The sequence below is a fragment of the Podarcis pityusensis genome (assembly GCF_964106645.2).
Source record: "Podarcis pityusensis genome assembly, chromosome: 3".
Classification (NCBI taxonomy): Eukaryota; Metazoa; Chordata; class Lepidosauria; order Squamata; family Lacertidae; genus Podarcis; species Podarcis pityusensis.
In genome coordinates this window covers 92,701,166-92,803,304 of record NC_138026.1, presented here as the reverse complement: position 1 = coordinate 92,803,304, position 102,139 = coordinate 92,701,166, and the positions used below count along the sequence as shown (strand labels likewise).

The 102,139-nt window shown below is 42.5% G+C and overlaps 2 protein-coding genes across 2 annotated transcripts; one reads left to right on the top strand and one right to left on the bottom strand.

Annotated features, from left to right (window-relative positions):
- Positions 1-16,418: 16,418 nt before the first annotated feature.
- On the top strand, positions 16,419-51,905 carry CAPN2 (calpain 2). Its single transcript, XM_081000170.1, has 21 exons — positions 16,419-16,911; positions 21,505-21,574; positions 26,948-27,066; positions 27,909-28,042; positions 28,455-28,623; positions 35,080-35,163; positions 37,577-37,662; positions 38,028-38,102; positions 38,881-39,041; positions 40,234-40,403; positions 41,179-41,190; positions 41,745-41,956; positions 43,766-43,802; positions 44,655-44,720; positions 44,900-44,957; positions 45,078-45,142; positions 46,495-46,563; positions 46,985-47,063; positions 47,846-47,962; positions 49,308-49,366; positions 50,686-51,905. The coding sequence occupies exons 1-21, from the start codon at positions 16,675-16,677 to the stop codon at positions 50,707-50,709; spliced, it is 2,103 nt and encodes a 700-aa protein (XP_080856296.1). The 5' UTR covers positions 16,419-16,674; the 3' UTR covers positions 50,710-51,905.
- Positions 51,906-52,572: 667 nt separating this feature from the next.
- On the bottom strand, positions 52,573-101,527 carry TP53BP2 (tumor protein p53 binding protein 2). The gene is made up of 18 exons (XM_081000106.1): positions 101,225-101,527; positions 83,676-83,823; positions 77,364-77,477; positions 76,195-76,274; positions 74,332-74,433; positions 73,501-73,675; positions 72,160-72,341; positions 71,650-71,814; positions 71,015-71,252; positions 69,047-69,175; positions 68,115-68,269; positions 66,085-66,568; positions 64,267-65,045; positions 60,797-60,934; positions 60,454-60,587; positions 59,541-59,707; positions 58,113-58,312; positions 52,573-53,372 (listed from the first exon to the last, which is right to left on the bottom strand). The coding sequence occupies exons 1-18, from the start codon at positions 101,249-101,251 to the stop codon at positions 53,331-53,333; spliced, it is 3,459 nt and encodes a 1,152-aa protein (XP_080856232.1). The 5' UTR covers positions 101,252-101,527; the 3' UTR covers positions 52,573-53,330.
- Positions 101,528-102,139: the final 612 nt, after the last annotated feature.

The following is a 102,139-nucleotide window of genomic DNA, read 5'->3' as shown; positions in this document are numbered from 1 at the left end:
TCGGCCAGTAAAGCAAGATGAGCACCACAACCCCAGAGTCGGCCACGACTGGACCTAATGGTCAGGGGTCACTTTACCTTTACCTTTATAGGAGAACCGAGACTTTTGCAGGTAGGGGAACAAACCAAACAAGGTGAAGGGGAGTAAAGTTTGCTGGACGATTCAGGACAGTCCATAGAAAGTGCTCCTTCACAAAGCACATAGTTAAACTATGGAATGTTCTCACTCAACGAAGGAGTTATGGCGGCAAACCTGGATGGTTTTAGAAGAAGATCAGACCAATTCATGGAGAATAAGGTGCAAGCCTGGGCAGTGTGTATGGGCTGCCCAAATGACAAGACTTGCCCCCATCTGCCTTGCTGATGTGGTCCAAAAGAAAGCAGAGCAATATGTTTCGCACCAGTTTAGCTCCAGGAGTTGCTAGAAGGAGGCGTACAAGACACCATTCAACCATCTTAGGGACTCCATGCCGGATTTGTGTAGGGTTTACTCCTTTAGCCTTCTATTCTCCCAAAAATATCCTGCAAAGCAGCAGAGGTTTAGGATCAGAGTTTTCCTTCTCCTAGATCATGGGCTACCTTCCCAGGCTGATGAGCCCCACCTGCCCCTCACTTCCCTCTACAGCACGTGCAGAAACCGCCTTCTTTACCATTCAGCCCACTACTGGCTTCATCTGCCAGAGCCTGTCTTTGCATGCAGGGGAAGTCCCTAACCCTCCAAGCGTTTGAGACCCATCGGCTACCCTCACCTGGTTTAGTCACGTCTGACAAATCCTTGGGGCATTAGGGGTGTTAGGGGAGAGGTAGTAGCTCTGGTGGGGGACATATCATGCTCCTTTGGGGTAGTTTGTCCACCCATTCAGGGAATCCGAAATAGTAGAATAAAATCAGATATTTAAAACTATTTTAGCGCCAATTCAGATCAGCAACACAATAACTTCTTTTTTTAAAAAAAAAAGTGGTTCTAAACAGATGTGTACTTAGAGTCTGTCTGAAGGCCTGTGGTGATGAGGCTGCATATACCTCAATTGGAACAGAATTCTACAAGTGTGGAGCCACTGCTAAGAAGGCCCTGTCATTCATACTTGCCAACCTAATTGATCACACCAGTGGGCAGCACACAACCAGAGCTGAACTCAAAATATTGGTAGGCTGGCATGGATAAAGGCTGTCCTTTGGATAACCTAAACCATTACGGGTTTTAGATGATCATTGTCTAAAGGAGAAGATCTAAGGGATAGTCAACATAGCACCTTTTAGATCTGTGACCACTAGCCAAGCTGGCTACAGCTGCTGGGAGTTGAAGACTAGCTGCATCTGGACGACACCACGTTGGCTACCCTGGTCGAAGTTTTCCACCCGGCCCTTATGGACACAGAAACAATCTCTCCCACTCCTAAAGACTTGGGGTATTTATCTCCAGGACTGCATCTCAGAGAGAAGCAAATAACCTGCAGTGATTGAGTCTCTTGTCGAAACACCCAAATGTACCTTGTTCAGACTCACCTTCAACTAAATCCTGTGTTGTGAGGAAAACACACTTAACGATTGAAGTTAAAAGCAGGAAATAAGTCTGTGAAATTGAATTCTCAGACAGGCAACCTTGGCATTATGATCCTATAATGCTCTTGAGAAATGATTCACGCAATTAGCTTTTCCTGGCAATTTGTTGAATTGCTACCGTTGCCAGTTATACAACATGCAGAACAATAGAACTATCAAAGCCCCAAACCTCAGTTTTTGAAGGAGGTGCTCTCAAAACAAGGTCTTTGGTATGGGCACTCAATTGCAAATGGACCTTTACCTTTTTTTTTAAAAAAAGAAAGAAAGTTCAGATTTCTTTAAAAGCATGCATGGGGCCTTCAGTAGACAGAGCAGCCTTCTGGGAAAAGTCTGCTCTCCCTTTGAGCAGCCCAGAGACTGATGAAAGTGGCAGTTGCAAGAAGGAGATGTTGTGGTGGCCTTGTTGATGGTGGTGGTTGGGGGAAGGATCTTAGTTACTTTATTCCATACAGTGCCATCCTGTACATGCCTGTTAACTCCATTGAGTTCAATGGGACTTACTCAAAGGTGAGTACAGCAGAGATGGGGCACCTGTGACCCACCCAATGTTGGACAACAAGGACCCCTCCAGATATCCTTTTTATTGTGCATGCATGCTGATTTGTGCTCACAATGGTATACACAATCCAGCTTGCAATGCTGTTTGTGCCTGTAAAAGTTTCAGGGCAGACAGGCTGCTTCATTTACAATCAGTGCATAACCTGTAGTTTGCTGCTTAAATCCTGTAACTTTCCATAATACAAATGTGTGTGTGTGTACACGCACACATCATGCTTTTGATGCACTCTAGCACAAACATGCCCCCCCACCTTGTAATAACGTGGGAACATTGGGGAAGCATTGCAGAACAACTAATAAAATGGTGATGAATGGACAGTCCAGTATAAAACCACCACTAAATGCACCTGCAAAAATGAAACACCAGTTTGGAGGAATCCTAGCTCCCATAAGCTCCAGGCAGCATGGCCAATGGTTGAAGATAACAGAAGCTGGAGTTCAACAACATCCATGAGGTGTAGGACTGCAGCATTAGAGGTTTCCTCAGAGCTTAACCAGCAATCAGGTTTGCCCCCCCCCCATGTGTTTCCCATAACCTCTGAAGGGGTCCTAATAATCCCAATTTGTTATGGTTTCTGTCATTATGAGCACAAAGACATTATTACTCTGAGCAATACCTAAGCGGACTACCCACTCCAAACCATACGCCCACTCCTTGCTGTTTATATTGCTTTTATAGTCTCTGTGAGCTTTATTGGATTTTGTCGTGTTTTCCTTATCTCATGGGGAAGTTTCCCACCATTAAAAGCTCATTTTCTCTCCCCACACCTACAGGCTCAAAACATGAGCACAGTGATCAAATTCTCTGCAAATCACAGGCCTGTTACTGGTCGAAAGCAGGGAGATTTGTCATTTCCAATGAAGTTTAAGCAGGCTGTAAGAACGGAGGCTGTAAAGAAGTGTAAATACTGCACCAAGGCGCTGCTTCCAAGGAAAAAGGCTTCTGAAAGAGGTGCATTTTTCACCTCCATGTGGGTTGGAATGACAGAGATCTTATCTTTTCAACATACTTTATCAGCCAGGGTACCTCTCAACATGCCTTAACCAGCTGTCTTTTCAGTTTGTTTCAAGCTTCAGATGAAGTAGATATTTTGTCTACAAAAGCACACCCAGTTTACATCCTATATGCCCCTACTCTCTTTCCCTGTCCACATCTATCCTGCCTGTCTTCCAAGGAACTTGGGGCATTGTGCAAGGTTTCCTCTCTATACCCTCCACCCAAGATTAACATTGCAGCAGAGATGAGGAAACTGTGGCCCTCTGTACATTGTTGGACGTCAACTTCTATCCACTCCAGAGGATGGGAACTGTAGTCCAACCACAACATCTGGAGGGCCAAAGGTCCTCCATCCTTCTCCTTACAACCACCCTGTGGTATTAGTTTGAGAGCAGGGCTGGCCCACCTGTGAGGCAAAGTGAGGCAACCGCCTCAGGCGGCAGAATTCACAGGGCTACAACGGTGGCTACAACAACGGTGGTGAGCTCCTTGGAGGCCAGAAGCTGCTTCTTCTTCAAGCAGCACCCACAATGTTGCCTCTACAGTGGCCTCTTGTCAAATAGGAAGCACTGCTGATCTCCTCCCAGTCACAGGGAGGAAATGGCAGGTGCTGCCCTCTGGGGTCTCCTGGGCTCTGCACCTTCTCAGCATGATTCAGAGCAGGCCCCTTTCTGCCCTACAACAGTCTTTAATTACCACTTCAGCCCACCCATGGTTGTTCTTGATGTAGATCTTTATTCCACGCTTGTTCCTGGTGTCGATCTTCACTCATTCCTTCTTCCATAGTGTGTGGGGATACCGCTTTGCGGTTTACCTCAGGTGCCAAAATGTCTTGGGCTGGTCCATCTTGAGAGAGTGAATCATCCAAGATTACCCAGAAAGCTTTATGTCTGAGTGGGGATTTGAATCAAAGTCATAGTCCGGCCCTCAGTGTTTACTTTCCTCTAGGCTCTCGTTTAAGTCCTTGCTTTCATTTCCCCCTGCTTTCCAAAGACACAGGTCAGAACATCCTGCCTAGATCAATACATTCAGAAAAGAGTCTTTAACTGAATTTTCTCTTTGTGTTATTTCGTTTTGAGAAAGAAAGCTGTTATTTGGAAGGCCTCTAAAGGCACAATACTTCTCAAATGCACACAGTGGCCTCCTGGCCAGTATTTGTAGCTAGTTATATACTCAAAATTCTATTCACAAGTGGCGGTGTACACAATTTCCCATACATGGAGTTTTATCTGTGTGCAAGCCCAATGTTCATATGTGACGTGATCCATAGCTTCGCTGCTTCTGACCTGTACAGTATTCTCAAGGACTGTTGCTAATAGTAACAATTAAAAACGAAAATTGATGCATAAGCACCACCTAGAGGCAACAGGGAGTGCTTGAAAGAGATAATTTATTCCCAATCAAGGGTGGATGATCTGTTTGGTCATATATCTGCGACAAGGGATTGAAATTTTCATGTTCATTAAGAGTTGTCAGGGGAATTAAGGCTCAGTTAATGACTGTCAAGTTTAACCTTTCAAGTCATGAGGTGGGTCAGGCTTCCTCCATCACCTGCTTGCATCTTCCTGTCTCTCGCTCCCCCTGAAAGCACTCCAATCAATGCAGAAGGCAGAGAGGAAAATGAGGAGGGGGGGCATGAGAATACTGGCTGAATTGGCCAGAATGCAATTTAGGGAGAGCTTGGCCAGTCCTGCAGCATCCTACGCAAGCTGACTTGCTATCAAAACTAATTGCCAGCCAGAGCTATGAGCTGTAACTCCTCCCATGACAAAGGCTTAAATGTGTATCGACTGAACCTTCAGCTCAGTTTTAATCTGGGCACTACTTCAGCCTTGACATTATTAACTGACAGGGTGTGGGACTCTGTTTAGACATTTTGGGTGGTATTCAACTACCACCCTTTTATTTTATTTTAATTGCATTTTTACCATTTTGCTATCTGCCACTGTTTTTAGAAAGAAGGAAGGAAGGAAGGACAGGACAGGACAGAAAATTTAAAACAACAACATTTTTAATAATAATAATACCACCCTTTTAAAAATGATTTTCTTTAAGTAACTTATAAACTGCTCCATATTTATAAGAAATATCTGAGCAGTTTATAATATAAACACACATACATAAAAAATTAACATTTTAAAGCAGCATAAATGAAACAAGTAGCATATGGGAACCATAATAACTACTAGCAGATCCAAAATACAGAAATACAGCAAAGACAGTCATGTCTCTGTATTTCTAGGCAGCAGCAGCACTTTCACTTCTGCTGTTGCCCCCCCCCCCCCCCAATTTAAGATAGCAGTAAAAGGTTGTTGGAATAACTGGGCATGATAAGGGGATAATTTCCTTCATGAGCATAAATCACCCCATGGATGAGCTGATCACAGGTGCATCATCAGCCAAGCCAGTTGCTATGGTAACAGCCCAGTGACCCGGCTGTATCTGTGATTAATGCATGTCATCTCGGTAGTGTCTGTGAGTCTGCAGTTTGTCTGTCTGTTGGTTGGTTGGTTAGCCCGTCAGTGTTACTTGCCCAGTGCTATGCCTTGAGTTGCTAAACTTATTTAGAGCAACAGTGGTACTTTGTACTTCTATGTATCTGTATCTGCAAAAGTCTACAAGCTGTAAATATCTATGCCCAGAACTGTTTTACTGAGCCTTATCTTCTGCAGCAGTAAACTATCCGAACCTTTCTCTGCTTCCATGTTGTGACTGTACTGGGAGCAACTTCCATTGTGCGAGTATCTCATCTGAGATTCCCAATAAAGATGGGGCAAAATGACATGCTCCCTACTCCTGGAGTTTCCTGCTATCAGCCAGGAGCACCCACAATAATTCTTCCCCCTCACAATAAAGACAAAGAAGAAGAAGAGAGGGCAGTACCCCTGCCTTTAGTATAACCCAACAGGGAAATCCACAGCAGCACTGGACTGGGAGTGAGCCTCCTGATTCTTTTCTTCCCAGGGCCTTTCTAAACAAGAATTTTGATTTATAATAGTAGCACTTGATAGGCCTTTTGTGCAATGTGATTCAAAGCTATATGAGAGCCACATGCAGTGCTTCAGCTATGCCCCCTAGAACAGGAGTGGCAAACCTGTGACCCTGTAGAAAACAGTCTTTCTCAGCTTTGGGTCCCCATATGTTGTTAGACTAGAACCCCCATTATCTATTATCACTGGTCCTGCTATCTAGGGATGATGGGTGTTGTAGTCCAATAACATCTGGGGAACCAAAGCTGAGAAAGGCTGCTCTAGAAGTTGAACTACAAATCCCATCATTCCCAATAATTGGCTGTGATGGCCGAGGCTGATGCGAGCTGGCGTCCAACAACATCTGGAGGGCCACAATTCTCTACCCCTTCCCTAGAAGACCAGGGACAGTGGATAACCAATTGCACAACAGTATGGATGGCTAGGTGGGGGCAGCTATTCACCAGCACGCTGCTGATATCAGACTGATCCATATGGGCACACCCTGTATAAATGAAGGACAGATGGCTCTTAAACATTTGTTTATGCAGCATGGAATATTCAAAAGCACTCTGTGCAGGAGAAGGAGCCAAGGTTGGCTCCAAGGACTTCCCGACTCAGCAACAACTATGCAAACAATTGGTTTAAATTTCCTGTCAGTGCAACATAATATTAAATTGGCAGCAGTTGTGCTTCAGCAGTTTCTGGGAGCAGAACATCACAGAACTGAAGGAAGTGTCTTCAGCAGAGCAGGCACACTGAGAAGCGAGATGGCAGCAAATTAGCAGCTTGCGGTTTAAGGATGAACAAAGGGGACTGGAGCAAACGGATTAGCATGTCCAGGCTTCAAGAGCATCTCTTCTGCACTTTGCTTGCAGCACTCAGGAGTCTGGCTGTGCAACATGACAAGAGCGGACAGAAACGATGCTTTAGGAAATGATCAAAATAAGGAAAGAGTTTTGCAAAAACATGAGGCATTAGATATGGGAGAAAATAGGCCTGGCTGAAATCTGGCTTGCATTCAAATCAACTGCTTCCTTTTGGTTTCAATGCAGAAACACGAGGAATGGTGAAAAGTAGAAGGATGAGGGGTTATGGGAAACCAACGAAGATGCAAATCTTAACTTAGAGCAGCTATACAGGCAATCCTCATTTTGTGCGGGAGTTACATTGCGTAAGCCCACGTGCTTTGGTGGGGCATACGTAAAGCATTCTGCCCCGTTCCGCCCTTTTAGTGACATTTTATTGACATTTTCAGGCCACTTCTGGGTTCTGCACCATGCATGCGAGTGCAATCGCACATCAATCGGACACGCGTAAATTGGGAGTTGCCTGTACGTGTTTCATTGCAATCACGAACACCAGTTTTATGTATTCATTCTCAGCCCAAAGCAAATTGTAAATCAAAAAAAGTACTTGCATAATGGATAGTAAAGGGCTATTACAGGAAAAGGTATTTTGTAACTCTCTCTCTTTGACCTTGGGTATTTCTGTTCTTTCATTTAATTATATACTAGTAGTTTTGTTTCACTGTGTTGTATATCTCCCCCACCCGCACCCGCATACACCTGATTGCATATTTTTTTTAAGTCCTATTGAAAATTTGTCAGCATTTTAATGCAAACCTCTCTTATTATACACGCTCGTAGGAAATTTTCCCTAATACATTTTTGTATGTTATTTTCAGTAATATCAACATTTTCATGCAAATGTTTCCCCAGTGTATACATTTTTGAATGCATTATATACTCATTCATGAGAAAGGCTTCAGGAGTAAACCCTGAGGAAAGATCTGTGCCCGCTGCCTTGTGGGACATTTGCAGGAGAAGAGAAGGCTAAGAAGTAAACACTACACAAATAGATGATTGGATGGCATCTTGTATGCCTCCTTCCAGAAACTCCTGCAGCCAATCTCGTGCCAAATGCATTGCTCTGCTGTCCTTTTGACCATATTAGTGAGGCCGAACTTGTCTGGTCAGCTCAGGACCTCCATACACACTGCCCAGGCTTGCACCCCAGAGAGGCAATTTGGTGCTGCTAACACAGCAAACACACTGTGGGAAGTGGCAGTTATGAGTTACTGGGCTCTGCAGCCACAGCAGGCGCTGTGATTCTCTGGAGGTTTGACTTCACCCCAGGAGGTGTACCCCATTGTCTCTAGACACAAACGGATGCCAACAACCATTTCCTAACTTTATGTTCTCCTGCTCCCCTCATGGTACCACCTGAAACAAGTCACCTTGCCCTGCACATAGTAGGGCTGGCTGTATCGGCAAATTATGTTTTAGTCCTCCCTACCATACAGTTAATAGGGACGTGGGTGGCGCTGTGGTCTAAACCACTGAACCTAGGGCTTGCTGATCGGAAGGTCAGCGGTTTGAATCCCCACGACAGGGTGAGCTCCTGTTGTTCAGTCCCAGCCCCTGCCAACCTAGCAGTTTGAAAGCACATCAAAGTCCGAGTAGATAGGGGGGCCGCTAGGGGGCACATTGGAAGATGGCTGACAATACCATCTCTCGAACTCACACGAGGTAATTAAGAGGCTGATATGGGAGTATGCAGCCTCCCTGTGTCTCCCCAAGGGAATGGGGAACACTGCCTTGCCTGCTGTTGCCATAAATCACCCCCGGATTCGAAAGAAGGGGGTGAGGGCACTAGGCAGAAAGCCCTCGGGTGGGTCGGCTCTCCCGGACGCTGTCTCTGATTGTGCAGCTAGTTGCAGAGCTCAAAATAAATAATTAGAAAAAGAAGCAATACTTCAAGTGAAGATCGGGAGTAAAGACTGCTAATTAATGGGATCTCTGTGATGCGGAGCGACGGGCTGGACAATAAATCAAGAGAAGACTCATCATTAAAAGATTGGTATGTTGGAGCGAAATGGAAAGGGGGGGAGGAAAAAACTTTTCTTTTTTTGTCTTATGTGAGTACCCAATAACCCTCCCCCCCAGAGAGAAAGAATCGTTGCAAATTACTAATCACAAGCAGGAGATCAAGAACTGTGTGGAAATGAATTACTAATCAAAGAGAGGACTGGTGGGAACATCGGGAATGGAAAGAAAGCTTTGTGACGCAGTTACAAATGGAGATTCGTTAAGACAGGCCTGCCCACAGGAGGACAAGGGGGAGGAGGACCATGGTCATCGGAATGTGAATGTATAGTTATCGGAATGTGAATTTGACCTGGCAGGGCCCCCTGAGAAAATTGATGACAGACTGGCAGACCTATTGAAATCAACGGACAGACTGTGGGAATGTTCTGTACGGAGGTGTGGAAATGGCGTCTGTCCTTTATGTGATATGGCTCTTGGAGAGTGTAAAATCCACACAGGATATGTTTGTTTTCAACCTGCTTGTGAAGATTATCAGAGATCACAAAGAAAGGAATATATGATAACAACAAGAAGATGAGGAAAATAACAAAGAGACTATCTGGACAGAACTGTGTAATTAAAGCAGCAGCAAAAGTGATGTTTGGATCCCTTTCGGAGCTCGAAGTATGGTTAACCCCAACAAAATTTTAAAAATTTGGCTGTATAATTTGGAACTAATGTGATTTGGAATTAATGTGATCTGATTGGCCTGTTAATAAAAATTATTTTTTTTAAAAAAAAGTCCGAGTAGATAAATAGGTACCGCTCCAGCAGGAAGGTAAACGGTGTTTCCGTGTGCTCTGGTTTGCCAGAAGTGGCTTAGTCATGCTGGCCACATGACCCGAAAGCTGTCTGCGGACAAACGCCAGCTCCTTCGGCCAGTAAAGCCAATAAGCACCGCAACCCCAGAGTCGTTCGCGACTAGACCTAACAGTCAGGGGTACCTTTACCTTTACCATAGTCAAAGCCAGTGCTTTTTCCCCCTTTAAAAATGTTTAGGGGTACTCTCATTTTGACTCGAGAAAATCACCATTTTATAGTTCAAATGAGGAAAAATTAATACAGTAAATGGACAAAAACACAAAGATTCAGAAAATGTTTAGGGGTATGCGTAGCCCTGATTCCCCCCAGAAAAAAGCACTGGTTAAAGCACTATTTTACTGTTTAAAACAATCATGGCTTCCCCCCCCCCCGAATCCTGGGAACTGTCGTTTGTAAAGGATGCTGAGAGTTGTTAGAAGATCCCTTCTCCCCTCACAGAGCTACAATTCCAAGAGTTTGAAATTATTTTCATATATGAAATTGTATTCATTATATATGACATTGTTTTCATTGTCGATGTTGTTATTGTTAAATAACTTTGAGGTGTTTCACAGGGAGTGATTCATAGATGGAAAGAAATAAATCATCCAGCAGCGACTTTTCGGATCCCCTTCTGTTAGATTTGGGGGAGAAGGTCTGGAGGGATTTGAAATTCATCACTGATATTACTACCAGGTTTTACAGAGAGAAAGAGAGAGAGCTCTGTTTGTAGTGCTTGCCCGATTCTCTTAATGTGTTTGCAGAACTGCTTTGCAGCTTTACTAACAAGACTGAACCCTGCAGCTGTGGAGGAGCAAACACATAAGTGTTGCCCACACCCTCTGGCAGTTTGAGCCAAACTCGGTGAAGTGGGAGAGACGGGAGGGGTCACAGAATTCCAGTGTTATTTTTTGTGCTCATGAGGTTCTTCCAAGTCATTTTTTCCATGTGATTGCAACATTCCTGGCAATTTCAGCTGCCAGGTTTTACCCGAACAGTGGGCCTGGCTGTTCCAGAGCAGCGGAAAGAAGCTGCAGAATAGCACTACAGGCAGATGAGAAACTGCAGTTTTTATGAAGAGGAGAGTGGGGGACTGAAATAATGAAAAAGAGATCTGATTCTCATGGCTTCACAGAGTGAGTTGTCATCAAATAAAAGCCCAGCATCGTAACTCTGTACTGTATTTCCTTTGGAATTGCTGGTTTGAGAAATCCTAATTCTGCAACTGAGCGGAAGAGGCTAGCTGGGCAAAGTCATAGAAAAGCTTTGGACATCACAAACAAGCACTGTCACTTTCCTGCACAAACACTTCTGCCTTCTTTCTAATGTCAGAAAATGCTCTAGTCTAGGAAAGCTGCCCAGGATTTAGATGCAAAACAAACAACCTGGCCTGTACAACCTTCTTAAACTTCCTTAAACATTATATGGAAATGTCTGGTGGAAGATTCTGGTGGGAGTGAGAAGAAGAGGTCCCCTTCATAGGCCTTTGGACTACAACTCCCATCAGCTCCAGCCAGAATAACCAATAATCAAGAATGGTTATGGTCCAAAAACCTGGAGGATACCCAGACAGAACTGAGGTAGATGGACCAATGATTTGGAAAGGGCTTGAAAATAAAACATATTTGGAAACAAAAGTAAAACTGCTGATATCATAATGCCATTATACTGAGGCATCTGATCAAGGCCTGTATTTTAAAATGAGCTTAAAGATATATTTGCAAATGTTTGTATGTTTCATGCCAGGCAGAAACCAGCTGGCTAAGTACAAGTACTTTGGCAGTTGTTTATCTTCCTGCTCTCCTGAACAAGCCCCCCCCCCCCCCCCCGATTTATAGCAGTAGCAGGAGACAAGTTTCTCAAAGTTGTAAAAGGCAATTCCAGGCTGGGAGCAAATGTTACACTGACCCTACATATTACAGAATACAATCAAGCTGCAAGAACACTAATTAAGAGTTGGTAAATAGTAAGATTTATTGTTTAACAGAAAATAATACCATGTGCCTCCCATCAGACTCTAGCCATATTTTCCTAAGCTTTAAGGTATACCGAGAGAGTTAAAGGGCAATAAATTTTGGGAAGAGCTAATGGGAAAAGCAGCTGGCTGGGAAAGGAGGGTGTAAACTGAAGAGGCTTCTTTTGAAGCTGTTTTTACTGAGTTCCTTTTTTACTTTGCAAAGGCCTTTTCTTCTAAAAAGCTATCTATGTTATGTATGAGATTTGTTGGCTTAATGTAATTATGCAAAGGATTTAGAAAGTAAGAAATGTTAGATTCTTATGTTAGATTCTTATTTCATTGATGGTGTGTGAGAATGTGAACCCAAGATCTCTGTTTAGATAGAATTTAATACCATGAGCCATTTGTTTTAGCCATTTGTTTTGGAATGCAGGGGCAACAGGGGCAAAAGGTGATCTGGTAATTAAGGTGCCTTGTCGAGGCAAATGTAAGATATATGGCTACTTGTCTGCCATTTATGGATAGAAGGAAATATAGCTCTTTGTCTCCCGTAAAAGGTAATAGGAAATGGGTGTATCTTTTATGATTGGTTCTAGCAAACAGCCAATAGGAATTTCAACCAGGCTGATTGGACAGAGGCAGCCAAAGGAGGAGCAAGGGGGCTGGGCTGAGGAAATATAAGTGCTGGCCATCAGGGCTGGAGGGGGCAGAGCTTTGGTAACCATATACCACTGTGCCTATCATTTATTTGTCTGACAAATAAATTATTATTTTAATTTCTCTATTGCTGCGTTGAATATTTCATTCCAGCTAAGCGTTAACCACAAGCAGGGTGCTACAATACAAATCTATGCAGTGACTGCACTTAGAATACTTTGTTCAGTTCTGGTTGCCTCACCTCAAAAAGGATATTGTAGAGTGGGAAAGGGTTTGGGAAAGGGCAACCAAAATGATTGTGGGGATGGAGCCACTCCTCTGTGGGGAAAGATTGCAGTGTTTGAGGTTTTTTAGTTTAGAGAAAAGGCAAGCAAGAGGTGACACACTAGAAATTCATAAAATTATGTATGGCACTCTTTCTCATAACATTAGAACTCATAGACATCCTATGAAGCTGAATGTTAGAAAACTCAGGACAGATATAAGAAAGTACTCCTTCATGCAATGCTGTTCATCTAGGGAACTCACTCCCACAAGAGGCAGTGATGGCCACCAACTTAGAAGGCTTTAAAAATTAGACAATCCTCACTTTCTGCAGTGTATGAAATGGCAGGTGGTGAATCCCATGGAATATTAATGTCTGCAAAAGGTGGATTTGCACACATGCATTATAGAGTCACAATATACTCAGCCTCCAAAGCTCAAAGTAGGGGTGGGCAATCTTTTTGCCCTTGAGGACCACATGTCACTGTGGGTGGGCAGGCAGTTGTGTGCCCACTGAGTGTGGTTGAAGCTGGTGGTGAGTTGGGGGTATTCATGCATGCACGTGGTTGGTTAACTGCTCCCTGTACATCATCATCCTCCTCATCACAGTTTCATTCCTCTTAGTCTGTCAAACAGCTTTTGGGCAAGGCTGGAGCAGCAGACTTCACATGGGAAGGATGGGGGAGGAGTTGAGACAGCAAAATTTAGCAGGAGTGGGATTTGTCAGTAGAGGGCGATGGGCACCTGTTTGAGACACACAAAAAGCTTTTGAGGGCTGCATGCAGGCCACAGATTGCCCTCAGGTTGCTTAGACTTAGAGGATATTCAGGTCAGGAAGCTAGACAATAATGTTATTGTTCTCCTTAAGAACAAAACAGCAAAAGGAAGTTTCTGACCCCACCCAGATGCAACTCGGTCCAGTGCAACCTAATGATTGAGGCATATGATGACACTCCCCATGCACTTACCCATAGTGAAATCCTGTACATGCCCACGCAGAAATATGCCCCATATTGAGTTCAGGAACGCTTACTACCAGGTATAGCAGAGGTAGGTAATGTGGCGCTCCCCAGGTGTGCTTGAACTGCAGCTTCCATCAGCCCCAGGCAGCACGACCAATTGTCAGGAGTTAAGAGAATGATAGTCCAGCAAAGGAGACCACGGAGGGCACCATATCTGCTACCCATGGGGCCTAGGATTGCAGTCTCAAATATTTAACCTTTAGAGATTTGAGGGAGCAGGCGGAAACCTGCAGAATGACAGCTCCAGCAACTCACAACAACAAACCATTAACAAGATAACCCTAACATCTCCATGGGACAGCACTGGGACGGTGATTAACATAGGGATTTTTGCTGGTATGCAGGGACACTTGGAACAGCTGAAATCAAAGGAAGTGAGAAGAAAGAAAACAAAACAAAATAATTAGTCTTGGTGGGAATTTGTGTGTCTGAGAAAAAGTAAATGGTAGGTATGCTCTCAGGCAATTTCCTACATTCCTGGTTTTAGAAAATATTTTACATTTTGTTTGTTTAGTTATGCTTTTTTTATTTACAAGGTTTGACATTCTGATGTGTTATATTGAGTTAGCCAGTAATTAGCCGACATTTCCTGCTTCAAAACTGGGCCTGTGCATGACAGCTTTTATGCAGGGAGAAGTGGATGTCACTCAGAAAAGTGATGGGGAAGAGGATAGGGTAGATTGTTTTTAAAGCTTCCTTCCCCTCCAGCCCTTTCCTGCAGCTCCCAGTTTTAATATTTAAAGCCAGTTCAAAAATTAGCCGGCTAAGCAGAGGTGGTACAGAACTCTCATAGGAGGCTACCACAGCAGTTGTTATGTAGATACTTATTTGAATTTTTAAAATATGGAGTTTTTGGGTTTTTTAATGTGGAATGCTGTCCCCAGAGAGGCTCGCCTGGCGCCTTCATTACATATCTTTAGGTGCCAGGCAAAAACATGCCTCTTCTCCCAGGCCTTTGGCTAATTAAATAATCTATGGCCTTTTAAACTGTGGGGTGGGATATTGTTTTGTTTGTTATTATGCTATGCATTTTTGTGTTTTTATATTGTAGCCCACCCGGGATCTTCAGGTGAATTGTGGTATATGAATTTAATAAATAATAATAATAATAATAGGAAGTGGGGAGAGGGGGGTCACAAACGCTTTTGCAATTGCCTTGCTGGAAAGCATAATTAAAGCAATAATTATTAAACACTAAACACAATGAATAAATCTTGCTGAGGAAGCCTTGCCTCACCAACACTTTGGAGTCATCTGAGAGTGACCAAATAGGGTTGATCTGCTACTAATTTCTGTTAAGTTGTGGGTGAACATATCAGATGACACAGCGATTCTTCAAACAGCTCTTGTTTATTCACAGGCCAGAACAGAACTGAACTGAAGGGTTCAGCCACTAGAACGCAACAGTAACCATTTTCTGTAACTATCCAATCACTGAACGTCACTTTCAATCCCTTATTTGCATGTGTGGACCTGAGTGAAAACTATCTACAGTATCCCCCTGCTGGCCCAGGGTGAGAACTTCAGTACATAACAATTTCATTATTTATTTATTTATTTATTTACATTTATGTCCCATACTGTATTTCTTTTATCGTGCATATATGTGGTTCCTAGGCAGTCACCAGGCTTGTACTAAGCAGATCTGCTTAGCTTCAAGAAGGTGATGGGCTTGTGTGCCTTCAAACCATTCCTTGGGATCCTTGAACTTCTAAAAACCTTTTGATGAAGTCCCTCATCAAAGACTGAGCCTGCATAAAAGCTTGCATTTAAAGTACATATTTCCTGCCCAAGAATCCCAGATCCAGAGGTCCAGTAAGATTTGATAACTCTCTTTAAACAAGTGTCCTCTGCATTATCCAGTAAATATCCAGTGCCATGTTGACCTCAATAGCCCTCTGGAGGTGTTATGAGGCTCTTGTGTGCACTTGCCACATAGTGGGAGTAAGTCCCATTGAACTTAGTCCCATTGAACTTAGTGGGATTTACTTCTGATAGGTTTGCAGTGTTAAGATAAACTAACAAAGAAATAGAGAGTGGAATGGGGAAGGTTTTCTACACACAGTTTTTAAATTGTTTGTGTTTTTTTAAATTGTAATCGCAGTGGAATTGTCTTGTTTCTGTGAGTTGTCTTGGGAGGTCTCAGTCCTGAAAACTGGCATGCCAAATACTGGGGAAATAAATAATTAAAGACCAGTGGCAGCACATTATGTTTCTGTATGAACGCAGAAGGGGGAAACTGGATTTCCGCCTGAAGGGCAAACTTGGTCCCATCAGTTAAAACTTCGGAATGAGAAGAATTCCATTCCAAACTTTCTCTCTCTGTTGAAGTCAGAACTACTTGCTTTGCCTCCCCAATGGACCTAACTGTCAAGCAAGCACGCTTCAGGTTTCAGGATTTCCTAGGCAATTATTCAGTCATAATAATTTTCGCAAGGATCCAGCAATTGGCTAGGGTAAGAGAGAGGTAGAGGGAAGTTGCGGGGCGGGAGGTGTTGCTTGCTTGCTTGGCACTCGTTTCCCCGCGACGCGCGCAGCCTCAAAGAGATGGGGAGAATGTGAGAATAAGGTTGCTGTGAGAGTCTTTCCATATTCATCGGTGAAATGCTAAAAGTTCATAAGGCGCGTGCCCTTATAACGGCGCGCGTGACAATTTGGCAAAACAGCTTTATGTGTGGAAAGGCGTCAGTCCCCTCCCCCCCCCCCGGGCAGGACATTTGCTCTTCTCTTTGCAATAGTAATAAAAAAGCGCGGGAAATGCTGCCCCTTTCGCCTCCAGCGTCCCTCGGCCGAGCTGGAGCGAGAACTGGTGGGCGACAGGCCCGCTTGCACCGCCTGGATCTCGAAGGCCGACCCGGCCACACCCCGAGCGCAGTGATGAGAGTTTTCCTCTCGTTGCATGAATCATCGGCAGTCCGCTTCGCCGCCGTCATTTGCGTGGAGGAGATTCGCATTTTTATGTCCAGCTCCGGAGTTGGCGGCGGCGGCGGCGGCGGCAACAAAAGGGAACAGCCATCATGTCTGGTCTCGCAGCTAAATTAGCAAAAGACAGGGAGGTCGCCCGAGGCTTAGGCTCCAATGCCAAGGCCGTGAAGTACCTCAACCAGGACTTCCATGCGCTGCGGGACGAGTGCCTCGAGGCGGGGAAGCTCTTCCAGGACCCCTCCTTCCCCGCGGCCGCCTCTTCCCTGGGCTACAAGGAGCTGGGGCCGAACTCCTACAAAACGAGGGGCATCGTGTGGAAGAGGCCGACGGTAGGCGTTCAGACGTGCTCGCGTGTTCACGCGGGACCCTTGGTGGGATGGGGGCGAAGTGTTGCTCTAGGACCAATCAGACTGCTGCATTTTGGGTCCTATTCAACTCAGTACATAACAAGGACTTAAGTTAAAGAGGGAAATAGTTACGAGGCGGTTCTGAGAACGGGATTCTCCATTCGGTTTGGGGAGAGAGAGAATAAGAGAGGTGGAAAAGGGGCGGGGAATTGAACCTGAATTTAGTTCTTTGGGAGTTTGAGTGTAACTAGCAACTGGGACTGTGGGTGGAACTTTCTGTTCAGAAGGCCTGGATTCCTAAACTAAAGATCCTATGGGATCCCTTGCATTGTATATACTCTTGGAATCGGCCCACCCCTGCCTGAATTGTGCGGGATCTGGCTTTCTTGGCTGTGGCCCATCACAGTGGAAGGGAGGAAAAGAAAAGATCAACTTCTGATACTCAGGATCACTCCAAATCCCGTAGTCATCCTTTTGCCAATCTGGTATGCATCCAGTTAGGGTGCCAAAAGGGTTTGCTTGTGCTTCTCATTTCAATGTATTTTTATACTAGAAGTAGGGATTCTAATTTGGGTTGGTTGTAGGGAGCATGGGAGGTGGTAATTATTGTGGTTTAGAGTTGATGCAGAGTAGGATGGTGTGCTTATTGTGTATGCAGCAGAAGTTATGAGTAAGTTAGAAAAAATGTTTCCTTTGTATAGGGAGGCAGAGTAGGGTGGGACTGAGATTGGCAGCATGTCCATTTGCTTCTATACAAACTAATGCCTGATAGGAATACTAGTTTCCGTAGGATGTTACAGAGCTAATATATAATTTCCTGATTCAGGTAGGTAGCCGTGTTGGTCTGACGCAGTCGGAAAAAATTTAAAAATTGTCCAGTAGCACCTTAGAGACCAACTAAGTTTCTTCTGGGTATAAGCTTTCGGGTGCATGCACACTTCTCCAGATACAATATAATTTCCTGTAAGCTAGTGGGATCCTAGGCCGGTTTACTCAGAAGTAAGTACCACTTTCTTTCATGGGGATTCATCTACACACTGCAGCAAGTGTGATTAAGGCACAGAGGCAATATCAAAATGCACTTGTCACTTTCTACAGGGAAAGAAGTTCCCATATTCTGTGAGAGGAAGCGCCCATCAATCCAAACACAGTGGTAATTAAGAGGATTTCTGAGAGACTAATATGGAGGATTCAAAAATCTAGTTTTGATTGTTTAAGCTCACTGACTATCTTTGTTTCGTGTGATCAGACCAGGGGCCTAGCTAATCCAACATCCTGTGGTTACAGTGACCAACCAGTTGCCTATGGGAACAACACCTCCAAGCAGGCCATGAGCCCTCTATCTCATGTGGGCTAGGAAGGCTGTAGGCATTTAGGAAGTATGCCAAGTCTGAAAATACCAAGGCACAGGTGAAATGAGGTGAAATGGATAAATGGTAGTTAGAACGCCAAAGTTCCATCTTTACTCAAATCATGGATGCTTTTATGCTTACCTTTTTTGCCCTATGCTTCATGAACCACACTCATAATCATACTCCTGTTCATAAGGCCAAAATACATCTTTCACTTGCCATGGGGATGCCACATCGTTCATGTTGAGAGTCTCTGCAGCTCCATAGGATCCCTGTATTCAGTCATTATCCATAGTATAGGGGTCATCAAACTTTTTCAGCAGGGGGCCGGTCCACTGTCCCTCAGACCTTGTGGGGGGCCAGACTATATTTTGGGGGGGGGGAAATAATGAATTCCTACTCCCCACAAATAACCCAGAGGTGCATTTTAATTAAAAGCACACATTCTACTCATGTAAAAACACGCTGATTCCTAGACCGTCCGCGGGACGGATTTAGAAGGCTATTGGGCTGGATCCGGGCCTTAGTTTGCCTACCCATGGGATTGATCATTGTGATGAGGTCTTCTAAATGTTATGGCTGAAGCAGAGACAGCCACTGACTGGGGAGGCTGCTTTTGGTGAATATGCCCAAGTGTACGCAAATCCTGGATTCTCATTTAGCAGTAACCTCGCAAAGTAGTTTTACATTGTCAACTAGCCGTGATGGCTAGCAATGCTTCTGAATGGAAGCTGGAAACTGCAGGGGGAGAGTACTTTTGTGTTCATTTCCTGCTTGCAGGTTTCTTGCAGGCATCTGGTTGGCTACTGTGGGAACAGGATGCTATCCTTGATGTGCCTTTGGCCTGATCCAGCAGGCTCTTCTTACGTTCTTATGCTCATTCAGCAGTCCTATGCATTCACTGTACCCACCCTGTGCACCACACCCTACCCCTACATTGTGAAATATTCCTGTTTTATGTTTTCAGGAGGGACAATAGATGGTGTGCCCTCACCTGTTGTTTCATTTCCTCCTGCTTTCCTTTTATATTAGGCCATATACTAGGCTTCAAAAGGTGGTGGATAGTCCTTCTTTAAAAGTTTGTAAGCAGTAGCTGGATGTCCACTGATCAGGGATGCTGCATGAGTGGATTTGCAGCAAGAGGCTGGGTTTGATGGCTTTGAACTCTGTGTTTAAGTCACCTCTCCACCCTTCATTTCCTTGCCTGTCCTTTTCTTATCTTGGCAGCCACTCACTTCCATAGATGCATTTATTGATGCATCTGCCTTCTATCCATCTAGTACCTGTACTTTTCAGAGTCCAATTTGAATGCGCAATTATTTACATGCTTGCATGCTTTATTTACAATGCTGAAAGAGCAAATTTTGCTTGTAATATGTGGCGCGTACACACTGCGTGATGATGTGCATTCAGGCTCTTTTTTGGGGGGTGCTGTACACATGACATCACTGTTTCATCCCTGCTCCACACTACTTGTCAGTCTAAAGTACATTCTGCTGGAACAGTTACAATCTGTTTCGTGCCAAGAATGTACTTCTCAAGCGCATTCTTGGCACAACACCTTTTTACACTGAGAGTGTTTTTTCTCAGGTCATCTTCTATTGGGGCAGGCCTAGTGACGTTGCAGGGGTGTGCTACTCCCCATCACCATATTTAACTTGTCTATGGATGAAGTAGGTAAAATTGGAAGTGGTATATATCCTCTGTATATATATATATCCTCTGTATATCAGTATATCAACACACCAGTTTCCATCCCCTCCCTTTTGGAAGACTAGGGTTTTTTTATTTTTAAATAAGACTAAGGTCTGTGGAAGCACTAATTGAGGGGCGGGGAACAGAGAACACCATTCAGCACTAATTTGAAAACATGCCCATCTGTGTGTATGAACAAATGGATATTAGCTGCCACTTTAGATCAGGGTTTCCCAAACTTGGGTCTCCAGCTGTTTTTGGAGTACAAATCCCATCATCCCTGACCACAGGGGATGATGGGAGTTGTAGTCTCACAGCAGCTGGAGACTCAAGTTTGGGAAACCCTGCTTTAGGTGATGTTATCTCGTGAAGGTGTGTATAGTTGCAAACGGCTCTGTACCAAAACATACTGTGAAGAAAGACCCCTCTGTGTTTCAGAGGCTATGTGGTTTTCTTTTGAATAGAGGGGATTTTCTTGCTCAACATGTCCAGCAGCTTTTAAGCAGCACCAGGAACACATGAAAATAAATATTTTTCCTTGAGGGTACGAGCCAACCAGACCTCCATAAGTCTTAGCATTATGCTCTTTGAAGAAGGAGAAGTCAGCTGAGGAAAGTGGAGGCCTCTGTGTATTCAAGGATGATGTTTCCATGGCTGCATGCTTTGCATAAGGGCAGAGAATCTCAGATTTCAGCTTAGTAAATCCAGAAGAAAATCTCCTTGAGTTTAACCGTTAACAAAATTGACAGAAAAATAGCATCAGTCATATGAAACCAGAAGTAAGGAATACATTAACGTCCATGTAGAGAGGGAAACCACAGAAAGTATCAGCACAGCGCAACCCTATAGGTTTTTACTCCAAAGCAAGTCCCACTGTGTTCAGTGGGGCTTACTCGCCCCACTTTGGCTCTCAGCAGTTACCAGATCAAAAAGTAAGAAATATCTCCTGTGCTGTTTCTGTCTCTGAGTGCATCAAAAAGTTGCCCACAATTCTGAACTAGAGAAAGGGGTTAGGGCAGGTTTCCCCCAAAACTCCGGCTGTTTTTGGACTACAGTTTCCATCATCCCTGACCACTGGTCCTGCTAGCTAGGGATGATGGGAGTTGTAGTCCAAAACTGACAGAGACCCAAGTTTGGGAGACCCTGGGTTAGGGTAATAGCACAAATTGCCACTAAGAACTCCTTTTTGGATGCCTTTTGGATCCCTTGAATTACGTGGTTAGAACATTGCCTAGAACAAATATTTTGGAGGTTTTGGCTTTTCATTATGCACAGCCTTTGCTGACTTAGTGCCTCCTTTGGATTATAGTCATGTACATAGCTGGTCTGCTTAGACCCCAGTGACTTCAAAGAGCTTTAGCCAGCCTAACCATGTTCAGGATTGCAGCTGATGGGAAACATAATCCCAACACTCCACAGACATGCATGTACAGATACCAGGGTTGCCATTGGAGATCAGCCTGGAATGTCCGTAACTTTAAATAAATTTATTTTCTTACATGTTTCTTCTTACTACTTGCTTTGCCAGGAGTTGTGTTCCAATCCTCAGTTTATTGTTGGAGGTGCCACCAGGACTGATATCTGCCAAGGAGCTTTAGGTAAGATGGAGACCATGCTTAACTTCCTGCTGAAGCACTCTTAACATGATGCCTACCTTGTTTTAGATCTATTTACTTTATTTTAAGAATGTATAAACCTGCTTTTCATCATGTCGGCCTCAAACTAAACCAGGCTATTTTTCTCTTCACCTTTCGGAGGGAAGCATAGCTTCCTCTCAGCCATGTAAACCATCATATTTTCTCTTTATCTTGTGATTAGACAAAGATCACTACCACCACATCTTACTCCACCTTGGGTTCTTTTATCATTGCATCAGAATTCTGATTTTAGCACCCTTCAGTTCCCACAGTTTTGCCTCTTCCTGAATCATTTTCCCTCCAAAGTGTTGTGTGCGCTCCATATCCATGAGATAACGCTGGCTTGTGGCATTTGACTTTAACTTCCAGATAAGAGACTCCTTTTTTTCATCCTTCATGCAAAATGCACTTCATTCCAAGAAAAGAATGTTGTTTGTGCTTCAGGGCAGGTATGCATTGATTTCAACAGGCTGCATCCAGGGACAAATAAAACCATGACGTTGGCCTTACTTCATAGCTGCAGACTACTATGTTCTGTTGTAAGGTTTCCTTTCTTTTTGCCCTTGCGGTGTCACAAACTACACATTAAACCCTATTTAATGTTGCATTTTTCTTGGACGCAGAGCCATACTGCACCTTTGTTCTGGATTTCATGTTGTCACGCACCTCAAGTAGTCGCAGCAAGACCTTACTATTCCAACAAGCATTTTAAGGAAGTTTTCTGTCTCTATTATTATTAACTTTAATTGATTTTATCCACTTTTTGTAATTTTTATGTACACCACTTAGAAACTTCAGGGATTAAGCAGATTTGTGTTTGAAGAAACTGTCATTCACCAGTCTGCAACATTCCTCTAACCTTCCATTATCAAAGTAGTGTACACTGTGGCATTGGTTGGCATATTCTGAGCTGTTTAAGGCTTTATAGGTCAAAACCAGCACTTTGAATTGGACCCAGAAACTAACTGGTAGCCAATGCAGTCGGACCAGGATCGGTGTAATATGCACAAACCATCTTGCTCCGGTGAGCAACCTGGCCACTGAATTCTGCACCAGCTGAAGTTTCTGAACCGTCTTCAGAGGCAGCCCTACACATTGCAGTAATCTAACCTTGAGGTTACCAGAGCGTAGACAACAGTAGTTAGGCTACCCCTGTCCAGATATGGACGTAGCTGTGGGATGTAAACACAGGAGTAGTCAATGACAACATTCCTAGAGTGTACATGTTAGAACATGGGGAGGGATGTCAGTCCAGCAAGCAGGTAAACTTCCTGGGGACGGACTTCCTCCGCATGTGACCAGAGGTGGGTGTGGCCTCACCTGTGCAGGTAAATGATAAAAGCACAGGGCAGGCAGCCATCTCTCTCTCTCTGCCATTTTCCTTCGATGAGGAAGCATCTAAAGATGCTCTCTTGGCTCTCAGCCAAGAGAGGAGGAAAGGACTATCTTGCTACAAGATAGATTCTAAATGTATGTAACCTATTTAAGCTGTCTGCCTTCTGGGATCATAGTGTGAACAGAACGTGAGTAAACTCTTTTATACTTTTATAAAGACTGTGTCGTGTCTTGTATTTTAAGAGGGAACAAAAGGGGAAATTACCAGAGTAATTATTATAGAGGTACTAGCGAACCTGTGCACACGTTACCGTTGCGAACTTAAAGGGGAATGTTTATAAACTCTGCTGATATTTTGGGAACTTGTTAGCACAAGTTGGATAAGGATATAATTAGTCAATATATCCTCTCCTGCACCCTAGAACATTCCCACAGTAGCTGGGCCACCAGCCAAAGCTGATGGAAGGCACACCAGCATTGTGACATGGAGAGAAAGTTAGGTGTAGCAATCAGTCATTTAACACTTAGAATACCTTTCCCCCTTCTAAAAATGAAGCTTGTTTTAACTAAGAAGAATGTAGCATAATGGCCTGGTTTGCACATCACATTAAACCATAGTTTAAAACAAACATTAAACCTTAGTTTGAAGCAAACTGTGTGGTTTAATCTGAGTATGCAGTATGCACATTGCTGCTATATGTGTGCTGCCAAAAAGCAAGAAAGTGCAGTTTGTCGTGACATCCATACACAGGAAAAGATTCACGAGTCCAGATTTGGATGTCACAACAAGCCAGACATGTTACCCAGTGGCATAGCTGGAGCAGAGTGAAAAGTTTTCAGCAGCATACACCGGCGTGGTTTGCTTACACATAAAACAATAGCTTGTTTTTAACTGTGACTTAATGTGATGTGGAAATCGGGCCACTGAACATTACAGACTCTAGCAAACTTACTGCACTGTAAAATTTATAAAGCTTTGTGGGTTTAAAAAAGCCCTTCCTTTGAATTAATTAATGAAACTTTTAAGAATTTTTAGATGAGTTTTCTCAGGTTCTAGTATTTTTTATGTTTATGTGTATCTTGTATTGTTGCATAGTTGCATATTACTGCAAAGCTCGCTGCGCACAGTGAGTCATTTTAGCAGAATGGTTTTTGCATAGAGGAAGCATGCTCAATATTTATGGGTTTTTTTTTTCAAAGGATGTTGCTATAGTATCACAGCAATGACCTATAAATAGGCTAGTGTTTCCCCTCTGATTTCAGTAGCAGATATATCTTCCCCAGAAATTACAACCACATTTACATTGTAAAAATTCATGTATGCATTTTTCTACAATACTGTGTGGTTGTGCTGTGAGGATCTCCCATTCTATTCACTAGGGCGGTGTACAGTTCTAATATTTTCAGCGGGGGAGGTGCTGTTGACAGCACCATCATCACTGCTTGCAATACATATATTCATGTTCACCCTATCCTGCTGTGGGCTTTGAGGTGGAACAGTTTAATATGTGCACAGATTGAAGCAGTTGAGCTTTCCCAATTGCTTCTACTGATTATGTATTCTTTTTCAAGTGCATCTTCTACTGCCCATTTCTCATGTATCTACTTTTTTTTTACCATAACCAGAAGATTCTCTTCTGGAAATCTCACAGTAAGTGAAACCACTATAGAAGGGAAGGAAATTCTTGTGCCAAAGCAGCATGCAGGAGAACAGAGGCAAAACCATCAACTTTTTTAAGAAGATACAATAGCTTATATAGGGGGACACACTTGTCAGAATCTGTGCGCTAATTAAAGCACTTTCCACAAGATTTGGTTCAGATCTGTATCTATCAGTTCATTCTGGTTTCTGGTATGTCTGGTTCACCTCTTGTTTGGGATTCAAATCAGCTTTGTTAAAAATGAAGCACTTTCCCACCATGTAGTATTACGGGGAATCCAAAAATGCCACAAGAATGAGCCTTAAATAGAAGTTGCAACTCTTTCTGGGTAACTATCTTGGGTTTCCATGAGAGGCACCTCTTTGTTCAAAGGATCCCAGCCTGTTTTTGTAATTGTCATTTTCTGTATGTCTGTTGCTAAGTACTTGCCCAAGCAGGGACATGGGTGGCGCTGTGGTCTAAACCACTGAGTCTCTTGGGCTTGCTGATCGGAAGGTTGACGGTTTGAATCCCCGCAACGGAGTGAGCTCCCATTGCTCTGTCCCAGCTCCTGCCAGCCTAGCAGTTTGAAAGAACGCCAGTGCAAGTAGATAAATAGGTACTGCTGTGGCAGGAAGGTAAACGGCATTTCCATGTGTTCTGGCTTTTGTCACGGTGTTACATTGTGCCAGAAGCAGTTTAGTCATGCTGGCCACATGACCCGCAAAGCTGTCTATGGACAAATGCCAGCTCCCTTGGCCTGAAAGTGAGATGAGCGCCGCAACCCCATAGTCGCCTTTGACTAGACTTAACCATCCAGGGGTACTTTACCTTTACCTTTTTATTTGCCAAGCATCACTGTTGATGAGCAGTTACTAAAGAGAAGGAGTGCATGATGCAAGCACAGCGACTCTACAGTTGCAAAACCAAGATCTTTATTGGCTCATGGCAATGCGTACTACTATGGACATAGGTGCAGTACCTCTGCTATGTGAGTTTAACTGATACTTTGCTATTTAGTTACTGCTCAGCATTGGTGTCCAGGGAGTCTATTGGCCATCCTTACTTTTCGTACTTGCTTCTTGGTAATGGTGGACAAACGTTGGAATTTTCTTGTGAGCTGCTACTTCAGATTCTTAGGACCTGTCTAGCCTTTGGATGATAAGAGATCTCAAGGTGTTTTGATGCACCAGTGGAGTTCATTAGCATTGAACAGTCATCACAGACAGTTGATCTTGACAGTAGAGTTCTGTTTATTCAGTTTGAAAATGCTGAAGTTATTTCCCCCCTCCCCGCCATTGACTTCTTTATTCAGTAATTTGTGTTTTGTTTGTGTGTTTGGTAAACTGCAGTGCTGCTGGAGGCACCAAAGGTGAGGAGGCGAGTGTACATTGGCTCTCATCCAGCAGCACTGGTTAGCAGCTAACCATCCGATTCTGGAAGGCAGAGCCAGTCTACAGAGCTTCTCTGACTCACAGGTGGCAAAACTATGAAAGATGGAAAAGTCTGCTGGAACAGAAGGGCATCAGTGAATTTCCACACATGTTGGGGAGGACCTTGTTTGTTAATATCATTTAGACGGATCAGATTAATCCAGAATTCTCAAAGCAAGATTCTGCAGAGACTGAAATCAGCTTTTTAAAAACATGTGAAAGTCCAAACATGCTGGTAATTCTGTATTCATCCGTCTTGGGAAAAGCTTATTACTGTTCCCATTTTTTTAAGGAAGGCTTCCCAACTATTCTATGCCAAATATCACTGGGTGTAATTCAGCCCACTTTTTGTGGATTATTATTATTATTATTATTATTAAAATTTGCATACTGCCTTATACCCGCAGGTCTCATTAGGTGACTTGCAGGGCAGAATGGGATGGCAGAATGGCAGATTACCTACTGCCATGGCAGATACCCTAATGGAACACCCCAGATATGCTGGCGCAACACCACCAAAGATGTGCCAGCGGAATTGCTAGAATGAGATGTAGTTTTGAGCAGGATAGGACAGCACAGGGAAAGAACACACTTCGGCTGTGTCTTCCAAGACCATGCCCATGTCTCTGTTGGTGGTGCAACTTGACAGCTGGAGCTGTTGCAGATCAACTCCCCAGTTGATTTTAAGGGGAGCAGGTAATTAAAAATTGCCCTCCTCACATTACCACAGCAGCACAATACAGGCTCCCCCCCCCCCGCCATAATTAGAGTATAGAAGTACAGTACTCTGTCCTGCTCTTATGTTAATCTCTCCTGGTAAGAACAATAGGACTTAAAGTGCCTTACTTCTTCTTCTCCCCCCACCCCTCTTTATTTATTTAAGAGCATGGAGACTAATGGGAAATACTTTTGTTTTGCTTTCACAGGAGACTGTTGGCTCCTGGCAGCCATTGCTTCTCTCACATTGAATGAAGAAGTTTTGGCTAGAGTTGTGCCCAGCGATCAAAGCTTCAAAGACCGATATGCAGGAATATTCCACTTCCAGGTACCACAGATACTGATTTCTGCCTTTTCCCTGGAAGGGTTACGCTGCTTTATTAGCACTGTATTTGCCAGATCAACTGATACCCTGGTATGCATGCAATGGAGAGTAGGGAAGCTTCAGGAATTTGGTTTCTGCAGAATCAGGTGTGAACCGACCTGATCCACCCCTCCCGGAAGAATGTGCACATTGTACAATTACCCTTTGGATGTTGCTCAAGGCAGTGATTGATTCTTTTGCCTAAAACAACTTTAAAGCTGCATGCTTGTCTGGAGGTAATGCTCTCCTGATACAAGTACCTTTTTGTACACCTGAGCTATAGGGATTTTTCTGGGATGAATAGTGGTATCAGTCACCCTTCCTCAGCCTGGTGCCCTCAGGTTAATGTTGGGGTCTGACTCCCCAGCAAACTTGGCCAGTGATCATGGATGATGGGAGTTATAGTCCAACAAGATCTGGAATGCACCAGGTTGAGGAAAGGGGCTGGTATTGGTTATATATTTTGTTAGAAGATACTTAACCTACTCTTACACTGCAGATAAGGTGGCAAGCTTTTAGAGCTTCAAAAAGCTCTTTCTCAAAACTTAAGTGAAATGTTTGGTGAAGCGAGCTGGCACCAGGCAGTACGCTCTGCAGAGGGCATCCCATAACTTAGCTGCCATCACCAAGAAGTCCCTTTCCTCACTGAGGGCACCCAGAGAAGCGTTGCTGAAACTTATCTTGAAGTCTCGACCATTATGTAAGGGGAGAAGCTCCTTCAGCTAACCTGGTCCCAAGCTGTTTTCAGCTGTGGTCAAGAGCATGCCTTCTAACACATTGTGGTGATGATGATTATTTGTTTTCAGTTCTGGCAGTATGGAGAGTGGGTGGATGTTGTTGTTGATGACAAGCTACCTACCAAAGATGGAGAGCTCCTCTTTGTTCATTCAGCCCAAAGGAGTGAGTTCTGGAGCGCTCTGCTGGAGAAGGCTTACGCCAAGTAAGTAAAGCACAGCATCAGAGGTGGGGAATCTCAGACCCAGGGGCTGAGCACTCCAAGCCCCTCTGCGTGACCCTTGGGACTCTGCTCAGGCCAAACCTTCTCTTGACACACCTTTCACTTCATGGAGTCATAATGGTTTGCATTAGGAAGGGATCATTCCTCTTTGTAGCATCAGGGGCCCTAGTCCATATGGATTAATAGTGTAGTTATTTAATATACATGTAGCTAAGGTACATGGTCAGATCTGTGTGTCAAACATCTTGATGTATCCCAAGTTGACCTTGGGCTCTTTGTGAATGAAAAAGAAGTAGTAGTGCAGACACCTGATTGTGAGGCTTTAGCTATGCTACACTTTAATTTCAAAGGCCGAGAAAAGAAAGTTGAAATGTCATGTTTGCCTCTTACACAGGGTGAATGGATCGTATGAGGCTCTCTCTGGAGGAAGCACCACTGAGGGCTTTGAGGACTTCACTGGAGGAATTGCAGAGTGGTACGAGCTGCAAAAGCCACCGCCGAACCTGTTCAAAATCATCCAGAAGGCTCTTCAGAAGGGCTCTCTCCTGGGATGCTCTATTGATGTGAGTTAGTGTTGTTTTCTTTCCAGCTGTCCCACGTTCTTTTGTGCATGCAGCAACTGGAAGGTTGCTTTAGTTAGGGGACTGTGAGGTAATACAGAATTCCAAACCTCCAGGTAGTGCACAGGGACTGGAAAATCCTGAGCCCTTCCCCTCCTATAAGAATGGCTGGTGTTAATTTGAATGAGACTTTAGGGCAAAAAAGGGCCCCAAAAGAAGAATTCTCCTTACCTCTTCCATTGTGTATGTTAACATCCCTTTGCAACAGCTGAGCAGCGCAAAGGCAGCTGTTGCTGCTCTTCAGTGGCTGGGTGTATTTTCACCTCATAGTTGCATTTGAGCAATTCTTTGCTGGGTCCCGAGAGTCCTGCCTCAGTACACAAAGGGTCTTGTGGCATCTGAAATGCTAACAAATTCTAGTAGGGCACAAGCTTTCATGGACTAGGGTTCCACTTCATTAGACGCTTCTAAATCAGATTTCTTTTTAAAAGAATAAAAAATAAATAAGACTGCTCTGGCTATCCTTTTTAAGAATATACCTGCACACAGCTTTAATTTCCCTGTCTGAAATAAATCCCCAAATGTGTGACTCTAAGAAAAGAAGGGTCTCTTTGGAGACCTCCACCATGTAGCTGCAGACAACATATCTGATTCCAAGTTCCGTGTACACCAGGGATGGGGAACCTGCCCCTCCCTCCAGATGTTGTTGGACTCCAGCTCCCGTCAGTCATGGCAAGCATAGATAATGGTCAGGGATGATGGGAGTTGTAGTCCAGCAACATCTAGAAGCCAGTGATTCCTCATCACTGAGGCATGTTATGTTGCATGTACATTGCTCTCCTGTGGAATTAGGTTTCCTCACTCACTTCAGTGCAGTTATTAACTCTGAACATGCATCCCTATAAGTTGTTTCCAGCATTGTAATGAATGAAGAAGCATTTGCAGGCGAGAGAGCTGTGAATGTGAATCAGAACTCCCACATGCAATAATAACTTAAGGGATAATGCCAAGGAACCATAATCATCACCTACATTTTGGGATGCTCCACCCTGCCCCTAATGAAGTAAGTTAGGCTGAGAGATGATAGCTAGCCTTCAATCATCTGGTGAGCTTTTTTTGGATCTGATCTGTCTTCTCAATAACCTTTAAAGTGGAGGGTGAGGGGGACTTCCGGGTTAGCGCCATCGGCAATGGCGGAGTTCCTCTGACTGAGAGGAACCCGCTCCGTGAAAATCGGGTCTTGCCGCCGCGGCGAAGGCGGAGACCCTCTAAAAATCCCAGGCGGAGGAAGCCTAGGAACGTGGGATTCGGCTGACACCAGGAGCGCCTCCCCTACTCGCAGGGAAACCCTTTTTCAGGGATCCGAAACGACGTGGGGTGAGTGGCGCGGTGTTTTGAATCAACCGCTACTTTTACGGAGTGAAGCCGCACAGCTGTTGCCGGAGAGCGCTGACTTTCTCCTGTGGACAATTGGACTCTAAATAAGTACCCGTGAGTAGAACGGAAAATTGGATTAAGAAACATTTTAATTTGGCACTGAAGCGGGAAGGCTCTAAACAGGAAGTCCGCCTCCCGGTTTTGTAAATAGATTGAAGCAAAAACTTTGGAAGCTAAAGTCTGGAAAGTCGTATATAAAGGTCTAAATTTCCTTCAGTTATTACCACCAAAACCCCTCTTGGAAGCAGGAGAAAAGGGGGGGAATTTTTGACTGTTTAAGCCTGCAGGAGAGAGAGTAAAGAAAGATAAATTTCCACCGTCTCAAACCTGGGAACAGGGTGTCAGAGACAGAAATTTATGGGGAAGTTCATCGACTGTGAATGGAACGTCTTTTGACAGATAGTAAAAAAAGAGAAACAAATTGACTCCAATGTTGCCTCTTGCATTCAAAAGAAACAAAATATTTGAAAAATGAAAGTAATTTTCTTTTGTTGGTCCTGCTTTCAAAAGATGGATACAAATAGAAATTGTCTCCTCTAGACAAGCTTGTTAATTTGTTGCTGGAGTCGATCTGGGGATTTCACAGCTGTAAGATTAGGATCGTGAGACCAGACTCTGACCTTGAATAAAAATGTGTTTAGAAGAAGTTTTGGTGCTTGCTTTTTGCAAGACAAGCGCTTTGCTGGAGCAGATGCATGAGAAGATGGATTTGATGACTGTTGCAGTTAAAAACTTTGGACAAACGGCGAATACTCATATAGAAACCATTCAGGAACCAGCCCAGGAACTTGTTTTGACAGGGCAAGCGCAAGTGCAGAAGATAATGGAGGAGGTTGCTGTTGAATCTCAAGTAACACAAATGGAGAGATCCGAGGCCTTGCAGGAGCATAAGCCGCTGTTCTTGAAGTTTGAATCTGGAATGGACCAGGGGGGGTCTGGAGTTGTGAGGGTTCTTAATTTTGGAAGGACTTTGAAACATGCTTTTAAATACTTCCTGGATTACAGTGTTGACTGTGGGGAATGGGGCTGTGGGGATTGGGTTGATTTGCTGAGGGGAGATGGAGATATTTTTGGATTGGAGTCCTCCCGAGACCTACCCCCCAATGAGAAAGGAAAGAAATTAAGAAAAAGATCAACAAAAGACAAAGTAAAGTGCAGGTATAAACAAGAAGAAGATCTGCAGAAGGGACATGGAAAAGACTTAAGAGCCTCGGACATAAGATCACCAGGTTGATGGACTAGATGGAATGGACAAGAAGGACTGACAAAACCCGAGACCAGGAAGAAGAGACGTTGGATGAAGATTGGAAGAAAGTTTTTTTAAAAAAATTATTTTGAGAATTAGTGTAAAATTAATGAGTATTAGGAAAAATGTTGGAATGAAACTATTTGGCTTTAGTAGAAATGATATAAGGAGTTATGTACAAATAAGTATTAAGTTTTAAGTTTTAAGGGGTTTTTTTACGGTAAGATAAGGTTAAATAAATTAAGGTAAATTGAATGACAGAATATAGTGAAAGATGGAAAGGATTTGTTGAGTTAATTAAAAGGTTAGATCGTTAAGATAAATTATATAACAAAAATTGAGAAAGATGGAAAGAATTTGCTGAAACAATTAATTAAATTAGAATACAGAAAGGGAGGTGTGAGGAGGTCGATGAAACAAGTAAATGAAAGATAAAGATATGGAACATTGGATGTGTGTTTTAATGTTATTGTGTGTTTTTTTGCTGTATTGTATTGTTTTTTATGCTTTTCCTTTTATGTATTGTAATGTATGTTTTGTCAATTATTATTTTTTTGTTGGTTTCCTTTTTTTCTTTTTTCTGTAATTCTTAAACTTTTAATAAATATCTTTTTTTTAAAAAAAAAAGTGGAGGGTGAGGGATTGAATCTATAGTGCAAGTATGGGGAGTGCTGAACTCTTGCCACCCTCTTCCTGCTTTTGCTTCCTGTTGCTCCTCTGCCCCAGCAGCTTTTTCCTCATGGCCACATTTGCTTCCATTACTGAAGCCCTGAAGAAAACAGCCTGATGACGGGGCACAGGCTGTGGAGTGGGGAGCGGCAGGCAGGGCAGGGATCTGCGCCTCCTTACCCATAAATCTGCTTTGTGCTTTAAATCGCTCGCCCTTCTGTGAGTGATTATGGGGCGATCTTTCAAAAACCACAGGGCATCTGCCTTCACATGTCATTTCACCCTGGCTGCAAAACCAACTAGTTTTCTCTAGCCCACGCCCAGCATTCTTTCTTTTTTTCCGCCCCAGACATCTTTATTGAAAGTTGAAAAGTACAAAATTATATGTGCACTAAACATGGTGAGACGTAAATAAAAGAGAGAAAAAGAGAAACAGCACCCGTGTAGAAGGGAAAGTAAAGGGGGGAGGGGGGACCCCGAAACTTTATACTTTACAAAGTTGTTATTGTACTTCACCGGATCTTAACCTATTACAGTACAGTGGTACCTCGCAAGACGAATGCCTCGCAAGACAAAAAACTCGCAAAACGAAAGGGTTTTTTGTTTTTTGAGCTGCTTCGCAAGACGATGTTCCCTATGGGCTTGCTTCGCAAGACGGAAACGTCTTGCAAGTTTGTTTCCTTTTTCTTAACACCGTTAATACAGTTGCGACTTGACTTCGAGGAGCAACTCATAGAACGCTGTGTGGTAGCCTTTTTTGAGGTTTTTAAAGACTTTGGTGATTTTTGAAGCTTTTCCAAAACTTTCCCGACACCGTGCTTCACAAGACGAAAAAAATCGCAAGACGACAAAACTCGCGGAACGAATTAATTTCGTCTTGCGAGGCACCACTGTATTTGTAAGAATGGATTCAAAATATCATCAAATTTGTCCATGGCAAGTCTGCATTTATATGCAAGTTGTTCATAGGTTGCGAGTTTGTATAGGTCTTCAATCCAATCATAGTAGGGAGCGGCATTATTATTTTTTTAATTCATCAGTATAAACTTTTTGCTGTGGTAAGGGCACAGAGAGTCCACTCATATTGTCCTTTTGTAAGGTTCCATGTGCTGGGCATATAATTCAAGAGGATATTTTGCTTCGTAAATGTAAGGTTGTTCTGTACGGTTCTGTTGATAGTTTCAGTTACCTTCTGCCAGAAATCTTTCAATATAGGACAATGAAAAACATAGGTTACAGAGAAGCATTATCCCTGTTGCATCTGCAACAGTTAGATACCTTAGGTCAGGGGTAGGCAACCTAAGGCCTGGGGGCCGGATGCGGCCCAGTCGCCTTCTCAATCTGGCACACGACAGTCCGGGAATCAGCGTGTTTAGAATGTGTCCTTTTATTTAAAATGCATCTCCGGGTTATTTGTGGGACCTGCCTGGTGTTTTTACATGAGTAGAATGTGTGCTTTTATTTAAAATGCATCTCTGGGTTATGTGTGGGGCATAGGAATTCGTCCATTTCCCCCCCCCCAAAAAAAAAATCCGGCCCACCACATAGTCTGAGGGGCGGTGGACTGGCCCACGGCTGAAAAAGGTTGCTGACTCCTGCCTTAGATAGCCCTTTTTTAAACAAACATAATGGGGTCCAGTGTTTTCCACCCCCGGCATTCTATCCCTCACACCACTCTGGATTCAAAATTTCTGGATTGTGGCAGATCGAGTTCTTTCAGATCTGCAAACCAAAGCATCAGATAGCAGATGGCCAGACATGAGTGGTGCAAAGCCCCCTTTGTCTTACAGCTGCAGAAACCGATCCTAGAGGTTGCATACATTCCAGGCTCAGAATTGAGAAAGCCTTGTTGGAAAAGGGCCAGTTTGGATAAGTATTCAGGTGGGCAGAGGCTTGATAACGTAAACAGTATTTCTGTAAACAAAAGGCTATCACTCCAGGAAGGAGCTTCTGCCGGAGGCTTAAGGGGGCTTGACTATAATCCCTTGGTTTCAAGATAAAATAAAAAGACAGTGTAATAAGACCCAAGGACAGGAACTCAAGGCCAAGAATGCAAATCTTTAATAGATAAAATATATTTGGAAGACACACAGCAAAGGCTAAGTATTATCAGTATGGTAACAGGCTGCAAGTAGCTCCCTGGGATGTGGGGATGCTATTTTTGTTATTTTTCAGAGAAGGAGGGGCAAGTTGTTTAGAATTCACTTTCATAGTAGCACATAGCAGGGCAAACAGCCAAGTCAAAAATTAAGTAATACAACCTTATAGTTCCCAGAAATTCCTGCCTCTGCTGGCTTCTCAATCTCAGCCTTCACAAGAAAACTTCTTCCATCTGAGGACAAAACTGCATCCCCCCCCCCAAGTCCCCCAGGCTCTGATGCCCTGATTCATTCTCTGTGATATCTAAATCCTAACTGTAGCAGAGTGAACTGACTTTAATTTGCACTTCCCAGAAGAACAATACATGAAAACACATCTAGCCTTAAAAATCCACACTTCTCCAAAGGCTGTGATGCAGCACAAAATATGGGCAAAGATATGTGTGTGTAAGGAGAAGCTGCGTACAAATGCATATACTAGTGAAAAGTAGCATACAGAAGGTGGAAATTGCCTGAAAAAAATGTGTATATTAAGAAATTTGCATTAAACATGTATGCAACTAGGAGAGCAATTTTTTAAAGAAATTGCATTCAAAACTGCGTTGTTTTGTCAGGTTGCCCATTCTTAAGGTTTGAACTGTAAATAGGCCTGAGAGCCAAAGATGCATACAATAATACTGTTTATACGAGATGGAAGAGAGTCTTCATAGAGTGAGAATGCAATCAATTGTTTCTCAGAGGCAGTGAGAAATCTGGCAAGCCCCAGCACCTCAGCTGACACAAGCAGAAGTCAACAATTTAGGGCATGGGGCAGTGCTGGTTCGTATTCGCCAATTCCTCTTGTCAAAGACCAGGGTGCAGAGTATGAAGGGAAAAACGAGAGGAGCTCATGGAGCTGTCAAGCCCCCTGCAGGAGCAATTGCCGCTGTAGCATTCAGCATGGCACTGGTGCTTCAGTGAGGGATTGTGTCACCACAGGAGCAGTGATATTTCCGTGTGTGTTTGCAGATCACAAGCGCTGCTGAGACGGAGGCTGTCACCACACAGAAGCTGGTCAAAGGGCATGCATACTCCGTTACAGGTGCAGAAGAGGTAAGCTCTCCATCTTGGGAAATGGCAAAATGTAGTGCGCTAAGGATATAATATCATTTTGGGCCAGTATTATTTCCTAGGCATCTGAGATATTATCTGTGAAATGTTTGAATGTACTGCCCTCTTGTGGCTATGAAGTCTCCCACCAGCCAAATTTTGCCTTATTAGACCTCTTGAAATACTAATAAATATTTACTGTGAGCTGTATCACATGTTGCCAGTTAGTGAACCCACAATGTGCTTAAGTTTCGTTTTTCCAGGAAATCACATAACATACGAGGTGCACACAAGCATAGTGGGGAACTGTGTTTCCCCCTGGCTCCATCACAGGGTACATCTTATAGCCAAGATGGGGAATCTTCAGTCCATGCCCACCAAGAGGTCCAGTTTGGTCCATGAGGCCATTTCACCCAAACCACACTCATCCACCAGCTGATATCACTGGTAGGTGGAAGGAGACGGTTTAATCCTGCAGAAGGGAACAGGATTAGGCAACCAAAGCAGCAGGATTTAATCTGCACATAATCTGAGCAGCTGTTAAAGTTCATTGCAAAAGCACTCTTTGAAGCAGCACTATGCTTATCCTTTAAACTGAGGTGGGAGAGGTGCCTGCTCTTCCCCAGCCCTGCCCACTTAGAGGAGACATGCAGGACTGCTTCAAAAAGCACTTTTGCAAAGGGCTTTTAGACAGCTCCTGCACTCGTGTTACCCTGGAGGCTTCTAGTGCAATTAACTGTTGCCCCACCAGCTAGGAGCACCCCATGTCATCACCTGCACTTACCCCAAAGCAAAGTGGTGCAGATCCAAGCACTGAAATTCATTGTTCACCACCTCTCTCTGCCAGCTCAATGGCCTGCTGTAAAAGACAGATCACAGTTTGGAAAGGGTTAAATTTATGATGGATAGCAGGTATGGTAGAATGAGAAAGGGGAAAGGGAGATAATATATAATAATCTCAGCCCTCTCTCTCTCTCGCTAATAACTTCATTGATCTTTGGAAGACATCCAGAGTGATTATGCTGGAAGCATCCCTGCCCTTCTGATTAAAATGTTGTCTAAAGCTGACTCCCTGGCAGGCTGTACAAAGGGCGGGCATGATAATGAGCAGTTGGCAGACTTCTGATTGCAGCTGGCCTTGGATGCTTTGGCTTCAGTATTTCCCAGTATCAACAGTCAGGGGGAATATGCTGCTCCGATTAAGAAGGGAACTGAATTCTGCCTCTGAAGCCTCTCCAGGATGTTCCAAGGGGCTTCTTTTATTCCAGGCCACTAGCCAAGCACTGTGGCTGCCCTTGATAACTGCTATTCCAACAACTGCTGCCATAGTGCATATGATGCATAGGTCTTTGCAATCTGTTCCCCACCCAATTCATCCTCATAGCAGTGCTGTGAGCTACGCTCTATTAAGGCAAATTTGATGCAATGTGTGTTATGCAGTCTGACACTACAGAGCTGTTTTTTAAAAAATTAATTAAAAATAGGTAGTGGGGGGGGTGAGGAAGCCAGAGTGGATCCATGACACACAGGGGGGCTTTGGGAATCAGACACACACACTTAGTATTTCCACTGGGAAGAAGGCTCCCATTAGTGCCAGTTCCAATCAAAATAGCCAATGTGGAGGGGGCTGCTTAAGATCAGGGCCATGGGGGGGCAAAAGGGTTAACGTGCCCCTCCCTTCCACCACGGCTCACATTTTTTATCATTTACCTTACCTATCATGTCATATTTCTTTGGATTCATATAATGGACATTCCCATACATAGTATATTAGATTTTCTGTGTTGCCCCACTTCATACAGCCCATTGGGTGAAAAAGACCTACACAATATTCCAATTGGAATATTCCCACATCCGCCAAGCAAATGAGATTATGCCCCGAGGAAGCAGCTCCCCTGCCATTGTGGAAGAGGAAGTATGAAGGGCAGCTAACCGTGCAATCCTGTACATGTCTACACAAACGTAATTGTTGAATTCAATGGGGCTTACTCCCACATACCTGGAAGCAAACCCCACTGACCTGAGTGCCACTTAGGTTTGAGTAAGTTCACACAAGATTGTACAGCGAGTCGCTTACATTGCTGTTGCTGCAGTTTCATTGGGAGTTCAGAAGTCAATGCTGAAGGCGAAGGCAAGAAGGCCAGAGAATAACATGGAAGAGTTTGGGAAAACCATTGCTGCTTTTTTTTTGCATGATGTGACTATTGGTCGGACAAAAAAAAAAACACCCCATATTCCACAGGAAATAACAAGTCTTGATGCAAAAGACATTTAACAAACAATAACAACCTGGCAACAGTGCAGGCTTATTCAATATAAGCAGCTGGTTTCTCGGCATAAAGAAAATGGAGAGCACCTGATTTCTTTCCCCAGTTCCCGTCTGATAGTGAACTTAACATTTTTCTAATCCTGCCAGGTGAATTTCCGAGGCAGCCTGCAGAAATTGATCAGAATCCGGAACCCCTGGGGGGAAGTAGAATGGACTGGAAAATGGAACGACAAGTGAGTTTCAAGCCTGGAGGCCAGAGCTGTGCATTTCCAATAAACCACATTTGGGCGTAAAGTTTCACATTACAGGTTGCCAAACTCTATAAAGCGGAGTCACTGCAATGACTTCTTGAAAGCAGTCTGGCAACTGTAAGACCTAGATCACAGATGCATTTTCTAGCACTTTAATGAGCCTTTTGGGAATCTTTCCCTGCTTCAGTTAAGTGTATTCCCACTGCATGTAAGTTATGCTTTTCTTGCTTTAAATGCTGCTGCATCTGTCCCAGCAAGCGTTAGCGGTGGTTGGGGGGGGGCGAGGAATTCTGGAGAGGCCACCTGCTGCTCTAAAGATGGACATTAAACTGGCTTTATGTTTTTAGCTGTCCAAGCTGGAACGGAGTTGATCCTAAAGTAAGAGAGAGGCTCACGCAGAGACATGAAGATGGAGAATTTTGGTAAGGTTGAAACATAATGAAGCAGCTTTACATGGAGCTCATCTCACTCAATATTGTCTCCACCAACTGACTGACAACAGCTGTCCAGGATGCCCCTGCCCCACCTGGAGATGCCAGCGATTGAACTACAGCCCTTCCCTAACTTTCCAAATGGAGGGGAAGACATTATGAATACTATTCTAGTATACAGAAAGCTGACATACTTGCAGCCATCAAATTGTAAATGGATCTCTGGAACCAGTTCTGATTGGAATACACACAGACCCAGTATAGAACACCCAAAACATTGTCTTTGCTTTGCTATATTTAGTTTTGTTTCTCTTATAATAAAAATGAATAATAATACCTAAAACACCTGGATGGCTGGTGGAAAATACAGAGTTTTTCTAACTTGAGTAAATGGTCTGTAGGAGAAAGATTTCAAGTGGGTGATCTTTTTTAAAAAAAACATTTCTTATCCTAAAGGCATAATAGCCAACTAATGTTGCAGCTTGCCAATGGAGCTTGCCATCATGTTGCCCAGAGATTGTTCTGGGGGCAATTGATTTGATAGAATCGTAGAGTTGGAAGGGACCATGAGGCTTATCTAGTCTAGTCTGCTGCAGTGCAGGAACTTTTTGCCCAAGGTGGAACTCGAACTCACAACCCTGAGATTAAGAGTCTCACACTCTTACCAGCTGAGCCATCCTCTAATCCTATAATAAAACTGATGGGAAGAAGCATATTAGGATCGTCTTTTCTTAGTAGGTATTTTTTCCCCCCTGGCACTATCCCATAGGATGTCGTTTAGTGATTTCCTGAGGCATTACTCCCGCCTTGAGATCTGCAACTTGACTCCAGATACACTGGCCAGTGACAAGTTCAAGAAGTGGAGCCTGAATTTGTTGGATGGGAACTGGAGGAGAGGATCCACCGCTGGCGGATGCAGAAATTACCCTGGTAAGTCACTCTTTGGCATAGAAGTAGCCAGCCTGGTGCCATCCAGATGTTGTACTCCAGTTCCTATCACTTACAACCAGCACAGCCAATAGTCAGGGCTGATGGGAGTTGTAGTCCACACCAGTTGTAGTTTTTTTCTGGAATTTCCTAACAACATCCAAACAAAATTATATAGAGCCCTTCTACACCAAGACTTCAGTGTTTAGGCACATGTTCACTCGGGTACCCACAAAGCTTCTGAACCCCCACCATCACCACTGCCCTCTTGGGACTCAGCTATACAGCTGCAAATAAAACGTTTTAAGTGTGTTTTAAGTGCAGTATACAATGTGACACTAGATGGCAATGGTGAGCCTTATGGAAAATTCATTCTGTTTTTAAGAAGCATTTTCAGAACAGTTTTTATATGTGTCTGGATTTCAGCTTGGTCTTGGCCCAGGGATGAGCAGCACACCCAAGCCACAGCAACTGCTCTATAAACAGCAGAGGGGAGGCAGTGGAAAGTGGAATCTGTGTTGTGAGGAGTCATGAAGGAAAACAGAAAGCTTTGTTTCCCCAGAGAGCAGCGGAGGTTGCAGTGGTAGAAGGCAGATTTATTGAGCATAGTGAGTTGGCATGGTGAAAACAGCTTGATTGGCGGGGAGGGAATAATCCTGGATCTCAATGTTTAAGATCCTATTCGAAAGAAAATTTATATGAAAGCTGCATGGCATGGTAATTTTTTCAAAAATCACCTGGAAAGGCCTACAAAGTCTGTGGATCTACAAGCTTTACTTTGCAAAACATCCTCTTCAGTTTAGTCAAAGTCTGTTTGGCCAAAGTAAGTGAGGTCTCTGCACAATGCCTCCTGTTCAGTCTGCAATATCAACTACCAGGAGTTTTGATACCACTGACCTTTGTGGGAAAATAGGCCTGTCACATACTGTCAAAAATGGTCCACCGATTCTGGAACCTGACCTTTACTGGAATGCAGAGATTAAAAAAAGGAGCTACAAGCAGCTGCACCCCATGTGAAAATAATTCTGAAGCTTCTTTAAAGAACTACATGTTTAACATCCTTAAAATGAGCGTGGAAATCTGAAGTGGAAGGGGCTGTATCTTCCCAAACCAGGAAGACGGCTTTGTGCCATCAGCACAAGCTGAGTCGCTGTAAGCGGAATATGGTTTCAAGTAACCTCCCTTCTTTCATCAGATACATTCTGGATGAATCCGCAATATTTGATCAAACTTGAGCAAGAAGATGAAGATCCCGATGACCCCGAGAGAGGCTGCACCTTCCTTGTTGGCCTGATTCAGAAACACCGTCGGAAGCAGCGGAAGATGGGGGAGGATATGCACACCATTGGATTTGCCATCTATGAGGCAAGCTCCTTGTTGCCGCTTTCCTTTCTTCTTTGCAAACTGAGAGGGAGTCATTACTTTTCAGGGTCAAAGCTGACATGTTCAGAAATGCATAGTGCATGGGTTGCATAATCCATCGATTGATGGTGGCTTATTGACAAAACGCAAATCTCCCTTTACCATTAAAAAATGGTTCACCAAATGCACTTTCGTCACTTATTTGTGTGTAGCATCAAGTGACAGTTTGCATTTCTGCATTAGCCATCATAGACATGGCAGCTAAAACATGCACACCATCCGATTCGAAATGCTTTTTCGGTGGAGATGGATCACACCCTTGGCAGAAAGGCATCAAGCGATTAACATTCATGCATGAATCAGCCCCACAGTCAAAAACAGACAAACATTATCTGGTCTACTGCAGCCCTTTAGGAAGGTCATAGATGTTGAAGACTACTAATAGAAAAATGGGTTGTCTTGTTGAATGATAATACCTGGGCCAACATTCTCCAACCTGTTACCTTCCAGATGTTTTGGACTAAAACTCTCTCATCAGCGCCTGTTGCATAGTCACTGGTCAGGGATGATGGGAGTTGGAGCCCAAAACATCTGGAGGGCACAGATGTTGGGAAAGGCTGATCTAGATTCTAGAATAATACATACTTGCAACATTTACAAGGGCAAGAGCAGGCAAAGATTTTCCCAGTTAAAGGAGTTGTGCAGAAGTGGCAAATGAAGCATTGTTGAGTGTTGTTGATTTAATGTACACCTTTTTCTTCTTCTTGCTTTCCCACAGGTACCTCCACAGGTATGTGCAACTTCTGTGCAATGGAACGTGTGTTCCTGGTCTAAGAATGTCCTGAGGATGGGGAACTTCCAATCAGCATTTAAAGAACTATTTTAAACCAGATGTTTAAACTTCCAGAAATGTATGTTGTTTAACATGCAAGTTTTGTCTTTCACCATGGGCGATGTAAGCACATAGAATTTTACAGCCATGTGTTGACTTTATTTGCCAAAGGTCTGCTTTTCTTTCCCTGGACTCTAAAGCCCTTAAAATGCAAATTTTCCTCCAGCACCTTTTAATCCTTCTGTGATACCTCATCTCAACTTTATCTCAATTCTGATGTCTGGTTCCAGTTGTATGGTTTGCTCTCAATTTACCCCTCCCACTACCATCCCTGCTCCACCCACGTGGCTGTTTCAGCTTTTGATCTGTGGCAGATGTTCTGAGGGACACCTCTTTCTGGCTGAGCTGAAGGTTCTTTTCAAGCCAATAGAACTCATTTTCTATGCTTCAATGTATTTGTTACATTCTGAACTGGAATAATACCGTTGCTTTTTTTGTTTTCTCCAATGAAGTCTTCCGGCCAAACAAATGTCCACCTGAGCAAAAACTACTTTCTAACGAACCGAGCGAGAGAACGATCAAACACATTCATCAACCTCCGAGAGGTGTTAAATCGGTTCAAGCTTCCCCCAGGAGAGTACATCATTGTGCCATCCACTTTTGAACCCAACAAGAACGGGGATTTCTGCCTCCGAGTCTTCTCAGAAAAGAATGCAGATTCACAGTATGTCACTGCCTCTACTCTATTTTTCTTTGTTTCTCCCTATCCTGAATGGTTTTATGAATCTCAAAGCACTGGAGGAACCATATTGCTTCAGGATCATGTTGTGCATCACATTCAATTCGACAGTCTATCTGGTGAAAGTTAAAAGGAAAGAGGGCTGTTGTGTGATGGTGTTTTCCCCCCAGATTGGTACTCCCCAGGTGTTTTGGACTACAACGCCTGTCAATCCCAGCCAGCATGGCCAATGGTTAATGGGAGTTGTAGTCCCACAACATCTGGAGAGCACCAGATTGGGAAAGGCTGGACCAAAGGACTTGAACAACCTAGTAAGGTAAAGGGACCCCTGACCATTAGGTCCAGTCGTGACCGACTCTGGGGTTGCGGCGCTCATCTCACTTTATTGGCCGAGGGAGCCGGCGTACAGCTTCCGGGTCATGTGGCCAGCATGACTAAGCCGCTTCTGGAGAACCAGAGCAGCGCACAGAAATGCGGTTTACCTTCCCGCAGGTACCTATTTATCTACTTGCACTTTGATGTGCTTTCGAACTGCTAGGTTGGCAGGAGCAGGGACCGAGCAACGGGAGCTCACCCCATTGCAGGGATTTGAACTGCCGACCTTCTGATCGGCAGTGTGGTTTAGGTTGTGTGGTTTAACCCACAGCGCCACCCGCGTCCCAACCTAGTAGGGTATACTTAATCCTTCGTTCCATGGGGCCTAACCAGTCAGGTTTCAAGGACTGTTGAGACATCCTAATTTTTTATCTGCCATTACAGGAAATTAGTGAGGGTTTTCTATAAACCACCCATAATTATTTTGAGTGGTATATAATTACTCCTGAATAATGTTAAACAGAGAGAGGCAGAACTTGAACCCACTGTGTGAGTGTGTGATTTGGAGTAAGCTCCCTAGTACGCCCTCTCTTTCATCAGACCATGTTTCTGGGAACAGAGGGCTACAAATCCACAGGCATATGTGAAAGAACCTTAAAACCATGTTTTATCACAGTTGCACAGCATAAGATTTTGGTGCTACATCCATCCTTTTGTCTTTCAGTATAATGTAAGTAGTCTTAGGGTTTTTTCAAACATCTGTCCAGACAAGTCATAAGAGTGGCTGTGTTATATGCATTTCGTCTGTGGATAATTCTCAAGTTGTTTTTCTTGCCTCTTGGGCCTACTTCAATGCATCAGGAACTCATGGAAAGTTTGGTGCGTGTTGTTGCCTTCACAACCCTCCATCACCCCATTCGCTTTCCCCTTCTCCTTCCCATCGCTGTCAGTGCCGAGAAGAGGTGTGCACATTGTAAATGATTTCACTTAAAATGCTACTCAGTGAAGTTGAAGGTAAAATACCTACTGCCCACCTAGGCCAGGGATGAGGCCTTCCCAGATGTTGTTGGCCTCAAACTCCCATCAGCCCCAGCCAGCATAGCCAGTGGTGAGGAATGATGGGAGTTGTAGTTCAGCAATCTCTGGTGGGCCACAGGTTCCTTGCCTCTGCCTTAGGCCCTCACTCAAAAAAATTAATTCTGTGTAATGTGCACAAAAAATGATCCCTAAGTTTCCAATGATCTGCTTCATTTGGGTATACCTGAATGTTACAAAACCTGTAGCAGCTGCAGAGAGAAACTTTTCCAAATATTAAATACCCAGGGAACCTTTAGAATAGGGTAGGAAAACTATGGGTCTCCGGATGTTGCTGAATTCCAACTCCTAGATTCCCCCCAACACTTCTTTAGAAGTTCAAATGTCAATCTAAGTCTGCTTGCATGAAATAAAACTAACAGCCATTCCTCTGCTCATTTTTAGAGTTGTTGATGATGAAATTGAAGCCAATATTGAAGAGGTATGCTGCCTAATATGAAAACTTGTTTTTGCTGATGGCAAAGTGCTACAGGCAAAAGAGAGAACATGCGCTTGCTTTCCAGGGTTGCTGGGGGGGGGGGGGTTCTGAGCGATTGTAGAAGATGCACAAAACTTTTAGGAGTGATTATGCCATCATTAACCTATTGACTCATAGAAGACAGTTGTTGCTGTTGAGGGCCCTGAATTTTGGAGCTTGCTAACTTACAAAGAAACCCAGGTCTGCAGGGTTGCCGGTGGGGTGGAGTGTCTGTTTTTGGCTAGAACAGCAGAGCTGGGAGAAAGGGTTAATCCTGCCTATACAGAGAGATACACACTGTGTTGCCAGTCCTGATTCACAGGTTTAATGTACCATTAAATGTACGGCTGTTCGTACATCTTATCACAATTAGGGCTTCCTTCTTATACTTTTATTTTTCAGTACTGAGGTTAAAATGTTAACATCTTTTTTAAAAAAACCCATACTGGAGCATTGCCCTCTATGCACACATTTCTGACATTGGATTTGATAGGCTTTTCTGTACTTCATTGCAAATAGTAAAATGGGTTTCTTATCTTGAACAGTTTGTCATCTTTAACGCTGCGGTATGAAAAAAAGCAACCTGAGATTCTCTGGAGGGTTTATGCATTATTCAATCTGAACAGAATTCGAACCAGTCATTGAGAGTGAAAATTAAATTTTAATTCGTTGCCCTAGCAAAAGGATATGTATATACACACATAACTATGTATATATTTAATATAGCCCTAGAAGAGGAATCTGTTTGCTTAAATATTTGACGGTTACTGGGTCAGAGACCTCTGCTGATGTTTCCCCTGCCATTCATTTTTCTAGAAAGAACTCACAGAAGATGAAATTGAACCCAGTTTTAAGAAACTATTTAGGCAATTAGCTGGAGAGGTGAGTAGCTTAGTTTTCCATCAGGCTGGGGGCCCGTGGCTCTTTTACAAAATGCACCATCTCCAAGAGCCAGAATTCGAAAATGCAGAACTAGATCTGGGAAAACATGCTGATTCACAGTGATAGTAGAGGTGATCATTTAAAGTAAGCCATTGTGGTTGTTCCTTCATTGCCCACAGGATGCTGAGATCTCTGCTTTTGAATTGTGCAACATTCTGAAAAAAGTCATGGCAAAACGTAAGTTCTTCTCTCGCAGTCCTGTGAACATCCACAGTTCCCCACAAAATCAAACGTGAATGCTGAAAACAGAAAGAGTACATTGTTTGTGTGTAATAAGTGTGTTGTTTTTCTTTGCAGGCCAAGATATTAAATCAGATGGCTTCAGCATTGAAACATGCAAAATAATGGTTGATCTATTAGACGTATCCTTCTTCTTCCAAATCTACAGGCTTTCTGCTTACAGGGCCAACATAATAGGGAAGGGAGTGGTTTTTGGTTTTTTAAGACCTAACTGTGACATACTTTGTCAACATTCCCTTTGATTTGATGAAACACCTTATAGTTATGAGATACATGTTCCCACCCACCTAAGGGAGAGAATGGGAAATGCTTTATTGGGGGAGGGGAGAGAATCTGATTCATTCACAACTGCAGCATTTTAGCAGATATCTAATATCTGAAGGGGCTTTATATGGATCAGTGCTGGGACACGAGTTTTGTATGCAGGCAATACACCTGTACCAGAGTTAACATCATACCTTCAGCTGATACCTTGAAGATGCACTGCTGGTCAGAAGAGACAATATTGACCTAGGTGTAGCGTTGATATGAAGTAGCCCGTATACATAGTGTCATAATCAGTTATTAATTTATATACTGCTACATGCCAAAATAGGTTCTTTCTTTCTATATGTATGTATATATAACACAAGATATACAAACTGTTAAACTATAAATAGCCTTATACACAATAAGACAGTGCCATTAAAACAATAAAGTGATAAAAGCAGGAGACTCTGATTGAGAAATAATGACAGAGATGTCCCTCTGTAAATCCTTCAAAGGCAGGATGCCAGTACAAAAGAGCCTCTTACATTTCAACAGGGAATACGTTCCATGTCACTGGTGCTGCTAGTGAAAAAGCCCACCGCTATATCACCATAAGTCAATAATCATCATACTGTGGCAAGAGTTCCATTTGTTGAGGTCAATGTCCTCGCTGGGTAACCTGGGCCCAGAGTAGCTTAGGGCTTCATATGAAAGCTAGAATGCCTTAAAACTGGCTCAGTAACTAATAAGCAGCCATTACAGGTCCCTCAGTACTGGTGTGATATGTACCAACTAAGGGGCACTACTGTGCCCATGGCATTCTGCTCCAGCGGCAGCCTCTGAACCAGCTATAAGGGAAGCCCCACACAGAGCACATTGCAGTATTTTATAAGCATGAGGTTACCCACATGTGAGTCACAGTGGCAAAGCTATCCTTGTCCAGGAAACTGCACCGTTGACTCACCAGCTGAAGCAGATCATAAACACTCTTTGCCATGGAGGCAACCTAGGGGTATTCACAATACGCCTGATAATCTGGTAGGTGTCAGGGAATTTGGAGTTCTAATCAAGTTTTGATGCTGGTTGCTTTTTAAACATGTAAAATACATCAGGGAGTTTACCAGTACATAGGAAAAGGAATCTAGAATGGGACCACTGTTTTAAAAAAGGGGGGGGAGCAATTAGGTTTGCTTTGTGAAATCGAAATATCCCTAACTAAAAACAGACTGATGGTAGCGGTAAGCTGGGACTGAAGGAATTTAATGTACTTTGGACAAAGATTCAGAAATACCAGGTAAGAAGACATCTTTAAATGAAGACGTGTGGGAGACTTCTGTTACCTAAAACATACTTTGGCATCTAAGACTGTGGAAGTGTGTTAACCTTCCTGGGACCTGTTAGCGCAGATATGTATGAACAGTGGCCTTGTAGTGGTTACTGCTATCAGGGTGTATAAATGCACCATTAGCAGTAGCAGTGCTCAGTTATGACACTATTATTAGGTCAAGTTTATGGAGCGCAAGAGTAACTTTAAGAAAGACAGGCATAGCTCTTTAAATTCATCCCAGAAAAACCCCCGCAAAAATGGGAATAGATTAAAGCAATGGAAGGAGCATTTTATGGCATCATTGCGAAGCACAGAGATTGTTTTGTAGAAAGATTGCTCTGCTTTGAAGTGCTGTCAGGCCTCTAACTCTGGGTTTTGTGTTCTGCAGAAAATTTATAGGGACATGGATGTCGACCGCTCTGGAACCATGAACTCCTATGAGATGCGGAAAGCCTTAGAAGCAGCAGGTACCTCTTATACAGTTACAGTAAAGTTCATAAGTTTATTGTTCTATCCAAAGGCCATAACAAACTTACATTAAGCAATAGTATGACTAAGATAATACAAAACATGTAACCGTAATAGAAAAATCTGCAAAGACATTGCCAAGTTCCTGAGAATTGAAACGGTTTCCCTTGCGCATCTCTGACAGCTCGATTTTGCCCTTTTAAAATCCAGTTTGCCGACATCCTTACGTAAGAGAGAGAAGTTAGCAGAGATTCCAACAAACTCAAATCCAGCTTGAGTTCAGACTAAAGCTCCGAATCACCAATTTCTAGCAATTTTATCCGATTTCTTTTTTCTTGCAACCTGTGCATAGAGGGACACACGGTGTGCTAAAAAGCTATTATTGTCACATGAAAGAAACCAAACCATTTCTGCTGGGGTGTGCCTGCTTGCTTGTTTGTATAAGAGGCAGGCTAACAAATCATGAGTCACGTTTTCCTTCTTGTACAGTCATCTTAAACAAAGGCAGCTTGGGCTTTATACAGCGATAGGCTTATTAACAGAAAATTGGCCTTATTCAGGGAGCAGGCACACATTTCCGCTCATCATCCTGGAGACAGCATAGCCAATTTAAAAACCAACAACAACCAGCTAAGATATGTAGCTTCCAGTGCACAAACCTTATGTTTACTTGATCAGGGTTTTCTAAAATACAAAATGGTTGGCAACCCCTACCATGTGTTTGGTCACACTACCCGAGAACGCACCTGGGCCCATGAGATTCTGCTTCCTTGTCCTGTAGGTTTTAAGCTGGATTGCCAGTTGCACCAAGTCATCGTGGCTCGTTTTGCTGATGAGCAGCTGATAATCGATTTCGACAATTTCGTTCGATGCCTGATTCGACTGGAAACTTTGTTCAGTGAGTATCTCACAGCCGCAGCATCCATTTATATTAAGATCTCCATCCTAAAACCATGTTATGGATTTTTTTAAAAAAAACTTACTGTATTTCCAGAGGTTCGGTGGGGGGGGGGTTGGTCCTGTGTTTCTGCACAGCAAGTTGCTGTGGTTTCTTCTTCCTTCGCTGTAGTCTATTCACTTTGAGCCTGTGGACAGTTCTATCTTTAAATATCTGTATAGTGCTGTACGTGTTTAATAATAATCTATGCCTGATGGCATAATGCTTATGGGTGCAGTAAGGTTTTTGTACGTTACATATAGTAGCACACATCAGGTTGGCTGCAATTTCATTCAGTGCAGAGTCCATGTCAAGCAGCTTAGACATTTTTTTCCACAGTCCTAGTCCAAGATTGAGCTCTTCCCATATCAACTTATACATGCAGGTTGAAGGTGTAGTTCAAATCCCATTGGCAAAGCAGTGGCTGCCAAAACAAAACAAAACAAAACAAAACAAAACACCTCACCTGTGCTGGCAGCTCTATGATGCTGTTGTAATGTCTGCCATTACAACACTCCCCTGCAGGAAAAGCTAAATTAGTCACCTTCTGAATGTATTTTTGGCAGCACACAAGGCACTTATTTTATTTTCTTCCGTTATGAGTCACTTCCTATGAAACGTCTCAAAGCGTTTTAACAAAAACATTAGCAATGAAAAAATATATAGAATAAATGCTTGCCCAACACGGCTTCAGTAATGACAGATGATATGGGCCCACATGGGAGGAGGCCATACTGCAGCTTCTTCCAGCCACATGGCTGGCTTTTGGGAGGGGGGTTGTTGGCGTGGAAAGAAGTAGGTCTTCTTCCACATGGCCAAATTATGTTCCCAGTTGTTTGCTGTAGTGCAGAGGCACAAGCAGGAAGGGAGGTACCATCATTACCCTTCTCACTGCAGGGAAGCCAGATGAATGGACTGCTCAGACAATTTAATTGCATCTTAAGGTGTGAGAACGAGTTCAAGATGAAATAATCCATATGCCAATGGTAGGAACGAGAAAAGCAAAAAAAAAATCAAATCCTTCACTAAAAACCATATGGCTCTTCATTTAAAAAAAGAAAAATGCAAAGCTACAGTAGTCAGCCTTCAAGTATATATTGTGATCCTCTGAGAATGAATGCTTTTTAGTATGAAATAATTTAAGTCTTTATTATTATTATTATTATTATTATTATTATTATTATGAACTTGCAGCTTTCACCCTTATTTCTCATGCTGAAACCTTTCACTGCTGCTTTGTCTTTTCCGGGAAGCCTCCACTTTGTTATTAATACTCTGCTCTTCTTTCTCTCTCCTCTCTATGCAGAGATATTTAAGAAACTGGATACTGAGAAAACAGGAACGATACAGATGAATCTTGTCACTGTAAGTTATTCCTCCTATCAAGATCCAAAAGCACAATTCTAGCAGAGGCTAGAGTCACTTCAGAGGAAGAACTGCAAAGCTTTTGTTTGCAATTTGCAATCTAGATATGTACAGCATTTGGCATACAGGCTAGACACTAGATACTTTTTATTTTTTTTTTACCAAATTTCCAGGAACATCCAGCAGAGAGGAATACATTTTCACCCAGAGCTAATGATCACTTGGAAAGAAAGTGATGTTTGTGTTCTCAAAAGCACAGGGCAGTAGATTTTGCACAAGGTTTAAGATTTTCCTGCAACTATTGAACTGCTGGTTCAATATAATCAGGGGCATGAACAGGCACCAATGAGCCTTGGGCCAGGGTACACACTCCTTCAACCTCGTTTTGCATACAGAACACCCTTGCAGGTTTGAAGTGATGTATGAAGCACTAACACACCATCACCCTTGGTCAGATGTATGTAGAATAAGTACACTGGTGGAATTTGTGTACTGCTGCTTTATATGTACTTCCTCCTGAAACATATAATGTGGCAGATGAAAAATGGTGCCCCTGCATCTCTGAAGACAAAAGCACGTGAACTGGCTTTTACAAGCGCTTCCTGTGTGTACTTCTGCAGATGCACCAAGGGAAAAACAATCCGGGACTTCAGCCGACTCACACAGGCAGGAACAGCAGTATATAGCTTACATGCAAACGTTCTCCATCTTGCGTTTTCCCTTTGATCATATAGAAGCAGCATGTGAACATACATGGACCAGATACATAAAATTACTGAGTCCATTGCAGAGCTGCCTCAGCCAGATTTAATGCTTTCTCTGTGTCTGAACAAGCAACCTAATGGCAGAAGTCACTCATATGCTGGCAGATTTGCAGCTCATTTATTAATCATTTTAGGGGTGCAGTAGTACATTTCCTACTCCTGATATATTTTTCATTATCCACTATATCTGGGAGCAGGCTAACAATTCCAAAACTGTGTGTGAACTGAGCAACATGTAGCCTTTTGGCAGGATAACACCACAGCCAGTGTCATCTGATATATTGTAAAGTTAGCAGTCCTCATTACATAGGAATAAAACACCAAGAGGGATTAGTGTTCATTCTTTTCTTTCATTCTTTCATTCTCAGAAGCGAAGCTGCCAACAACTTCTTCTATAGAGTGAATTTCATTTCCTCTTTTAGCCTCAAGTGCTTTTTGCGGATAGATAACTTCCTTTTACGAAACACATACTAAATTTGGTCTAGCTTCACGGAATATATTCCAAGAGGGCGGAGGGACACTTGTTTGTAACATGTTTTTCCTTCTGTCCCATAGTGGGTGTGTTTTACTATCATATGAAGAAGCCATGAGCCTCAGCTGATGATTCTCCTAGGAACGTGAACATCAATCCAAGACCAAAATGGAGCGTTAAAAGAAAAAAGCTATTGCATATCTTATATTTATGAATCAAGCTGCTAAGCAAGAGAAGAATATTGAAAAAGCAAAATGAGCACACCGTGGAAGTTACTTACCTTGGTAGCTTCTGTATACAAGCTTTTAACTTTTTATGTAATTCTATTTTATTTGCTTGAGCTAATTTGCTTAAGTTTGCTAATTTCAAGAAGTTAGTTTTAAATGAAAGCTGATGAGTAGCGGTCTTCTTTTAAATGGCAACATGGAGCATTCGTCATTCAGCCTACAATTATTCAGAATTATAAGAACCTAAACATCTGAAGATGCATCCTCAAGATGCTGAGCAATAAACTTACACCATCAACTTCACTTTCCAAGCCCAAGTACAGTATTTAAGAATGCTACTTGAACTAATCAACTAAAATCAGTTTCATGCCAAATATTACATGCATTATACCAACCTTTAGTTTTCACCAGATGATATTTAAATCCCAAACTTCTTTTAAAAAGAAAATGTGGAATGATGGTTCTTAAGTGAAGTAACAATATTCTTGGTTTGATCAGCAATACATCTTCATAGCTTTAATGAAATCAAGAAGTCTGCACTTGATCACCATGAGCAAATTTGCTACCAGTTGGATCCATATCAGCAGCCATTCAGAAAATCATCATAATAAAATGTATGCTTCCCTTATGCATACTACAACTAAATGAACTATTGACTGAAAGATGCTTACATTCCCCTAATACATGGGAATTTTAAAAGGTAATTATAAAGTCCACTAGCAACATTTAAACTGCTGAGAATTGTGTAAATTCCTTAGGATTACATAGCATCAAGGTGTCTACTGCTGTAATGTGTAGACAGTGATAAATCAGCCATTTCAGAAAAGTATGGCGCATGATATTTTCAAGATTTGATAGCGTTCTTACAAATGCTAGAGGGTTCACACATCACATACCAAGGCAAAGGCCATATCCAAGGTATGGATTTACAGAGGGCAGCTGACCTGTTCAATTTGCTGTTAATCCAATGTGTTGTTCCGCTAACAAAATTGTTAACATGCCACAATCAGTTTTGAAAAGACACGCAAGAACGTGTTTGGTTTTCCAATTTGTAAATCAAATAATTTCTAAAGTAATTTGTGCTCCAGAAGAGAAACTCACTTTAAAAATGCAATGTACACGCACAGCAGATCTCCCCTCAATCTGCAGGCATGCCAAGATTTAAGCAGAAGCAGCAGGAAGAAAACTTTCTGGGTAAGATCATATGATTAGGAAGCCTTCCAAAAACCTGGTTTCTTTTACTGGGTAATTAACTGAGCACTTTTGAACACCAAGAAGAAGTAGAAGTTTGCTAAACAAGACTGAGGAGTCAGCACAATACCCTCACAGCCTATATAACACCCTAGTGAAAAGCTATCAAGAGGCCATCAATATTGTAGTTATCGAGTCCTGAAGCTTGGAAGATCATCATTCAAGCAGGCAGGTTATTGCCAATACAAGTAAACAATTTTGATACAAGGGGTTTTCTTTGTAAACATATTTTAAAAAATCTCAATGTTAGCAGTGTAAACTAGTCAATTTGGGATAAACCAACATGGCTTAGATACGAGGCGCAGTGCAATTTATAGAAATTGCAGGTCAGAGAGAACATCTTCCAAACCTAATAACCACAGAATGCTGACTATATAAAGGAGTCACGAACTGTAGTCTCTCTTTCATGTGCCCCTGTCAGCACATGGAGGGCAGCTCAATGACAGAAGCCTTGTGAAGCCGAGTGTTAAAAGCTGACACCAGACAAATTGGTATTTCTGAAGCAAAAATTTAATCACAGTTAAGAATAAAAAGATAGTTATAACAAAATTTGTGAGATGTAGAGTACACAGGTTTTCTATATCGAACGCTCAAGTTACAAAACACAGACAAGATTTATTTAAAAAAACACTATAGAAACTACATTACTTGCAGTATAACACATTTCAAATACTTTGGAAATCCTAAAATGCTACTGCCCTTGAAAGTTATTGCTCAAAACTGAATTTAGGTTCCTTATTTATTAAGATGCATTATGTCATTTTCACACCATTAACTCGGCTACTAAAATACATTCCGTAAGCAGAATGTTCATTATTTGTTTCTGTACGAAAAGCTTGGTTAACTTGCACTGGGCCCTTTTTTAGAGAAGGGAACCAGAGGAGCAAGAGAATAACTGTCTAGATGAGCAATGATTGGTTCTTGCTGGTACATTAGCATTGGGGGGGGGGGGGAGCCACCTGCAGAGGCAAAAAGGGCAGTGACTGACCAATAGGGCTTAGTTTCCCTAAATGGAGCTAAATCCATTTGCTTGAAAGTCGCATTCCAGATTGGGGAATGTCTTCCGCCACTTGTGAATGGACTCTATCCTTCATCTGTTTTCAAAGCACACTCAGTATTGCTTTCATATCACACTGTAAATAGAAATGTCTCCCGAGATTGGCGCAAACCCACAAAGAATGCATTCTTTTCCGTAAGAAGGATAAACTTGTCCTGCGGTTGGTACTTCATAAAATCGGTTCAAAATGTTTTCACGCCAAGCTTCTTTGCCTTGGCTTAATCCTTGGGTAGAGCTGGGGAGGGAGAAAGAGAATAAAATAAGCAATTCAAGGTACGTAAGACGTGCTTAACAAATCCTTAATACAGGTGACTCTCAACTTATGCTGGGTTTACATTCCAGGGATAGCACATAAAGCCAACATCACATAGAGTCAAAACACATGGAGCTCAGTGGTGGGTGGGATTGCCAAAGTCTTTCCCGCCACAAACGCTTCCCAGCCCCTTTTTATTTCTCATTGCCAAGCATATAAAGATGAATGCATACAAGTTAAATGCACGTTAACTCGTGAGTTACCTGTATGAAAAGGAATAGATCAGCAGGATCTGTGCCTATTTTACTGTGCAATTTATATTTTGTAAAAACACATACGTTGCCATAGCAATTCCTACTGGTCTACCAATTCACTTTTTTAAAATTGCTGCCAACTCCAGGGAACCTTCACATCCTACAGGCCTGCATCAATTGCTAGCCGCAGCCAAGTGGGTATGAATAGCAGAAGCAATGCTTCATATCAGGGTGGTCCAACACACAACTCAAGGGCTGCATGCGGCCCATGAGGCCTTTTTGGGCGGCCCTTGGCAACCGTGTCTACATCTTAGGCCTGCTACCTCTCGACCACCTTCTTTAGTGACCGAGGGAAAAGAAGGGAGCAGCTGGGCTTGGCAGCACTCCTGGCTATTTATATTCCTCCACAGGAGGAGGGAGAGGGAAATCCTCTTTGCTGCAGGGCTGCATACCAAAAAAGTTGCCGTACTGACTTTTGAAACTGCTCTGAATGGAACAGGGTGGCAGGTACAAGGCGAGGCAACATGCATTCTCCCACGGCCACCTTGGTCTTTGCCCACTTTCTTATTCTTTGCAGGGAAGTGGGTGTTAGTTTGCCATGTGTCATGCCTTGATCTGACCAGCCTCTTTACATAGCAGGGCTTGCCCTTCCCTTAAGAAAATTCTTTATTAAACCACCTCAAGGCAAGAGGTGCTCTGCTAGTGGGAAGCTGCATACCCTTTTCTTGCTTATGCACTCCTCTTCTTCTTGACCCTGTGCTCTGGGCAGAGATCTGCCTTCTTGTACTCTGCAAAGCACTATGAGTACTGATGATGCAATAAATAGTTATACAGTGGTACCTCGGGTTGCATACGCTTCAGGTTACAGACTCCGCTAACCCAGAAATATTACCTCAGGTTAAGAACTTTGCTTCAGGATGAGAACAGAAGTCGTGGCACGGCGGCAGCAGGAGGCCCCATTAGCTAAAGTGGTGCTTCAGGTTAAGAACAGTTTCAGGTTAAGAATGGACCTCCAGAACAAATTAAGTACTTAACCCGAGGTACCACTGTACATCAAGTTCTCTTGCACACAGTCCCTTTTATTTCATTTGGACCACCTTGGAGCCAACTGATCCAAGTGGGGTTGAACAGTCCATACTAACAACAATGAACAGTACCCAAATAACATGTCCCATCAGCACACGGATTTACATTTGCGCAGCCAAATTTCCCACATGCATCCCAAATCTGCTCCAGACAGTTGGAGAAACCCCTAAAACAGAGGGGAAGGGTACACTGCAGAAGCGCAAATCCTTGTGCTGACAGGATGTGTAAGTTAGATACTGTCCAAAATTGGCTGCTTACCCCCCTGTTTTGGTCCTTGGTACATGGGACAGACTCCTTGAACACACTCAGAAGTGCACAATTTTGGTTTGCCTTAGGAGCTAAGCACTTCATCTGCAGAGAATCTGGGAGACTGGAGTATGTTTTTGCCTTGTGACAGGTTTTTGTAAAAGGTGAAAGCTGATGTCTTTGACACAAGCCCAAAGGGAAATTTAAGAAACCACATCTCCTTTGCTTCCCGCATATTCTCCATGCAGAAAAAAAGTTTCTTCCTCAGGAGCTGAGGTCTGCTGAAATCACAGGAGAAACGCCACAGGCAAAACCAATTAGATGCAATTACCTTTTACCCTCCATTTGCAGAGAAGGACATTTCCAGGCATGTCTATTAAGTTGCTCTGATTGTAGGGCATGCTTACCTGGACTCTGGAAATGCGTATCAGCATCAAATGGGAAAGTAGTTATGAGAAATCCCAAAAAGATACAATAAAACTGCTATCCTCCTGTTGGCTAAGTATCTTGAAGTGAATGTCACTCAACATCTCAAGAATATCAATCATTTCATGAAAATGGCTAGAGCATTTTACTAAGAATGCTCAACAATGAGTGGAAGCACTAAAGCAAAGCTGACATTCAAATACCAAACTAGTTTAGTATCTTGGAGCTCTACGGCTGGAACCAAAATGTTACACAGTTGGGCTGGGAGTAGCAAATGTATTGTGATCTCAGAGCAAAATCCCACACCTTAATGCTGTGATGGACAAGTAGCTTGGCTGGCAAGCCCTCTAAGAGCAGATCATGTGCTAACTGTAAGACCCGAAAACTTAGCGGCAGCGCGCTTATTTAAAAAAAACACACGATTGGTACAGCCTGGCACTTCCACTTATCTGCAGAGATCTTAAGCGAAGTGTTTTGAGACTTTTAGCCCTGGACAATCATTCTAGAAGCATAAACTGATATACAACAGCAAGAGACTCATTTGCAGGCCACTTTCAGCTGTCAACCACTGCTTTAGTAGACAGTGCATTAAAATGGGCATAACCCATTTCTTATTTTAAAGCTTGTTTGGTTTTTTGCAGGGGTTCCTTGTGCCTTACTTTGTTTTGGTCTATTGCTATAGCACAAAAAACAGCAGTGCTGCTATGCAGAGATATATTAACAGGAGGGCAAACTGGGCAGCTCCCCAGGGCAGCCAATGGGGACAGGCAGCAACAAGCATTCTGGGGCACTGTGGGGATTAGTAGCCTCCTTTCAGATGGTGCAAGAGGACTTTTGCTTTTTTTGCTGGCACAGAAAAGGGAATAAAACTGTATGGGGAGAAGGAGGTGGTGGTGATGATGGTGAACAGAATCCCCATCCGATTGGCTGGTTGGCGGTGTTTTTCTGGCCAATGAGCATGCACTAGGGCTCCAGTCTGGGCAGGTTGACATGTGAGCTCCAGTCTCCTTGCCATGTTTGGTTTATTTTACTTTGAGTCGCCCCACTGCCACCATTAGGATAGATAGAGTCTAGGGTGGTAGGATCTCCTTCCTTGCCCTGAACCGGGGAGAGAAAAAGGCTGCAACCAGCAGTGCAGGGATGGCTGGTAGACTGGCTTGGATGTGAGCAAGATGCCTGGGCAGCAGCTACTGAAGAGACAGCTACAGAATCAGGAGGCAGCCCTGCAATATACAGCAAACCTTCCCTCACCTGAGCCTCCTCCCTCACCTGTCTTGGCATGGAGAAAAATGGTGGGAGCAGCAGGTCTCTTCTGCCCAGGGGAAACACTGCTATAAATACACCCCTACTTCAATGGCCTTCATCCAGCAGCCATAATTCATTATTACGATGCTTTATGGAGTGTTTGCTTCCCTAATCTAGCAATAACCTCAAAAAACAGTATTACAGGATAATTTCTAACTCTTGATGTGACAGTCAACGCTAAAAGTAGCAGATCACTGTCCGATGTGAAAAAGGCATACTGAATTATTAAATTATCAATCAGTAATGAGGCAAAAGGCTTAACCAGGGAGGACTATGGGTTGGAAAAACAAGAATGTCAAAATATTTTATAAAAATACTAACATGTTATCTGCACAATATTAGAAAGAGTTGTTTGAAGGGGGGGAAATAGTGTTTGAAGACTGTTCTCAAGAGTTCTAAAGATACGTTTGGTGCAAGTCATTTTAAGCACAGATAAGCACCAGCAGAGCAATATTTCTGACAAATACAAGGATGAGAAGAGATTCAGTTTATAAAGCTGATTTTGAAAGAACAAGGATTCCAATCCTTCAAAGCTGGCTTTTGAAAATGTTCAGGTTTGTGAACACATGAATTATCTGTTTTGAGGATGTAGCACTGCCAGGAATCAAATATCAATCAGCTGAAACCAAGACAAGTTAAGACCCTACCAGCACTGACGGATTATCTGCCAGACCAGAGATACTAGACATGTATAAAAAGATTAACAAAGAGACGACTTAGAAATAAAGTGATGCCAAAGTCCATCTGCTACTGTTTTACTGTATTGTGGAGGCACAGAATGATATAAATTGAAAATATAGTCCAAAGAGATTTGCCACATTGCTGCAAGGGCAGCAAATTGAAGAAAAGAAAAGAACTCAAAACACAGTTCTCCCTGTAAAGAATAACTTGTAACTTGTTAAGAAACTTTTACTTGTCCTCAAAATGATTAGAAAATACAAGGAAGCCACTTTTTAAAAAAACAAAAAACCCCGTATAAACACACAAGCAAAACTCTCCTCAATCTGCAAGCATGCCAAGATTTAAGCAGAAGAAGCAGGAAGGAAACTTTCTAGGTAAGATCACATGACTAGGAAGCCTTCCAAAAGCCCTGTTTCTTTTACTGGCTAATTACAGAGCACTTTTGCACCACAAGAAACAACAGACATTTGCTCAAAAAGATTGAGAAGTATACCCTCAGCCTATAACACCCTAGTGAAAAGATATCAAGAGTCCATCAGTATTGAAGTCCTGAAGCTTGGAAGATCATAATTCAAGTGTGTTGCTGCCATTATAGGATACATCCTAACCTACTTCACAGGGTTATTATGTGGATACAAACAGAGGCAGACGAGTTATAAAGCCAAATGGTGCAAGTAATGGTTACAAATGCTTTGCAATGGTTCTGATGCTAATTTTTACTTACCCCAAGTAAATTACGTGGCACATATCCTTCTTTGTCGTTTAGCTGTGCCCACCACCACTCTATTTCTTCTTCATCTTCCCGGCGAAGAACCATCATGCAGTCTCCTCCTTTCATGGACAGTTCATCATCGTTCTGAGCTTCATAATCCCAGAGAGCATACACAACTCCTTTGTTCATTATTCCCATTTTCTCTTGCACTCCTGCAATGCAGAAAGAGAGTACTAAGCAACTGATTCGTAACAAAACATTTCTTCATTTTAATACTCCAATATGGGAACTGCGTCCAATAGGGACGCGGGTGGCGCTGTGGGTAAAACCTCGGCGCCTAGGACTTGCCGATCGCATGGTCGGCGGTTCGAATCCCCGCGGCGGGGTGAGCTCCCGTCGTTCGGTCCCAGCTCCTGCCCACCTAGCAGTTCGAAAGCACCCTTAAGTGCAAGTAGATAAATAGGTACCGCTTTATAGCGGGAAGGTAAATGGTGTTTCCGTGTGCTGCTCTGGTGCCGGTTCGCCAGAGCAGCTTCGTCACGCTGGCCACGTGACCCGGAAGTGTCTGCGGACAGTGCTGGCTCCCGGCCTCTAGAGTGAGATGAGCGCACAACCCTAGAGTCTGTCAAGACTGGCCTGTATGGGCAGGGGTACCTTTTTTTATGGGAACTGCAGTTTGCTGTGGTCTTTCCATTAACTGTAAACAGAGGTAAGACCATTCTAATCTTTGTGCTAGTTGTAAACCTAATAGAGCTTTTCCAAAAGGCTGTAGGGAGTTCCCAACCAATTAATGGAGCAATACACTAACTAGAAAGAAACACAAAGTGCGGGGGGGGGATCTCCTATCTGGAAAGCATGTGAAAAGACTTCCTAAAACAGCAACAATTAGCACACCATCTGTGTTGCTATTGCTTCTACAAAGTAAAAAATTGTGTCCAAAAACTGTCCAAAGTAAACGTAGTAACCTTAAAAAAATAAAGAAGAGACCAATAATTGTTGTCCATGGAGAAGTTATGAGAAAACAAAAGAGGACCAAATAATGTTTCGTTTTGTTTTTAACCAACTAAGGTTATATTTGGTAAACTACATTACTAGAGGCCAGGGACTTGACATGCTTGATCGATCCAGAAATCGGAACAGAAGCAATCCTTATTCTTTGGCTTCTAAACCCATGGAGGAAAACCACATAAAAGCAATTCCAGATTAGTGGGAATCTGGAGAAAGGACTTTTCTGTTGTGATGTCCACTATTATGGAACGTTCTCCATAAGAAAAAAGCCATGCACCTACTTTGGAGTGCTTTCACCAACAGTAGGAAGATCCCTCTGTTTATCTTGACCTTCCCTAAGCCAGTCAACTCCACAGCTGAGTATAGATTTGAACCCTGGTCTCCGCAGTTCTAATCCAACAGTCTTAACTGGAACGCCACACTAGTACATACCATAAAGAAACTGGGAGCACTGCGTGTAGCCTTCTTCCATTTCTTCACACTTGTCTGCCGCAGTCTGCAGGTCACTGTAGGTTGTGGCAAAAACAGCAGCACCCGATTCCACTAAGAATTTGCACACTTGGACGTTATTGCAAGATGCTGCACAGTGCAGTGGGGTCCTGGGGATTGCAAGGAGGAAGCAAAAGTGACAGAATGTTCTGACTGCCTTCGACTATTAAAATGTGAAAAATAGGGAAATTAAAGCTTGGTGGCGGGGGAGGAATTCCTGACAGCTCAGTGTTATATATGTTGACAGGCAGAGGCTCTCCAGGGCTTCAAATATGGCTCTCTCTCTCAGCCCTACCTGGAGATGCAAGAGATTGAGCCTTGAACCTTCAGCACGCAATACAGATGCTCCACCAATAAGCTTCATCACTTCCTCTTACCAACAACTACCTCGAATGTCCAAAATAGGCACCCACTTTCACGCATTCATTCTATAATATCCAATTTCAACTTGAAGAGACACTTTTGCCATCTATAATCCCAAACATCCCTTCAGTGTTTCCCCAACCTTGGGTCTCCAGCTGTTTTTGGACTACAACTCCCATCAGCCCTGGCTAGCAAGACCAGCAGTCAGGGATGATGGGAATTGCAGTCTGAAAAAACAGCTGGAGACCCAAGGGTTGGGGAAACACTGGTTTAGACAGAAGACAAAAGTCTGACCCAGAGCTTCATTCCAGAGCTGTTCAGACCACCAACTATTCTGTCCGACTGGTGCCCACTCCTCCCCTCCAGGAAACGGAACAAAAAACACAAGAAAAGCAGCAATATTAGTGGGATTGTCATATCTGAATGCTAACCTGAACAGCGTAAGAACCGTCAGGTTGGAATGCTCTGTTAAGAAGCCAAAAGTTGTCCTTACCATCCATCACTATCTGCAGCATTTACGTTGACACCAAACTGGACCAGGAATTTCACGATCTCTGTATGGCCAGCACACACAGCATTGTGAAGTGCAGTGATGCCCTCATCATTGGGCAAGCTGGGATCTTCAACCTGTAGAGAGAGAAAAAGAGACACTGGGTGCTAAGTTTAAGATTTCCATTAATCCCAGTGCCTTTTCATACATCCCAGTTTGTTGGTGTAACTCTACTACCATCTGAAAGTGTTCAAACGTGGAGCTCTCCTATACGGTTTCTTGAATGGCTGTAACCAATAATTCATGCAGCTTTAGCCCTCAATATGGGGAAACATGGAATTCATACCTCGTAGATGATCCGCTGAACAAGGTCAAATTCTCCTTCAAGAGAGGAATCAAGAAGCAAAGCAAGGGGGTTGAATTTCACTCGCATTCCATGGGCAATCCTGTCTGAGCCAACTTTGCGCAAATTGGTCCTCTTGCCCTGGAGAGGAAAAGACGGCAAAATAGTTTGTAGGGGCTTTTTGCAATGGGGAAAAAAATGCAAAATGATTAAAAACTGATACAATTAGCACAATTCCATCTCCTTGGGAATCTAAAAGCTTTGATTTACAATAAACAATAGTAGTATTGTGCTGAAAATCTCAATTTGATAAAAAGACACGCCGCAATTGGATAAAAAGAAGTTTGCATACTCCACCCTCGGAAATATTTCCCAAATGTAACCATTGTTATCAGTAAACCACGTCCAAACAGTGCTCCTAGAGTCCTAGACACAAGTGGTTTCGAGAAAGGGAGGGGCACAGCAATGTGAACAATAGGGAGTCGCTGCCATAATCATAGAACTGTAGACCTGGAAGGGACCATGAGGGTCATCTAGTCCAACCCCCTGCAAATGAAGGAATCTTTTGCCCAACATGGAGCTTGAACCCACAACCCTGAGATGAGGAGTCTTATGCTCTACTAACTGATATATGCCAGATTGTGGCTGGAATGAGGAAAGCAGAAGCAAGGTACAAAGGGTGCCGAGAAGAAGCAGAGGAATAAAGATGTGAATACACACAATCAAACAAAGCCAAATAAAAAGTTACCATGTATGTTTTTCTTTGGCCACAGGGAGTTTGCCATATTCATCAAAATGTCTTTTAGTTTGAAGGAGTGGGGCCAAGAAGAATGACTGTGGTTTGAGGTGGAAAGCGAAGAGTCAAGGGATCCATTTAGACAATGGGTAGGCAACCTAAGGCCCGGGGGCTGGATCCGGCCCAATCGCCTTCTAAATCCAGCCCACAGATGGTCCAGGAATCAGCGTGTTTTTACATGAGTAGAGTGTGTCCTTTTATTTAAAATGCATCTCTGGGTTATTTGTGGGGCATATGAATTTATTTATTTATTTATTTTTCAAAATATAGTCCAGCCTCCCACAAGGTCTGAGGGACAGTGGACCGGCCCCCTGCTGAAAAAGTTTGCTGACCCCTGATTTAGACCCTGTGCCCATTGGGACCTGGCTGCTTGAAATACAGCTCAGATCCTGCCACGCTATCACAGAACCAAAAAGTTGGAAGGGACTCAGGATTTCTGTGTTCAGTACTTATTTCGTAACCAGATATCCCCAGCTGGTTGAGAAGCAGCAATAAACACTATTCAGAGGCATATGTAAATTTTATTAAATGTCAGGATAAAAAAGAACCATGTTTATTTTTGTTCAATTCACACCACAGGAGAGAGGAGGGTGACTCTTCTCTTCTTTGCAGAATCTACTTTCTTGCAAAAACTGGTGTGTGTGTGTGTGTGTGTGTGTGTGTGTGTTTAAGTACACAATTAATACCAGTCAATACCAACATTGCTAGACTCGGGTTACTTATTAACATAATGCTGGCACAGCTCAAATAGCAGTTCCAAGGGGCAGTTATATCCAGTCCCAAAACATGCTAGATGATTTAAAGCAGCAGGGCAAAAACTGTGGGAGGATTGAATGTTGAAGCTGGCCCAAAAGTGTGGGAGATGCCAAGTGGGGTAAAGAAGAAGAAACGGAGACTTGTGTATGAGCACGACGCACACAGACAGGATATGTGACAAAGGCACATTGTGTGAAAAGGGTGGGGCAACAGCTGCCAATGAGCACTGCATGTGCCACCTGAATACATTACAAATCTGACATCAGCGTATAGTGAAAAGGGAGGAGGACGTGACTCACAATGTCGTCTTCTCTTCAACTACTCTAGAATCAACAGAATGCCAAACTTTGAAACATCCTAATGGCTAGAATTCCAACAACCCATGCCTCCTTTCACAAGATACTAGTTGCACAGGCAACCAACTCAAAACTGGCACAAAGCAAAACACGTTCTGGGAGTGCATTATTAATGTCCAGTATGTCCAGGCCCTGGTAACAAACTAGCCTAGACTATGAAAACTGTGTAGCAAGGTGGAATTTGGAGATCTTTCCCCTCTATTCCAAACTAATAAAACGTAAAGGGACCCCTGACCATTAGGTCCAGTCGTGACCGACTCTGGGGTTGCGGCACTCATCTCGCTTTAATGGCTGAGGGAGCCGGCGTACAGTTTCCAGGTCATGTGGCCAGCATGACTAAGCCGCTTCTGGCGAGCCGGAGCAGCGCACAGAAATGCCGTTTACCTTCCCGCCGGAGCGATACCTATTTATCTACTTGCACTTTGACGTGCTTTTGAACTGCTAGGTGGGAAGGAGCAGGGACCGAGCAACGGGAGCTCACCCCGCTGCGTGGATTCGAACCTCCAACCTTCTGATCAGCAAGTCCTAGGCAAAGTGGCTTAACCCACAGGACCAGCCGCGTCCCATTCCAAACTAATGGTCTATGACAAATTTTTGTGCTTCAACCTTCTTGTAACACACGAAGGGACGCCATTAACAAGACTATACCAGAACGAATCTCAAACAGAACATAGTCAAATATTCAGCCAAAGAGACAGAGGTGGCAAAAATAATTGTGGGATGCAGGAGCAAATAAGGTTCTGAGGGAGCAAACTGTCTTGCCATGTGCAAGCTGGCAAGAAAAGGGGCAGGAATGCAGAAGCTCATTTGCATGCTTTCGGGTTCTCACCTTTACTATTCCCTAGTAGCTTGCATTTCCAACAAGATGACCCAGAAACATCACTGAGGATATCCAATATTATTAACCTAGCACCTGCTTCAAGAGGAGATGCTACATAAAGCAGCTTCTACCGTGGGTGTATCGAAGAATCACAATTAAAACTTGTTCTGCAATAAGAAGAGCAATTCACTGGACACAGCGAAGCACATCTTTCCCTTACTTGAGTTGGAACAGGGCTTCCACCAAATGAAATTAAAAGATAATGCTTCACGGCAATGTGTGGTGGGCAATCATCAGACCTGCGTCACCTGGTCTACAGAGAAGCATCACAATACAGTGGTGCCTCGCAAGACGAAATTAATCCGTTCCGCGAGTGTCTTCGTCTAGCGGTTTTTTTGTCTTGCGAAGCAACCCTATTAGCGGCTTAACGGATTAGCGCTATTAGCGGTTTAGCGGCTATTAAAGGCTTATCGGCTTAGCGGATTAGCTGCTAAAAGGCTATTAAAGGCTTAGCGGCTTAGATAAAGGGGGGGAAGCGGGGAAAAAAATCTCAAGACTCGCAAGACATTTTCGTCTTGCAAAGCAAGCCCATAGGGAAATTCGTCCTGCGAAGCAACTCAAAAACGGAAAACCCTTTCGTCTAGCGGGTTTTCCATCTTGCGAGGCATTTGTCTTGCGGGGCACCACTGTATACCACCTCAGTGTTAAGTGCCTAAAACGACCAAGACGAACTGTTTTTACTTACAGGTGGCAAAGAGAACTGCCCCGTGACTTCGGGAGGTTGCATGCTGAACGAGTCCTCTCCCAAACTCTCTGGTTCTCCTGAAGGGTAGGGAGGCGGTGGGTAGGGCGGGTACTCCTCCATGTACATGTCTATGGGCAAGGGAACGTCCAGACTCGGTTCTTCCATTTCAGGCGGAGCGAGGGCGACGTCGTCAGAAATCCCCTCAGGAACGCTCTCTAGGCCTGACGGAGGAAGAGGCCCTGCGTTCTGGTCGGCATTTGGCGTTTCTGCCTCTTCTGCAATAGTTGGCTCAGGTGAAGGAGGAACTAACTCTTTGGCCACTTCTGTGCTTAAATAAGGGTTTGGGATTTCCGCTGAGTTTTCAGCGGCAGCTACGGAAGTTTGCTTCGATGGGTAGGATGGGGCAGAGATAGTCTCCATAGCAGCCAGAGTTGTTCTCTGGTACAAGAGCTTTTGAATATTGGGGCCATTAGGACCTTCTGGCTCAGTAATAGAACTACGCTTCTTCAGTGGTCTTGGGGCGTTGGATAGCTTCTTCCGAAGGGCTTCCAGATCTGCATCACTTTGATTTCTGTAAGGATTTGACAAGAAAGGCAACAGCTTTGTTGGGCTGAGGGGACGAGGAATACGCTCTGTTTCATTATTTTCACTGGCTGAAGCTGTAGTCTCCATTTCAGGTTCTGGACTGCCTGGCTTGCCTTGAGTAGTTGAATAAATATTCTCAGCCTGCTGCTGTTGATTTGGGGGACCGGCTCCAGCAATAACTGGCTTTCCATACACTGAGGAACAAATCAGAAAAAGGAAGCCGTAAATCGTTTGGCAGGAAGAACAGGGAAATGCAAAACCGACGAGCACAAACATTACACAGGTGAGACTTTTCAACATGAGACTTATCAACACAAATCCAGCGTGTTTGTATCAAAATTGCTAATATGACCAAAAGGTTTTTCATATAAATATGATTAAAAGCATGTAGAAGTAGGGGACCAGCAACAAAAATATGGTGCTCTCCCAGCCTAAAGCGTTGTACTCTGAGGCATCACTATTTGGTCAGTCCTAAACCTAGCACTGGGCAACAGCGTTCCAATTCCAGCTGGAGTCGTGTTAGGCCTAAAGAGAAGAGCAATGTAACACTATAGAACACTATAGAGTACTATAGAATGCTCTTTGACAGAGGCTCAAAAGGCAGGAATCCCTGAATCTGAGCAATACAAGTGTAGGAAGGGCAGTTATTTCTCCCCCACTGAGCTGCACGGCAGAGTTCTAGGAGAAACGGGGTCACTCAGATCTGCACCTGACAGCACACATCTTTCAAACAAACAAACAAACCCCCCCACTCGAGTATTAAGAGGGAATGACATTTTTTATGTTATATTGTGTAATCAATATGAAATGAAAAGCAACACATCAATATTGATTACCTTATTGTAGCAGAATGAACGTATATGAAAGCGCCGTACGTTATAAGTTTAATTTGGACATTTTATTTGTATAGTTATTGGGGAGGGGGAGTAAACCCTTCAGGAAGGAAATGTTACGTTACCACTTTACTAGCTTTCCATATTGATCTTCCCAGGAGCTTAAGCACCACTAACTTGTTCTAGATCCCACCGAAAATATGAGCAAACTGGTGTAACTAGAACAGGTTATTTAAAGACATACTGGCTCTTTGAATTCTCACTTGGGTTCGCAGTGACTTCTCATCCTGTGGCCTCTTCCTCCCCCCCCCCCCCCCGCCCAACACCCCTTTAAAGAATCTAAGTTTCCTCGGTAATGCAGGACATGCTTTGGAAAAGCAAAGTGAAACCAAATGCTCACCACTTGGAAAATGGGGTCCTCTGGTCTGTGCCCTTGTCAGTGCACTCTGCACTGCCTGTTGGAAGTTCTTCCCAGGAGTCTGCTGCTTTGTGTACATGCTATAGATTGAACTTGCGGCAACCGTCTGCGGCTTTCGGAAAGGTGGCGGGGGAGCCTCTTTGGCTGGCTGAGGGGTGAAAGGCCTCACAGCTGCCGCAGGAGGACTCTCTTGCTTGAGAAGAGTCAGGTCCGGATTAGCAGGAAGGCCACCTGGAGACACACAGATCTTTTGCTGGGCCTGCTGAGATGCTGGTGGAGTTAGCTGGGTTGGTGGCTTCTGCTTGTTTCCTGCAGCAGCAATTGTCAGAGGCAGCTTCTGGATATTACCATCAGGCTTAACATCTGGAGAAGGCAGCTGGCCAGCTTGGCCAAAGTAAGGTAAGTTTATCTGTTTTGGTTTGGTGGGAACAGGTGGCGGCACTTTTGCCACATTTTTAGTGCCAGTCTGTAAGAGAAAACAATTGTCAGGAAAATAGAAAATCTATTCTAAGAGTGATGGGGTCAAAGGAGAAGCCAAACTGCTGTAGAACAGCAAATCAAAGACACACGAGTTTGCATGGGTGGCGCTGTGGTCTAAACCACTGAGCCTAGGGCCTGCCGATCAGGAGGTCGGCGGTTCGAATCCCCGCGACAGGGTGAGCTCCCATTGTTCGGTCCCAGCTCCTGCCCACCTAGCAGTTCGAAAGCACGTCAAGTGCAAGTAGATAAATAGGTACCGCTCCGGCGGGAAGGTAAATGGCATTTCCGTGCACTGTTCTGGCTTCGCTAGAAGCGGCTTAGTCATGCTAGAAGCGACTTAGTCATGCTGGCCACATGACCTGGAAACTGTCTGCGGACAAACGCCAGCTCCCTCGGCCTATAGAGTGAAATGAGCGCACAACCCCAGAGTCGTCTGAGACTGGACCTAACTGTCAGGAGTAACTTTACCTTTACTTACGCCAAGTTATTACTACCTCCTTTTTTATTTTTAAATTTTTATTGGAATTTTATTTACAACACAAGCCCCCCACCCCTAATACACAAATCCACCTTCGTTAAACGTGAACATAACATACAACAATACAAACAACAAAATAAAAGACTTCCTTTCTGTATCTGGCCTCCTTATTTACTTCTTATAAACTGTTTCCTTTATGAATAATTATTAAGATTACCAACTTCTAATCCTGAACATGAATTGTATAGCTTAAGAAGGTACACTTTCACAGTATAACTTTCCCATTTCCAATATAACTTTTGATAACTTTCCAATTATTTCTCAGTTCTGAAGTTGGTAGCAGATATGTAAGAGGCAGCATCTGACATCGGCTCCACCCAAAGACTAAAATGAGATGCCCCAAATCGCCATCAGGGAAGATCTTTTAGCAAATGTCCAGGGCCTTAATGAACAGTAAAAAAAAACCAAAAAAAAAAAAAAACCAGGAGCAACCCCCCTCAAATGACATGCTTCATTTTGAAGCAGGTCAGATAACACACTGCCTGGAGAACTGTGTTATGGGGTATTTGTTAATTAAAATAAATGCACGTTGCCATAAAAAGTGATACACCCGGTGAAGACTATTAAGTCCAGAGACTAAAATTACCTAACTGCACTACTGGGGTTCTCTCATATTTCTACAATCTTCTTTTAAATATTTACTTTCCCTCCCTTGCCCCTGTAGACAGGTGGTACAATTTCCCTTCTCAATCATGTAAGGAACCGCCAGCCTGTAAAGGAGCCTTTTTCGTTGTTGTTATCAATCCTAGTTTTTACAGGTTGAGAACAGAAGGGAGTGGTTATTATATGCCAAAAAAACCCACTGAATCTTTGGCTTATCTAAAATCAAGTTTCTAATTATGCCCAGCAGCTCATACTAGCTAACAAGAGACTGAGACGTTTAGCATAAATTCATGACCGCTCTTCACAGTAGCACATGGATTTAGACGCTTCTCAAGCATGCCTGGAGAGCACATTCAGACTGCAACTCAAAAGGCACTAGACGTCCAAATACCTGGCCGTCTCGCAGGAGGTCTTCGCTGCTCTGGTTTTTCCTCAGTGTACCTGTTGTAGGCACTCCAACAGCTCCATTGGAGTCAACAGAATCAAACATGGAAAAGGGGCGTACTTTTTTCTCCCTTTCTCTAAGAGGAACATCTCCCTCACCAACTAAAAAGACAAAAGGAAGGTTAGATTTGAAGTAAGCATTTGTAATACTTTTGGAAAAAAACTAAAACCTTTTTTTAAAAAAGCTAAAAAGATTCTGCATGAAGTAACACTTGTCTTCTCATAAGAAATGGACCAGGTGTGTGTCATATAATAATATCAGCCACGAATAAAGCAGACCAGTTGGAAGCCAGTGCCATCTGTGCAAGCAGCCCTGTTACAACTTTAAGGGTCAAAACATTAAGCTGAAGAGGGATCAACAGAGAACTGTCACAGCTCCATTAGGAAATTAGGTTAACCATTCCACCACCTGAGCTACTGAAATGAAGAGAAGCATCTGAGCTGACTCATGGGTAGGCAAACTAAGGCCCAGGGGCCGGATCTGGCCCAATTGCCTTCTAAATCTGGCCTGCGGACAGTCCAGGAATCACTGTGTTTTTACATGAGTAGAATGTGTGCTTTTATTTAAAATGCATCTCTGGGTTATTTGTGGGGCATATGAATTTATTTATTTATTTATTTTTCAAAATATAGTCCGGCCCCCCACAAGGTCTGAGGGACAGTGGACCAGCCCCCTGCTTAAAAAGTTTGCTGACCCCTGGACTAAGCACACCAGCAAGATTCTGGGAGAGAGAAGCCACCCCAACCCAGAATAAGAGCAAATAACCTTTGTGACAGGCAGTTAATCATCTCTAAAGTACACTATGTAACATTAGGGTTACAAAGAAATACTCTGCTTAATTTGGAAAGAGGCAGAAACACCCATAAAAACGGACCTACCTTGCACTTCGTTGCTACTGTTGGCTTTGGTCACCATGGAAGTTAGTCCTTGGCTGATAACATGGCCAGCGCTCGCATTATTCCAGTCACTGATAGCGAGTGGAGGTTTTGAACCAGCAGGTGTAGTACCTGGAGTAAAAGGAAACAGAGAAAATAAGGAGAAGGAAAATGGGGGGACAGGACCCCTTCTCCAGAATACAAGGCACACTACACATACATGCACATTATCTCTTCATCCAGGCAAGCGAGAGGCATTATCACATATCAATGACCCAGTCTACCCAGGCAAAAGCACTCAAGGAGTCAGAAATAGGTGTGGCCGGAGACATGTTCCACTGGACCTATTAGCTTTTGCCCATTTGTTAATTACGGTTACAGTATTAAATTATTAGCACAATTTGAGTTAGCATTTTCCCCAGAAACAGTGACAGTAGAGGAAAATAAATAATGCTAGTTCAAGAACAGAAGAATCACATTTATGTTCCAGATACAAAAGATATAGACTGACAAATCAGGATTCTCTGGTGTTAACTGGGCTCTGCTGTTGAAAGGAGTATCGTTATTAGAAGCAATTCAGGCACAGTGGTGTACAATCAGGGGATTATTTCCAATATCCAAAGAACTGTGAAAACACCAAGGACTACACTGATTGTGAGGTCTGGTAGCATTACACAGCTTGTAGGGATACTGCCTACAAGTACCCAGATAAAGGAATTAACTTACGGAAATGGAAACTCGGTTTACGTATTGGTAAGCACAACTTGCTTTTAAAAATCAGTACAAATTCATAACAAGAACTCTGTTGATAACTGATATTTATAATCGGCTATCAACAAATCTGGCGCCTCCATATGATCTCTTAATTTCTGGAGCAGCAGCTGTAGCCTTTATACAAAAATGCATTGCGTTACAACACTCAGTAGCTATCTATCATCCTTGTAACAATAACTAAGTGAAAGTCGTAATTCCTTTTTCTTGCAGATGGAGAACGCTAAAACAGGCTTAATTCACTGAAGACCACTCACATGAATTCATAGATAGAGAGGAATGTGAATTAAATCTCCCCTAACGCAAGCCTAACATTCACAAATCTCACAGGCTTAATAACAAGGTAGTTTTCACAGAACACTTAGCACTGCTTGAGCAAATGGACTACTGAGAGAGAGGCAGGGAGAGAATGCACAATTTAAAATTAATGCATCCTATTTCTATGCTATAATTAAAATATGTAACTTTAAAACTAGGATAAAACACCAAACAGCTCAAGCTTACCAAAAATAAGATTTCAAAGACATGTACAGTCTTCTTTTAACAGTTGTACATATTGGGACATGAGTATTTTGTACAACTTTCATAAGCACTTCACAAAAAATAGGTTCTCAAAGTGTTTTTAATAGCAAGATTGAAATCCATAAACACTCTTGCTCACTGAAGACAAAGCAAGAATACCATACAAAGAATTAACTATACAGTGCCTCTTCTTCTGGATAACCAACTTGCTTCTAATATTTACAATTTACAAATACAGCATTATCCAATAAAATCCTTATTTTCAGGATTATGCTTAAACACTAATGCCAGAAACATGGGATATTGCCATATGATATAAATGGAACTAATGCTGAGATTAAAAAAAATCTTGTTGAGCAGTGAGTGTGTTGAATATATGTCTAAATGATCACTGTTTAGCATTTATGATTTCATTTATTCTTGAAACTACCATACAGAATGCACTGCCTCTCACCTAGTTAAGATGATTAGAGGAAACAGAGAGAGAAAAGATTAGTTACTTCAAGAAAAATGTTCCTTTCAAACAGCTAAATTAAACATAGATGGCTAAATGCTATACTTAGCAAGTTCTGCATCAGAAGCATTAAAAAAATATGGACCCGGCGACAACAGGAAACACCAGCACACTTTGCATTAATAAAAACCGGAAGAAAATAATGATGATATATATATAGTTACCTCCAGGAGCTTTCACTTGTGAAAGAATCCCAGCTCTCATGTTTGGGAGAGTCTGCGTTTTCAATGGACCATCAGGGGCTTGCAAGGCTGAAGTCCCATCAGGGTAGACTGGTTTGACTAAAAGTTCATTCCTTGAGGCAATGCGTGGCATGGTGGAAGACTGGATGTAAGGACCAACAGCTGCCACTCTACTTGGAGTAGATACCACTGGCTGTGGCTGATTCCCATCTGGAGACACCTACACAAGATGCATCAAGATTTAAGAAATAATTAAGCAATCCATCTTTTGGGGAATCTCTCCCCCCCCCCCCGGCCAGGAACACACGAACACACGAACACACACACACACACACACACACACACACACACACACAGTATAGGCTCTGTATACACAATATATTTTCTTTCGTGGAAAGAAAGCACTAAAGGTGTGGGAACCGCTCTTCCCTTTATAAAGGACTAAATAGGTTAATGCTAATGTATTATTTAAAGCGGTTTTCATGCTACAATGAAAATGTTAGGGATATGGCAGACACAAAGCTTCTCAGCAACTTCTCACCAAATACTTCTCGGCAAATACTTCAGTGTTAAGAGTAGCATTTTTGTGGGGGTTGGGGGGGGCGCCTGGCACTCACCGGGACATTCTCCTTTTGCTGCAGCGCAGCCTTCTTCTTCCACAGCCGTTCCCTCAGCTCATTAACACGCTTATCCATAACTGCCACCTCTGAGTTGCGTTTGTTTAAAGAGTCCCTCTGTTGCTGCAGCTTGGCATTCTGCTCCTGGTTCAGTTTGTTCCTCAGCTGAATGCATTCAGGAGGGGAAATTAGGAATGCAAAATAAATAACTTCCAGGGTGGTTGCCATGATGCACGAAACTATTTTTTTTATATTAAAAAAAAAAGTTCTGAAAGGGTAGGAGCCCGCATGGAAGTTCTGGGTGGGCTTTGCTTCTGTACACAAGTGCGTCAGGTAGACAATAATCGACACTGAGAATAATACAGAAGACACAAACTAGGCTGACTGTTAAGCAGGTTGGACAATTCTGGCTTTGTCAGAGACAAGAGGTGAAAGCAAATTCCTTCGCAAGGCAATGTGTGACCTGCCCGCCTCCCTTACTCCAGGTCTGTAGAGCAGTCTTGCAGTTACCTGAAGCTCCTTGTACAGTCGGTCAAGCTCAGCGACAGCTGACTGGTTGTCATGGTAACCATCAATCCGGCCATTCTTCAGCATCTCCAACTGCCTAGTAAGTTCCTCTACCTTTGACACAGCCAGTACCAGCTCTCGTTGTTTTTGCTGGAACAAACTGTTCATCTGCTCAATCTCCTCCACTGTAGAGGAAGAAGACAGAACACAATGGCTGTTGCTGAGAGATGACCAAATGTTGGCTGCTTCCAAGGCAGCTGCTAATGGGGAAGATATGACCAGAAGCTCAAAGAAGGTTACATCAATCAGAAGCTAGACAGCTGATCAAGCTATCAAGTTATCAGCTTCAGAATTTATATAGTTTATTTATCAGAAGAAAGGTCTTCTGGGCACTATTTTTTCATCAAAAAAATTTTTCACTCTTTTGTGGGGGGGGGGGGAGGAGAAGACAGGTAGATGTGCATTATTTAAGCCCTGAACAAATTTGAGAGATTTTGTTCTAGGATCTGAAGAAGGTAGTGCCACACAGAGTTTGAATTGAAGCAATTTTCTGCTAGGTAAGGGAGCTATAAAATGATATTGGACTGTATGCCTCTGAATTCATTTACAGTACACTTTTTGCTGCATTGAAACAGCCTGGGGAGGAACAAGAAAAATTCAGAGTTGGGAAGATACACTTGCAAAATGTACCATATCAAAGCAAGGGAGAATATCAGTATCAATATTATTTGTCTGTTTATTGAAATATTTATGATCTTCACTTTCAAAAATTTTATCAAGGTGGCTTACTACATACAAATATAATAAAATCAGTCAAAGTATCAATAAAAATGTCATTTAAAAACACCGAGAAAACATCAGTGGATACTGGTTGGTTAAAATGTGGAAATCACACTGAACTGTCTAGACAAGAGTTTTCAGATGATGTCTAAAGATAGGCAGGCCAAACCTCTAGAGGCAGGCAGTTCTACAAGGCAAGGTCTGCCACACTGAAAGTTTGTTGTTGGTTTAAAAAACCATGGCTTGTTTTAACTGTGTTTTAGCATTATGCCTCAATACAAAGCCTTGCTTAACCATGGTTTGTTTGCCCACCCCACTCTAGATACTCACCAAGCTACAGAGGCATGAGGCAAGAGTAGCTGGAAAACAAGCCATGCTTTGGAGAAACATGCCATGGCTTGCTTGTTTGCTTGTCTGTGAGACAACTCAATTGTTGAATAAACCATGACCCAACATTATATGAGAATACAGCCAATATCTAAACAATTCTAGGTAGGAACATCTGAACACTAACTTGAAACAGACATTATAAACCAGTTATCCAAAAAACCTCTAGCAACTCACCTAGCTTCCCATTACTGAGCCGTTTTTGTTCCACGTGACCTTTGAGAGCTCTCACTTTCTTCAACTTGGCTTCCTGATTCTCAGCAATTTCTTTTAATCTTTTGAGTTTTTCCTGCTCTGCAGCTTGTTGTTGCTGCCGTTGGTCCTGCTGTTTCAGAAATTTTAACCGCTGCTCCTACATGTCAACAGAACAAGCATTATGCTCATTGTGATTAAGCTATTTAATGGTGTTATACTAATGACATATGATTTCTAGAGCAGAGAAAACCTACTTCACCTTATGCATTGCGCATTACAATAATAAGCACTGCAGTTCACATAATTACTAAAAATATTTAAAAACCCAACTAAACTAAAGGAAGATGAGTGTACAAAGCTAAACAAATAGTTTAGGGTTTCCATATCTTCCTCCAGCCACAGCAATTTATATCATTAAAAATGGCTTCCAAGGAAAAGGCTGGAGACAAAAACACTGCAATTCTCTTTTTAAAAAGAGCAAACTCTCTTTTAGAAACGCATGCCTTCAATAACCGATCTTCCCAGTTCAGAACTCTAGCAACTTTTCAGGAAACCACAGGATTTCCTAACACATATATGATATATTCAAAAAGAACACATAACATTTGGCACTGAAGGTGGTCATGGCCAAATTAAGGCACAGCTCTCAGTCCACAGTAACTAACTTGTTTGCCCCCAAAACAGTCTAAGAAATCCAAGGATGCCACTTTTAATATTTAGCGCTTTACAAAATTCACATTTTTAGAAGCTGCTTTTCTCATACTTTTTTATTCATAGGTAATTTTTACAGGGGGAAAACTTATTTCAACAAACCTTGTTAGCCAGCATTTGCTGTTGGGCCTCTATTTGTTGCTGTTGACGTGATGCCATTTCCTGCAATTCAGCTAGAGTCATATCCATCCGAGGAGCATTGACCTTCAGTAATTAAATATATATAAATATGTAAGAGTTTGGTATAAGCATACTATTGTGCTGAAGTCTATATAGTACATTGCCCATCTGGCTTCAGAATTAAAGGCCTGATTGCTGTACCATTTTGGAGACATGGTGGAAGGTAAAAAGCAAGGACTACTGAAGAAGATATAAACAGGCTACTAGCATACTTTTGTTCCAGTGCATTCTGGACAATCACCAAACCAGAAGGTACACAGGGGTCATCCATGTTCAACCTCCAACTCAAACTAATAGAATCCAGACATCAATTTGCTCCATCCTGATCCACAGAGCACCACAAGTCAGAAGCAGGTGCACAACCCCAACAACAGAGTCAAGCCACATGCTGTAGCGGGGTTCAGGCAATGACACAACACAAACACATAGGAACTGATTTTGGAGTGCGAAAGACAATTTTTTCAGATCCCAAACATGGTGAGCATCAAGAAAAACCTATCCAGCAAAGGTTCGAAGAACATCATTATACTGGGCACATGTCTCTTCTTCTTCTTTGCCAAGGAATATTGTCTTCCATAAGCACGGTTTTAACAATGAGTCCCTAAGTGACTGTGAAGGCTGATTCTGGATCCACACGTCCTTCCACAGTGGAGACATAGGTTTCTGGACAGGAGTTGATCATGGTGAGGATTTGCCAAGTGTGCCTTCATCTTAGTGTGTTTCACCCTTTTGTCCTGAGTTCAGGCATCTTCAAAACCCATGACACCTTTGGTAAAGGCTGTTCTCCAATTGGAGTGCTCGCAGGCCAGTGTTTCCCAGTTGTCGGTATTTATACTACTTTTTTTTTAGATTTGCCTTGAGAGAATCTTTGAACCTCTTTTTGACACATGTCTATCCCACCCCTCTCACATAGTCTAAATATGTTAAACTTCTAACTTTTTAAAATTAAGGACTATTTTCTCAATTCCTAAGATACAATTTGCCAGGTAGCCATAAACAACTTTGTGACCATAGGTGACCAGGAATACCATGAAAATGAGAGTGCAGGCAGGTAGAGGAGGGACAGGTCATCACATCCCTGCCAGCTCCCAATGTCAGAAGGCACCTTTTTTTTTATTTTTACCTGTTAAGAGCCCAGGAGCTTGAATTTCCATGCTGGTTGTGAAGGAGCTAGCTTCTTTTCTTCGCGGCCAGCAAGGAAATGCAAGCTACTGACTTCTTGACAGGCTAGTAAATACTTTGAGGATTGGTGACTTCTGTGGGCTTTTGAAAAGGTTGAATTGATACCAGTAATGTCAGGAAGCCTCACACTTTATACTACACAGTGGCTATTAAAGCAACTGGTTCCCACATCACTTCTTGGGAGGCTTGGAACATGAAACCTTGGGCAAAACACTCAGCCTGTTCTGCTGAGGCTCCCCCCCCCCAAACAAATACAGAGCAGACTGGTCACATATTTCTAACTGGCAAGAGGGCTCCCCGCCTCCTGCTTTTTGCAGCCAGTTTGAGATTCCTCAATCTAGACTTCACATGAGGAGAATTTACATGCTTTTCTTCAAAAAATAGTAACAAAATACAGAGAGATCTCATCACAAAGTGAAATCCCTTCAGAGACCGGGTAGTATTCTGTGATTGAACCTATTAACTAATATAAGAACTGACCATGGAAGTTGTATAAATATTTCTAATTTAATAATTAGGTGTTCTGGAGAAAAAATAAATTTGTAAACCAAAAGGAAATTATTTCCTTGATTGCATTTAAGTAGTTTTATGCTAAATACTTACTCCATTCTCTATTCTCCGCTCACCGGGCATTTTTACACCATTTCTCTTCAAGCCTGGATCTTGCACTCTTGGTCCGCTCCCTTTTAAGTATGAAAGGGGGGGGGGGAGGTAAGTAGTTTTTTTAAAAAAAGAAGAATGCTTTTAATATAAACTACCTCTCTACAAGGTTGGGAGGAGGAAATGAAGAAACAAGCAGGTTTGCAGTTTCAGACTTGGTACAAAGTCATCCAACAACACTTGAAAATCAATGTAAGCACAACAGCAGCCCTGCCATACAAAATGCTGCCTGTGCAATAAATGTATTAACCTTGTCAGATATGCAGGGGACAAGAGAAGAGAAACAAGAGGTACCTTTTTCATGAAAATTAAAGTGGACAAGTTATATATATTTTAAAAAATAGCAGCAGGCCAAATAAATGGTTTGCATGAACTCAGCTTTTAAGCTGGTCTGTGAAACAGGGACCCTTTAGCTTCATTGCACCATAGCTAGCTTGCAATTGTGACAAAAATTCAAACACATGTCCCAGCCAACCAAAACAGCCAAAGGGGCTTCCTGATTAATCAGTAAAGAACATGAAGAATAGACATGAATTAAGAAAAAGAAATTGTGGTTTCTGAAATCACTGCATCACTGAATTCAACAAGAAGCAAGTATGGAATGCAACATTTATCCAGTTGGCAAAAGCATTAATGTGCCTCTAAAAGGAGATTTCCATCACACAATCCTGGGAGCTTTACATTCTGCTGTACTTCTGCCTTCCACACAGCTGGGTATCCAATACATCTAAGCCACCAGTGGGGAGTCTCCAGCCAGTAGGCCTAAATAAGGCCAAGAGAGGTCCTAACTATGTCAGGTGTGAGGTAGGTAATTACATAACTCCCTGTCGAAAGCAGGTTTGCAAGCAACACCCATTAGTAGCATCAGCAAAGCCTTGCGTATTTGCCCGGTCAGTGTGATTTCAAACCATGATGGTAAATGCTTTGTCTCGTGTCATGTCCCACCTGTCAAAAGGGCCTGTGGAGCTTCAGGAGCCTCAGGATCCTGCACGCCAGTCAAACCCAGTTCCCCACCCCTAATTTAGGTTAAAGGAACTTGCATGAAGAGCCACTGCACCCTCTCCAAAGTTTCACACTGGGCTTGAACTCAAAAAAGTAGAATTAACACTCACCTGCTTCTCGATTAGGAGACCGCTCATGGCGAAGAAAGAACCTAACTTCATTTCTCTGGATTCCATGGCGCTGCAGAAGATCCAACATGCGCTCGTTGTCAGCTACAGGGCGCTCTGAAAGATACAGAGCAAGTTCTCTCTATATTCTCTCTCTCTTTCAGTAGTAAGGTAATAAACAAAACCTGCCTCCATAGGATATTTTATGTGATGAACCAAAGGTGTATTTGCAGTGTATCCATCACAGCCTCCTATTCAAAAGTTGCAGAGTTCATCCACACTGAGTATGTCCCTTTTGAATCATGTGAAAGCAGTCTTTAAAAGGGTGGAAGGTGAAACAGGGAAGTGCTTTCCTAACAAACCAGAGAACTTGATACCGAAAGCTATGTCCCTTTTACCAATAAATACAGCAACACACATGGGCAAGACGCATCTCAGAAGTCGCCAGTGTAGCAGCTCTGGGTACACATGCAGACGCAGATGCCTCACCTTCTGCTAAAATCTGGCTTTAAAGAAGCATTCTAACAGCAGAAAATAGGATGTGGTGTGTGCTTTGTTGCAGCGAGTGTGATTGCAGCTTCTGCAGTTTGCAAATGTGCCCATGTGCCAAATATGTCGGCATACTGTGGTACCTCGAGTTACAAACGCCTCAGGTTACAAACGCTTCAGGTTACAAACTCCGCTAACCTGGAAGAGTTACCTTGAGTTGAAAACTTTGTCCCAGGATAAGAATGGAAATCATGTGCCGGTGGCGCAGTGGCAGCAAGCATGCCTCTAGTTAAGAACAGTTTCAGGTTAAGAACGGACCCCGGAATGAATTAAGTTCGTAACTAGAGGTACCACTGTATTCTGTTTTAATATCTCATCCTCTTGAATTCTCGGGGTGTTATTTTTTCATGTAGCTTAACTATTTGTGTACACTTATCATCAACTCAGTGCATCTTGCTTAAAAATGTTCATGTTACAGACACAAAGATGGAGAGGACTTAAAGGATTAAGCAAAATACTCTTAACAGAATATGCCTCTGCTATGCTTTCTATGCACTCATTTAGCAATGAACTTCAGGTAACAGAAAGTGTTTGGAGAGAAAAAGGTCCAGCTTATGGAGAGCTGTTCACCGATTTCTTTTCCCCCAATTTGACCTTTAACTTATAGAAACAGCCTTTTCAGTTCAAATCTTTCTTGAACATTGCTGCCTTGGAGTCCTGTTTCGGGCTGAAAGTAGGGTACAAGTAAACACTGCAAACATGTTGCACAAGACTTCCATTTCTCATTGCTGAACCCTAAACAGAAGCTTAGCATTTCCAGTTTAGAAATTCCTCGTTACCCATTGCAGTGCAGGAAAGAACAGAACACCAGCTTTGCGTACAGAAGGTCTAAGGTTCAATCTCAAGCATCTCCAGGTAGGGCTGGGAAGGAATTGTGTCAGAAATCCTGGAGAGCAACTGCCAGTCAGTGTAGACAATACAGAGTTAGATAGATTAATGGTCACACTCTGCATAAGGCAACTTCCTATCCCCCTATGCAACTGAATCCTACTGGATGGAGCCCTAATGGTGCATGCAACAGTGACAAGAATATCCCTTGTCCCAGTTCAGGGGACAGGTTTGAGTAAATCTAATGGATGGTACCATGGTGTCAATTCATTAAGCTTTGTACACATTACATGTTAAACTGTTGCTTCGTCTGGTAGGGAAGGAAACTTTGGCTTTGTTTAACTCTGGTTTAAGCTGCCAAGCTGACCATGAGTTGTAGAACTAGTTCACTAGGATCCAGTCAATATATTTTTGATAACATGTCTGTCACACAATCCTAATACAGTCGTACCTCAGAAGTCGAACGGAATCCGTTCCCGAAGTCCATTCGCCTTCCAAAATGTTTGTAAACCAAGCCGTGACGGACATTTGGGTTCCAAAGAACATTCGCAAACCAGAACAATCACTTCCGGGTTTGCAGCGTTCAGGAGCCAAAACGTTCCGAGTCACAAGGCGTTTGTCAGCCAGGGTGCAACTGTACAGCTCTATTTAGTTACATAAATTTAAAAAGGAAGTCTTTTGAATTGTTATTTTAGAAGGAAGGAACTTTTTAGATGAAAAGAAACACAGCACTTATTTAGAAAATAATGCCCTGCTGACAGCCCTGGCTGAAACTTTTTTAAAAAAAATTCTTCCCACCATATTCAATCTGAATTAAAGGCAAAATAAAAAACCTATACTTTTATCATGGTAGCACCCAAATGCCTAATAACAGCAAGCTTCCAATTTTACTGAATGCTCTATAGGGACAAGACATAAAAACAAAAGGTAATGAACACAGAATAGATTACGGTAAAAACTGGTCATAATGATAGGCAATTGCTAGTTTAGTGAGACAATAATGTTTGTCTTCATTCAAGGATAAAGATGGAAGTGTACAAATGATTAATGACATTAGGACACCACACCCTACCCCTGCATGTAAGCCTTTTTTATATTCCAGTAGTTCAATTGTGGTTCTCATTATAAACTTTCCTACAAGATGTGTAGGATTTTTATGATGTCTAACAGGTTCTTAGCTTAATTTTTTAAAAAACAAAAGGGTTTTCTTTAAGGAGGGAAAAAACTGCAGCCATGTTGAAACAACCTAAGAAGGAAATTTTCTGGGGTTACTGTCAAAGCTGATTAGTTTTACAGTATAAGCAAGTAGGTCACTGTTACAGAAAAAGCAGCTACCGTGGTTATTTGTCTAGACAGCTAAACAGCTCATCTTGTAAATCACAAAGGAAAGTATCGCTATCATTTAGAATAAGCAGGGTCTGGATGAGGCTAAGCCGATTTGTTTATGGTAGTTTTAGACAATATTCTAGTAAAAATTAGCTAAAAGTTAAGGAAATGCCCTTTTTTTGCTAGGATTCTCAATGCATTGACTCTTCTGGTGTTTATATCTATATCTATCAAAGCAGTGGACATCATTTTTATATATATTGTTGTACACTGCCTTGATATTTTTAATATTACAGTAAGTATTTTTATAAATAAATGTTGCTAATGCATAATCACTTCCACTATTTCTGTGAATGCTGCTACTTATACAGCCAAACATCATTCACATAGAAGGAAGAGGTACCAGCAGGCTTGGAGAAACCCCAAAGTTTGCAAAAGTACAATTTTAAGGGGGAAATGCTAGGAAGAAACACAAATATAACCCAATGAGAACAAAGTGTGTTCTGTGGCCACAGAATACTGACTGTAGGGGGAAATTTGGAGGAATAAGGTATCATGTAGCATGGCTGGCTGGCTGATACACTGATGGACACCCCCATTTACAGGCAATAAACTGTCAACAACAAGTAGACCAGCTTTACCATGGAACCAGCAGTCAATATAAAAGGACAGGCTTATCAAAGAGCTGAGAGTTCTGCTGCATTAATTTTTTTTTAAAAAACCTCTTAATTTTTTAAGCTCATTTATTCATAAATACAAAGCTACATAATTCAATTTATTTCAAATAAAATTCATATTACACTATTTCACAAAACAGTCACCTCTCAGAAAATTTTGTACTGTGAAAAATACCTCTAATAAACCAGATTAGCCAATTCATCATTTTCTGCTAATTGAGGATTTCAATAGCCAGTCCCGTCTATATGGGGATTGAGAGCCCTTCCATTTTCAGACCTACACTACTCTAGCTACAATCAGCAAAATTTTGACAAAAGGCTTTTGTTCCACAGACACATCATCCTCAATCCAATTAAATATAATCAGCATTGGAGAAAGTCTCGAGTTTGCTCTTATCAATAAGGTTGTATGATACAAAATTTGTTTCTAGAATTTACAGGTATACTGGCAAACCTACACGTGTCTTCAGTGTGCATTCACAGCTGAATGCTTCAAACATCTGAAACATATTTCCACATACATTGTATTAAACATAGCAGGGCAAAATCTCTAAAGTACAATCTAAAAAGCAAGCTCCCTATTAGTTGCATTTATGTCATGCCTTTCTTTCTGAAGAAGTCCAGGGTGGCAAACTGATCAATAATAATAATACAGAATATAAAACAGCAATATAAAATCATATAAAGTGAATAGAACAGAAAATCTGAGGATTCAGACATATAATCAGGGTGCAATCTTATGGGTCAGGCAAAGCGAGGAAACTATTAAAAAACTAATCTGATGAGTAACGGTATCAGGAAATCAGTGTTTTGGACAATGCAGAATAACTGCTGTACTAATGTCACAACCTGTTCTGTTGCACCCTTTTGGCAAGCTGACCTAGGTAAAGCATGTCAACACAGCATACTTAAAACCAATGCCACTCTATTCAAACAGCCATCACTGCTCAATGTGACAAAGAACCATTGTGTAAAGATACTAGATAAGAAAAGTGAGAAGAGCTGGGTAGTAGCCTAACAACTTAATACAAAGAATACCCCTTGATGGTACATACCCACCAAGCTTACACAAGAGGCTTCCATGATTTCAGTAGCTTTGTGATTCATCATAGTCGTACATATAATTAGGAGTGGTTTCAAAAATTTGAATACATGGGTTGAGGGGGAACAACATTTTAACTTCACTTTATCTACCATGCTTAGCTTCAGTATGAGGCTTCTTCTCCTATATCAATTCTAAAATTGTTGCTGTTCATTCACTCATGAATAAATGTGGTATTCCACATTAATTTCAGGGGCCATGTCCAGAATTTAAGTGCCCACTTTCGAAGTGAAAATCCCCAATTCTCTTCTGGGATTTTTTAAAGCATTTTGCTAGATAAATGCTTGCATAATAATTCTTTATATCATTTGTTTATTCACAATAATTTTGTGGAAAGAGCAGAACCTAGTTTTACAGAACCTACAGAGCAAGCTATGGGGAACCTCTAGCCAATGGGCCAAATTACGCCTGCCATGGATCCTCATTTGTCAGGTGAGGCCATTTCCACCAAACTATGCCCACCTGCCCTGATGTTGTCTTTGAAGCCAAGGAAGGAGGCAGCTGCAGGGAGCTTAAAGTGCCCTCCAGATTGTTCCTTGAATCCATTCATACCTACAGTTGGGCACAGCAGGCTTTTTGGAAGGCAAGATGTCAGCTCCAATCATCTGTCAACTCCAATCACACCTTCAAAAAGGGTTGCTTTTAGTGCTAATTGGCGCTGACAGCGAACATCTTTTGAAGTTGCCAACCATCATCATAATGACATCAAGTAACTGACAGGCTGGCAGCCTCACCCATCTGCTCGCAAGGTCAGCATACGGCCCACTGGCCAGAAGATGTTTCCCACCCCTGGCATAGAGTAGAATGCCCAATGCACATTGGAGCCTCTCTTGTGCCAATTAAAAGAGCCAATTTCAAAGTCAATATACATTCTAGCCAAGACAGATTTTACATTTACCTTAAAGATGTGGGGGAACCCACATTTGTGTCTTGTGTGAAGAACTCACAAGTCACCAGCTTTGCCAAAGCGCTACACCTCTGGCCCTCCTACTATATTAGCTTTGTTAAGCTATAAAATAGCTTATAGACTCTTGAGAGTCCCATGGACTGCAAGAAGATCAAACGTATCCATTCTTAAGGAAATCAGCCCTGAGTGCTCACTGGAAGGACAGATCGTGAAGCTGAGGCTCCAATACTTTGGCCACCTCATGAGAAGAGACGACTCCCTGGAAAAGACCCTGATGCTGGGAAAGATGGAGGGCACAAGGAGAAGGGGACGACAGAGGACGAGATGGTTGGACAGTGTTCTCGAAGCTACAAACATGAGACTGACCAAACTGTGGGAGGCAGTGGAAAACAGGAATGCCTGGCGTGCTCTGGTCCATGGGGTCACGAAGAGTCGGACACGACTAAACGACTAAACAACAAAGCTATAAAATATCAAGAAAGCATACAGGTGGACAAAAAAAAAAGTGTTGAGCAGCCCTTTGGGGAGGTGGAGGCTGCCTTGGAGGCCGTTTCCACCTGTGGATCCTCAGAGAGGTTTTCTTTCTCACTACTCTGGGTACCATGTAAGGGCATGCCTTGACAGAGGCTAAGCCAAGGCCTCTTATAGACTGTGAAACAAAAGCCTGTAATTTCACTCCAAGACCAGCTGGGAGAGGAGCAACTGATCCGCAGACAATTGTTTGCTGCTGCCACTGTAATAGTCTGGTTTTCATTTTACACTAACATGAAGGCAACTAATATTAAAAACAAAGCTGCACAATGCAAATCATTATATGAACTCATGTGATCCCTTAATTAAAAGTTCAATTAATCCTGGTGTTAAAAGAAACTAGAGAGACACTTATCTAGATGCCTGGCAGGTTACAATTGGCATGTTTCCCTTACCTGAGCCGCACCACACTTCAGCCAGGTGGCATTCAGTCTCACCAGGCTCTTTACACAAATCCACTACATCTCTGCAGGTCGTTTCTGGGGTGATTGGCACCTCAGTGAAGTGCTGCTCGTTGTTACTGAGGTACACAGTAAGAAACATCTGGAAGAGAGCAGATCAGAGTCCCATAAATCCTAAATGTATTTTATCTCTGGTTCTCACTGATGGAAGTTTCTAGAAGCAGAAACCTCAATGTTAGCTCTTTAGTTTTCTTCTATGTGACAACCTGACTGGAATGGAGCCCAAATATACTGCTTCAATTATTTCTCTATAAAAAGCAACACTGTATAGCAATTGGCTACAGAGGATAAAGACATACAGTGGTACCTCGGGTTAAGAACTTAATTCATTCTGGAGGTCCATTCTTAACCCGAAACTGTTCTTAACCTGAAGCACCACTTTAGCTAATGGGGCCTCCTGCTGCTGCCGCGGAGCATGATTTCTGTTCTCATCCTGAAGCAAAGTTCTTAACCTGAGGTACTATTTCTGGGTTAGCAGAGTCTGTAACCCGAAGCGTCTGTAACCCAAGGTACCACTGTAGAATTATCCAGACAAAAGGAGACGTCTGGGGTGGTTTACATGCTTCATCCATATATATATATATATATATATATATATATATATATATATATATATTACACACACACACACACACACCCTGCCCATCTGGCTGGGTTTCCCCAGCCACTCTGGGCGGCTCCCAACCAAATATTAAAAACACAATACAGCATAAAGGATCATGCTCTTGTATGTAAAAGTACAAACAGCTTGAAAGGCGCCAACTCCTGGAAAAAAAAATCCTTACAGCTCAGATGAATGCAACTTTGGATAAGGCACAGAGCCATTTCCTAGAACATACTTGCTTAATTTATAAATATATATATTATTTGTATGACCCAACTCAGCCAAAAGCAACATCACACAACTCCAGAGATTAAGTTCAAATAACCAGATAAAAACTTGTTGCTATTTAAAGTAATACATTTAAACAGGTGGTATCTTGCTATATGAATCCCCAACCACCTAGTGCTATATACAAAACTGTTTGCAATCCCCTAAAGAGGTGCTAAGCATCTGGATTTCACCATCACATGGCCCATTATCACTCCAAAATTAACAAGCTTACAACAGGAATAAAATCCATGTTAATTAGAAAGCCACTCTGGAAGCACAGAATATTATGTGTTGAAAGAGCCAATGTTATCTAGGCCCACCTCTGCCCAAAATCTGTAACCATGAATCTTAAAATAATGTCATAACCTTCTTCACTTTGTTTCAAAATAATTCATTTTCTAAGTCATTTTTATATACTACATTGCAAATTAAGTAGTGTTCATTAGACTAACTCTGAAATCTATTTGAGCTAACCATTCTCTTAATTTAGGCATTGAAGGTTAAGTTGTGGTAGGTCTTACCCTAGCTCTGTTTTAAGAAATGGCAAAGTGATCCCTCAATAAATTCATGAACTCTGAAGCTGGCCGCTTCTTCAGGTTAAATGGTATGTCCAGTATTCACTAAAGGTAATTTCAGTCGTAGTTTAGGCTAAGCAAATTGCAGGCAACTATGATCTAACTGATGACTAAATAATTAATCCGTTTATTTGCTTCCTGGAGCTACCTTGAACTTTGATATCTGCAACAGCTGCCAAACTTAAGGTTTCTAGCAGCAAAATATCTTCAACAGGAGTTACTATCATCCCACTAATTAATATTTCATTTATAGGTCCATCAGCAAAAATGTTTAAGAGATATAAAATCAAAGCCAGAGTTCCAAGCCAGACGCTTGATTCCAACACACACATACGCTTCAAATTATGTGACAGCACACTGAGTTACGCAGATTAGGTAGATGAGAACACGCATTTCCCTGTCATTTAAAAATAACTTTTAAAACTTGTTAACATTCAGGTTTGGTTAGACATCAAATCAAACCACGGCTTGTGACTGGGTAGCATACAGGAATTAGAAACCATCGTGTGTGCTACATATGGCTTGACATGATGTGTGAGTTGACAAACTACATGGTGGCCATTGTTCTGCCTCCAAAGACCAGCACACTGAATGGAGCTACGACCAGACACACAGCTCTAAACCACAGGTGTTTGTTTAAATATTTACAAGTTCAATCCAAGGTTTAGCATGTTGTCTGAACTGAGCTGCTAAATCGAAACAAGACCTCATCTCTCATAACACTTTTTAAAGCAATAACTTTATATTTACGCACCACTTTTTCTTAAGACATCAAAATGTTTCCCATATCTTAATAATACTTTCAATAGCTCTGTAAGGTGAGGCAGTATTGTCACCCTATAGCAGATGGCGTGGAAGGAGCTCAAGATTAGCTTAAGGCTATCAAGGGAGTTCACAACTCAGCTGATGTTATACTAGCTCTGAGCTCATAGTAGTTATGAGCATCCAAATTCCTAATATATCTTGATACAGATATACAAAATATAATTTTAACCAACATACCACATCATTGCTGCTTTCTAGAGTTCTTAGTTGCAGACACTTTAAACAGAAGGCACAAAATCCTCCTTCACGTTACATCGCCAAAAACAAACTTTGACTCAATGCACCTCGTCATTTTTCATATACAATCACGTTTTCAGTATGTGAAACTGTGTGCCATAAAAGCATATAAAGATGCTAAAATTGTATTAGAAAGTACTGATAAAATTCACCAAGAGCTGCATTACTAGTTGACCATGATTCTAGAAAAGAAAAATCGCCTAACCATTGGGTTACATCGAAGGAGGCTGATGATTCTTGCTGAACAGAGAACCTACCCGTGTCAGAAAGGGAAACAACTGGGGGGGTTTTTTGTGGGGGGAGGGAGGAGAATGAGTTTGTATCTTTGAAAATTAGTATGTGGATGGGATATCATTCCTGTGTAACTTGCATAGATGCAAGTTACACCTTCTCTTGCTCTCACATCATCTGTTACCCAATTGTAATTCAAAAACTTTTCCACACCTTCCTTCATCAAACACCTGCCTGCTCACATGCCAATTATATACCTTGAACATCTCTACATCATATTACTCGCTGTAGGGCAGAGCTCCAACACACCCTGCAGCCGGAAGAAGAAGGTGAAACAGGAAAAACGAGTGGGGATTTGAAGCGGTAAGTTATAATGAGAGACAGCCTGCATTAAGTGTATTTCTTCTTTGAACTATTCAGTGCTAAAGCTATGCTAAGGGTTCTTTGAAATGCCAGGTTCCCCAGCACTGTTGCCAGATTGCTTATTGTAAATATAGCTTTACTACACAAATCCTTATGGTAGAAAGTAATGTTTAACCTTCTCACATATGATGAGTACTTTAAAAAAAACTGTCACCTTTTTCAATTCTGTGTGCCATATTTCTATTTCTAACTACTGATATGCCCTAAAAAAAAATCAACTTAATTTCAAAATCCTTTCTACAATTTTCTAGATGTTCACAAGAAACAGATTAGCTGTAGCTCCTCGTGTCAGGAATATGAATACAAAATGGTAAGAAGGAAACCGTATTTACCCTGTTAACCACAAACATGTTCGTTGTTAGCCGTTGCAGATTTTATTTCACCCTTCCTCCAAGGAGCTCTGGAGGCATAATGGGTTCTCTCCACCCTCACAAGCAGTCTGGTGAGGTGGGTTGGGTTGAGAGTTGGTGACTGAGCCAAAGCCACCAAGTAGGGATTTGAACTCGAGTCTCCCCAACCTTGTACAACAACACTCATGTGTAGACTCCCCTTTTAGTCAGCGGCACACACGCACAATACGGGCAGTCTTCAAGTCTTCTATCTTATTCAATTCTGTCAATCACTTAGAATTTGATTTATATGCTTATTTATATCAAGTTTTCAAAACCATTTGAGTCACCTTGTTGCGGGCTTGAAGATCTACAACTCACAAAAATGTCAAGTTAACTCCAAACTATGCAGGAAAGGAGGACAGACCTGTCTTATCCCATTTCTTCTAAATGAGAACAAAAACAAAAAGACTTTAACATGCTATGGTCAGGCAAAGAAGGGCTTAACTTGGATTTAAAAAATACATAAATGCAGATGGAAGATGAAAATGCTTATTTCACCTTACGCCTTAAACAAAGAGTGCATAGAAAGTATTACCTTCAAAACTGAGAACCTGTTTTCCTTTTGCAGTGACACAGCTGTACGTTTTTTTTTAAAGGCATAGAATTGAAGAATGTTAGTTCAGGGAATGCACCACAAAGGACATTTCTAAAGGGTACCATCCCCTTCACAAATAGGACAAAAAAAATAGCCACAAGGCTTACTTCTCAAGTTCACAACATGTCAAGGATGGAGTATACATAAGGTAGCACAAGAGACATTTACATGCCTGTTTCCTATGCAAAAAACAGCATCTGTATAGGTGACCTTTCATGAAGCTGCTGTACTCAAAGCTCTAACAAAATGGTATATATATCTTTCATTAATCTGAACTCCAATGGTACAAAACTACACTTCTGATACATATGTTTAAGCCACCAATAACTGTTTTTTAACTGCAGTGTTTTAAAGGCCCTGTAAAGATTACGGTATCTACGCAAAAAGAGCTAGCATCACATAAAGCCAGTCTAATGTAGTTTATGTCTATCAACATTCAATTCTATACAGCTGCTCTTCTCCATACAGCATAACTGCACACCTGCATTCTAGAAAGAATGACATAGGCAATAACCATTTTTTAGAAGCCATAAAGGGCTTCTTAATTCATATTTTCCAACGAGAACAGAAGTTATTTTAAGCTGAGTAGGAGGAAACAATAAAAACCTAGCAATTAAGCTGTTACAAAAATTATATAGACGCACTTCAACGGCAAAACAGTGCTGGAGTTTTTCCCAAACCAGAAACCCATTTAAAACTCTAGTTTCCAAGTATTGTTCATTTCAACGGTTTACCAGATCTCAGAAAGCAGAGGTGTAACATCTTCACAGGCAGACCACAAAGAAATCAACAACTAAAATGTTTCTTTGTTTGACTACAACTTTCTGAATGACAAAAGGCAGTCTGTACAACGGAAGGTTTTTAATCTAATACATAGCATTCCATACTAATATGTAAATGCTGCTTTCAAATGAAACCAGAAGAACTGGGGGGGGGGGCCCTAACTCTGCTGCAATTCAAGCAAAAATGCAATCACACACCTTTCAAGGCCAATTACTCACGTAATTCAACTGTTCAGTCTTAGCATGCCTGAATTTCTCTGTGCTTAAAGACCAAGTAACACTAAAACCAACCTACTAAAAATTATTTCACCCATTTAATACATTGCTATCTTGTATTATTTCAGAGATAAATTGCTCACTGCACTAGGGCAAGACTCAACAGTAAAAGAAAAGTAGATTTACCTATATCTATCGGTGGCGGTCAGCACATGTTCCTGCCTTGTGAGTAACTGCAAATAATATTCAGTTTGTGCAGCTCTGGCATTTAGCCACAAATATGAGAAAGGAAGTTATGATGCAAAGTAGGTGGAGTACAGTAGGAAATGCGGCATTATTCTGGGACTGAATAAGATGGGAGTGTTTTCCTCTTTATTTGTCCCATAAGAGAACCAAAACGCTTGACCTTTTGCAACTCTGAGGCATCATGATCTCCATCGCTTGCATTATGAAAGGTGTCAAGTTTCTCTCTGACAGTAAGAAATAATTCTGAAATCCAGAAGAACAACACATGCACCCAAAATGCTTTGAGAAACTTTGTCTTTTAAGAGTGGGAAACTGAGAGAAAAACTAAGTGCAAATAGGCCTATGAGCATTTTTATTTTTGCCATGTTAAGACGCTCACAATCAGCCCCACTTATGAATAATCATCAGTTCCCATATACTGAGCCACAAACCATAAACCTCATCTCCGCAGAAATGTGTTCATACTGTTTTTTAAAGTGAGACCACAAAACAGGAAAATGTGGTCACACCTCACACTCACAACTTCCAAGACAGAAAATTTCCTGAGAAATCTTTCCTACTTAGAAAACCTATCCCTGCTAACGAAGTTGCTATAGCAATGTGGATGTCACCTCACCTGCAAGTTCTTTCTGCTATTTAATGCAGGCTCTCAAAAGCTGTCAGCTGGGAAATACTTACCTGAATTAACCCTTGATGTTGCTGGTAACAACTTGCATCATCCCTAAGGACTCGCCACGCTAGCTAAGGCTGATGCAAGTTATAGTCCAACAACATCCAGAGAGCCACAGATTAGCCACCATTACTTTAGGGCTTCTGCAACACCGTCCAAACCCTATATCCTGGCCAGGTATCACCAGGCAACAGTGCTTCTATCTTAGCTGAACTGAGTTTGTTTTTTGGTCCTCATCCAACCAACTACTGACTCTAGACATCTATTCAGAACATCTTTTCCCTCATCTGGATTTGATGAAAAGGAGAAAGAGCCTTACTCCAAAAGATCTCCCCCAGAGGGTAATACAGTACAGCATTCCCCAAGCTGGTGCCCTCCAGATGTGGTTGGATTAGCTCTAGCCAGAAATGGCCAATACAGCCATTAGTCAATAATGGAATTTACAATCCAAAATGTCAGAAGGACACTAGGATGGAGAAAGATGATATAAATATTAAACAATATTCAAGACAGAACCAAGAACATAAATACATGGTGCCAAACAATAGCTGCCCAGTACCACCTTCTGAAACATCAGGAGGAGTTTTGACTGGAGAGAACCCTCAACTTCAGAGAGTCTGTCCAACTGGATACCGCAGTAACTGGTATAAAAAACCTTTGATATATGCATGAGAACCAGCTGGGTCACATTCTCCCCCCACCCAACACAGGTTGTCCATCAAAGTTGTTTTGGTTCTAAAACTGGATCAGAAGCCAACTAAACTGAGTCTAAATACCAATTCATCCAGGAATGTATGGAGTTCAGCACCCACCACCCACTCAATCACCTTGCAGTAGCCAAGTTTCTTTACTTACTATTTAATTTCTCTCCAGATCTTCATACTTCAATCAATGTGGTGCTCTCCAGATATTTTGTTAGGCTCCTAAATCCATTCAACCCCATCCAGCAAGGTAAGCAATGACAGGTGTTGAAGGTTAATAATATCTGAAGGGCACAATGTTGGCTATCCCTGTTTTGCCTTTTCAGGGACAACATTATCCGTATCAAAGGAAGTCACATTTCCTAGAACTTGATAGATTTAATTAGACTGGTCACCAAAATTTGGACTGTATTGTTTATGCCTCATTTCATGGACCCACATCTCTCTCACACACACATGCACACAAACACAAACACAAACCAACTTCACAAAAGATTCAGTCCTTTTGATTGTATTCAGAGCAGACACCATACTCACCTCTATATTTGATATGCTGTCAAAAATGCACACTGTCAGCATTCAAAAATCAATACTGTTTTCAAACAGAATGAAGTCAGCAAAATCACCATTTTTGCAATAAAGATGTAGCTTTGCTAATGCACCAACATACCGAAGGAAATAAGATTGCCCCCTCTACTATGTTAGGTTTGCACAACTTGTTAAAGTTTAACCCTATCAAAATGACATCTCTGCAAAATAGAGTTGTGAATACAGCAACACCTTAAGCTTCCATTGTTTAGTTTCTCATTACTTACGTCAGAAGCACAAGCAAGCTTTGTGCTGCAACTTTGCTTAAAAATAAATCCTATAGTTCCACTGTGGTGCCGCTCCCATCAGAGTTAGAAATGCTGTTATGTGAAGCCAGTGGGTGGCTGGACTCCAGCAAAATTGTATTCAGAGAGAGGCTCTGAGGGATGCTATTGTATGAAAAACTCAATTGTTGGAAGTAAACATGCGTACAATGCTATAAAAAGGAAATTCAACGTTCTTCAACCAAGGGCTGGCTCCAATGTTAGTAGTACCAAATTACACTTTCAGATGGAGGCACTCATGATGTCTGTAAGCATAAGTAAGTGGGGTTCATTACATGAAGCCTCCATTCTTCCTAGGTGCTTGTGGCATGCCAAACCTCCACATGATGTGTTGATCACACAGCAAATATACTTCCATGTAGAGCACGAGTTTTCACATGATAGCTGAACTAGACCTTACATACTAGATGACATTCCATCCCAGCTACAATTCTTACAGACTTCTCTGTTGCTTGATGATGAAAAGGGTGGTGCCACCTGAGATTCGCAAGCAAAGGATACTGAAGAAATGGAAACTCCCCTAATTTGATGCTCACCTTGCCACAGACTTCCTGACACCAGTAACCCTGCATCCACTTATTTATTTCCAGGAGCAGGTCTGTAAACAGAGATTTGCACTGAAGACAAGAAAGCATGCTCATACTTTTACAAAAAGTTAGGATTCCAGGTGGAGAAGTCAAAGTTGGAAACTGAACTGTTAGAACCTAAGACTAAAGTACTTTCAAAGATGTATAATTTGTTGCTGAAATGGAACACACAAGACGAAATGGTCAATCGGTAATGATAAAATGGGCACAGGATATTGGGCATAATATTATGTTTGAAGACTGGGAAAGGTTATGGACCTCTGGGCTGAACTTCACTGCATGTAATGCTTTGAAGGAAAATGTAATGAAAATGATATATAGATGGTACATGACCCCAGTCAAATTGGCCAAAATATACCATTCGTCTGACAATAAATGTTGGAAATGTAAGGAAAATGAAGGAACTTTTTTTCACCTCTGGTGGACTTGCCCGAGAGTGAAGGCCTTTTGGGAGATGATATATAATGAGTTAAAAAAGGTGTTTAGGTACACCTTTACTAAGAAACCAGAGGCCTTCCTCTTGGGCATTGTCGGCCAGAGTGTGTTAAAGAAGGACAGAACATTTTTCATGTATGCAACAACGGCAGCAAGGATACTGATTGCTAAGAACTGGAAAACTCAAAATCTACCTACGCTGGAAGAATGGCAGATGCAGCTGATGGACTATATGCAATTAGCTGAGATGACCGGCAGAATTCGAGACTTGGGAGAAGAGAGGATGGAAGAAGACTGGAAGAAATTCAAGACTTATCTGCAAAAGTATTGCAATTTGGCTGAATGTTGATTGGGATGTCAGAGTAGAAGTAATTGTCTACCACTAAATTAGACTTAAGTTTAAACTATACACTAATGATCAAATCCAAGATTATGAACAAAATGATAATTTGTTTGGAAATAATTCTTTAACGATGTAAGTGTGTGCGGGAGGCGTGGGGGAGTCCAAAGTAATGATGAAAAGATGTCAAATAATCAATGTTATTTGTTTAAATATGTTTATGTATTGAAAAACTTGAATAAATATATATTAAAAAAAAAAGAAAGCATGCTCATACTTTTATTCCTAAACATAGCACACATTTTCAATCGTAGAAACTGAGCTGCATCCCAAGAGATGAGAAACAAAAAAGTTATCTTTGTAGAGAGAAACCAGAACAAATCTTTTCCAAACCACACAGCACTGATCTGTACTATTGCTTTAAAGGAATCCCTCTCTACTCAAACATTTAAGCAGAACCAACAACAGCACAACAGGTGTTATGACAAACACAGAAGCTACACTACCTTTCTAACATCAAGGGCCTGTTTATATATGCGACCCTTCTTGATCATTGCCAGGTAGGAAATTTAAATAAAGAATTGTGAACCCATGGGGTATCATAACTACACAGTTATACCCTGCTGCAAACTCCACACTCTGCAATAGCAATTTCACAGACAAAACAACGTAATAGCAGTCACTTGAATAGCATGTACCCATGTAAAAATGAGGCTCCATGAGTGCTGCACATTAGAGAGGGGGGGAGAGAGAGAATTCAGCTCTACTGATGAGAGTCTGTACTGTACTGGCAGTCACTTGCCAGGAAAGCGATTGTGCTTTAAATGCTGCTTTTAAGGTTGCTTTTATCTGCCACCTTACTGTTATCTGGGATTTTAATTTAATTTTTTATGGTTATTTTGTCTGACACACTGGAAGGTCTGCTCAAAGGTGACTTTACAATTTTTTAAATAAAATATTGGCATTTTAAAAAATTATTAATTTAACTTATAACCCAACCTTCCTCCCAAAGAAGCTCAGAGGGGCAAACAAATGATAGCTAGCTCAATAAAAAACATCAATTAAATGTACTTAATTGAACTTAATGCGGAAACTTCCATGCTAAAGGTAATTCGGAAAAGGAATGAAAATGAAATATCCACTATTGCAATGCCTTTGTATTGTATTGCCTTTTGTATATATATCCATGTTGTGGCCTTACTCAGAAAGGAGAAGAGGAAACTTGTACCTATAAAGCCTGCTTCTGAATTTGGCATCTACTCAGTTTAAGGTACCCAATTAAAAGAATCTGCAAATCTATTTCCTGCTATTTTTCAATCAGAAAATAGTGTCCACTCACAGCTTTTAAAACACTTCAAGGTCATGCCTTTCCTAGAATACTCAACATAAAAATTCTGAAGCAAGTGGCATTAAGAACATACGAGCCCTGTTACACTAAACTAGACCAAAGAACCCTATAATCCACCATCTGGTCAGTAGGCCCATACTGACCTAGAGGCAACATTAATATCACCTGATCTTTCTACAAGAACATACTACAAATTTATTTTTTTTAAGGTCACCCACTCCCAAGCAGACTTCTCAAGAGAGGCAAGTAGATAGGGGAATGCTCTAGAGTAAGCAGGAAACCAAAAAACCAAAACTAAGAGCAATTTATTAAAAACCGAAGTCTGTTCAACACAACAGACACTTTGACTCAATGAAAAGCTGACAGCTCCAGAACTCACGCCTTAAAGCACAGATTCAAGACAACAGTAGCATTTAGTTTTGCACCTACACAGCAAAAAAGAACAATATGAAATTAGATGCTAGATAGCTACTTAGCTAGCAACCTTACACATACAGTGCATTAACACAGCACAGGAAACCTGTATCTAGTGATACAAATGCAGTACTCAGAAGCAATCGGAATCCTATGAAATATTACACAATGATGCCTCAAAAAGGAGAAAAGAAACAAGTGGAGGAAGAAACCGTTCATACATAAGGCTGCAATCCTATACCTGCATAGGATTGTATTGTACACTTATTTTCCAGTTTCCCCAGCATGCTGAGAAGCAACATACCCTATGATCCCCCACCTTCACAATTTCAGCAGTTTGGGATTTATACAACAGAAAAATGTGCATTTAGGATGTAATCCAGAATCTAATTGCTTCCTCTCTCATATATTCACAGACATATATAGCCAATTTTATTACTATCATTTATTAAATTTATGATAGCATAAAAATATTTTTGCGCTACAATATGGGGACCAAATCTATGCTCTACTGCCAGGATTGATGTCAAAACAGTTCTGTTCCTCCTAGGTTTCCCATCTGCTACTATGACCATAAATAAGATTTTGGCACTTAAATTGTAAATATACTGGCAGGATCTCCAAAGAGCTATTCTAGACACAGGCAAAGGCTTGTGCTAGCCCAGTAGGGTTATTTTTTATTATTAGTTTTGAGTATACAAAACACAGCTTTAGATGCCCCACAATTTAAATAGCCATTTTTCAAGCACCATGTTGGGTCAGGGGTCCACCATTCAAAAAACAAATAAAAGCGCCCTTGGGTGGCCATTTACTTAGAAGCAAATCCCATTTTTTTGAAATTTCAAACACAAGAAAGAGTAGGGAACTGGATCTGGCCAAAAGACCAACATATTATCTCCCCCAAGCAACTGGCCCAAATTTGACATGTGGGCAGATTATCAATAATCCAGTATGCAGAAAGTAGTAACAAACAATGTCTTGCATCAACCATTACACAGAAGTCCAAACATCCAACTGAGCTTTCCCTCTCACCCCTATTCTCCGCAGCTGACACTAAAAGAACAATGAGAGTACCTGAGTGGATCAAGTCCTTGCTGAAAGAAGCAGGGAATGCATTTGGCACCAAAATTAAATAGCATCATATGCAAACTGCAGTTGGAAAGGAAAAACCTGAGACCATGCAGTCCCAATTGTTCCTTTGCAGTCCTGCCTTACATGTGACCCTGTTTAAAGCTATCACCAAAGGTACTCTGTTTTCAGGTGTGATTTGATACACCTGATATCATAGACATCAGATGACTGATTGGTGTGCAACCTTGACCACTTTTTGATCTGACCCACCATAAAAAAATGGTTCCCTACCCCTAAGTTAAAAATATAGCTTATGTTTACTGTAGTTTAAGGTGAACATGAGCATGCTGGTACATGTTGAGAAGTCCACAACAGACTCCACTACCCTTCCTGGTCACACTGTGAACAGCAAACAATAAACTTTGGGCTGTCATTCAAACCTGGGCTCATGATTTGTTTATGATACAAGAAGTCAAAATTATGGTTTTCTGCTTGCGATGCAGTGTGGCCCAAAGGGGAAGAGCCAAGTGTGCATGGTATCCAATTAGCATTTGAAGTGGCCACATGTCCTTTTTTAAAAAACCATGTGCCGCCACAGCACATGGAGAAGGGCCATAGTTCAGAGGTAGAGCATCTACTTTGAGGGTTCGATCCCCATCACCTCCAGTACGGCTCAGAGAAACCCACGTTTGAAACCCTATAGAGCTGCTGTCACTCCATGTAGACAACAGTAAGCTAGTTGGACCAAAGGTCTGTAGGGCAGCTTCCCATGTGCCCTATATGCCTATGACTTTGTAACATGCAGCTCCCTTTAAATATACGCTTGCCTGCAGATATTGCAATTGTACGCGTCAATGCTATCATCTGCCTATGCTTAAATGTAACGTGAGTGATTACATAAAAATAGATAAAGGAAAACTTATTATGCAACTAGATGCTATGCTTCTAAAAAAGCATTTTAGCCCCCCACTACTTCTATGCAGCAGTCACACTCCCACATATCTAAAGCATATGGAACGGTGAGTTATCACTTCTTGGAGCAGGACTGTTTGATTTCTACTGCCTGTCCTTTGCTGGCCACTAGTTAGTCTAACACAGTATCAGCCTTGCCCTCTACAAAACAGAAGGATGCAGAGATAACTATAACAGATTAACTACGTTTCCTTACCAAGAAGTAGCAAGGGGATAATAATCATTTTAAAGGATCAGTGAAAATATATGAACATCAATTTCTACGAAAAAAGCAATTTCTGAAGTGTAGCTATATTAATAAAATCATCTCACCACTTGTGCTGAAAAGACTGCAATGGTATAGGTACAACATTTCACATGTGGTGGGTATGTGAGCATATAAAACCCTTCTGGCAGAGGCTTTTTACAGAAACAAGCTATGTTACAGGTCAACATGTGGAATATACCCCAAGTTTGGGATTGTTAACCATTTTTAAATAAGGACAATCCAAACCTTTGTAATAAATAACTAATTACTTTGCTTTTAGTAACAGCATTCTGATTACGGGGCAAAATTGGAAAGGATTGGGACACCTGTGCGTTTCTCATTAGAAACAGAATGTATGGTCAATTTATATATCAGAAAAAAATAGCAAAGAGATTACATGCATTGAATAATGCAAATGATGTAGACGATTTTGTTGAAATATGGCATCCTTTTATAAAATACTTTACTGATCACCCTGAAGAATGACAACCACCCAAATCATAGACTGGACTTTGGAAAACTTAACTAGACTGATCCATCCTGGATGAAGAAGGGGGGTACATTTTGTTATGATTTTATTTTTTATAACTGTTGTCATATACTGGAAATCAACAAAACTGTATAAAAGAAAACCAGTGTGGTTTTCCCCATGCAAACCAAGACCAAATCTCTGCTTAGTCACAATGACCAGAGCCAGGAACTCTCTCTCGGGAATCTACCTCAAGAGGACGAAAACCACACAAACCTCTCTGAGCTGCTGGGAGGAAAACTGGGATATAAATATTGTTGCACACCATCCCAAATTGCTGAGCAGTGCAAGATTCCAGGGGTTCCAAGCGCTTTACCTAGGGTTCCCAGCATTAGCAACCCGAAAGGGTCTTGCTTCTCCCAACAGGATCAGGCTTGGATTCAGACAAACATCAGGCATCAGGCTCTGCCTGCTGTTTGCTCACTCTATCTCCTAGCCAGCGTGGTGTTGTGGTTAAGGGCAATGGACTTGTAATCTGGTGAACCAGGTTCACTTCCCCGCTCCTCCACAGGCAGCTGCTGGGTGACCTTGGGCTAGTCACACTTCTCTCTGAAGTCTCTCAGCCTCACTCACCTCACAGTGTTCTTTGAGACTCCTTAAGGGGAGTGAAAGGCGGGATATCAAATCCAAAATCATCATCATCTTCTTCTAGCTCACATTACTTCTAACTCTCTACTCTAAACTCTGGCTTCATTTGCTGGGGGAGCAACCCCAGCCCTTTGCCATCTGGCACAGAGTCCTCTGATCCTCTGTTCTCTTTATGGCCTATCACCCCGAGCAATCACCTCAACATAGCTTAGGCTGGTTTAATTAGCTTTTAACACTTGTTGGTCCAGGGATTAGAAGTGTCTAGCACTTCTCAAGCCTTAATTCAATTATGACACTTGTTGGGTCCAGGGATTGCAATGGTCTGGCACCCACAAACTCATAACGATATAAATGCAACGGGTTGAGGGAAACCTCATCGGGCCATCAAAGCAGTTATAGTCGCTACACTTATGGGAACTGTACCAACTAACAAAAAAGAAATCACAGTAAGAACAAAACAAAAGCAAAATATTATATGTCTGGAGATCCCTCCAATGATACCTAAGAAGTAACATACTTCTTGTCATTACCTCTTTACCTCCATTCTCACCAATTAGTAAAAGGGATTAGAACTGTTACTCTATAAATAACATTTGCAGCATTTGCAAGTCACTGTAGCTGGCTTATTATGAACATGTAGATGTCACCCACTTTGTTCTTCCCCTACAGCAAGCAGGAGCAACAAATCATGATTCCTGGCTTAGTGTTACAGTCTGAACCAGGGTTCATGGTTTGTTTTGCTCTAAACAGACCAAAATGGGATGTCAAGGTTTGTTATTGGCTTACCGATCAATATGTTAGTGAAACAAAGGAATCTCTAATTCAAATGTAAGCCAGGATTTGTGGTTTGTTATTCCTGCTACAGGAGAAGCAAAGAAGGAATCATTTCTTCATTCATGATAAACTATTAACGCTGGCTTGCATAACATGTGAACTAGGCCAATAACTGAAAATGGGAAAATCTACACTTGCACCTGTCTTCATTTATTCTGGTTGTGTGAACAGGAGAGTGTTTATATAGGCTAATATATTAAATTACTGGGGACAAGTTCTATTAGAAATAAGAGGTTAGTTAGTAAAGGTGCTCCTAGGCAAGTTCCATGATTTTTCCCAATTGCTATGTTAGTTAATTGCAGCAATTTTGGGGGGGGGGAAATCTTCCTGACACTGCACATGGTATATTGAAAGCAACCCAGTGATCTTCAAGGAACAAGGACTTTGCCAAATTATTAAAATAGGGTCTAAACTCCAGAAGGAATGACAAGGGGGTGATCCCTTGTCCACAGAATTTCAGGTAATGCTGCAGGGTCAGCAATAACTTTGCTGATACTTACAACTGCCAATGTTTTAAAAATCAATAGGAGCTACCTCTTAACCCACCGACACACACAAAACATTCTCAAAATAAGGCAGGCCTTAGACGTTAGCCAGTGGTCATCAGTTGTGTCACTTTTCTCAGAATATTCAAGACAGGAATGGAAAAGTGTATCTTCCCAGCAATAAAACTAGCTGAGTGCTACGAAAATTCAATTCCCGCCCCCACAGGAAACTTCATATTTACAACTAACACATACCTTGTGTAATGAAACAATAGTGATTATCTATGAACAGTTGATAAATAAACAAAGCATTGTTGCTTTGAAATGATTAACAGGATTTATATACAGCTTAATCATCAAAACCTGTAAGTGGTTAACATAAAATATATTATTTGACAAATACAGAGAAAACATGGGAGATACATATGTGTACGCACTTTCCATCTGCTGCAGAAATATCCAACCCTACTTCCACAGCTCTAACATAATTTCAAAGTGGCCAGCTAACACAACACGTGGCAACTAAATTTTTGCTTTTTTGAGCTGTGCAGAAGGCTATGCAGTGCTATTATTTTCTCCTACCTCAGTTGTGCCTTAAGGCGCATCAGACACAAGACACATTAAGATTTTTTTAATGCAGGAAGCACTTCAGTGTTACCCACAAAATCTTATATGAATGGGATTTGCTTCGTACCTATGGATTGTGGACCTGTATGTATCCTTATCTATGTACGTACAATTACCAAAGTACATGATACTCAGGTTTCATGTATTTCTCCACCAACAGCATTTTTCATATACAGTGTCATAAAGCACAAAGTAGTCCTAAATGATTCTTAGGAACTGTCATCTTCCCAATATTCTGAAATGTTTTTTGAATTAGTCATTTTATTTTATAAGAAATATAAAACCGGTAAAAGAAACATAAGCAACCCTTGAGAAAGTATCATTTTTGAATATATGATGGGATTTACCTGAGAAATCAATAAACCATCTGACTTTATTGATGCACAATTTCTACAAAAAGAATGAAGAAGCTTCTGACTGAAATAGTGGCTTAGTTCTTGTTATACTGGAGAGTTGCAAGCCTTTTGATTTAATTACTTCCCTGAAATAACTAACCTACTTTAAATAGGCAGACTTTTTTTGGTTCCTGCTTTCTCCCATTCAATAAATCGGGGTTTCCTACCAAACACACCTCGAACGTGGTACATACATGCATACAACAAACCAGCTGGCCCTAGTGCTTTTGAACTATTAACCTAATAGCCCTTTTACCTGCACAACTTGTGCTTATAATCCTCCATTTCCTTGGACTTGAACTGACCACAGGGAGAAGCAGGAACTACTGGGTATTAGTTAAGTCTGCGTCTTTCTAATAAGGAAGCAATGGAAACTGGTCAGGGTTTCTGGAAGGGGAAACGTTACACGAATTTGGCAGACCAGAGGGGGAGAAAAAAGTGTAGCGCCTGAGCTTCTTTCTTTCTCTCTCTCCCCCCCCCCCCCCCCGCTCCACGAAGGCACTAGGAGGGCAGCTCTCCATTTTCTCGCCGCGTTTCGCCGCGAGGAGCAGGAACAGCAGCTCCATTTGCTGATCCTCCCGCGTCCGGACTGAGCTGCCCCATCTTAGATCGATCCCTCGAGAGCAGCTGGCCAGATCCTTCCCTCCCTCCCCGCCACATACCCAGTTTGGGGTGGGGGGGACGGAGCGCTAAAGATCCCGCCGCCGCGTGTAACTTTTTAATATTCCCCATCCTAAGCCGCGTTTCCCAACTTTTCCTCCATTGGAAGTTGGACCGGGAAGCGGCGGCGGCGGCGGCAGCAATCTCCGCCTGCGTTGCACCAGAGAAAGACCAGATCTCCGGATGCAGGCAGAGGCCAAGGCACCACCAGCCCGACCCCCCCGGGATCTAGCGACCTCGCCCCACCGGAGGAAAGTCTCTTCCCCCCCCCCCCCGCCCTGCGCCCCTTCTCTTGCAAGCTCGCGCACTTACCGGCATCATTTTGGCCCCGAACCGCATTGAGGCGACGGGTGGCGCTTCCTCCCCCTCGGGGACCGAGGAGGAGACCAATGGCTGGGGCCTGGGGAGGCGGAGCGGCCTGCCCTTGTTTGCCTAGGGACCTGTTGCGAGAGGCAGCCCGGCCCGCGCCCACCAGCGAGCTCCCTCCGGGTCCGCAACTCGCCGGGCCTGCGCCTCCTTTAGACCCGCGCCCCGAGCTTGGTCTCCCCGGAGCCCCGCTCCAGCCTCCCCTCGGACCAAGCGGCCGTCGCCCTCGAGCCCGCTCCGAAACTATCCCCCGCCGGCCCGGCAGGGAGGAGCAAGAGAGTCCCGGCCCCGCCCGAGTCCCACCCCCTAAGCAGGCTGGGCTCCCGAGAAGCCGAGAGCTCCGCGCGCCTCCGCCACCGCCTCCCGCCTGCCCCAGACGCGAGCGAGGATGAGGGGAATTAGCGCCCGGGGTCAATAGGGGAAGTTCCCGCCATTCTGGGGGAAGCGGCAGCGCTTCCAGCCGCCTTTCCCTAGGGGTGTCTGCTGCCTCTTGAGCAATTGCAGCAGCAAGATTCCTTTCACGCGCTCGGAACTTCTTCGTGGCCAGAAAACGCGCTGCGAAATGCTAAGGGAGAATTCCGCCCAGAGCATCTCGCCAACCACAAGTTGTGGCTGTGCGCTCACATTATTAGGGCATTCGTGCGCTCGTGGGTCGCGCAGATCCGATTTCACGTGAACGAGCGGTGGTCCCCCGAAGCCAAATTGTGCATTTTCGGCCCCTCCCCTTGTTTTGCTTCGGGTTGTTTGCGCTTAATTTTTGTAATTCTGCGCTCCTCCCCCACTTTTAGGTATAATTTGAGTCGGAACAGTGGTTCGCAATTGGTGGTCCACAGGGCCCAGGGGGTCTGTGTAACCCGCCCA

Excerpts from the sequence above, each read along its gene's own strand:
- CAPN2 (XM_081000170.1), top strand. The coding sequence starts at position 16,675 with ATGTCTGGTCTCGCAGCTAAATTAGCAAAAGACAGGGAGGTCGCCCGA. Across the intron at positions 39,042-40,233 it reads CGGATGCAGAAATTACCCTG|ATACATTCTGGATGAATCCG; the intron begins GTAAGTCACTCT and ends TTCTTTCATCAG. Across the intron at positions 41,957-43,765 it reads GAAAAGAATGCAGATTCACA|AGTTGTTGATGATGAAATTG; the intron begins GTATGTCACTGC and ends GCTCATTTTTAG.
- TP53BP2 (XM_081000106.1), bottom strand. The coding sequence starts at position 101,251 with ATGCGGTTCGGGGCCAAAATGATGCCG. Across the intron at positions 77,478-83,675 it reads TGAAGTGTGGTGCGGCTCAG|AGCGCCCTGTAGCTGACAAC; the intron begins GTAAGGGAAACA and ends TGTATCTTTCAG. Across the intron at positions 73,676-74,331 it reads AGCAAATGCTGGCTAACAAG|GAGCAGCGGTTAAAATTTCT; the intron begins GTTTGTTGAAAT and ends GTTGACATGTAG.